Source organism: Rattus norvegicus, chromosome 1, assembly GCF_021556685.1.
Source record: "Rattus norvegicus strain SHRSP/BbbUtx chromosome 1, alternate assembly SHRSP_T2T, whole genome shotgun sequence".
In the NCBI taxonomy this organism is placed as follows: domain Eukaryota; kingdom Metazoa; phylum Chordata; class Mammalia; order Rodentia; family Muridae; genus Rattus; species Rattus norvegicus.
The window spans coordinates 244,319,427-244,439,916 of NC_141534.1; the positions used below are offsets into that span (position 1 = coordinate 244,319,427).

A 120,490-nucleotide genomic window follows, 5' to 3' on the forward strand; every position below is an offset into this window, starting at 1 on the left:
TTTGGCTGTGGGTCTCTTTATCTAATTGGGTCAGCTGCTGGGTGGAGCCTCTCATAGGACACTTATGCTAGGCTCCTGTCTGCAAGCATAACAGCTTATCATTAATAGTGTCAGGGATAGACTCTTGCTCATGGGATAGAACTCAAGATGGGCTAGTCATTGGTTGGCCATTCTCCCAGTCTCTGAGACATCTTAATTCACACAATAGGTCCCTTCACAATGTAGCTTTCAGCCATTGCATCCTGGGAATGAGCTGGGAGGTGCAAATGAGTTCTTTAAAGTCTTATCTCAGACCTCTTACCTATTTAGATACAACCTGGACCTTTTCCAGATTCATACCAACAGTTTGTTGTGATTCTCAACTTTATTTCCACATAGGAGGAACAATGCCTCTAGCTGTGGAAATAGGCTGTTATTGCTAGGTGGTTTTTTTTCCCCTCTGATCTCTTTTCTCAAGTCTGTGAATCTTATCACCTTTCTACATTCATTTTACTTGGAATGAAATTCTTTTACCAGCATGTGTTGATTGTCCAGACAAAGGTGGGTCACATGGAAAGGTACAAGCATATAGAGCATTCTCTTGAACTCATCCCCATAGAGTCCTCATTATTACTCTTCCACCCCACTAATTTCCATTGTACCTCCACACAATTTGGTTTATACTTTAATGAAACAATATATATGTTAGGTGCCCACATAAAATCTAGAATCCACAAGGGAAGGAATTTTTGTAACATTTGTCTTTCTAATTCTGTCTTACTTCACTTAATGTTATGAACCCCAACTGTATCCATCTTCTTTCAGAAAATTTCTTTATTTTTCATGACTGAATAAAACCCTATTGTGCACATGTTAAATTGTCTTTTTGCCTATCATCTCTCTAAGGACATCCGAGCTGACTCTATAATCTGGCTACTGTAGGCAGTGCTATAAGCAATACAGATGTGTAAGTATCTGTGATTTGTATTAAAGTCCTTCATATTTACCCAGGAATGTTTTATCTGAATCTTATGATACTTTTTTACTTTCCTGAGGAGCTTCCATACTTCCGTCCACATTTTCTAGACTAATTTGTATTAGTAACGACAAAGGGTAAAGATTACATTTTCTCCATATCATGCCAGAACTTACTGCTATTTGTTTTTGTTTTATTTTATTTTTTAATAACAGCCATTCTGACTCAGGTGACATAGAATCTCAATTTAGTTTTAATTTATGTTTCCTTGGTTTATTTCTTGAATGAATGTTTGCTTTACATGGTTTTGAGTCCACTCGTCTTTTGAAAACTTTCTGTTCATTTCTTTGGTGACTTTATTGATTAGACTGTTTGTTTTTTTTTTTTTTTGCTGTTCAGTATTTTGAGCTCTCCACATATCTAGCAGTTAAGACTTTACTCCATGTTTATCTAGCAAATCTTTTTTCTCCATTCTTTAGTCAATTTATTTCTTTACTAATGGTCTCTTCCATTACGCAGAAGCTTGTTAAATTTCACACAGTCCATTTGTCGATTCTTGGAGTCCTTTTCAAAAAGTATTTTTGTATGTTTGTATTTGAAATCTTTTCCCTATGTTTTCCTCTGAACATTTAAGTTTTATATCTTAATGAAGAACTCCCACAAAATTGATGTTTGTATAGGTTGAAACATAGAAATCTAGCTTTATTCTTCTATATATGTATACCCAGTTTTCTCAGCATTTGTTCAAGAGGCCTTTTTTCTCCAATGGATATTTTGTCATCTTTGTCAAAATCAACTGACTACAACTGGTTCCTATTTTCCTTTTAATTATGTTTAAAATAATCAAACATCTCTGTTTTGGTGCCAGTACCATTCTGCTTTTGTTAGTATGGCTCTGTAGAATAACTTGAAATCAGTGAAAACTCCAACATTACTATCCGTCCTCCCTTTCAGAATTGTATTGGCTCTTCTGAGTATTTTGAATTTCTCATATGAATTTTGAATTTTTTCCATTTATGTAAACAATATCATTGGATGAAGATTGTAGAGTTTAGGTAACACAGACACTTTTAGAATGTAACTTTTGCTTAACCATGTGCTTGGGAGGAATTTTCCATCTGCCATTGTCTTATTCTATTTCCTTTTTCAGTGTAAAATCTTCATTGCAGAAGTCTTTTTCTTTTTGGTTGGACTTAGTTTTGTTTTGTTTTGTTTTGGGGGCTATCATAAATGGGTTCCCCACCTCCTATGTCTTTATCAAAATTGTCATTACTGCTATTTTAGAAAGGCATTGATTAGTGCACAATGTTTTGTATACATTGTATTATATGATGATGCTATTGTGTGGTCAATTTATTTTATTGCTAAAAGTGTTCACCAATTCTAAATTTTCTAGGAACATCTTTAGAATTGTTTAGGAATAGGATCATTTTGACTGAACATAAGGATCTCTTCCCTTTCTATTTTGGTTCCTAAAATTCCTTCTCTTTATTTCCCTAGCTGTAACTTAAAGCACTATTCTGAATAAGAGTACAAATATTGAACACTTTCACCTCATGGTTGATTTTAGTGGAAATCGTTTCAGTTTCTCTCACAATACAATGTTGACTATGGGTTTGTTGTATTAGGTCTTTATTATGTTAAGGTATTTAGTTTATATGAAGTTGTTATCAAGAAAGGTTATAAGACTTTGCCAAGGTCCCTTTCATTATCTAATGAATAATAATAAGAATATTTATATCATGTATGAAATCTATTGATTCACAGAACCATTTTTGCTTCCTCAATCTCAGGCATGAAACCAATTTAATCACAATGAATATTCATACATTGTCATTTGTTCAAATTCTGTTTCTTTATTTTATTAGTATTGCCACCTGTGGCAAAAAAAGAAGCTTCTCAGTTAAAGATTGAGAAATGCACTAATCAATCAGTATAATCATAAATTATTAGGAGACAGTTTAATTCCATGTCCATTTAGCAGAGTAATAATAATAGGCTTTCTCCTATGATTAATCTAGCCACATGTTTTTGGCCTAACAATGGTATGTGGTGTGGGTTTCATCTTGTGATGCAGGATTTAAATCAAATCAGATACTTCTTGTTTGTCCCTATGATATTTGCATCGCTATTGCACAAATTGGCACATTCTGTCAGTTTAGTTTTTAGGTAGCTCATGGCTTTACACCTGGGGAAATCTCATGATTGTTTTTCCTCCTCTATTAGTATATGTAGCATCTTCTGGCACCATGAAAGCTATACCATGGAGACAAAGTTTCCAGATCAACACCAACATGATTTCTCCATATTCAAGTGTGTTCTATATTTAGTAGTAGGGGCTCATCATCAAGTTATGGATAGTAACCAAGAACAATAGCAATAGTCTGTAATGTTTGGAAGTCTTCAGGACCCCACTGATCCACAACTCCAAAATAAGTAACCCACCACTAGAACTCGGTTTCTTATTTTATGCTCTATGGTGTCTTAGAAGAGCATCATTTCCTTATTATTTGGTTAGTTCATTTAAATTAGTTATATGTGTATTATATACTTTAGGGAGATTCTATAGTTTTCCACGTGACATTCTCAATGGTAATTACCTCTCTCCCATGTTCCTTCCTGTACCCTGCCATTCTTCCTCCCATCCTCCCAAGTCATTCCTGTTTCTCCATTTCCTCTTCCTCCTTCCTATTACTTGTATATCACCCCCCTCCCTTGAAATCCCCCACCCATTGCTCCCTGCCAGTTTCCCGATCTCCGTGGGTGCTCAAATTGAAATACACAGATCCAGAGTTTCAGAGCTAGCATCTACATATGAGAGAGAGCATGCACCATTTATCTTTCTGTCCCTGTATGTCTCACTCAGGATTGATAGTTTCCAGCTCTATCCATGATCTGAGATTTTCATAATTAGGCTTTTCCGAGCAAGTGACTCACATTCTCTTGTGGAGGAGTACCACGTTTGCATTCTCCACTCATCCGTTGGGTAGGCATCTAGGTGGTTTTTATTTCTGAAGTAAGACATGGAGAACTTTGGTAATACATCCAAGAATGGTATAGCTGGATATGTAGATCTCTTTCTAGATGTATGAAGCATCTCCAAACTTATTTCCATAGTCACTAAGCCAGTTTTCACTCCGACCAACAATGAATAAGTGTTTCTCTTTCCCAACATCCACACCACTGTTTTTGCTTTGGATTTTGTTTTAGTTTTGTTTGTTTGTTTGTTTGTTTGTTTGTTTTGGGGGGTTGGGCTTGAGGGGGTTGTTTGGTTGGGTTGGGTTGGTTTTTTGGAGAGGTTGTTTTTGCTTTGGGTTTTTGGAATTGGGGGTGACGGTGTCTTCCTTTTAATATTAGTCATTCTGACTGAGTGAAATGAAATCTTAAAGCAATTTAATTTGCATTTCCCTAATGGTTAAGGATGCTAAATATGGCAATTTGTACTTCTTTCTAAAGAACTCTGTTTAGTTCCAATTTTTAATCACTTTTTAAAAAACTCTGTTCTTTAGTTCTATTTTCTAGATACCAACACTCTGTTAAGTACTTTCTCCCTATTCCTAGGCTGCCTCTTTATTTAAATCATTTGCTATATAACACTTTTGTTCTGTTTTTTATTTCATAACGTCCCATTCATTTGTCATTTGTTTGCTTGTGGGTTTTAATGCCTAGCTAAAAAGATTCTGTTCAGTCTTTTCCTGTGCTAGTAAGTTAAAGCACATACCTTTTTCTCCATCAGATTCAGAGGGTTACTAAATCTTACGTTGAAATCCTTGATCCTTTTGAGGTTGAGTTTTAAGCACGGTCAAGAATATGGCCCTAGTTTGTCCTTGTACATGTAGATATTCAGTTTGACAGGCACGATTGGCAGTCCAATGTGTGTTTTTGGCCTTCTCAAATTTTGAGTGCAGTTGGAGAATGGACTTACATCTAAGTTCTCAATTCTATTTAATTAAGATAATATGTCGGTTTTTAATGTCAGTACCATGTTGTTATCACTGGAGCTTTGTAATATAACTTGAACCTGGGATGATCTTGCCTCCAGCTCTGTTTTTATTGTTCAGGGTGTTTTTCTATCCTGAGTCTTTCATGTTTCTAAATGAAACTTAAGCCAAGAGTTACTTCTTGGAATGCATTTTGAGGACATAGCATTTTGAGGAGTGACAGATGAGGTGGTAGCCCGCATTTCAGAGCCCCTGTTTGGAAGAGGGCTCCTTCATTCTTTGTTGTGGTTATTTTATGATGTGTGTGTGTGTGTGTGTGTGTGTGTGTGTGTGTGTGTGCATTTGTGCTTGGTACCATCAAAGGTTGAAGAAAGCAGCAGTTTCCCCAAAACTGGAGTTACAGATAGCTGTGAAATAACCTGGGGGTGCTGGGAATTTAAGCTGGGTCTGCTACAGACCATCAAGCACTGTTTACTGCTGATTCAACTCTAGAACCCCATTCTATTTTTTAATGTGTTCCTTTTTATTTCTTTTCTCACACACTACAACCTGATCACAGCCTTCCCTTCCTCCATTCCTCCCAGCTTCCTCCCCTACCTCTCCTCTCCCCTGAGATCCTCTTCTCTCTAGCCATTCAGAAAAGGGCACCTCTCCCAGGTGTATCACTGGAACATAATGTAACGAGATGCAGTAAGGATAGACACAAAAGCCCGTATCAAGTCTGGATAAAGCAACCCACAGGAGGAAGAGGGTGCCAAGAGCAAGCAGGGGTCAGAGACACCTACATCCCCACTGTTAGAAGCCTCACAAAACCCCCAGGCTAAACCAGTACAGCATGTTTGCAAAAAGGCCTAGCGCATACCCATGTAGGCTCCATGATTTCTGCTTCAGGTGCTGTGAGCCCCTGTGAGTCCTGCTTAGTTGATTCCATGAGCCATGTCCTCCTGATGTCCTCGGTCCCTCTGGCTTCTACAATCATTCCTCTTCCTCTTCTGTGGGGTTACTTTTCCATTTTGTAAATTTCTCCCTGATCTACCCTTGTACTTTAGAAGTCTAAAGTCCTGCCATAGGCATCCACGTCAATGTGTAGTCCCATCCCTGTGCCGTTACTGTTATACCACGGAGGAAGGGACAAGAGCTGGGTTCCTTTACTCTGGCATCCTGACCTCTTTCTCAAGCAGCTTTGTAGTCTTAAATCGTTCCACCTAAGCTCCTCATCCTATCCAGGGATTTGCCCACGGTGTACTTTAAGCCAAATGGACTCTAACTAAATAAATCATGATACCCTTATCAACCGTGTGGGATTGTTTGAATTTGTTTTTATTTCTGTGTATATGAGTGTGAGAGAGTTCATGCCGCATGTATGTGAGTGAGCGAAGGCTCTGGGAGAAGGTGACTGATATCCTGGAGCTGGAATTTTAGGCCATAATTACCTAGCTTATGTGGGTACTGGGAACTGAACCTGGAGCTTCTGGAAGGGCAGCAAACATCCTTAACCATAGAACCATCTCTCTCCAGTGCCTCACATATAATTTTATTTCTATTGCTATATCTTCAGAATTGATTGCCAAGCCTGCATTGGTAGCACATGCCTGCAATCTCAACATTTGAGAGACTGAGCCCAACCTAGGGCATGTGGTGAATTGAAGCCAGCTGGGGCCACATGGTAAAATTGTATTTTGAAAAAAAAAAACAACAAAAATAGTTTCAATTGGAGTTCCACAGTAGATTATCATCACTGTCACCAATTACTTTGAATTATATGTTCAGGTATATACTATCTAGCAGCTTGTGAGAGAGGAAAATTTTACCGTCTGACCAGTTTTTAATGTTACCACGGCTTTACTTTGTGAATGGCTCAAGGAGTCAGAAACCTCCTGGGTGATGCTATAACTTTAGAATCTCAGTCAAGGAACTGACACAACTCCTGAAAGCTATTCATTAACTTTTTAAATTAACATGACGCCTTAGTGTGTCACTGGCTGGAGATACAGAGTGAAATAGGTAAATGAGGTTTGCCTTTAGGATTTGCATTGACTCCCAAAGCTGGCTGAGAGTTCAAGGGGTCATAAGAAAACTCATATTGCTTAACACATATGGTTCAAATACAAGATTCTATCACTTCCAATGAATATTTAAGAATTGGCATCAAATCTAGTTCTGGAACTGAAACTTAAATCCAAACCCCAGGTTCTTGATGCTTCCTTGCATTATCTCTCCACATGAGGAAGCCAAAAAACACTGTCCTAAGTAGGGAAGCTCAGAGCACTTGGTTGTTAGAAAACCTCAGAGAAGCAATGCAGTGAGTAAGAGCAGAAAGTGGAATAGATTCAAGGTGAATCTAGACACTCCAAACAAATGTCCCAAGAAGTAGGAAGAAAGGGAGTGGCCCAACTGAAAGCAGGCTGAGAATGGAATGGGTACTGTCAAGACAGACATACACAAACACATGTACATGCACATGTAATGCAAGATACCCAAATTCTGAGTCAAGCCAAGTTGGCTGAGAGCACTTCTAGGTCTTCCAGCTTGGTCAGTATTTATTTGACAGATCTGTCAGCAGGGAAATCATGACAGTTCTTCTGTAGCCACAACACCTAAGATAAAAGCAGTCATCTGCTTGCTGCTACCCAGTGTGTGTCCCCTCAGTGAGGCTGTGCTCTACATCATTGGAAAAGAGTCTAAACATCAAGGGACCACTCCCTCACTTGAATGCAGAGTAGAATCTATAATTTTCAAGGATCATATCCTGTATGATAAATCTGATGCCTTACCCTCATACCTAATGCTCAATATCAACTGTGCCTAAATATCTCAAACCCTTTGAAATCCTGTTTTGTACAATTCCATTGTTTTAGTTTCTGTTTTATCATATTATATTGACTTATATTAAATAATTATAATTATGTAGTCCCTTAGAAACCTGCCCATTGTCTAATGAGAGACAAAAAATTAATGGATCTGGATGGAAAGGCAGGAGAGGGTGACTGGGAGGAACAGAGGGAGGAGAAACCATAATATATGAAAAGGAAAATTATTTTCAGTAAAATAAAAAAAACACGAAGAGGTTACAAACTGGGAGTATAAATTTTGATGGGATTTAAATTTTAAAACATTTATTTAGTAATTTTCCAGACATGGTGAATGCTTTAATTACTATAAAGAAGAAAAAAAGAAAGAAATCCTTCCCCAGTTGAACCCTTTCAATATTGGTTGCAGCTCTTATAGCCACCACCAATATGACATCAATCAGACAAATTTAGATCAACACACTGAGCTAGATCATTATGGTGTCCTCTTCTTGATGACATGATAGATTCTACAAATAATGGTGGGGATTATACAGTAGGGCAAAGTTCTTATTTCTATTATATCTTCTTACCCTTTCAAAGTTATTTCATAGGCATTATTACTTTTTAAATTTTATTAGCTACAAAGTAAGGAAATCATTATACATGTTTGAATCTAAACAATGGGAGCCTCAGAGTTGGTGTTATGTTTTATTATTGTGACCCTAGAAAATCAATGTTTAACACACATGGTATGCACTCACTGACAAGTGGATATTAGCCCCAAAGCTCGAATTACCCAAGATACAATCCATAGACCACATGAAGCTGAAGAAGAAGGATGACCAAAGTACGGGTGCTTCACTCCTTCTTAAAAGGGAGAACAAAAATATTCATAGGAAGGAATATGGAGGCAAAAGTTTGGAGCAGAAACTGAAGGAACAGCTATTCAGAGCCTGCCCCACATGTGGCCTATGTATATACAGTCACCAAAACTAGGTAAGATTGATGAAGCTAGAAAGTGCATGCTGACAGGAACCGGATATAGAAGTCACCTGAGAGACACAGCCAGAGCATGTCAAATACAGAGGTGAATGCTAGCAGCAAACCATTGAACTGAGAACGGGACCCCTGTTGGAGGAGTTAGAGAAAGGATTGAAAGAGCTAAAGGGGCTTGCAATCCCATAAGAACAACAATGCCAAACAACCAGAGCTCCCAGGGACTAAACCACTACCCAAACACTCCACTACCCACGGCTCCAGTTGCATATGTAGCAGAGGATGGCCTTGTTGGGCACCAATGGAAAGAGAAGCCCTTGGTCCTGCCAAGCTTGGACCCCCAGTGTAGGGTAATGTCAGGGGGAGGCACGGGGGGGTGGATGGGGAGGGGAACACCAGTATAGAAGAAGGGGAGGGGGGTGGGATAGTGGGCTTATGTCCGGGAAACTGGAAAAGGGAATAACATTTGAAATATAAATTTTAAAAAATCCAATAAAAGAAAAAAAGAAAGTCAATGTTCTTTTTTACACAATAATTACACCCACTTCTGACACCCATGAGCTATTGTAAGAATTAAAGTGAATATGAAGTCTATGTATATAGCATAACTCTTAACTATGAGCTCTAGAGTAAAATAAGGTTGAGTTCTGGCACCACTATATTTACATCCATAAATAAACTATTTAAACATTCTAATTAACATTTTTCATTCTGTTAAGCTAAATAAAATATTAATGGACTATTATAGGATAATACAGTAGAAGAATTTACTATAATACTAATTACATGGAAAGAGGTCTACAGATATTATTACTTAAAATGTTATGTAAAAAATAATATCTTAGTATACAATTTCCATTGTAACCACAATCCTACATAAAAAGGGGGATTCTTATCTAATACTGGAGCAAAATAGACCATAGTATAACTGGAAAACATTAACCCATTAACATAAAATGTGTTCTCTTACCTTCATGGGACTTAGACATGTTTTCTCTTATAATAATAGAAATTATTTCTACTATGGCTAAGCACTAAAAATGTGTCATCAGAAGGAAATAGTTTGACTAGCATAAGTGAAATTCAACCCACAGCACCTCTAAATAAATTTTAAAAATAGTAGCAACAATCAAACATTTAAGAGATACCATGGGAAGTATGTCTATGCATTGGCTCATTTGATTCTTGTACTCCTGAAGACATAGTACTTCCCATATGTTACATATGAAGAGGTTGAGTATGCATGAACGTATAATTCAACCAATTATTCCCTTTCTAAATAATGGACTCTAGTATTTTATCCATGGGCTGTTTTATCTCTTGGAGGAAGAGGGAGGAAAGCTACACCGTGATGTGAATAGAAATAAGACATTAGTATTTATAAAGTTGCAACTATGTGACAAATTCCATACAAGACACATATCCTCACATTTGGTTCTTGCCAAAGTTTACGAGTTAGGTATTCATAACTCACATAGGGGAAATCTAAATTCCAAAATATATAAGGTAATCAAAATCAAAGTACAACTGACATGTTCATTGTTCTAGTTACCTAAAGACTTGAACATGTTCCTAAGGTTAACATCTGGGTCCGGACATAATCATATTCATGTAAAAGTAACAGGATTACAATATACACTAACAATAAACAGACTGTATGTGAGTGTCTATACAAGTATTGTGACTTCTCAGTTCAATCAAAGTGAGAAAAGAGCATGGAAGGCTGAAGGATCCAAGAAGATATTCCAGAGAAAATAAAAGATGATCTGTGTTGTATAGGAAGCATTGCAGTGTCCACTAAGAAACATAAAAATAAACATAAATATAAGAAAAAAAGGAGCAGAGAGGGTAAAGGTTTTCTACTTCCTAATGAACTTGGGTAGAAACCCTACTTCTTGACAGACAATACCAAATATATCTTATCACTCAATCACATTCTCTACCACCTAGGTTTAGACTCCATAAATAATAGCAACTGATAAGTAATTAAGGTAGAGTGTGTCCTACTGTTATGAAGTGGTTCGCCGAGTTCCATGGAAGTTCGGTAATTTTATGATGTGTAATTAATACATCTTTGGCAAATACTCATTTACCAAGAATTTTTTGACATAAGTAAGGGAGCTATAAATGTGCCCTCATATTTAGATAGGATCTTGGCAGGAGAAGGCTGGCTGGTCAGGCACCAAAATCATCACAGGGAGGCTCCTCTTACAGTATACATCTTTATCAAATGAACATATCCTGATACCAGCTGTGCTACTGTCCCAGAAATGACATATATGTTCACATGCTGAGTCACATGACTACATTCATAAGAACCACAGAGCATATGCTAAAAGACACCTTTATCATTTGGGAAAATAAAACTATGAAAAATAAGTATACCAATCTTTTTCCCATATGAGCATCAATCCATGATCTGTGTCCTAGTAGTCATGAGTTACAAGGATAATTTGGTGGTGAGAGGCAGAAATGAATGCTATCAAGTTGTAGTCTTTCACTGTAGTAGTAATCAGTGGTGTTGATTTAAAATAAGATTTATTTTGTTAAAGCATAGAATGTGATTGGTTTGTTTTGACTACACATCTCCCCTCTATGGTTAAATACTAGATAATGTTAAGAAAATCTTTCACTGAAGTGTTTAAAAGCAAGAAGATTCAGTATTCGTGGCCAAGTTGGCAATAGTATCAAAGTAAGATGCCTGACTCATAGTAATACTCAATAAATCATCATCTATATTTAGTGATAGTCATTAAGCTTACTTTTCCGGCTCATCTATTCATTCCCTTACTCAACAGAATTTTGATAATGCTGGTGTGTGGGGAGGGATAAAATAGGTAATCTGACACTAAATATGATTATTTCCGGGGACGCTAAGGACCACTGAAGGTGGTCTCTCCATAATTTTACAGAATAAAATATGATCTTATAAAAGATAGAAATATATAACAAAGAAACTAGTGTCATCTTTCTGCATATGTCATTACAATTTATTCAACACTGAAAGGGGGGAAAGACTGTGAACAAAATTCCTGACTAAGTATTCTGTGTGCTTGGATTCCAGTGGGGGGACCTGCATTTGAATACACCTCCTACAAGAATTCAAATGTAAATTCAGTGCTGTAGTGAATGTCATACATAAATTGAATGCATTAAGCAAGTAGGCAGGTGAACCTGCTTGGAGGTGGAGAAGAATAGTCCTTCCTTTCACAAAGCTTTGACCTTTACCATGGGCACATGCTGAGCCTATACTAAGTCATGAATGTTACCAAGGCATGCTATCAGCACTTTTGGCCCTAACTCTCTTTAAATGTGAGGTTTTCCCTGGCAGCATTTATACGGAGATGGATATGTGTTCTGCTTGATTATGCTACAGTCTCCTCAAAAAGCTTTAACATTTTTATTATTTATGATTAATCTGTCCTCTTGGATTTCTTTCTTCTCTCTCTTTATCATTGCTGCATTATTTTTGAAGATGTGTGTAATTTAGTAGTGGAAAAACAGATTCATTGTCACTAACATTTTTGAAAGTGTCATTTTGTTAGGACGTCTCAAGATAATCCTTTATTTTATAAATCATGAGTATTATCAATTTTGCTTTATATGAAGGATGGAGAAATAAAATTCTAACATGTAATTTAAAATATTCTTCCACTAACCTAAGTGTGCTACTTAAGCATCTATGTGCATACACATTCACATTTATGTATATCTATGCTACTATTGAGCCGATCTGACTTTTAGGATACAAATAAATTAGGTATATTAACCAAATCCAACTCCACAAAATAGATTTCTTACTCTAGAGAAAATTTATCTCAAAAGCATTGTATTTTATTTTTCAAAATTCCCATTACTTTCTATTGTGTTATGCAAATGAGAAATCAGATTTTAACCTTGAATTATAATTATAAAAATATCATTTTGAACCACCGACACAAAGTAATATATTTTTTAGGAAAGTTTTGAGCCAGGCTCAAGGAATTTGATGCTAACAAGATTCTCCACTCAAAAAGGCGAAAAGAAACAAAGGCTTTGTTGTCAAAAAAGCAATCAAACAAAAAAAGAGGCAAACCCACTCAAAGCAAATGTTATTTTGGTCCAAGATATATTGTTTTCACCAATTTTGACCAATGAATGGGTGGTCCTCCTAAACAATTTTCTGATCTGTGATAGGATTCTTTGATGGAGATATCAGAAATATTTCTTCCTAAATATTGCCTCTTAATTTACATTTTCACATATAATCACTTTACAGCTCTAATATCATCTAACTTTACAGAATAAAAAGAAATAACTGAACTTCTAAAGACCAGAAGCTAGCTACTATTTTATATTTCATAGGAAATGAAGATGTTTCAATTCAGTTCATTTAAATCAAGATTAATATGATTGAAATATTGAACTGTATTTAATATTACATTACACAGTACTCCAAAAATATCATAAACACTACTACAAAGCACATACAACATTAAATTGATTATATATTGAATGCTTATAAAAAATAGCAAGCTTATATAAGAAGCAAGCTATTACCAAAAAGATCATCTGAATTCATTTGGCATAATATCATTTCTCTACAAGCAAAATAAAAACCAAGAATTTTTAGATTACTAAAATATAAGTCAAAGTGGAAAATATTTTGAAGACTAGTTCAAATTTTTATGGAAAATTTTGCGAGTTCTAGAAAGGTCAATGTTGTTGTTATGAGTGTTGCTTTGTTGTACGAAGTCATGACAACAAAGCAACAGTAAAACAACAAAATTGTGCACACTAGAACTTTCCAAAGAGTCCACAAAAGTTTGTCAAAGGTATTGGTTTACAGTCCAAAGCTCTGAGCCATTTCACACAAGTACACCTATCTATGCCATCATGCTGTTAATCAGACCAAAACATGTTTGAATCTTTCAACAAAGTCTAAATTAATGTGGAGCAGTGATTAAGTTCTTCTTGTTCCAACAGGCTGAGACTCACCTTTCGTTTCACATTTTGTGTAATCAGGAAATGTCTTATTCCACCAAAACGGATCCTAGGGTTTGGACAAATATAGATAATAGTTTCATTTTTGAAATGACTTCGGGGTAAAGAGCAGAAATGCCTGTGTGGTGCTGGCAGCTTCGCTTCTGTAGATTTACGGAAAGAACAGAAGGATGCAGCACACATCCCTCCACTTTGTGTCGCTCACGTGGAATTAGAGCTTAAGTGTCCTCAGCTTTGTAGGCATTGATCTCTACCTTCTTTAAGGACAAAGTTAAATGGTTTCTGGATCCACAATCAAATTTGTTGTTGCCAGAATTTACTGGAGGTCAACATCCTTTGACATCTACCACCCTCCCCCTGCTCTAATGTCAAGAATTGGATTGCACCTGGACTGACTCACAGTCACGTGCTTCCCAGCACACCACACCAATACTTTCATACATTGTTTCTGTGGGTTCTCATTGTGACGCTGTCGGTTTGGGATAGGAGATACTGTTATCTCTGATGTTTGTCCAATGGGATGCTGAACACATTCTGCTTCCCCCATTTGGAGCACTCGTATGAAAATGTCGCTGATTCCTCTCAACAGGGACAGACAGGAGCTGCAAACATCAGTGAGTCAGCCAAACTGATTGCCTGGCATCATGTAGACCACTGTTTCCCAACCTACAAGTGCATCATGCATTTGGTGTGCTAGGGAGACGCCTTGGGCGTGTCATTTTCCAAGGTTTCCTCATTTCCACCAGCTTCCTGTTTGTCACTTCTCTAGCTTCTAACTGTCACTGAAGCCATAGCTCACTCTTCAGCCTGATGTCAAAAGCAAAAGTTCGGAAATCCTCTGGGCAGGTGGCGCTCACCTAACTAGGTAAGAATGGAGATTCATCCCAACCAGGAGGCAGACGAGAGTGGCCATCGGGTGCTAGGGTTCTACAGTGGGGCTGTCTGCATGCCCATCCTAGACCTGTCGTCACCTGTTGGTTCTGTGACCTTGGACAGATTGTAAGTGTCTTGAAGCCTTCGCTCTGCTACTTGTAAGTGAGGATACTATTAGTAACAAATTTATGAAGTTTTTCTATATTTAAGTAATGTAACTTAGACATTGAAATCTGTGTCTTAGATGTCTTCAATAGATACTATTATTATTTCCAGTTTTTAAATGATATATAACATCCACAGAAAGGATGTTAGAGTAGATGTAGCATGTATGCAAACTTATATGCATGAGCAGAAAAATGTGCTTTTGAAATTTAGGCATTAATTGGATATAGTAATGGAATGCTGATAGCAGCAAGGAAAATAACAGATGCCTTTCTAAGAAATTTACATTGTAGTATTATGTCTGTTGTGTCCCTTCATCCTCAAGGTCACATTGTGAGAAAAGTCATAATGGTCTTCTCTTTCTACTACTAAGGAAGAACTAAGACACAAAGGGATTAGTATCCTTACCCAGTCAGGAAGCGAGTTTGTGGAGAGGTGGAAATATACAAACTGGCTGACATTAGCAGCAGCCAGGGGTTGAGTGTGATTGCTCAGATGGCAGTGGCCTGCCTTTGATGATGTCATCTTTGAAACCATAGCAACCGAGTGTGGCTGCATGTGGACACTTTGGGAAGTGTGCACAGGAAAGGGTCACATCCCTAGAAACGGACAGCGTGATGACTTAGTGGAAACTCCATCTGTTCGTCGTCTCTGCTTGCTCTCTGGGATGAACAGCGGGGATACAGACAACTGTACTGTATAATCTGTCTCGATGTCAAAACTTGTCTTCTAAACTAACAGCTGAACACAGACAAGGTCATCAAAAAACTTAAGTAAAATACAGCCTGAAAGGGCCAAGTTCAATGGGATAGATCACTAAGACTCCAAGTAACTTCCCCTGTATTTGATTCTTCCATAGAGCGCCAGCCTTCCCTGCCCTGCTGTCACTCCCCTTTCCTATTTTGATTCTAGTCATCAACATAGATGGAAAAGATTAATCCACAAACATTAACTGTTTTGTGCCAGGCATGCCTGTGATGTGGCTATTTTTAACAACAGCTTGTTTGATACGTGGAACTTTAAGCGCTGGTGGATTCTTTGAAAATACAGTGAATCCCGAAGTGTGGATGAATGCTGTAAGTCTCCTACAAAGTACTTTGAAGAAAATGGATTAGTGGGTGGTACGATTTTAAAAGGCCCAGCCCTGCTGTGGCAAAACTCTTAAATAGAGAAACAGTTTGTGTCAAGCTGGTAAATTGGCTTCTTTGACTGAATGACTATTCTCGGTAACTGTAAAAGGCAGAACGTGTTAAGTCATATATATGTATGTGTGTACGTGTATATATACACATATATGTATATTTTTTAAACTCATACTTTTAAAGCCATTTGGATATTTCATGACAGCATTCTATTGGCATGGAATTTTTCCAGTTCTAAAGTCTAGAGGAGATTCAAATGACAAGTAGCATGGAAACATAACCTTGTCAAAAAAATCAATGCTAAATACCCACCCCAGTATTTTAATAAATACCTTCCAGCATTTATTTTTACAATGGCTTATGTAATAAATTTAATTTTACAACTACCTACAGCTATAGATTTTATATAATCTACTTCCATTAACTTGTTTGTCACTTTGTCTAGTTTTGTTCTGGTGTCCCCTGAGAGGCAAATAACTCTATGTCCACTACAGAGTGAAATAATCACGTACAATGGCTACCCAAGTGAAGAGTATGATGTCACCACTGCAGACGGGTACATTCTTGCCATCAACAGGATCCCCCATGGGAGAGGACAGACTGGGCACGCAGGTACAGGAGAAGACATGTCTTTTGTAGGGGAAAGATACATGACTGAAATTTAAAGCTAGCTATTCACCAGGAGAGAGACAGGGTTGTCCAAATCAGTTTAAGTTACCACAGTAGCCTTTTAATGACTAACGAGGAAGCTAATTCTTTTCCCTCCACTTCTCTAAAGACTCAAAGGACCGGACATTTTCTGAGGAAAATCATGCTTGATTCTTAGGTGTGAACGCCAAAAGTGAAGACTACTTTTATTAACCCATTAATGACTCCTCGGCAAAAACAAGTCTCCTCACTATTAGAAGGAGGCTTGCTGAATGGAATGAAGTTGACTCCAGTGGAATACCCAAAAGGTGCCTCCTCTGATTCCTGTAGAATCACGGGGTCTCTTCTATTACCAGAGAGTCAGATGATAGGGTATATCAGGCAGCCATCCTCGAAGGGGCAGTTTGTGAAATGAAAGAGTGTGGTGTTGAAAAGGTCCGGATTCTAGAAGGAGGAGTCAAACATGCAAAAGCATGGAAATTACACTCTAAAAGGAAAAGCTAACTATACCCAGTCTAAGCTGAGGGTCACATAAGTGTAAACAAAAGATTTGTTAAGGATTCTGGGTAGCCTGTTCATTGGCTTACCCTGTTTACCATGTTGGTCCTGCAGCCTCTTTCCTACCAAGCATATTCAGGGGTAGCCCAACCACCAAAAGCACAGCGTGCTACATTCTACCCCTCTAAAAAAAAGACATACTTGAATCATGGGCTTCCAAATAAAAAATTCAGAATGGTGGATGGACAAAATATAGCTTTTCAAGTTAGATTTAAATGTCAAGTAACCAACATATTGCAATGGAATAATGGACTATCTGTTCTAAGAGACGGTTATACTAAATATAATCCACTGTTACCTTCGTTTCAAATTAGAAGAGCATCCTGGATCTTGTCTGTTTTGTTTGTTTGTTTGTTTCTTTGTTTGTTTGATTGATTGATTGATTGACTGACTGACTGAATATTGACTGATTTTAGTTTTGTCTTTATTAAATCAGGCAACAAACTTAAGGGAGAATAATCTACAGAGAGAAGAATTTTATAGAAAAAACTTTAAGGAGAGAAAATTATGGAAAGATATGAAGTTCAAAACCACTTGTTAGCTGTGTCACTATGCACATTTTTAATCACTTAAAGCTCCCAGCAACACTGACCATCTTCATTTAAAGATGACCAGACTGGGCAGCTTCTGAAACACAGAGTCACTTAAACAACAGGGGACAAAAACAGAATTTAAATGTGGGCTGCCTGAGTAGCCTGGACTGGACTTTTAGTCATTAAATTGCTGTTCTTTTTTCATTGTGTTTTAATCAACAGCCTTACTTCCTCCCATTCCACAGAGCATTCTCTCCCCCAGGAACTTGAAACTAGGCAGAAGGATGGCGAGTTTATTCTGTTTTCATAGTTTGCAAATGCTCTCCCTTGAGCAAAAGCTGAGGAACAGGGTGAGAAAACAAGCAAGACCTACTTACGTGTACCTCCTCTTTCTCCTTAAATCTAATAACTGTATTTACCATCAAAAACAATTGCATCATTGCATGCCTCTTCCAAGACACTCATGCAATGTGTGGTTATGCAGATGCAGAACCCGATTATGCACTAATAAATCCAATGTAAAGTAGAAATACCAGGAAAAATATTTAATGCCCCTAACTAACTAAATATAGTTCAAAACCACAGAGCACTGTAGGGCTGTGCTTTTGTGATTGCATTGCTGTCTAGGAGGGGAAGCTAGTCTGCCCTGTGCAGCACTTAGAAAGAGTACCATATCTCTCTGGCTAGCCGGAGGAAAAAAAAATGACAATCACAGTTGAAGTATGGTTTATATTGAACACATATTGATTTTTACTTATGGGATGGCTGCGAGCCACGCCATCATAAAGTGATACCTGTTAAATGCATGCACAGAGAAGAACAGTCACCGGTGTGGGCTTGGACTTGTGACACGATCAGGCTTGTTTCTGCTCTGAAACTTGTCACCAAGGAAACCATTTAGAAAAGTTACTTGATTGTTTAAAGCTTGGTTTGCACAAAATCTGTAAAACGTTCCCCAAAATGGAAGCTATTTTAAATTTCCCTAAGAAATCAAGAAGCAGGTGCACGAACAAGGAGTCAGCTCAGCACCATGATATATATAACATGTACTCTGGCAGGGGTGATGTACATACAATACTCTACACTAATGTACTAGTGACGAGAGGGGAAGAAGTGGTGTGTGTGTGTGTGTGTGTGTGTGTGTGTGTGTGTGTGTGTCTATACTGTTTCTGGATATAAATGTCTCTTACTTTCTCTCTTCACACCCAGGTCCCCGGCCAGTTGTTTATATGCAGCATGCCTTGTTTGCAGACAATGCCTACTGGCTCGAGAATTTCCCCAATGGAAGCCTCGGGTTCCTTCTAGCAGATGCAGGTTATGATGTGTGGATGGGAAACAGTCGGGGGAACACTTGGTCAAGAAGACACAAAACTCTCTCAGTAAATGAAGAGAAATTCTGGGCCTTTAGGTAAATTGCATCTAAGTAAATTTTCTGGAAAATTGGAGGAGGTTTCTTTAAATATAAACTTGTGGCCAATGCATAATGTTTCAGGTCATAAAATCACCATGACTTCTAATATTTCCAAAAGTAGAAAGAAAAATTAATTCTATTGGTATCTTTTTTAAAATCTTGTCTCTTAGACTATCCATTTGGACAAATGGTGTGCACGTTATATTTATTTTTAAAAATTATAGGGGCTGGGGATTTAGCTCAGTGGTAGAGCGCTTACCTAGGAAGCGCAAGGCCCTGGGTTCGGTCCCCAGCTCCGAAAAAAAGAACCAAAAAATTATATTCCATGCTGGCAGGTGTGGTAGCTCACACTTTTAATGCTAGTACTGGGGAGGAAGGAGGAGTCCCATGAGTTAGAGGCTAGCCTGGGTTATACTGTGAATTTGACACCAGCCATAGTTAGGTCTTTGTTAAAGTGACATGACTGTACACCAAATAACGAATAAATAGACAGCAGCAAGAATAAAAGAAACCCTCAGAAGGAAAAAGAGAAAGATTACATAGCATACCTTTTTAAGAAAAACTCTAATAGGATGTTTTAAAAATGTTAATGAATAGTAAATAAGATCTTTTTGGTGTTTTGACAATTTTTTAGTAAAATTGTTTTCTGCTGTCACTAGAGGACAGGTTGTTCTTTCTTAGGCTTCCCTTCCAAAGGACCTAAAGACTATGTCGACTTGCATCCTGCCTAGGATAGAGATCACATCCTTTTTGTACCAATTAAGACTCATCATGCCCTGAATAGGGCTGGCAGAGTAAAGGAAAGGAACACATAGTTTTCCAGTTTGTGGAGAACGGGCACGATTAGGGAAACATTCTGTATCTCTAATCTTTGGCAAGAAGCTTGGGGCTATTTCCCTGGGAGGTACCACTACAATTCTCTCACCCTTCATTGGATCAATTTATTGATCTCCTCCTGTGTGAATTTTACAAGCTCAGGGGTGCTTCATCCTACTGAATCTGATACGGTCCTCTTTGTTCTCCATGGATGCTGATGAACGTGGGATTTTGCTATTGGTATTACAGGATATTGAATACACACACACACACACACACACACACACAGAGAGAGAGAGAGAGAGAGAGAGAGAGAGAGAGAGAGAGAGAGAACGAGAACACACATCAGGTTAAGTAATTTCTTCCATACAATCTAAGCCACATTGCAGTTCATTTCTCAAATGGACATTTAAACAACTTCTCTGTTACTCAGCTAGCAAATGACAGGATCATAAATGACAACGGTGATGGGTGTTAAATAACAGTCACCAATACCATAGGGGATTCAAGCGCAAAATAGAAAATGATAACGAGAAAGGGGAACAGGGAGGAGTGTGAAGAGGGAGAAGGCCCACCCGAGAGAAGATGCTTAGTCCTGAGGCCTTTCCTGCTGTCAGAAAAGTAAACAGAATAAATGCATACAAGGCTGCAATCATCTACATTTAACTGAGTGCTTAATGAGATAAACCCGGAATAAGTAGATGGCTCTGAGTTACTACGTGCAAAAGAATCAAGCAAGTGCCTGAGTTTTAAAACTCGAATTGTATGTGTTTATACATTGTTTCATTTTGCAGCTTTGATGAAATGGCCAAATATGACCTCCCAGGGATAATAGACTTCATTGTGAATAAAACAGGTCAGGAGAAGTTGTACTTCATTGGACATTCACTGGGCACTACAATAGGTATGTTTACAAGAATTGATGTTGTCAGACTTTTAAATTGGATGGAAATAATTGCTTACTATTTACAATGAATGCCCTCCATTTTCTGTCCTGTGCTGAGAAAAACCTTCCTGTTCTTCCTATTCTGTGTATCTGGGAGCCTATAGTACAGGGTCTATGAGTATGAAGGACCAACCCAACCCTCCTTTTGGGTCATAGTCACACACAAGTCATGGTGACTGACACAAGTTTCCAGAATCAGTTTTTGTCCAAAGTTCAGTGAGATAATTCTAAAGATAAAGTTTTCAGGTGCCCTTTTAAGCTGAGAGGACAAAGCCTAAGGCAAGAGGACAAATCAGAAAAAGCTTAGACTCCCTATCAATCACACCTGCCTCACAACCCGGGTGCAATTTAAATAAATTAAAAGGGAGAGGCTCATATGTAAACTGAGCAATTGGAAACCAATTGGTCACGTTTGTTTGTGAATCGAAACACCCAAACTGGCTCTAAGAAGTCAACCAACCTTCGGATCTGATTTAACACTTACCAAGTAGCTTTTAGGTAAGTAAAAATTAAAATAGTTTAGCTTGTTGTCTATTTTCAAGTGTAGATACGATTTCCTAGACACTTGGTTGCTTTTTATCTGTAACACTGGGCCCAGATCCCAGGGACTCAGACGTCACTCCAGCCAAGGGCTCAGCGGTACCGGAGTCGCACACCTGCCCCAGGCTTTCCACAGACATTTTGAAAAGAAGGCAAAGCTCTTGTTCCAAACAAAGGCGTGAAGAGAATAAATACAGATCAAGTAAATGAAGACAGAGTTTTGAATTTGCTACCCATCTTCCAGTAAAGTGTCTTTAGGAGACTTAGTCATGTGACGTTGTGACATTTTAGGTTGGGTAACAGCAAGGAAATAAATGAGCCTTATAATATTTCCATATTGCATAAGTACATCAATTACTGCCATTACTATTAATCACCAAAAAGAGATGCTGGCCTGTTCTGTGTGCTTATAGGTATTTTACAAGTCTGGGAGATAAAGCGAGCAGAAGAGAACACAGATAAAAGAATTATCAAAATACCAAAAGGAGAGCCAAAGGAAGCCAGATAATCACATCATAATTATATCAGATCCAGTACTTTCTGAACATTTGATCTGTTTAGGGATCTGTGTTCCGTATGTCTCCTCCCTTGATCTCCCAAACAACCTGACTGACACAGAACATAGATTCAGAGCAGATTGGTTAGACCCCACCAATGGAATGCAGAGACACTAAGGAGACCATATAAAGGGAGAAAGAAGTGACTTGTAACTGTGAAAGTGGACAGGACTTACATGCTTACTGATCTTCAAAGAAAATGAAGTAGATGAGACCATCATACCCTATTACAACTTGTTACTTTTGGGCATGAACACGCTTAGTTAAAGACTTCTTACCTTTATAGCAGAAACTTTTTTTTACATGGGGGAAGGATCCATTGTTCTGAGGTTGTTTACTAACCCTGACTCTAGCACATACAAGTCCATAAAGTGCACTGTTGTGACAACCAGAGAACTCATTCCCACACATTCCCAAACATCCTCGGAAGGCGAGCTGTCTACCTGGTGGCGTCAGTGGCTCAGCTAATTTCCTTGATCTAAGCAGTGTTAACAGTTTGGTATTTCCATGTGTGTTTGTGAGTATGTCTCCAGCAGAGACCAGACAATGCATCTTGGGAAAGTAAAGTACCCAGACACGCCACTATAGCTTCCTCAGATGCAATACTTATCCCTACCCTTTTCCTCAAGGATATAAATAGGTAACATGCTACTGCTGGGAAAAAAAGGAGAGCAAATGGAGACACCTAAGCCTGTCTGGTATTACAGTGGATCCAAAGAGAACAACTTCCCTTTGGGAAGCTAGAAACAATGTGGGTAGGGTCTGAACATCCAAGAAGGCACCAAGGGAAAGAACAATGAAATATTACTCTATAATAGACCAGAAAACTTGTGGAATACTTGCAAACAGGGGTAGAAAGGACTGCTTTATTTGTGTCTTGTGAACTGTTTACTTCTAGAAGCTTAGTGACTCGCCAGGCATCTTAAAATTGTGGGTGACCCGCATGCTCGCACGCTCAGGAATGAAGGTTTCTATAGTTCACCAAGCAAGTGACTGCTCTACCAGATCATTCCTCACCCGGCAGCTACCACCATTTCCTCTAAATGAATTAAGTTGTCTAGCAATAGAATTAGAGAAAATTATCGACTCTCAACTCGCTAGAACTTGATTATCTTAGTAGAATATATCAGAGAAACTTTCCAATTTATCCCCTCGATCCCTGAAGTAGGAAATTGAAATAGATGCAGCAATCCATTCGCTCTAATTGACTAAAATCTTGCATACGTATTTTTACAAGATTGTCTTGTTTCCCATTTTCCCAGGGTTTATAGCCTTTTCCACCATGCCTGAACTGGCACAGAGAATCAAAATGAATTTTGCCTTGGGCCCTGTGATCTCATTCAAATATCCCACAAGCATCTTTACCAGTTTTTTTCTACTTCCAAGATCCATGATCAAGGTAGGCTTCTTGTTTTGCCAAATTTTATCTCAGGGTCTCATCTTGTGCTATAGATTCTCATTGTTTTTTTAATCTGTATAAAATAGAAATAGGAACTTTAGATAAAATCCATAGAATGTGTGCATGGTGTTTATCTGTGTCATAGCATCTGGAGGTAGCATGTGCAACTTATTAAATCCAGTCACTTACACACAGGCAAGTGTAGACATGAGCTGAGGTGAGCTCTACACCAGTTTGTTATTTCCTTATGAATTTTAATGGTCTCTTTAGTTGGACAAGTCAGTTAATTCACTAGACGTCCTTCAAATTACATGTGATTGTGGATGTCTTCGCTCCACATTAGAAAACCCTCACTAACTTACATTTTATCCATATGAGAGTTTACTCTATTAAAGTACCTAGAATTATTCCAATACCTCAGCATCTAATAGTCCAAGTATTCATCTAAATATTATTTATCACTTCATTATTTATCACAATCATGTGTTTGGAACTCTTGTATTCACCCAAGAGTTTTGGTTTTATCTTCCATTGGTTTCAGTTTCTTGTAGCCGCAAATAGCATATCTTGAAGCATAACATGAATAACTTGTTAATATTGTCTTATGAGTTTGTAGTGATAGTAAAAAATGAATTTGTGCAAAAATGAAACTAGAAAGCCAACTAGACAGTTAAAATAATTCTTATACAAAGACAAGGCCCTGTTTTGTGATAGAGTTGTGGGAATGAAGGGAAATATTAGTGAGCCACACAAAGAAGATATTTTCCTACAGCCAAATGACAGGTTACACACTGGTCTCATTGCCTTGTTTACTTTGAGCAGAGATAAGGTAACAACTATCAATTTCTCAAAATATGTTGTCATCAATTAGCTTTGACATCTACTACATGTGGTCATGGTTGATTGAATTAATTTGTTTTGTTTTGGTTTTTTTTTTTTTTGTCTGTTCATCTGCCTGCCTGCCTTCTCTCCTTCCTTCCTTCCTTCCTTCCTTCTTTCTTTCTTTCCTTTGTTCTTTCTTTCTTCTTCTTTCTCATGGTCTTTTGAGACCCCACTAAATTAACACTACAATCATTACACCTACAGCAATCACGCTGTTTCTAATCCCTCTGCCACCACACTCAGCTGAGCAAATTACTTTCTGAAACAAAATGTGAAATAGACACATCCATCTATAACCAATGTTAGTTTTGTGAAATGAATTGCTCTTCTTTCAAATACCAGATGTGAGCCTGATCATGCTTCATCCCATCACTGTGTACATTCCTTCCTGCCAGAAGTGTCCTGCCTCTTTAAGACCTAACTCCCTAATTCACTCAACACTGGCTTTCTTTACAGTTCCTGGACTTCAGGGGTGAACTGCCCAAGATTATGCTCACAAGCCCTAGATATTTTAGCCTGCTGTCCTTGTGGCTTCATAGTGGATTTTCTTAAAAACTTTTTTTAGAGATTTATTTATTTATTTTGTGTATACGACTATACAGTCACTCTCTTCAGACACACCAGAAGAGGGCATCAGATCCCATGACAGATGGTTGTGTGCTTGCTGGGAATTGAACTCAGGACTCTGGAAGAGCAGTCAGTGCTCTTAACTGCTGAGCCATCTCTCCAGCCACTTCTTCATCATGGACTTGATGTCCAGGGCTAACTTCTCTTTGGTATTTCATTATCTACTTTTGGCTGTGAAGACTGGCTAATTTGGGACAGAAATACACAACCACTGTGTACATGAGAAATACAGCTAAAACCCATGTGTCCTTTCTGTGCAGTGCAGCATTTCATCTTAAAGTGAAAACGTCCTTCATCTTTCTTACTGCAGAGTGAGAACATGGCATTCTCTGTTTAGACAGATTACGTCTCCATAGTGGAGCCCCCTGTAATCTGGAGGAACACTTGGGGCTACAATATTTGACCTTCTGCATTTGGAAACAGATGCCTACTGGACCCCAACTAAGAAAAAGAAATGCAAATATTAATAGATTCCCAAACTGGCTCACTCTTACAATGAAGGAAATGCAAGGTACTTAAGGAGACATCTTAAAACATTATATTTTTTCTGTATTTTTACAGCTTATGTTTGGTACCAAAGGTTTCTTTTTAGAAGATAAGAATGCAAAGATGTCTTATGTCACAGTCTGCAACAAAAAGCTGCTCCGACCAATGTGTAGTGAATTTATGTCCTTGTGGGCTGGATTCAACAAAAAAAATATGAATATGGTGTGTATAATAATTATATCTACACTTGATGCTTGAAGAATTTCCAGCTTTCCTTTGATTTATGCTTATCTCTTATACTATATAAATATAATATATAGTATATATAAATGCTTAAGTGTTGCAAGCCTTTAAAAAGCCTTTAAAGGCCGAAATTTGATATGCATGAAGGATTGGGTATCTCAACAGATCACAGTCATCAGAACTGGGAAAGGAAAGGCTCCATCCTCTGTTGAAGTTAGGAGACTGAACGTTTCCTAATGAGTGTCAAGTTAATTCTCACATGTTTGCAAGCAGCTACAACTTATAGCAATTTCAGTTTACTTCATTCTGGGATATTAATTTAAAAATAAAATTCTAGGAAAGGAGACGTTTGAGTAAGCAATGCATTTACTACATATTCAGTCATTAATGTGTGCATCTGAATTTGAAGAAAATCCGTGGCTTAATATGGAAAGATTAGTACAGAATGGAAAGAAATGGAATCTCTTACTTAGGAAGATGTTAAACTTCTGTTTTATTAGGAAGTTTCCTGATGAGAATCCAAGAAGGAGAAGAAACCTGCAGTTGGGGAGTAGTATGGTTGCATAGCCCTCCCTGCTATATTCCTGTAAAAATTTAACAATTACGAATTAGAAAGAATACATGACAGTTGAAAGGAACCCATTTCCAAAGGAGCTACTCACCACCCCATCTCTTCCCCAGTGCTTTTTGAGGCTACACCCATGAAGATCAACTGATCAAGAGGTTAACTTGATCAGAAGTCAAGATTTCAATGGGTTCCCTTCACATGGGCCATTATGATCTAAAGTACAAATATGGGTATTATTTGACCCCCATTATTCTTACCCCATGATCTGCATGAAGATTAAAATAATCTTCCAAACAGATTTCCCATTTTAGTCTTACATTCTTACAGTATGTTATCTTGCCACAAGAACCTAACAGTTGAGAGCATGAGTTATAATGGATTTACTGACTTATTTTTATGGTTTTCTGAAACATAGTCTTACACTGTAGTGTAGATTGACCTTGAACTCAGAATTCCTTTGCCTTTGATCCTATCCCTACTACCCAGTGCTAGGATTAAAGGTGTACCCTGCCACATCTACTAGACTAATATATTTTGTAGATAAAAAAATATAAACCTCAAATATGTTTTTAAAAATTTGAGCAAAGTCCTAAAGATGGTAAATAACAACACACAGACCTGAAATCAAGGAATCGTAGTCTCTCTTTGGCAGCCTACATGTCTGCTTTGCACACACCAACCCTGTGCCTGTATATGCAACCCCTGTGTTTGCACATAGCCCTTCTGCTGGTTGTTTTTCTCTGCACCAAGATTCAGACTTAGTGTAGGTTCTTTCCCTCAGGAAAAACATCACCAAATTGCCCAAGTCTACTCACAGTCCAATGTCTCACATACACACATATTCCTAGAGAAGGTTTTGCTGTCTTTTTCAAAGGAACAGTATTTGTTATGCACTCTTAGTTGCTTTCTGTCTCTGAGAGATGTAGTTCATTCCCTTAGATGACTGCTTTTAACTTCCTAGAGTCGACTGGATGTGTACATGTCCCATGCTCCCACTGGATCATCAATCCAGAACATTCTGCATATAAAACAGGTAACACCTATGTCACAGAAAATCAGCCCTGTACTTGTTTCAATGAATGCAAAAGTTCACAATCTGCCCTCTCAACAAGCTTGTCAAGAGCAGATAAGCATATCATCTCCTCTTTGTCCCTGATGCTTCTTCCTACTTCGATTTTCCTGGACTTCAAGAGAAAGAGTTTTGTGGTAGACAATTGTGTGACACAAATCAATCCCATTTTAAGTAAGAGCTGATAAAATATGCCCTCAGCTTAAGTAAAGGGTACACTGAAGCTTCCTCCAAGGAGAGGTGTCTGGAATTTGACTTTCCCTTTTAGTATTTTTTTTATTTTTCTTTTATTAGATATTTTTTATTTACTTTTCAAATGTTATTCCCTTTTCCGGTTTCCCGGACATAAGCCCCCTACCCCATCCCCCTCTCCCTCTTCTATAAGGATGTTCCCCTCTGCATCCACCCCCTTTCTCCCCACCCAACATTACCCTACACTGAGGATACAACCTTGGCAGGGCCAAGGGCTTCTCCTTCCATTGGTGCCCAGCAAGGCCATCCTCTGCTAGATATGCAGCCAGAGCCATGGGTCAGTCCATGTGTACTCTTTGGGTAGTGGTTTAGTCCCTGGGAGCTCTGATTGATTGGCATTGTTGTTCTTATGGGGTTGCAAGGTCCTTCAGCTCTTTCAATCCTTTCTCTAATTCCTCCAATGGGGGTCCTGTTCTCAATTCAATGGTTCCCTGCTAGCATTCGCCTCTGTATTTGACATGCTCTGGCTGAGCCTCTCAGGAGGCAGCTATATCTGGTTCCTGTCAGCATGCACTTCTTAGCTTCATCAATATTACCTAGTTTTAGTGGCTGTACATATATGTGGGCCACTTGTGGGGTAGGTTCTGAACGACCATTCCTTCAGTCTCTGCTCCAAAGTTTGCCTCCATATACCCTCCTATAAATATTTTTGTTCCCCCTTTTAAGAAGGAGTGAAGCAGCTGCATTTTGGTCATCCTTCTTGAGTTTCATGTGGTCTGTGGATTGTATCTTGGGAAATCCGAGCTTTTGGGCTAATATTCACTTATCAGTGAGTGCATACCATGTGTGTTTTCTGTGATTGGGTTACCTCATTCAGGATATTTTCTAGTTCAATCCATTTGTCTATGAATGTCATGAAGTCATTGTTTTTGATAACAGAGTAGTACTCCACTGTATAGATATACCACATTTTCTGTATCCATTCCTCTGTTGAAGGGCATCTGGGTTCTTTTCAGCTTCTGGCTATTATAAATAAGGCTGCTATGAACACAGTGGAGCATGTGTCTTTGTTGTATGTTGGAGCATCTTTTCGGTATAGACCAAGGAGAGGTATAGCTAGGTCCTCAGGTAGTACAATGTCCAATTTTCTGAGGAACCTCCAGACTGAATTTGACTTTCTAATGGGGCTGTGAGGTTCTTCCTTCAAATCAATAAAAACCATCTTCATTTCTCTGTGTTGGACAGCATTCTCCATACTGATGAGACATTTATTTCCATCTGGGAACCCAGCACCTTTTTCCGTCCCCACCTGATATTTCCTCTAAAATTTTCTGTCATTCTCACAATTCCTATGCTGAATATTCTCTCTCTAAAACATTCATTTCAGCTTTACCAATCTGATGAATTCAGGGCTTACGACTGGGGAAGTGAGGCTGAAAATATGAATCACTACAACCAGGTGAGCCACTCAGAAACCAATCACAGCATAGGATTTTGAGAAATTTTGATGAGAAATTATTTGAGTGAAAACAGTCCTATCTGATAACTTCTGACATTTGTACTGATAGTTTTTTATTATTATTATGAATCTGAGGACTTTTGTAATTCACAGACTTTTTCGAAATGAAGGACCAGACAAAAAGGAAAGTAAACCTCTTGCATTCACTCTACCTAGAAGTATTAGATATTAGATTATATAAATATTTGTCTCAATTTTTAGCATGTATATTAGCTTTACATAACCATTACTCCTGCTTCTTTATTTAAAATTACAGTAAGAAATAACCAATGATACAAAAAATTTAAAGAAACTTTTGTTAAAAACAGGTTGAATAATGATGGAAATTGTTTCACAACAATCTTTACTCACATCCTGGTTAAATATGTTTGTCTGAGGGAGACAAACATAGAGTTGTACACTCATTTAGCACTGGCTTTTACTATGCCTTTAGTCACTTTTCTCTTCTTCTTTGGGTTGGAACTGGACGTGTAAATGTTAAATAATCACATTGAAGTTAAATTTTGAATTGACTTTTTCTACAGTGTGAGCCACTGTTTCTACAGTGTGAGTTTTTCTTTCATTTTTAAATGTGATGACCTCCAGTTTTCCCAGCACCATTTGTTGCAAAGCTTGTCTTTTCTCCAGTGCATGGTTTTTACACCTTTGTGACTGTGTCATTAATTTCTGGGTCTTATGTTGTATTCAGATGATCTACCTGTCTATGTTTTCTTTTAACTTTCTAAAATATTTTATTGTAATGAAACAAGGAAAATGCAATCAAACATGCATATTGAATCACACATTTAGTACTTGATAAATGGGTGATAATATTGACAAAATTATTCTCTTACATGATGTTTTAAAGATTTATTTATCTTTGTTTTACATATATATTTTGCTGGCATGATATGTATACCATGTTATGTAACTTCTAACAGTGGAGGTCAGTATAGGATAGTTGGTTCCTTAGAACTGAATTACAAACAGTTGGAAGTTGCCATCTGGTTGCTGTGAACCCAGGTCCTTTGTAAAAGTAGCAAGAGCTTTTGTAAAAAAAAATAATAATTTATTATATTATTTTATCTATTCAGTACATTTCAACTGTAGCCTCCTCTCCCTTCCCTCTTTCTATTCACCCTTCCTGCCCTCCCCAGATCCACTGCTCCTTCATTTCCCTTCAGAAAAGAATAGGCCTCCCATTGATATCACCATGAGAAGCTACAGTAAAGCTAAGCATATATCTTCATATCAAGGCTGGCTGAGGCCACCCAGTAGGAGGGAAAAGGTCCCACTCTAACTGTAGTACATTTGAAATCAGAAATTCTGATATCTCTAGCATGTTTTTGCTTAGAATTGGTTTGGTTATTTATGTCCTATTTTGTTTCCATACCAGTTTTTTGACATTTTCATTCATCTATAAAGACAATTATTAGAATTTTGATGGGGTTGCTTTGAATCTGTAAAGTGCTTTTGGTACCAGCCACTGTTACTACCTTACAAGAGCCCCCATCCTTTACAAAATATAACCAAATAAACCTTCCTTCAATCCATTGGCATTTTGAAATCCTCATTCTGTCACTATTTCTTCCAATGCTTTTAAAGACATAAGTAGAAAAGACGTACCTCCCCTCCGTTCTTTCCTCACCTTCGGGAGAATCTATTTGGGATCTTTTCCTGTTATGCAGCACTCTACTTACAGCTGCTCGTAGGCTTTAATTAGAAATTTTACTTTTCTCTTCTCCCCTTTGTATCAATTTGGAACAATTACCCTTGTCCTGAATTTCTATAATCTAGTGCTCTGGACTCCTCCCTTCCCATGCCCTTACATTAGCTACTCATCTTCCCAATCCTCTTATACTATTGGCACTCCCCTAAGATCCCTCACCGATTCCTCTTATTATTTGGGGGTAATTTAATCATCCCTGGAGCTTTTAATTTAGAGAATCCGCACTGTTTGCTCTGAGTTTGGTGGATCAGTCTTCAACTTATGCCTCTCTAGTCCTCCCATAGCTCATCCATTATCTGTATTAACAAGAGATCTGAAAAATCCCCCTGCTTTGTTTCAAAATTCCTAACAAGTTCTGGATTCCTTAGCTTGGTACATTGGTAAGTTTTTTGCTCCTGGTTATGGTCCACTTACTGGCCCTTCCCTGGAAGGCCCTCCAACGTACAGTTTTACCTGTTTTCTTCATTACTTTTCTGATGGTATGATATAACACCAGGACCACAGTAACATATAAAGAACGGGTTTTATTTGGGGCTCATGGTTTCATAGGGTTAGAGTCTAGGGAACATGGCAGCAGACAGGCAAGCATGGCACTGGAACAGTAGTAGAGAGGTCCAATCTTGAGGCAAAACCACGAGGCAGAAAGAGACACTGGGCATGGTATGGATATTGAAATCTCAAATCCCACTTCCAGTGACACACCTCCTCCAACAAATTCACACTTTTGCAATTCTTTGAACGGTTCCATCATCTAGAGACCATGTTTTCAAATATATGAGCTTATGGGGATCATTCTCATTCAAACCACCACACCAGTCAAAACCCACCCCACCCTTCAAAGTCTGAATTCAATGCCTTGTTAGCCATCTTTCCTTGAGTGTACATCTTTTACAAACTCCCTGAAGGTAGGGATCATACATTGCATGGGAAATCAACCCCCTTCTTTGTCTGACAGCTATGCTCACAGCAGATACTCATTTGCAGCCTTCCCATTCATTTGAATTTGCATGTTGCTAATGAAGGTGTCTTTTCATGATTACGTTTTGTCTCTCTCACAGAGTCGCCCTCCCTTGTATGACCTGACTGCCATGAAGGTGCCCACTGCCATCTGGGCTGGTGGACATGATGTGCTTGTCACTCCTCAAGATGTAGCCAGGATACTTCCCCAAATTACAAATCTACGCTACTTCAAGCAATTTCCAGAATGGAACCATTTTGATTTTGTCTGGGGCCTGGATGCCCCTCAAAGACTATACAGTAAAATCATAGGTTTGATGAAAGAGTATCGCTAAATACAATCTATCTATTTTTCAGTCAAAATTTGCTTCCAGGCCCATGAGAGGCTTTAGGAAAACCTGTGGAGAATGCAGAGCTTTCTTCCAGCATTCACTTACTATTGCTAAAGTGGTGCTGGGACTCAGTGCTCCACCCAGGAGAGAGTTGACTTGTCCTGCTCTTGTCTCAAAGGGAAGTCTAAATCTGAAGGGTCAGGGTGTTACCCTCCTGATGAGAATCAGGAGCAGGCCTTCTTTTCAACCCAAGATGATCTAGTGAACACTTCTCTACTACCTGCACAATTGAGAGAATTCTTAGGAGAGGATTTTCACGAAGGCGGAGGATGGCGCTCTGGTAGGTAGGATGCACAAAATCATGGATTTGAACTTCATATATACACTCTCTTGGGTTTTTTTCTTTTTCAAAGAATTGACCCTAAGCATGGGAATGTGGCCTACAGAGAAAGGCTCTGTCAAGGTAATCATTTGGATACACATGTGTGGCTCTGACTACCTGCATTCACAATTTGGCCAGAAGGCATTATAAATAAGAGACAAAAGAAATCTTAGCTCCCATCAACAAGCATAAAAGAAAATAGTAGTGTGGAATACAACTGAAAATTGTCTTCCAGAAGCTTATTGTATTACTACAAACCGGCAAGGGGACAGAGACACAACATTTGGAAAAATGAACTAGAGATAAATTGTCTGTTACTAAAATTGTCTACTCTAGGACAAGGACTAAACGAATGATAAGTTAAAAAGACTAACTATAGCAGTGTATTAGAGCCAGCTACGAAAAAGCAAGAGTCTTGGGTTATAATAGTTGTATTCATGTGACATTTAAAGCTGCTTCTGGAAAGCCTAATTTAGAACTAGGAAATGAAATGCAAAGAAAAAGGAAGAGAGGAAGGAAGGAAGGAAGGAAGGAAGGAAGGAAGGAAGGAAGGAAGGAAAGAAGGAAGGAAGGAAGGAAAGAGAAAAGAAGGAAGGAAGCTAGCTAGCTAGCTAGCAAGCTGTGTTTGGGCTAAGACAGCTCCATGGGTAAGAACACTTGCTGTGTAAGCATGTCGACTTGAATTCAAATAAAAGTCTGAGTGTACCTTTATCTATCTGTAACCCCAGAATTGTGTGGGAAACAGACAGGAGGGTGACTGGGCTTGCTGGCCTCCAACCTAGCTCCTGGTTTACTGAGAGACCCTGTTTCAAGGGAGTAAATTAAGGGGTGCTAAAATAGGACACCTGATGTAATCCTCTGACCTTTGTACCTACTCATACACACACCACAATTTACAAACACACACGCATACACATACACACACATACACACACAAACATATACAAGTGTGGGACATACCTACACACCATGCACTTTCACACATACATGTAAATGAATATAGGCAAACAGACAGAAGGACAGTAAGATAGAAAACAGACAGACAAAAATAGCTCTGGTATCATCTTTAAAAGATGCTGGACCTTGATTCTATAACTAGTAGAGATCAAAGAGTAACCTGAAGTTTTATCATCAGCTCTTCTATTGCTGGATGGTGTGAAATTAGAGTCCTTTAACTTGTAGGATGATGTAATTAAAGAAAAGCTGCTAGTGGTTCTCATAGAATAATAAAAAGATGATGACAGTTTATTTTGACTTAAAATAGGGAAGTTAGAACATTAGTATTTTCATCCAATACCACAACTCTCAGAAGCTACCTAGCTATCATCTAACCACTCCGATAAATATCCATAATGTATTATTATTGTTAATTGTAGTGTTTATAAAATGTGATGACAATTTTAAAAACATTTGAGAATTCAGTTTAAGTACATATCCTTTGAGAGTATGTTATTTTTTTATTTTTGAATATAATTAACTAGATGACAATTTTAGGGACTTTATTGAGCTTTCCGAAGACTACAATGTAGTTTTCATGCATGCAATGAATATGTATGTGCCCTAGTCATCAAATTACCCCAAATAAATGAAATGATTCAACTGCCCAATAAGTATAACAGCACACAATGTGCTTGAGAAGCTTTAAAAACATATGACTTAACTAGCAGGAATGACGAAGTATGGTTGTAGAAACAAGTGTGCTAACAGCCACTGACCATGATGGGCCCGTACAAGACAAAAGAAACAGGGTCCTCTTTGTGGATTCTTAATCTCAATAAGAGCTTAAGAGTAGACTGGATGGAAGCACCAGGACAGTTTTATAAAGTTTAGAAGAAAAACTGTGGAGCAGACCAGCTATAATATCTTAGCTCCTTCCAGAGGAAAATAAAGGAAAAGGGGAAACGCATGGAGGTCAGACACATGGCCAATAGGCAACCATTTGAGCAAAGGGAGAGGGTTTAGAGAGTAAGGAAGCTAAATGGAGGTGAGGGAAGTCAGAGTGCTAAGGAAAGCATGCTTTTAAAAGAGAGAGAAGAAAATATAAATGTGATGCTTTTCTGAACTATTTAGATAAGCAAATGGGCAGAACTATATGAGCCTATATGGCTTTGACCCTTAAGTTTCTCCTCTAGGATTGGAGATACTGGGGAAGGAAAAGCCCAACATCTTGCTGAAGAACTAATTATTCTGTCTATCTCTTTATCATAACATAAGGTGAGCCTTCCTTGCCATCATGACTGACCCAACACTACTGGAATGTTAGATCTTCACTGTGCCAGAGACCTTCGTCTCTTGACCAGGAGGATCTTCCACCTAACAGAGGCACTAAAGCATCAGTTAACATGTTTTATAGGAATACAGGATGGCAAAATTAAGACAGAAGTCTGATTAAAGAGAAATTAGGAGAATTCCTATTAAAGCAGTACAGTGTAACAAGCAAACACGAATAGTAACTCAGGGGCTTGAAGCCACGGAGTTCTTCTTCATGTTTAACAGTCCATAGCTTGTCTCCTTCTGGATGAAATCACTTATGTTTTGACTCAAAGCAGTAGGGTAGGTTCAAGCTTTTTCCACACGTTCTTCCCTCACTCCTGACCCCTCCTTGTTAGGAACAACTCTTAGGATTCTTCTTTTTATAACAGATCCCAGAAAATCTGCACCAGCATATTTAAGCCTCTGCCTCCTTTATATGAACTAACATTACGTTAGTTGGAGATAGGAACAGAGGTCCAATTCTGTTTAAAGAGTGTGCGTGCATGCGTGATGCGTGCGTGCGTGCGTGATGCATGTGTGCGTGATGCGTGCGTGCGTGCGTGATGCGTGCGTGCATGCGTGCAAAGTGTTTTCTTCCTTTGCTGGCTAACCTGAAACTCATTCAGTAGACCAAGCTGACCTTGAAATTGGAGGTCTGCCTGCCCTGGAACGTTGGGATTAAAGGCATGCACCACTACTTCCCGGCTTAAGAGAAGGCACTAAAGAGTGCTTTCCAAAGGGAACCTATTCGTTGTACTGCTTTCAAAAGATCACTCCGGTGATGCACAGAAAGTGAATAAAATGGACCAGTAACAGATCGCGAGCAAACATATAAAACTGAGAAAGGCCATCTCTCCCTGCCTCACTCTCCAAAGAACCATTTTCTGGAGAAGCCAGAATCAGTTCCATGATATGCTGGCGAGTCCACAAGCCGCTAGCTGCTGCAGGCACTCTTCCCTCCAAGCCATCGTTCCAGTTACACTTTCATGAGTACTGAAGGGTGATAGTGATTGCCATGGAAATCTCATGATGACATGGAACAATGCATTTTATATGATGAGCACAATGAGATTGTATTATTGTAATAGGTAAGTTTTAAAATATGATTTGATAAAATTTATACAACAGAAATTGAAGCATTATTAAAATAAAATTCAGTGATCCATGATAATAAATGGTATCTAATATATTTTATATTTTATAGACAAGGTACAGTCATTCCAACAGAAGGTGAATCAAATGCTCATTTTTAAGCATTCACATGAAACCAAATGTAACACATGGGTTTTCTTAACTAAATTGTACATGCAGATTGTGTTCGATATTGAAGTTTCATCATTATGCTCAGACACAAGTGTACTTACCCTCCAAGCCCTCTTGTTGGCACAAGAACAACAAAAGTAAAAAAAAAACCAAAAAAACAAAAAAAGCAAAAATAAAACCCAAGATCTTATATATGTTACTGTATCCGGGAAATACTGCTATCTGACTTCCTGAAAGTCTTGTTTTACAATTAAAAGGCTATCCTGTAATCTGATTTTTTTATTAATAAATCATTTTTTTCTCTCTAAAAGGATGTCCCCACCCCCTAACACCCCTCCACATCCTGCCAAGGTTCCCCACACCCTGGGGCCTCAAGTCTCTCAAGGGTTAGGCACATCTTCTCTCACTGAGACCAAACCAAGCAGTCCTCTGTGTATATGTGTGAGAGGCCTGGGACCAGCTAGTGTTGCTGCCTGGTTGGTGGCTCAGTGCCTGAGAGATCTCGGGGATCCAAGTTAGTTGAGACTGCTGGTTTTCGTATGGGGTCACCCTCCTCCAACTTCAGTCCATTGGTTGGTTCTAAGTATCCGCATCTGTCTCTCAGTCAGCTGCTTGTTGGGCCTCTTGGAGGGGAGCCAGGCTAGACCTTGTCTGTAAGTACGCCATAGCATCAATCTGATTTTAAAAAAAAAAATCACAAAATAATAGCAACTGGTGATTAAAAGTTGTTGATTTTTTCAGACACATGCAGGTCTTGTCTGTTGGCCCTGGGATCTGAGGACCTGAAAGAATGGGCAGAGTAGAGTCTCATGCTGTAGACAGACTTATTTCAGTTTCAGTGTACTTTTACTCATGGATGTAATGAAGGAAACAGTAATCTAAGGAAGGTAGGTTGAGTTCAGAAGAACATGATCAGAAAACCGTGAATAAACATCAGTAAGCACAGTCTAAATATTAACAGAGCTGCCCTTCCCCAGCTCTTTCTCAGGGCAGACCAATTTAAATACAATTGCCTGGCACTTGCTGTAGGTTCTATGTGGAAAAGCACGAAAGTGAGTCAGAGGGCCAGTCTGGGTACACTGAGGACAGCAGATTGGGTTTTATAGCTTTGTTCTCACATCCAGCAAGAACAAACACGCCGTATACATTGGATGTAAATGTTTGTCACAGGAGGTGCAAAATCGTGTCCAAGAATAGTCCGGGGAACAACGTGTGCACATGAGGTAAAAGATCCTCTGCCTTTCCTCCTGAAGCCTCTCTCAGTGTTTCCCAAGACATCAGCCACCAAGGCTTCATTGTTCCAACCGTTCTGACAAGAGTTAAATGTGTCCTGTGGTTCAGAGAAGAGGTCAGTGCTCCGCCCATGAAATGTTGCCTCGGACAGTAGATTTCTCTGTTATTAAAGGTTGTATATGTTCTTCGTCTCGGGCCATGCACAAAAATTTAAATTTTAAGTCTCAATTTGAATATTAAATCAGCACTTTAAAATACCATATAAAAATTATTTTTATAACTTGGTAATAAGAAAACTGTCTTTTGACTAAAGATTGATTAATTTAATTCCCCTGGATCTGGATATCACCTTCCACCTTGCTTTCATGCTTCCTCAGACGTAATCTGTATGGTCAGGCATTGTGTCAAGCATTCACCTTGCTTTCATGCTTCCTCAGACGTAATCTGTATGGTCAGGCATTGTGTCAAGCATTTGACTATCTGTGTGTCTGCTTTCTGTTTCTGTCCTTGGATCTAATATGGTCAAGGAAAATCAGTTCCCTACTTAGTTTTCTGAGCCTGTCATTTCCTCTGCCATTGTGTTCTCTCTATGGTTTGGTGGTCACATGACTTCTGGTGATGCTGACGTGCTGCTATGCAGTCGTGTGATTGTTAGCTTGTTAGTGTGCGTTCTCAGCTTTCCTGTGTATTTCATCTTATTCATTCCCTTTCTCCTCCATGCAATGACCTTTTTATTACCATAAAACAATTCAAACCTACAAAACAGTGTAGAGAACCCTATAACAAACACCTTCTCTAATTATCCTGGTAAATGACATCAGAGTGTTATGAATTGAATTTCTGCCTCTTTCAGTTTTGAAATACCCTTCTACATCATTTCCTTTGAATCTCTGTACCTTTCTTTGGTGAATGTTCAATCACAAATGTATATGCACATCATATATGAAGGTGCATATTGTGTTTACATGTAAAGTATTACATGAAAGGTACCTTTTTAATAGTTAGGGGTCTTGAGGTGGTGGGCTCACCCTATTTTGGTTATGTTGGGTTGGGTTGGGGTAGGGTTTGAGGTTACATTGGCACAGTATAAATCACAGGAACCTTAAGAGATGGAGTCAAGAACATCAGAGTCAGAAACTGAAAGTTACAATAGAATGAGGGGTTGGATTTGTGGGCTAGGAGCCAGGCAAAGAAAGCTGGTTCCTAAGAGAGGAAACTGGAAAGGGGGAGAAAGTAGCTTCTCCCTTAAAGCCACCACACTCCTCTGACATGTTGATCTTGGAATCACCACCTCCACCATGTAGTTGTATGCAAATTGAAGTGACGCTTGTGGTAATTTGTTATAATAGGAAGAAGAAAGTACAACTGCAGAGAAGAATTGTTAGGCCATACGATTGGTGCTGTCTAATACCATGCCCATTGTTCCAGTTTAGATCCTGAATGTCCATTGACATTCTGAATGTCCCTATGCTAAAGGCTTAGCTACCAGCATGTGGCAGTATTGGGGAAGATCCTTTAAGAGTGGAACCTGATGGTAAGAAGTTAAGTCACAGGAGCTGTGCCTCTGAAGGGCATACTAGATAGATAGATAGCACCTTCCTCTCTGTTCCCCAGACACATGAGTTAAGAGAATCCTTTACACATCCCTACCATGATAGTATATTCCACAATAGTACCAGAAGCCATGAGGTCAACCAATGGCTGGAACTTCTGAAAACGGAGCTTTTTCCTTTTTGAAAGTTGATTATCTCAGGCATTGAGAGCTGAGTAACGAATTTAGATATCAGCTAAAATCCTGTGTAGTCTCAATGGTGAACACCCTACACATGAAAATTAAACGCTGCTGAGTGAGCCTTCTTGGCAACCACAAATAATGGTACCCATCATAAATCAAAGCACGTGGATAGGCATTTCAGCTTGAGGGAGTGAAGCTACGGTATGGATGATTTAAAGGAAGCTCTGCAACCCAATGTCTGGCTTCCTCTTTTCCTCTCCTTCCTCTCTAGACCACGCCATTCCTGAGCCAGGCCTTCAGGAGCAGAGGGCCTCAGTATCAAGGTAGATTGAGCCTGTACCACTTCCTGCTCCTAGATTGTACGGTGTAACCATTTCATTCAATTTGGCTATTCGGAAAGGTTTTCTCAGTTTCTCGCCGTTTTCCTTTGAAAGTTTTCTGCTAACCATAATGGCTTCTAAAAAATATGTTTCTTGACTACAAACATGGAAATTTGGGGAGCATATCCCCAAATTATCCATCACTGTATAAAACTATATTGCAGTGGATATTTTTAATATAAATGAATTGCATATATAAGTGGACGATGCAGTAAAGAAATGGTTGCCTGTTTTAGAGAACAAGAAAAACTGTTTAACTTTTACGATGTGAGATAGGTAGGAAAATCTGCCCATCTTCATCTTGGACTGACTGTGCATCAGAGGGAGAAGGAAGGAATCAGGCTTTTGAGCTGGCAAAAATTCCTTAAGGGGCTTCAAGAGTGATGAGCCTTTCTTCTAGGGATGTCTACATCCATTCAAGGAATTCTATCATCAAAATGTTCTGGGCTGAGAAAGCTGTATTGGGTAGACAGTTCTCGGCACAGCAAAATACATCAGGTCTCTTCGAAAACCTTTGCCTTTTCAGAAAGCTGTGTTGGAACACAGCCAGCACTGGACTGGGTGATTTCATCAACACATACAAGTGATCTGAGAAGCCAGCCTTAGCCGTCCACATGGATTTTTCAAAGTGGAGAAATTAGATGCTTGATAGACCTGACAGCTTAACACCTAGATTAGCAAATACAACTACTTCAGACCACGTTCTGCTGCTGGGGTCACCTGACCAGGCATTTTATCACAGCTGATCTGAAATATAAGGTAGACTTTTGAGGAAGCAGCTTTGCCTTTAGTCCTTTTTACCCCGAAGCCCACAAGCTGACGTTTCTCCTAATGATAATAATAACAACGAATGGTAATGTAGTAACCAGCTTCTGTGAGCCAGTAACTATGCAATACAACCCATACACATATTTTACAATCATGCTGTAAAGTTGTTGTTATTACCAGTTTATGGGTAAGCAAACTGAAAATTAATATTTTCCAAGGAGCCAGAGCTAGAGGAAGGCATTTGAACCCAGGTTTATTAAATCTCACTGTCCTCTGCTGTTTCTTCTAGGCAGTTTCTTTGATGGAGAATTCTGTGGCTTTAGGCCTCAGTCAGTATTAATATTCCATCACAAACATACACATGCCCCTGTACTTATCCTCATAATGGCCATTTGGTTTCCTTTTAAAGAAACCCAGTGCTGAGGTTAGAGCAATAACTCAGTTGGTAAAGTACTTGTTGTATAACTACGAAGATTTGAGTTTGAGACCTGGCATCCTCATAAAATTCCAGTGATTATAATCCTGGGGGATATTGGGACAGGTGAAATCTATGGGACATGCTGGTCACCCAAATCAGTAAGTTCCAGGCCAAAGAGAGATCTTGTGTCCAAGAAGAAAAAATGAGGAGGGGAAGGAGGCAGAGGAAGAAGAGGAGGTGGGATAAGAGGAGAGAGAAGAAGAAGTGCAGGCTGACAGGAGCTGAATGTAGATCTCTCCTGAAAGACACAGCCACAATACAGCAAATACAGAGGTGAATGCCAGCAGCAAACCACTGAACTGAGAACAGGAACCCCGTTGAAGGAATCAGAGAAAGAACTGGAAGAGCTTGAAGGGGCTTGAGACCCCATATGAACAACAATGCCAAGCAACCAGAGCTTCCAGGGACTAAGCCACTACCTAAAGACTATACATGGACTGATCCTGCGCTCCAACCTCATAGGTAGCAATGAATATTCTAGTAAGATCACCAGTGAAGGGGAAGCCCTTGGTCCTGCTAAGACTGAACCCCCAGTGAATGTGATTGTTGGGGGGAGGGCGGCAATGGGGGGAGGATGGGGAGGGGAACACCCATAAAGAAGGGGAGGGGGAGGGGTTAAGGGGATGTTGGCCCAGAAACCGGGAAAGGGAATAACACTCAAAATGTAAATAAGAAATACTCAAGTTAATTAAAAAAAAAAAAGAGGAAAGAGAAAGATTAGTCCAAGCATTGAGCTCCCGATTTAGTTTCCCTTTGGAAAAGTCAACCTATCAATCAATAAACACAAAGAACCTTTTAAAAAAAAAAGAGGAGAGAGAAGGAGGAGGAACATCTGGTGGTAAATGACTCCTGAGGAACGATACCAAAGTTGACCTGGTCTTGTCTGCACATGCACACAAGAAAGAAAGAAAGAAAGAAAGAGAGAGAGAGAGAGAGAGAGAGAGAGAGGGAGGGAGGGAGGGAGGGAGGGAGGGAGGGAGGGAGGGAGGGAAGGAAGGAAGGAAAGAAAGAAAGAAGGAAAGAAAGAAAGGGAGGAAGGGAGGAAGGGAGGAAGGGAGGAAGGGATGGGAAGAATAGAAGAAGAGAGACAGACAGAGAGACAGATCTAGTAACATGTAGCATCTGCTCCTCTTTCTGGTCCCAGTTGCACTATCCCTCCTTTGCTATCACCAGAAGGTTGAAAGAGCAATGAGAGGGAAAGGAGAAACTTGCTTTCTCCTTCCGATCTTTGAGATCACTGATTTATTGTTATTAAAGTTTGTGGGGGAGGGGGTTGTATGGTTTGTTTTATTTTGCCTGGTATGTTAATTTGATTAAGAATTTGCAGCATTGTGTGTAAAAACCTATCAGCCATATCCCAGACCGTAAAGCACCCAGGACAGAACCCTGTGGAAAGAGATTCCGGGAATGCTGTTTGTGATGCTAGTGGTAGGGTAAGGTAGGCAACCTGCCGATGTGTTCTAGAAATGGGCACACCAGGACATCAGCACAAAAGGCAGAGCACACAGAAGAAGGGGCATTCTCTGAAGATACATACATTTCTTAGGGCTCTCGGCATGAGAAATTGGGCTTCATTTAGGAGTCTCTGAACCCTACTGAGACGAAAGAACCTCTACTTGCTTCCTATCCCTCCTTCTCCTCTTTCTTTCCCTCCTCCCCTTTGCTCACCTCAGTTTTTTGGAAGCTGAAGCTCATCTAAAATATTTGGGCAAATTATTTCCCTTTTCTTTGCCCAAGGCTCCTCACCCGTAAAATAGACGAACTGTCTTCCAGGTCTTTACCAGCCCCCAGCATTACTCAGTCCTATAAGTTTATCTCTTGCAAAATCAGAGCATGGTGAAGGCAGAGCTGAACAACAGGCTCTTCTTCTGCCAGCCAGGAAGATTACCGTGCCTGGCACTTTAACAATCCCCCCAACGCCCCCAGCACTTGGCCCACTTCATAAGAGTTTGTGGTGCCCTGCTCTCAGAGTGCTTCTAGGTAGTAACTTTGGATGCCACCTGAGGCTGGCGCTCCTCCCATGACTCCAGGAGTAAAATAATTCCCAAACATTTGATTCCCTGCCTCAAAATGTCCAAACGAGAAAAGTGCCACAAAGAAACCAATGTTTTCTAACTTATTAAAGCACTTAAATATATCAGAGAAGAGGATTATAGAAAACACATTTCCCATGCTAAACATTTTACAAAGCAACTTTTTCAGATAAAAATTATTTCACCTCTTCCAGCATACATAGGACAAATGAGTTGAAAGCAGCTAGTATACATAAATGTACCATATGATATTCAAATGCATAATAGCTGCACATTAGGAACTGTAGTGATGGAAATGAGCCCATTTTAGTGATCCCCAGAATTAGAGGTGGGGTTACAAATGACAACATGCTGTTGTAAATCACTGGACATAGATATTAATGTTTCACTTTGTCTGATATGACACCATCTGCACATAAGTAGTTGTAGTCACAGCTGTTATTTTTTTAACATTTATTTTACTTTCAACTTGTGGCATGGGTTGAGCATGTGAGTCTGCTTGCAAAGAGTAGCCAGCTTCAGGTCCCTAGAAGCTAGAGTGAGAAGTATTTGTGAGCTGCCTAACATGGGTTCTGTGAGAACAGCAAACTAACCTAACCACCAAGCCACTGCTCCAGTCTGTCATGGGTCACAGTAATTTTTACACAATTAAAATCTTCAAACAACTTCAGTTTTACAAGGTAACAGGACAAGCATTACTCTAAGGTTCTTGAAGTTAACAAATTCTTGATTGAATTTTTGTTTGCAGTTTGATTGTGTGTGTGTGTGTGTGTGTGTGTATGTGTGTGTGTGTGTGTGTGTGTGTGTGTGTGTGTGTGTGTGTGTGTGTGTGTTCAGGTCATGTGTGAAGCATTCTCCTGTAGGTAAATGACATTGGATAACAAATAGCACCTTCCATTTGATGACCCAAAAACCTAGTTTATATGATCTGATTTCTTAGGTTCTTATATGAGAATTTGTCAAGTATGAACTTTTCTGACATCTACGGGCACAAACCATGGCCAAAACTAAAAAATATGTTAAATATTTTTCTTACCTGGAAAATGAACAGTAGATCCCAATGACAATTTTAGGAAGATTTATCAACAAATATCACTACCGATGACAGAACATTAACTGAAAAAATCTTTAAGTATAATTTTTAAGTAAGATTGTATGTTCTTTGTAGATCTTTATACACAGAATGTCATGTCTCTGTGATTTCTTAACTTGTTTGACTAAATTGACATATGGGGGTGAGGGTGGACATACTTGCTGTGTATTTTAAGGTGTTTAGTGGCATCTCTGTTCTCTGCCACTAGATGCCAGTAACACTTAGCAATGCAGTCAGAATTTTACAGACCTTGCTAAACATCCTCCTTCTGGATAGCAAACAGCTCCAGTTGAGAAACACTGCTCAAGGAACTGAGATATCTCTCTCCAGAACTGCCTATCTCTGGTACAGATGATGGGGACACCCAAGTGACTTCCATCCCAGAGAAATCAATAAAAGCTTAGAATGTGATCTCCTTAAAATTAATGCCCAGTTAGAAAAATAAAATTTAGATTCAATAATATTCTGTATTGGAAAACAAATCTCAATTGGTCTAGATTCAGATTTAAAAATTCCATCAAAACATTTAAAAAAATCAAGAATATAACTCAACCTACAGATGAAAAAGGTAAGTGTGACTGAAACAGAGAACCCTAGAAGGGAGAACTTCAAATCACTTAACTATGAAAGATCTATAATAAAACTCTTATGAAATAGATATGCAGCATATGCCAAAGTTTGAAAAGAAAAGGCAAATGTATTAACTAACGTGTAGCAATGAGGGGACTGATAGCCACGATAAAGGAAAGATTCAAGTTGATCATTCTTTGAAACATTTAGATGAAAAAGGCTAGGAACTCAAGGGCAAAAGTTAAAATATATTAAAAAATCATGGTCAGACTGTAACTTCATGAAAATGAAAGCAAAATCATATATATATATATATATATATATATATATATATATATATAGCCAGCCTTGTGACTTTTCCTAAATTACATAATTTCATATTATATATAAATAAAGAAATAAAGGAGGAGGCTGAAGGAAACAGCTTCTGAAACCTGTGGCTTTACTTCTAAAATATTGTGACTTTAGTCTATAAATAAATTTGGGAAGGTGACTCACCGCCTGTATCTCCCCATTATAGGTTCTTTTAAGGAAAAAAGTAGGAAGAGTAAGCTCTAATTACAGTGCTGCAGAAGTTGAGAAAAGAAAATCAGTAGTTCAAGGTCAACCCAATCCACACGAGAACCCGTCTCACTGTCAGATGCTCTTTGTTTGGCTATGAAAGGTTGACCAGTAGTCTGAACAAGATCACCAAACCTAAGAAACAGGTCTGGTGGGGTGGGGGGACAGAAATCACAATTTAATCAATGCATGGGGAAAATGTGATTGCTATTCTCTTCATCAGAGCTGTGCTAGTGTTCCAAGCGGGTGGAGAAATACTGTTTTATCTTAGAAACATTGAAATAGACAGTGAGAAAGCAACCACCTGGTGACACAAGTCTTAAAAGCTGCATGAAGCAAAACAATGGTTCTGTATCAGGCTCTGCACTGCTGTCTGATGTACCCATCACTGCAGCCCTAGCTGACAGTACTGTTACTGTCACATCTTGCAAATATGGACACTGAGGCTCAGGGATTATAGGAACATGTCCCAAAGCCACATAAGTAGTAAGCAATGACATTTGTTATATGACTTCATAACCTGTCTTAATTACTATATGCTCAACAGCATTTAAATAATAGTGTTTTTTTAAAAGCTGGCCTCTGTGAAGAAAAAGCTAAACTAAGGTGTTAGGTATTGAAGTGACTCCAAGATAATACTAGGAGGCAGAGGTTAAGCTGCCTGCTTCCTGGCATGTGAAATGGTTTCTAATCCTTCATCACTAGAACAAAGTCTATGAAGAATGATGGCATGCTAGTTGATACAGCTGAGAGGAGAATGGAGTCTCTTTGGAAGCCATGCCTGTGCAAGCATGTCTGACAAAACAGGAGACAGGAAGGCTGTGCCTATTTGCCTGAATGCCCCCAGAGTCGCCTATGAAGTGTCCCATGTTAAAAGGTTGTGAGTTTGAATCAACACAAACATCTTAGTCATTTGATCCTAAAGTCATTCTTATTCAGGTGATACAAGAACACTGACCATGTGTCATTCAAATTCTTTCCACGTCAAAGTCCCAACTAGTTTCAAGATGACTTGTAATTGCTGAATCACATTACAAAAAGTCAATTGAACACTAACACAAAAGCCCTCTAGCATGAACTTAAATAAACAGGATGGTGGTTAGAAGACATTTTGTAGACTCACTAATAAAACAGAGGGTTGCAGTTTTGTTCTGTTTTCAATCAGGTTATTACCACCATTTGTCTCTACAGAATTTTAGAAACATATTCATCAAAAGAGGGAATTGGCTTAGCTGAACATATTGAAGTAAACGGGTAGCTTGCCCATTTAAACACAATAAGTACTAAATTCATTGAGAATTATTCCAGATTTTAAATCCAGAACCTGAAGAAATAAACGACTTATGCTGCCTAACAGACATGGACCCCAGGTTCAATTTCTTCACAGCAATGAAAAAGCAGGTCACACAGCTTGAGTGAGGAAGGAGACATTAAGAAAGCTTTCCATGTGGCTGTAATATTAAGTGGAGAGTTAAGATATCTGCTTTTGGGCTGGAGGGATAGCTCAGCCATTAAGAGCACCGGCTGACCTTCCACAGTAACCAAGATTCAGTTCCCAGCAACCAGATAACAGTCTACAACTTTCTGTAACTCTAGTTCCAGAGGCTCTGAAACCCTCACACGACAGACAAAACACCAATGCACATAAAACCAAAAAATAAAATAATATAAAGTGAAAAAAGTATCCGCTTTTTAAGATGTTTTTTACGTTTAATAGTGTGTGTGTGTGTGTGTGTGTGTGTGTGTGTGTGTGTGCAAGCATATGATCATTGGTATACACACATGAGTACAGGTGCTCACTGAGCCCAAAAGATGTCAGATCTCCTGGAACTGGAGTAGCCACTGGACCTGGATACTGGTAGCTTAGGTCCTCTATAAGAACAGTATGTACTCTTAACCACTGAGGCATTCCCCTCCCCTCCCTAGTCCCAATATCTAAGTTTTATCGCTTGCCTTGCCACAGTCTAAACACATTAATGCTGACATGATCATGTAATTCTGAAATGAAAAGGAAAACTACTCCCAGACCACCACCAACCCCACTTGGGTAATACAGTATATTAAAAATATACTAATATTCTAAACTGTCTTCAGGGAGAGGTGAAGTTTCATCTGAGACCTCATTTTGCATAACTTTAGAGTAAGCTCGGTCTCCCTGGGTTCCATAAAGGGCTTTGTGGAGAGATTCCTTCCTTCTTGCTTTTTCTAACTGGGTCAAATCACTCTTCTGTAACACGTAGCAATCAATAATATTGTGAATGAATGCTTAGCCAGATCCAGATAAAGACACAGGCTTGCCTCTTCACACCTACACAGCCAGCAGGGATGTTAATGACTGAGTCCTCCAGGAAGACACATTCCCAGGGACTCATCTTTCCGGCTTTGATTTGGCTTCTTCACCCACCACACGCTCTGCAAGTGGGTGTAGCTGCTATTAGCACTGGTGAGTTGATGTAGCAGTAGAAAAATTGCCTTGGTATCTTTTTTTTTCTATTAACTTGGAAGCACTACCTTTACTTAAAATAATGAATCTTCCTTCTTGCCGGTTAACAGCAAGAAGAGAGTGGTCAAAGAGCCATTCATATTGCCTCACTGTCTGCTGAACTGGGACAATTAGTTCATAAAACCAACTAGGCTACCACTCATTATTTGGGTTACTTCTGGTGATTTAATTACTAGGTATCACAGTTAGCAATTAACTATTAACTACGAACCAAATTTAAAATTTTTGGTATGTATGGATTGAGCTAGAGAAACAGGCTAAGCCTCGATTGCTTTTTACAACTATATATATTTTTTTCCAGCACTAAAAATGGGAAATTTTCTTAAAACTTTTGACATTTCACATAAAAGTAATTAACACTGCATTTGATCTCCAGCCATGGGAGAGTCAGTGATGATGGAAGTCATCGAGTGTAACTATGGAAACCTTCAGTGAATTCTGTAGGTGCCACCTCTTGCTGTTTAGTCAAAGAAATATAAAGAACTAAGCCTAAGGGGGCTGTGCTCCTTCCTTATGGCCCCTACACGGTGATGGTGAACAGGAGTTTGTGGGCCATATTAAACATGCATGAAACTCCCATTGCAACAAAGAAAGTTGGACACACCTAGACGTGGAAGGATTGGTGTTTACAAGATGAATGAGGGAGGAGCAGGAGGAGCTGGGCAGCATTGTGACATTCTGAGCAATGCTCACAGCCTACACCATGTGCTCTCATTCCTGGATGTAAACCTGCTTAATCTGCTTCAGATATTTTCTTTGCCACTGGAAAAAACACACAAAAGATGTTTTAAACCTGCAGGTCCTTCTTCTGACTCTAGATGTAGTTGTTGCCTCCTTAGCATCAAAGCTAATGTAGATGTTGGACCATGTCAGAAATCTTGTCAAGAGCATGGAGTGTTTCACACAGAGTGGAGATATGGCTTCTGATTCTGGTAGCATATTTGCTCCAAAGAAATGTGAACTCGGGACACATGCCAACGAAAGCCGCGGACCCAGAAGCGTTCATGAATGTTGTAAGTTGGGGTTTTCCATGTTCGGGGGAAGTGAAGGGGGACGTGTTAGCCTTTGCATTTGTAAGTAGCTGCGTGCTGTGTTATTTTTATATCCTGAAATGCTCCATGCTAGAACATGTTAGAACAGTATGGGGCAAACAATATGCTGGAAGAAAGCTAAACTTTCTTATAGACTGGATGTGGGGGTGGGGTCTTCCCAATCAAATTCAGTGATTTGGGGTGGATGACTTAATCTCTTTAGGCTTCAAGGACAACTTAACGCTTTCTTGAACCTTCAAAGCCACCCAATAAACGAGGAAATAATTGAAACCGTTGGGACCTGTCTTAGACCCTAATGACTTTCATTTCGTCTTTTTTATCTTCTTGCTTTCTTCCCTTTGATAAAAGTATCAGCCCTGAGCTCTTGCTGTGACAGCACATATTCTAGTAGTTCCTGCTCTTCTCTTGCTCCAGATACTAACTGTCAAATAGCAATGATAGGTCTGTTTGTGCTACAGAAGTCGTGTAAGAAAGATATACAAAGGATGACACCTCTCTTCACAAGTCTTCAGGAGAATTTTTGTGTTTACTCTCCAACCTCAAATTAAGTTTTAGTTCATGACCACCGTATAGTACCATTTATTCCATAGAAGGCAATGTGATAAAAAAAAAAAAAGCGGTAGAGACACAATTTCCTTTCCATTGCTCCATCCTGGAGGTATGACTATCTATACTCTTAAAATCAAGGCACTGAGATTAAAGAAGCATTTAAACAGGTTAAACAAGTCCCACTGCTATGCTTTGAGACCTACAATTTAAACTCAGGTCCACCTAAACACATGCCTGTAATTATAGCCGCTGTGCCATAAACCCTACCCGATGACAGGGTGGAGAACTGACTTCCAAATGAGTGACATGAATATGTTGGACATTTGGCAGCCTCACCTAATATTTCCATCAAAAGAGGAAATGGGTTTTTGAGACTAAAGACCCATTTTATATTAACTCTTTCTTCTAGTATTTTTTTGCATAGTTTCTAAAACCAACAGCCTTTTAAAAAGTTTTTTTTCTGAATCTCCATAGTTCTGTCAGGCTTCCTTCATCACTCTGATGGCTGGCCTAGCCTTTAAGACTTACAGGCTGGGGTTGGGGATTTAGCTCAGCGGTAGAGCACTTGCCTAGCAAGCGCAAGGCCCTGGGTTCGGTCCCCAGCTCCGAAAAAAAAAAAAAGACTTACAGGCTGTGGAAGTGTTCTGAGTCTACAGAGTGCAAATATCTACAGTGTGCAGAGGCTTCTTTGACCTGTTCAATGTTTAGCTGTTGCTTGTCCTTCCAGTACACTATTGCAGAGCCTCAGGAATCCTGAATGTTACACAAAAGTTTCTCAAGTTTTAGGGTGCATGGAGTTCCTATGACAAAGATTGCTTTCCTAGACCAAACACTGCCCTGCCCAGCACCTCCAGGCTGCCGGGATTTCTGGAGGGTGCTGGACTCCACCACGGCAGGTACCTAACATCATGCTATTCACCATGGCCACAGAGAAATCTCAAAAAAAATCAAAAGCTGGTTATCCAACACAAAAGACAAACAGCCAATTACTGATGAGAGGACTAAGATCAAAGGCAAGAAAAACATTAAAACGGGGGACACTAATCCAGAATTTAGGAAAATATTTTGTAGCCTGAACTCAGAAGAATAAATAGGACTCGGGAAGAGGGTAGCTGGCAAAGAAGTCAGCATGGTGGGGAAGTGGGGCAGCTGAGAGCATGTCATGTTCAAGATGAAAACAGTTTCAGTTGTCTATTAGAGGTTAGTGCTTTTATTATGAGAACAGTATGTAGCCCTTGTAGGAAACCTAAGAACCTCAGATGCCAATACTGCTTATTAATACATTAGCACCCCGAGCTCATCTCCAACAGCTTTATCATGTCCTGCCACTTTCTTATGAACCTATGAAGGTTTCTGTTTTCTAAGAGAAGGCGAAGGAGCATCATACACAATTTCCTATTTTCTAATATTTCCTACTAACAAGACATATCAAAAAGAATGCCCCCAATGGTTTAAACAACTTTCAAGAACATTGTTCAAATTTCTGTATCACATTCTACATTTTGGTGTGCGTATTTGTCCCAGGTGAGATCCTCTAGGGAGCAGATAATACTCTGAAGCATGATTTATATGCAAGATGTATATTAAGAACCCTCATGGCTAGGTATGGCGGCATACACCATATAGTCACTATATGTCATATATGTCACATACACACCGGTGTTCCTAAAACTGAACAAATAACAAAGGGAAAACCTTTTATTTCAAGACAGGGTCCCTTGGCTGCCTTAGAACTATAGATGAGGCTGGCCTCAAACTCATAGAGATAACCTGCTTCTGCCTCTCAAGAGCTGGGATTAAAGGTGTGTGCCAACACTTCTGGGCTAATCCTTCTTAAATTATTGTTATAATGCACATAACTGACCTTTTTCCTCCAGGTAAAAAATTTTTAAGATAGATAATTAGGTTGAAAGGTAAATATTAAATATGGCTAGAATTTTTAATTTACACTTAGGATGGCCAAAGCATTCCAAGCTCAAGCCCAGTTTGGACGCTGCAGTAAAGCTCTAACTCAAAAAATTACATATGTGTGTGCATGTGTGTATTTGTGTTATTATACATATATATGCATATATGCACATACACAGTGGTATATTTAATTACGTAGCCAGACATGGTGGCACATGCATTTAATCCCAGCATTCAAAACGCAGAAGCAGACATATCTCTGTGAATTCAAGATTAGCCTAGTCTACATAGCAAGTTCCGGGACATCCAGGGCTACATAGAAAAAGAGACCTTGATTCAAAACACAAAGAAAAATAAATGATTATAAAAATAATTTACTCGTTAGAATATGTTAGAGCTGTATTTTTACTTAGCCAAATGTGTTTCTTATTATTATCCTGTGTGTGAGCTCTCTTGCCAAATATAGCCTGCTAACTATCTGTTAATATCAGTGACATATAATTATTTTCTGAGATACCTATGTCCCTAACCTCTACCTCCTGTGTTCTCTCACACGTAGTTCTTGTTCAGTTGTAGATGAGCTCAAATTTTGCACCCCCCATAAATTTTTTCCTAACTAATCTTGTTCATTGGTCTCTCCCTTCTCAGAGCTCCTTCCTTCCCTCCTTCCTTCCTTCCTTCCTTCCTTCCTTCCTTCCTCCCTCCCTCCCTCCCTCCCTTCTTTCCTTCCTTCCTTCCTTCACACCCTTAAACCATTACTTACACCTAACCCCTTGATGACAAATCACAGAAATCTTCACAGAAGGACTCTAACATTTCCTGTATGTATCTTAGCTCTTCAAACTGTCCCCAGTGGTGATTTTGGAAGTGATAGTCTCTCCAGAACAAGCAGCTTCCACAACATCCGGAAGGTTTTTAGAAACATCAATGCTCTGGGTCCAACCTAGACCTGCCAAAACTTTGAGGATAGAATCCAGCTATGTGTCTTGATAAATCCTCTAAGTACATTTGATGAATGATCAAAACAATGTAAATTAACTATGTAATGGTGCTATGTGCATGCGAACACACACATTAATACTATAATATTTGGTTAGTTGAGTTTTAATTTTGTACTTATTGGGTTTTAATTATATATAATGCCTACTGAGTACCCACTGTTGGTGTCAGGCACTGTAATTAATGTTCTATGCACATCCCTTACCTTATCCTATCCAGAACAATCTAACAGAGGAATAAAGAGCAGTAGCTAAGGTTTTCAATATCATAGAGAAAAATGTGTGTGTTGGATTAAAGCTCTGAGTGAGACCTTGGCCTTTCTTCTTAGAGGGTCCAGGTTAAATTGAGACTGCTGGTCCTGCTACAGAATTGCCCTTCTCCTCAGCTTCCTTCAGCTTTTCCCTAATTCAACCAGAGGGGTCAGCAGCTTCTGTTCATTTGTTAGGTGCACATAATCTGCATCTGACTCTTTCAGCTGCTTGTTGGACCTTTTGGAGGGCAGTCATGATAGGTCCCATTTTGTGAATGCCCTATAGCCTCAGTAATGGTGTCAGGTCTTGGGGCCTCCCCTTGAGCTGGATCCCACTTTAGGCCTGTTGCTGGACCTTCTTTTCCTCAGGCTCTTCTCCATTTCTATCCCTGCATTTCTTTCAGACAGAGCTTTGAATGTGGGATAGCAACCCCATCCCTTACTTGATGCCCCGTCTTTCTGCTGGAGGTGGTAAAAGGCCCCCCAGAGCAGGGAGACCCTCACTCAAGTCTTGGGATGACTCGACCCCCCAAGAACTCACGAGAGACCAATCTTGATGCAATCAACAAGAGGTTTATTGATAGAGATGACAGAAACCAGTGCACTGGGGTCGAGACTCGTATCTGACACAGGGGAGAGTTCAACCTCAAATCGTTGAGAGAAGGGGTATTTAAAGGAAAAACCATACTGAATCACAAGGAAGAACCTCCTGTTTCTCATGATTGTTCTTTAAGATTTTAGTCTAACTTTATGGTTAACCAGTTCCTGCTATTATGGTCAGATGCCATTATGGTCAGCTGCTGTTATGGTTAGCTAGTTCCTGGAACAGAGTGGCTGAACCAGCTGGTGCAATTACTCTTTCTGTGATCAGCTAGTTTCTGGAACAGGTAGTTCCAGGGCCCAACTATTTTTCTTTCTTTTGGCTTCAAGTTTTGTCTAGTGGGCAATTTTAAACTTTTTCCTTTCAGTGGAACTTCAATAAGTTCCCTTTCCCCACTGTAGGAAATCTCATCTAGGGTCCCCAATTTGAGTCCTGAGGTTCTCTCACTTCCCAGGTCTCTGGTACATTCTGGGGGATCCTCCCAATTTCCTTCCTCCAGAGGTTGCCTGTTTCCATTCTTTCTGCTGGCCCTCATGGCTTCAGTCCTTTCCCCCATCCAATACCAGATCATGTTCCCCTCTCCCCCGACCCCTATCCCCTTTCCCTCCCCTGTCCCTCCTACCCTCTTTGCTTGTGGTTGCTTTCTTCTCCCTCCCAACTGGGACTGAGGTGTCCTCACTTGGGCCCTTCAGCTTGTTGACCTTTTTTGAGTTCTGTGGACTACATCTTGGATATTCTGTACCCTTTTTTTGGCTAATATTCACTTATTAGTAAGAACATACCATGCATGTCCTTTTGGGTCTGTGTCACCTCACTCAAGGACTGTGGGGCAGAGGAAATCTCAAGTCACCCCAGAACAGTTGCTACAGTACAATGGCCTGGTTTCTTGACCTGAGCCCAAAAATCTATACATCCACTGGTCCTGGATCTCTGAGGCACATCCAGGCTTTGGAGACTGTGTTCTGGCTTAGTGTTTTTCAGGGGTCAGAATTCTGTGAAGACCTGAAACACACATTGCCGGGATCTACCCTCAGAGTTCCTAATACAGTAGGTTACTTCCATGCTCTGCCTTCCTAGCAAGTGCCTGGGTAGGGTTGACACAATTGCCTCCCAGCTTCTGAAAGCTGGGGTCCAGTTCAGTCTCCATAAGAAGAGTAAAAAGCAGTGAGAGAAATTGGGTATAGTTTAGTGGCAGAACATCTGTCTGTCTGGCGAGGCCCCAGGTTTGCTCACCAATACTGCAAAATATAAAAACTAATCAAATTTAAATCCAAGGAGGATTGGCTGGTTTGACTAAAGTAGTACCAGTTAGGGAAAGATAAGGACCTTTTTGCAAGAAGCTACTCTTACCCTTGAATTGTTGGGACTAAGGCCATGTAGACCTGATGTCTAAATTAATGTTGAGGTTTTGTTTGTTTTTCCATAGAGCGAAATCATCAAACACAAGGGTTATCCCAGTGAGGAGTATGAAGTTGCAACAGAAGATGGGTACATCCTTTCTGTGAACAGAATCCCTCGGGGACAGACACAATTGAAGAAGGAAGGTATAATTTACTCAGTGTCACCCCAACATGATAATCTTCTTGCAGCCCAGATTTTTTTTTTAGCATATGTGCTGTCAAAGTGAGCACCAGCCCAGACTTTCTTGATAAGTAGGATTAAGTTTTGCTTTCTGGGACAGACCGAGATGCCTTGGTTAGGGGAAAAGATAGTGTCACTTTCCAAATAGTCCTTATCCCCATTACCATATTATATTCTATTCATACCCACAGTGATCAACTATCTCAGACCTATGTTTCCAAAGTACATTTGATCTGCAGTGGGAGCACAGGGGAAGAACACATAGCAAGCATTTTTGGGGATCTCGGTTCAATCACCATCACTACAAACAAAACAAAACAAAACTACCACAAACAAAACAAAACCTTCCAGAAAACATCCATTTTCATACATTCTGGCACTTAATCCATTCCCAAACCCCTCTTACACAAATATTCTAGAACCTTCCCTGATGATCCCTTGAAAATTCCATATCGGAGCTTTTATTCTTCATGAATTCTCCTATGAAGGACCTGCTCGTCAACACCGCATCACATGTGCCTCATCCAAAGAGCACCTTAAATATTTATGATGTTGCCTCATTTTCCACTGAAGACTAAGAACCAGGCTCTAGGTGCACACATTTAAATTTTCAATGTGTTGTTATGGCATTTGCTTAATTTCACTTTTATATGAGGTTTTATATAGGCCAACACTTTTTTAAATATTCATCCTAGTCAGCAAAGTACGCACATATGTTTCCACTGGGCTCTGTGTGTGTGTGTGTGTTGTTGTTGTTGTTCTTTGTTTTTGGCTCTGCATGTATAACAGCAACTACATGGTCTGTCACATGTACCAAAATATAACTCCCTGCGTCCTTTCTGTAAGCCAGCTATAATGACAAGTGCGTCATTTCCTCAATTTCATCTAAGTTTCTTTATCACTCTGCCACCCACAGCTATGTAACTAGACCAAAGAGTCCATGCTAACACTTGGTAGTTTGTGACACTCAACTCAGGACATTTATCAAAATGTAGCCTGTGTTCTTACCTAACACTGGACAAATGTTACTGGTCTGTGGTGTAAATATTTCAGAATTCTGTTTATCCCAATAGGCACACCTGGAGCCTTTTCAAAATGAGTGTGTTTATCCCAAGCTGCCCAGCTATACCTGCTGCATGTCTACTCATGGCAGGGCCTTGGAACTTACACTTTCTTCTTCTTTGCAGTTTTGCAAGACTCTTTTTCTTCCCCAACTACCCTAGTCAGAATGCAGCCTCGTGCCACCTATTAGCACCTGGGACCACATCTCCTATTTTCCCTTACTATGCTTGAAGCCATGGTTTCATGGTAGTTTTCTCTCTTTTCCTCCTCCACCAGAGCGGAGCCTGAATGAGAGCAAGGGCTTCAGCCTTTTCACTCGTATGTATGCAACAGCAAGCGCTTTCTTGAGAATTATCTTGAGATTAATACATTTGTCTGCGAGATGAAACAGTAAAATGTGCACATAAATGAGTACCCTGGGAACAGAGTCTTTTTGTTAAGTTGCACAAATCCTACAGTCTTAGGCAAGGTGTCCTTCTTCTTGTCAAGTGACTGTGCTGATTACTCAGTGTGGAGGACACCAGGGTCAAAAGTTTGTACTCACAGGCTGCTGACTGGTCACACGGTGTGAGTGTTGACATTTTAAAAAGCCTTTTAATCCAATCGATGTGCAATACAACTCCTCCATGATGGTATTCTTACAATTTCCCTTACTACCTAGTGGGCTGTCATTTATTACCATTACTTATTTATTTGAATTTTGACCATGTCTTGCTGTGTAGCCCTGGCTGGCCTCAAACTCATGATCTTCCAAATTAGCCTCCTCAGTTCTGGTATTATAGGTATGTGCCACCACACCCAGCTTATAACTTTATTCTGATCAACACATTTCCCTGAAGTGTGGGTCAGTTTTACATGTAGAGTCTTTGTCATGAGACTATTTTTTTTATATATGCACATGTGTATGTGTGTGTTCGTCATTATAAGATACCTTCTTCGGGCTCGAGACCCAATATGTACAACAATGCCAAGCAACCAGAGCTTCCAGGGACTAAGCCACTACCTAAAGACTATACATGGACTGACGCTGGGCTCTGACCTCATAGGTAGCAATGAATATCCTAGTAAGAGCACCAGTGGAAGGGGAAGCCCTGGGTCCTGCTAAGACTGAACCCCCAGTGAACTAGACTGTTGGGGGGAGGGCGGCAATGGGGGGAGGGTTGGGAGGGGAATACCCATAAGGAAGGGGAGGGGGAAGGGGGATGTTTGCCCAGAAACCGGGAAAGGGAATAACACTCGAAATGTATATAAGAAATACTCAAGTTAATAAAAAAAAATAAGATACCTTCTTCTAAAAGAGTTCTAATACTTTCTGAAGGTGTAATACAGTTTAATACTAACAGTTCCTCAAAACAATGATGGGAATCGCATTCTGGTGCTTTTATTTTACCTTTAGCATGCAGTGTGTATTTGTTCCTTATGGTATATTTTATTTGTTCATTAAAAAGGCTTATTTTCTGTTGTTGAGGAAATTAAAACACAAAAACATTAAATAACTAACTAAGATAAACAAACTAACAAACAGCAAAAAGAGGGGTTTGCATGTAGATTTCTCTGGAATGCAAGCCCTTATATAGAGAGGAAGCAAGAAGACAGAGAATGCACCACCAGTTGGAATTTTCTCTTGTGTGCAGGATCCAGGCCAGTGGTGCTACTGCAGCATGGCCTTCTTGGGGATGCTAGCAACTGGATTTCCAACCTGCCCAACAACAGCCTGGGTTTTATTCTGGCTGATGCTGGCTTTGATGTGTGGATGGGAAACAGCCGAGGAAACACCTGGTCTCGGAAGCATAAGACCCTCTCCATAGACCAAGATGAGTTCTGGGCTTTCAGGTACAAGAACACTTGGAGGGCGGAGGTGGATACAGATGTGCCTAGAAGCACTGGGTAAAAAATTGTGACGTGGTACTTGAATTACTCATGAAGTTATATCGCCAATGTACTGACTCAATATTCCCCAGTATTTTTTTTTATTATCCTGTGCTGCTATGGGTGAGTATGGGGAAGACTGGTTCTCCCAAGGTCTAGCTTGTAGATTGAGAACAGTGCCTGGTGTCAGGTGATTGAGACTGGAGTAGGAAAGGAGTCCAGTCATTTCCATGTGATTTTTCTAGGATTAACTCCCTCATATACAGCAACAAGACTGACACCCCCAAGACATGAGACCAAGTTCATTAAATAGGGATTTACCAATTGTTGTATATCATCACCTTAAGTCGTAATTCTCATAGCCTTACTCAAGTTCCTAATGTCCTTACTTACCACTGGTGGTCAACCAGTTCTTTATGCATTTGGTCAGATAAGAGTTTTGCTACCATTCCAGCATTCCTCCCACAAAGAAATCTGCATTCCTCTGAGCTGTTTTCATTACAAGGCAGAACATGCCTCACAGTAGGAGGTGGCTTGTATGTTCAAAACTGCTCAATAGTCATTACTATATGACAGCGTCCAGACAGAATAGACATTTCTAACAGTCTGTGCCCCCACAGAGTCCCACGGGCTTGAAACAAATCCATCTTGAGGGTTGTGAGAAACACAGTGACAAGTTAACAGAGCTGATTCTGGTGTGTGTGTGGGGGGGGGGGAATTGTTGGCAGATCCTGGGGGATTCTGACTGTGTTCTGTTTGCATTATCATTGTTGAATAACTTTGTCTTTTCCCTTTGTAGTTATGATGAAATGGCTAGGTTTGACCTTCCAGCTGTGATAAACTTTATCTTACAGAAAACGGGCCAGAAAAAGATCTATTATGTTGGCTATTCCCAGGGCACCACCATGGGTAGGTTCACAGGAAAGAAGGTTGGTATACACAGAATGAGCCCGTGAGCCTGTGACCCAAGCTATGGCTGAACTCAGGCAATTACTCATGTCGCCTGGCCTTCTCTCCTTCAGTGACTCTAAAAGCTTCAGGGAACAACAAAAGGTTGAACTGAAGGAGACCTGGGATGTGGTAGAAAGATGAGAGGTGTGGATCAAAACACCATCTCTGCTATTATTTAGATGATACCCCAAAAGCAAAACCTTCATCACACTGGTCTCAGTTTCTTCATCTGCAAAATGGAGATCATAAGTCCCCCTTATGGGTACTCTAACTGATTGGACTACATGATACAATCATGCATGTTAGCTCTGTGAAGTTGGGTATTTTGTCTAAAGTACAGCTGTTATAAAGCTTTCTTGTCCCTATTACGCACTCAATGAATGTGTTCAGTGAATGAAGCCTTGAGTTCACAGTTGGCCTCACAGTGGGGATTAAGAAAGACACGGAGTGCTGTCACTGAATGACAAGCAGAATTGGTGCTGTGAACTCAAGTTTCTCTCTTTATCAGTGTCTGGTGATTACATCCTGCTTTGAGTGAATCTTCAAGAGACTTAGGACAACTCAAGCAACTCAGGACAAGATCACTTATATGGAGAGATGGAAATGGGGCTATTCTGGCCTCATATCAGACCTAAACCAATAGGGTTTGTTCCTAGTCTTGAAGTGGGAGAAAGAATGATCTGTGTGACAAAATGAGGGTCTCTGAGACTAGCCAGGTCTCTTTAATCTGTGTTTTGAAGCTAAATCCTGAGTTGAGAGCAGGAATACAGTTTTCCTAGAAAAAGACTGCACTTTTTAGTAAGGGTAACTTATCCAGCTACCAGAGAAGGGTCTATACTGGTTAGAAAGATGAAGTTAAGCAGATTCAGTTCTGTCTTCATATTGTTTTCTGCTTTCATAATAACTACCTTAGATGCATACTTACTAACTACATCATTTTCCTTTATCACTGAAGAAGAATATATGGGAGAAATCTATATCTCCATTTTACAGATGAATGAAGTATGACATATTGAAAGACCAGGGACTTAATAAGCCAGTAATTGCACATGCATATGTCTAATAACCAGTGTTGCATGAGGGAAACTCGATGCATAGGAATTCTACATGTACATTCCTCCTAAGAGTCTTAACTTCCATCTCCACAACCACTGGAGATAAGGAAGTCAAACCTTTCCGAGAAGGGATATGGATACCTTTGAGCCTGCTACCATACTCCTGAAGCATGACTTCAAGCTGTCATAATCTTCAGTCGTCACTGGGTTAACTCATAGGATGCTTGCTGCTTCCTTAATTCAACAGTATACCATGGTACCAGCAGATGATGCAGTCCCTCTGGTCACAGGGACTCACTCCAGGTGGTTTGCTCCTGCCAACACTCTCACTGGTCATTAAACAGTGTCACCAAGCTTATCTTTTTATTAGCTGTTGTTTGTTTCCCATGAGAACAGTGGCAATTTACGTCTGTCTGAAATCCCTCAGGTTTAGGCTCTGTCTCCCTCTATGAAAGGAATAAAGGACTTAATATGCCTAGAGAGATTCAAGGAGAAGACAAGATAATGAGAAAATCTATTGCACGTGCCAAGTACAACATCTTGAAGGAGAGTTCACGCATATCAAATTGTCAGTGTTTCCCCTAAAATATAGTCGACCCTGGGAGATACATCAGACAAAGTGTCAAAGATTACACTAGGTATAGCCAAACTCTAGACAGCAACTTTTCTCAAGCAGATGACATAATTTGTACACAAAATTAACCTGACGCGGTAGAACAGTGAACACAGTAAACTGGCTATTTTTGTTTGTCTCTCTCTCTCTTGGTCTGTATCAGTCACAGAACAGTCAGTTATCTATTGGGAATTATGTGGTTTATTAGGGCTTCTTGGGTTTTCTTCATAAAACTAGCTAGGGTCCTAAAAAGAAATTTCCAACAATCACTGAGAATTATTGCTCACATCATGTGGTATCCTATAAAAATAATGTCGCACTGGGAATCAAAAATTTCTAATGGCTGCCGGAACTGAGAGCCCAAAGTCAGTGTGCTCATCTCTCAGTGATACTCCAGAGGTGGAGATAAGTCTGGGTTTTACATTTTCCTTAATATTTGATAGCAGCAGTGGGCTGCAGTGTTGCTAGCTCTCATCAAACCACAGATAGAAGAGTTACAGTGTTTCATAACTCTACAATCCAGAGGTCCCTTTAAAATGATTTTTCTATACTCAATTTGGTCAGCTTAACATCAAGGTAAAGATGCTGATGACAGGGCAGGATGCTATTTTCAGAGGAATGTATGAGCAAGAAATCAAAGGTTAGGCTAATAGTAAACCATGGGGCTATTAAAATTAAAACCCTGAACTTGCTTTTCATGAAGAGCAATCTTCCAGGGAGAGGTGATTTATGGTTCTCGGATCTTAACATTGGAGGAGAGTTCTAACCTGGTCAGAGTTAATCTGGTGAGGACAGGTTTGTGTATTCCCATCCTCTTGTACTCACGTAAAGCTGAGAGAACAAGAGATGATAACACGTTTCTTGTGTGTTTGCCTTTGCGTACGGCTAGCAAACCCAGTCAGATGCAGAGAACTGTATAGAAGGACTCTGTCTTCTCTTATACCCATTCACTTCCTGAGAATGGAACAGAGGTCATGAGTTTTGGTTTTCGTATCCTCAAACTGGAGAGATTGACCTAAACAGAGAATGTGCAAAAATGTCTGATCTCAAATGTAAGATCTGTCCTGGCTTCATGGGACAGCTTTTCTCTTCCATGGGTTCAACAGAGATCTTCTTCACTAAACAAGACTATGTGGGAAAACTGTTCTCTCTACTCCAGGTGTAAGAGCTGAACAATTTAACTCAATGAGAACTTCCTACTTTGAAACAAGTAAAAGAGGTGACATAGAAAACGCAGATATTTTTGCATTAATCACCCACTGCCACCAACACACACACACACACACACACACACACACACACACACACACACACACACACATCATCCCTGAAGCCTATTACTGCACTGGTTAAGACCTAATCACACATAATTATAAAGGAATTTTGACAGAAGTAAAACACACATTTCATAAGTTCTGAGCTATTCCGTTCCCACAGTGATGAATTTTTCTCTCTTACAGGCTTTATTGCATTCTCCACCATGCCAGAGCTAGCTCATAAGATCAAAATGTATTTTGCCTTAGCCCCTATAGCCACTGTTAAACATGCAAAAAGTCCTGGTACCAAGTTTCTGCTGCTGCCAGATATGATGATCAAGGTACGTGAAACCCCAGATGCCTCCACCTACAGGAAAGTCTTTCTGACCAGTTTCTTGTAATAATGCTTTAAAGGAAAGCCACTCCCTCCCTGGCCATATTGTCATGGACAGTATTTTATCTCTTCTCCTTACAGGGATTGTTTGGCAGACAAGAATTTTTATACCAGACTAGGTTTTTCAGACAGCTTTTTATTTACCTTTGTGGCCAGATGATTCTCGACCAAATCTGCAGTAACATCATCTTACTCCTGGGAGGTTTTAACACGAACAACATGAACATGGTGAGTGGGAATGTCGTTTCCTAAGCAAAGCTGGGAAGATCTTGGTCTCAGCAATTGAAAACCAGCTGACACCAGCCAAGGGCTTAGAGAAACGATGTGCAACCTGCGGTGTGCGATTTCCCAATTGTAAGAAAACATGGGGCAAGCTGCAGGAGAGGATAAGGCAAGGTTAATGGAAAATCGCTAGATCCTAACTTGACAGATGATAGGTTGGAAACCTACAGGGAGAAAAAAACGTGGGGAAAAATAACAAGAAAAATGAAAGTCAATCAACAATCGCCCATCTCTATGCTCCACGGGGGAACTTTTGATTTGTACTTGATGTTCCTTTTGATGGAAATGGGTAGGTCAGCTCATTTGGGGTACTGCTCCTGGTGGCATCGGAGGGTGAGTTTCCTCATATGTATGGGTTGAAGATTAGTGTGCAAGATGCCGTGGCTAGAGATAATTCCTAGAGAAGGATTGAAATTGGACTTGGTGGATAAAAAGTGGGGCAGGGAAACGACTTCAAAGCAAACTGAAATTGACACTCTACTTGGTGGTTCTCAACCTGTGGGTCGTGACCCAACAAGGGTCACATGTCAGATATTCTGTGTATCAGATATTGGAGTCACCACAACATGAGGAACTGTATTAAAGGGTCACAGTATTAGGAAGGTTGAGAATCACTGCTCCAGAATTTGTGAAGGTAGACAAACCCTACAGAGATGATAATGAGGGAGAGTTTGGTCAAGGCATGGGTTTTCAGGCAGGAAGTCAATGAGGGCTGACCACAGAGGGCTGCCTGCTTGGACCATTCTCACTGACCGGAGGAATGTCTTTCATTCCTAAAAATTCTTTCTTTTTAAAGGAAAATCAAAAAGAATTAACTTATAGCCACCACTTAACATACATCTATACTGTATCAGAATAAACTGTTCCAGACAGCAAACCCATTAGACAAGCATTATTAATTTCTCCACTATATAGATTGGCATACTGAATTTAAGGGTTAATTAACTTGTCCAGATTCGCCCAAAGATTAAATAATAGAGCTAGGACCAGTATTAGAGTCCTTGCCCTAAATATCTCTAGTATAGTTACTTACTTATTATTGTTTTATCTGTTGTTTGCAGTGTTAGGGTTGAAACTAGTGATTTCTTCTTAACAAGAACCTAATCTCAAATGAACGACATTGTTTCATAAGAAGGCAGTGATAGTTGATTGGCGTGCACATATCCTTTTCTGTTTAAGATTATGGCTGCTAATTTAATGATGTTGCCGTTACTTAGTCTGACACCATTGAGGTCTGGTTTTTGTCAAGACTGACATCTGGTCACATAAATCCTTGTGCTTTGTTACAGAGTCGAGCAAATGTGTATGTCGCCCATACACCTGCTGGAACATCTGTGCAGAATATTCTCCACTGGAGCCAGGTCAGAATGCCCAGCTTGCAGCCCCAGATAAGGATCCTTGCCCATTTTGACTGTAATAGTCATGAAACCTGGTGGTTTCTGTTTGTCCTGTGTTAAAATCTGGCTAGTGATATTTGAATATGGGCTTAGTTTAACATTCCAGAGGGAGGAGGCAAGGGCAGAAAGGGCCTTAAGCCTGTCTTTGCTGCATCTTGAAAGTAGGATGATTCAGATAAGATACTTCTCTGTTTAGAGTCAAAGTTCCAAAGACTGGTGAAGGAATGTATGCTTCCAATTGTCCTTTTCTGCTTTTTGAGTTTTGCAGTCAAGCCGGATTGAGAATATAGAGGTGGGGCCAAAGTACAGAAAGGAATCTTTACAGGAGTCAAGCTTAGCAGTCTCAGTAGAGAATTGTGTGAGAGAGTAAGTGAGCGAGTGTGTTTGTGTGTGTGTCTGTGTGTGTCTGTGTGTGTGTGAGTGTGTTTATGTGAGTGTGAGTGTGTGTGTGTGTTTGTGTGTGTGTGTGTGTGTGTGTGTGTGTATGAGAGGGGGTAGGGTTGCAGGGAAAAACAGGTAGAGAGGTTCAAGAGGAAAATTCTGGACACTGTGTCTCGAATTGTACCAAACACCCACCCACAATGATACAACAGAGATGCACTTCCTGCAGTAAATGGCAATGGTAACGCTTTGCTGTACACCACACTTCTTGCTAAAAGAGCCAGATCCAGGCTTGCAGATTTCTCAAAGGACTCCCAGTGTGCAGCAGGAGAATAGCCCAAAGAACTTTGCTCTGTGCTGGGCTCTGCTTCACAACTGAAGATGAGTTGAGCATTTGGATACTCCGTCTCTCTCTTTAGAAACCTTGTTTTCTCTCTTCTAGGCAGTAAATTCCGGGGAACTTCGTGCCTTTGACTGGGGAAGTGAGACCAAAAATCGGGAGAAAAGCAATCAGGTAACAGTGTCAACTTACTTACTTTACCGCCTGCTAAAAATCCACCGGCCTTTGGAAAAGGGTGACAACAGATTCCAGAGATAGGAATCAATTACAGAAACCCAAGCAGAAAAGATGACAGTTCAACTTTAACTGCATCTGAAATTGGGAAAGAATAAAGCTTAGCCAGCAGACTCTTCATTCCTGCAAGGCATGGGAGGCCTGTTTCTCTGAGCCTGCCCCAGGGGTAAGGCCCCAGGGATGCCTGCAGGCAAGATGGGGTTTTGCTGGTCAGATGAGTGCATACTAAAGGGATTCTTTTAGGAACAAAACAAACATTCACACAGAGATGCTGTGGTGGTAAGACACAAGAAAAAGATCCAGAAACAATCAATGGGGATTCCTGTTCTTCATGACTCTGCACCTCAAACCTGTGGGATTGTGGGTAGGCTGCCATGATTCAGGATGTACTCTTTCTAAAATAGAAATCATTGTATCATATAATCCTTAAGATGCCTTTGGGACTAGGGAGATGTCCCACAGGTAAGAGAACTTGCTGTGCAAACATGAGGACCTGAGTTGCCCTAGCACTTACGTAACAAGCCAGGCATGGCCAAGCTTGTCTCTAACCTCAGTGCTGGGGATTGGGTGTGGGAGACAGAAAGATTGTTGGGGCTTACTGCCCAGCCAGTTTAGCCAGAAAAACCATGGACTCCAGATTCAATTAGAACCCTGTCACAGGAGAACAGGACAAACAATGAGAGACAAGTTGTTCCATGTCCTCCTTTGGCCTCCCTCCATGCCCAGACTGCCTCATAGCATATGGACCTGTATACACATGTGCACATGTAAACCACCACACACACACAAATTCTCTCTGGTCATACTTTTAATAAATATGAATTTCAAGCTAAAATCCAAAAATAATCCCATGCAAATGTTATTACGTCACTGGGATTGTGAGATAGACAGATAAAGAAACAGAACTGAGTATGTATGCCCTTTTGAGTATAAAACTCCCACTGAAGATTTCTGGTTGCCATGAAAGTAGATATAGAGATTACTCATATAATGCAAAGTGTGGTGGGGGGGAGAATATGCACTGCCCAATCTTTCTTTGAGGTATCACATTATACTTAACAGTCAGTACAGTAATCCATCTAGATATAAAATGTTGGAACTGCGTGGTTCTCCTTAGATATGAAACTCAGTCACATTACCTAACTCTTTTGAGACCACCCTTGACTGTTTTCAAAACCATGCCTTTAGCAAAAACATATGAGGATCTAAGATGTTTTTTATTGGTAAGGGTTTTGTGGGTTGAGTTCTAGAGAATGTGATGGATGCAGACTAGGTGTGAGAAAATGGCAAGGAAGAGAAGAGAAAACAAATGTGTGGGAAGATGACATTTAATGCTGTCAGCTGGAGCTGGGTGGGACCTTTAGCTCAGTCTTTTCACCCAGAAGATGAGAAAGGGCAAGTGTTACATCATAGAGTGTCTTGGCTCTGCATCTAAATTAGGCAGCCACTTGAGTGTTTATGGAGCCAAGAAGACAAAGAAGATATCTAGGGTTGAAGCTGTGACTTGTGGTTGGTTTTATGCTAAGAAACTGGCCTCCCTGGTTCTATGGAAATTTCTGAGTGTTGAATGATATCAGACTGCCAGGGAAATCCAGCAGCATTGCCTGGGCAAGAGAAGTCTCCTAGGAAAAGACTTCGTTGGATGGTTTGGGTTTGGGACAGGTATCTAACTTTATTCTCCCCTTAGTTTAGGGTAGCTGAGTGCCTGAGGCTGTTTGTGGTTTTTCCCAGTTTGTGAAGTTCAGGGAAGCTGAACGTGCACTGTGTATGCGGGGGATACACAGACCCTCATAATAGCTTCCCGTCTTTTCTATGTGGCGTCTCATAAACTGTAACTATCAAGAAAATTATTGTAAGAGGATATTTGTGTATAAAATGTTTAATAAGAAAAATGACATTATCCAATGTCTAAAATGCATCTAAAAGATAGGGATTCAGTAGAGCACATAGAACATATATTCAGCATGAATAAGTTAAATTCCTGTCAATACGTCCCTGTCCAAGTATGTGTGCAAACACACAAACATACACATGTACATGAACATGCACACCCTAATTTATATGCCTTCTTGAACAATGTAGTAAGGTTTTAGAGATATTATTTCTATTTCCCAGTAAAGAAACTAATGTTGAACCATGTTAAGTTTTCCTTAAAGTATGGCCTGGAATATAAACTCTTAACAGAGTTCTACATGACTAATGCCTACAAAGCTTTCAGCACATTATGTTTACTTAAAATAGAAGTTGTAAATTTGAATATAAAAGTAGTATGTGAAGTTCAAACTATTCTTTTTACCTAGCCAACTCCTATAAGGTACAAAGTTCGAGATATGATGGTCCCAACAGCCATGTGGACTGGAGGGCAAGATTGGCTTTCAAATCCAGATGACGTGAAAACGTTGCTTTCTGAAGTCACCAACCTCATCTACCACAAGAACATTCCTGAGTGGGCGCATGTGGATTTCATCTGGGGGCTGGATGCCCCTCACCGTGTGTACAATGAAATTATACATCTGATGAAGCAGGAATCCAGCCTTCCCCAGGGAACCTGCAGGGTCAAATTGTGACGCTCCTGATGTTAGCAAGTCTTAGCACGACTTCATGCAGAATGGGCAGGGCCATGGGAGGATGGATGCTCAAAGGAATATCCAGACTTGGAAACCTGCTGTATCAGTTAGAAGGACAGAGGAGATGCACGGATGTCAGAAGACCTGCTGGTCCAAATGAAAGCTTCACATTTCTCCATTTGACACTAAAGCTGATACTTACACTTTTTCCACTGGGTTAAACTAAGTTGGTGAACACAGGTTTTCTGTGATTCGTATCTTCTGGCATGGTGCAATGTAGTTTTTATTTACCAGCAGTCATTATTATATCATTCAAAATTTACAAAGTAACTTTTGTTTTTGAAAGTCAATTTTTAGAGCATTAAAGGAAATAATTGGGGCAGAGATCAAAATTGTAAATCTTTGGATTGTTGACTTGAATAAAATGAAGTGGACCTTGCTGTCTTATTGCTATAGAGACCAGACACTGCTTCAGGAAGCTGGGCTGTTTGGATATCAAGAGAAAAATGAAATTACTGTGTAGGTGGAATCTAACTAAACAATCTTAAAACAGGATCAAGTATTAGAGCTGGATCTCAAAGAAGATTATTTTGTAGTATATTTATGAGTTTTCCAATAAATTAATTATGTATTTCACATACCATGTTTGTGTGTCAGCACTGAGATTTTCATCAGGCATTAGACCAGCTCCTCCAAATGAAAGCTACAATGAAAAACTTATAATGCCATGGGCAGAATGAAATAAATTGCCATGTATTTTATTCTTTAATCAAAGCAGAATCACTCTCAGATAACCTCGCAACTCTTTCATAAATCTGGATTTATGACCTTGGAAAACTTTAATTTTCACACAGTTTCAAAGCTTACAGTTCTTAGTTATGATTATTATTTGGCATTCGACTCTGAAGACAAATCAAAGCTCTACTGAGCCTGTTGGAGTCCCAGTTGAGAATACACAGTTGTTTGTTAAACATACATTAGACTGTGAAGTTCATCTTTTTTCCCCAGAGTTACTTGGAAAGTTAGTCCAATGTTACCAAATCTTAAGTAAATTACTTAGTAATAGTTAGGAACTTCAGGACCCTACATGTACCCTTAGGGTCTGTATATAGCTTAGTAAATATGTCCAGATTTGATTTTTGTCAAACCTTTTATTAAAAAATGATTATTATTATAAATGTATCAGTAAGTTAATATATCAGCCGTTTTTCTTCATCCTAGCTACTTCTCCAATAACATCACAGACAGATCAAGATGTATTTCAATTTAAAGGACAATAACTAGGCATTATCCTCTTATGTAATCTAGCTACCTCCAAGCCAGAATCCCTGAGATACTCATAATTTTGCATTGGCCTGGCTCTCTGGGCTTCAGGAGTATTCTTCCTTGATGTCTCTCTGAACTCTTTTCTCGTGGTGAATTCCTCTTTCTCTCTTTCTCTCACTCCTCCCCTAACTGGAGGAAGTCAGGCACTATCCTCTCTATTGCCCAAGTTATTGACTTTTATTGACAAGGCAGAGAGTAAATGGTAAGTATTGTCTACACAGACTTGAGACCAGAGATTCTTAACATAAGCATTATGCTATGTTTTGAATTAAAACCAGACAATGGGATAAAGAAATCAGCATTTGAATAAGACAAGGGTAAATTTTACACAGTGGAGAATAACATTATGTTTACAACCTTTCTGTGTGCAGGAATAGTAAATCTTTCATCCTTAAGTGCTTGGCTGCAGTGTGTAGTGTGGCTTAGTCCAAGTGGGCATTGATGCCTGCATCATCCAAATTTTTCAAAATTCACCGAGGAGGTAGACTTAATTCCACTCAGTGTCATTCCCAAAAGAAGTCAGATGGTATTCATAACCCCATTTAAAAGCATGATCCATATACTTCTCTGTTTCTATAAAGAAGCAAGACCTCTATCCAAGTAAGTTATGATCCTTTAAGTTTTGTCAATAAAACTAAACAAATCCAGGGCTGAGAGTATAACTTAGAGGTAGACCCCACACTTTGTGTGAGTGAGACCCTAAGTTGAATTCTCAGTGTTACAAACAGGAAAATAAATAAACAGCAACTAGCTTGTGTTCACAAGACGATTCTTTATTTTTAGTGTTGGGGGTGATTCCAGGCTTTTGTGTATAGCGAGCAATACAATTACAGGCTTATAAGTGTTTTGAACAAACATCTTTAATGTTTATATAACTTACAAACTGAAAAGGCAGTTATGTGTGCCGGTGAAACACATTAGGATATACAGGTTTAGCCCTCCCCCCACACCCACACACAGGGAAACAATGGCAAAAACCAGTTCTTCTGTGGGGCATGTGCCAATTTCTAAGGCTTAGTCAAACTCACCATTGACAACCAACATATGTTTTTATTGTAGATTTTCCATCAAAAGAATATTTACTCTGGAATCTCTAACCCCACACATGCAAGTCATGTTGTACACGTGCACATGCTTCGATTCTTGGGCTTAGTATGTAATGGGCCTGAAACAAGCCATTTATGTCCCAAGACAGGATATAGGACAAAGTCTTTAGAAGGATGACACCACTAGAAAGAGAGAATGTGACCTCAGGTGGCTCTGACTTGTTTTTAGAATGCACTGGACAATAAATTCTTTAAAAATCAGTTTTGACAACAGAGATTCCAATGCATGTAATGAGTCCTTTGGAGGAATCAAGGCCATGGTGACCTCCACTGTGAAAACCATCCTTAGTCCAGTGTTTGTCCAGCTTGAGTGCCCATAGAGTAATAATCCATGAAATGGACAACATCCAGTCCTTCAGCTGTGACTCTGTCACCACGTGAGAAATCACAGGACTATGAGCCTTTCTTTAGCATTAATGCGATCTGGTTAAATTTTAGTCTCTGTGCGATATCCAGTGAACTCTCACCATGCTGCAGAAGAAAAGAAATCATTTACTTCCAAGAAAGACCAATGTCTGTGAAGAGTAGGCATTGCTTTAGACAGATCGCTCACTCTCAGATTTTGTGGAAACTTTAAAAGGCCATCTATTCTAAAAAAAAAAAAAAACAAAAAACAACAAAAAAAACCAAAAAAAAAAAAACACTAAAAATGTTTTTAAAAACCTGGAACCTGGAAAGCAATCATGAGGCCTACCTGGGCAAGTAAAAGAGACCCTGTCTCAAAATGTAAAAAACAAAAGGGGGGTGGAGTTATAGTCCAACTCCAGAGCACTTGCCCAGCATATTGAACATGCTGTGTTTAATCCCAAAATTGAAAAATATAAATAGTTTTAAAATTCAAAAATAAAAGTAGTGAGATCCTTCCTTAATAGGAACAATTAATTTTATCTTGATTTGCATGAGAGACAATAAACTTACTTCAAAAAAAAGTCCCAAATAAGAAAAACTTGCTAGCCTTCCAGTCTCCACCTGTGCCCAGAGCTAAGGCTGTCCCACAGCCCTCCAGACCCAAAACCTACCCAGAGAGAGCTGGTCTCCCAAGAGTGTTCTCACTCCTAAGCCCACAGCTGAGACCACACTTTCGCTCCACTAACTGTCCAAAGAGGAATCACCAGGAGCATACAGGGCACAGGAACCACGGAACAGCCTGGGACAGGATCTATTCAGTCTCCATCTGCACCCAGAGCTAAGTCTGTCCCACAGCCCTCCATACCCATAATCTGCCCAGAGAGAGCTGGTCTCCCAGAAGTACTCTCTCCTTAAGATCACAGGCCCCCAGGTCCACAGGACTGAAAAGCTCCAGTCAGAGACACCAAGACCAACTAACACCAAAGATAACCAGCTAGCAAGAGACAAGCACAGGAACCTAGGCAACAGAAACCAAGACTACTTGGCATCATCAGAACCCAGTTCTCACACTACAGCAAGTACTAGATATCCCAACACACCAGAAAAGCAAGATTTGGATTTAAAATCACACCTCATCATGATGATAGAGGAGTTTAAGAAGGGCATAAATAACTCCCTTACAGAAATACAGGACAACACAGGTAGACAAGTAGAATCCGTTAAAGAGGAAACACAAAAATCCCTTAAAGAATTATAGGAAAGCACAACCAAAAGGTAAAGGAATTGAACAAAACCATCCAGGACCTCAAAACAGAAATAGAAACAATAAAGAAATCACAAAGAGAGACAACCCTGGAGACAGAAAACCTAGGAAAGAGATCAGGAGACATAGATGCAAGCATCACCAACAGAATACAAGAGGTTGAAGAGAAAATCTTAGGGGCAGAAGATACGATAGAAAACATTGATACAATAGTCAATGAAAATGCAAAGAGCAAAATGTCCCTAACTCAAAACATCCAGGAAATCCTGGATAAAATGAGAAGACCAAACCTAAGAATAATAGGTATAGAAGAGAGTGAAGATTCCCAACTTAAAGAGCCAGTAAATATCTTCAGCAAAATTACAGTGGAAAACTTCCCAAACCATGGGAAAGAGATGCCCATGAACATACAAGAAGCCCACAGATCTCCAAACAGATTGGACCAGAAAAGAAATTCCTATTGTCACATAATAGTCAAAACAACAAATGCACAAAACAAAGAAAGAATATTAAAAACAGTAAGGGAAAAAGGGAAAGTAACATATAAAGGTAGACCTATCAGAATTATACCAGACTTCTCAACAGAGATTATGAAAGCCAGAAGATCCTGGACAGATGTTATACAGACCCTAAGAGAACCCAAATGCCAGCTCAGGCTATGAAACCCAGCAAAACTCTCAATTACCACAGATGGAGAAAACAAGCTATTTCATGACGAAAACAATAGAACAAAACATCAACCAACAGATTGGGAAAAGATCTTTACCAATCTTACGTCCGATAGAGGACTAATATCTAATATATACAAAGAACTCAAGAAGTTAGCAGAGATCAAAATAATCCATTTTAAAAATGGGGTACAGAGCTAAACAAAGAATTCTCAACTGAGGAATACCAAATAGGTGGCTGTGAAGCACCTAAAGAAATGTTCAACGTCCTTAGTTATCAGGGAAATGGAAGTCAAAACCACCCTGAGATTCCACCTCATATCAATCAGAATGGCTAAGATCAAAAACTCAGGTGACAGCAGATGCTGGTGAGGATGTGGAGAAACAGGAACACTCCTCCATTGTTGGTGGGATTGCAAGCTGGTACAAATACTATGGAAAACAGTCTGGCAGGTCCACAGAAAATTGGACATTCCACTACCTGAGGACCCAGCTATACCTCTCCTTGGCATATACCCAAAAGATGCTCCAACATATAACAAGGACACGTGCTACACTATGTTCATAGCAGCCTTATTTATAATAGCCAGAAGCTGGAAAGAACCCAGATGCCCTTCAACAGAGGAATGGATACAGAAAATGTGGTACATGTATACAGTGGAATACTACTCATGTATTAAAAACAATAACTACATGAAATTCTTAGGCAAATGGATAGAACTAGAAAATATCATCTTGAATGTGGTAACCCAGTCACAAAAGAACACACATAGTATGCACTCACTGATAAGTTGATATTAGCCCAAAAGCTCAGAAAAGCCAAGATACAATTCACAGACCATATTAAGCTCAAGAAGAAGGAAGACCAAAATGTAAATGCATCTGTCCTTCTTAGAAGGAGAAACAAAATACTCATGAGAACAAATATAGGAACAAAGAGGGGAGCAGGGACTGAAAGAAAGGTGAACCAGAGACTGCCCCACCTGGGGATCCATCTTGTATGCAGCCACCAAACCCAGTCACTATTGCTGATGCCAAGAAGTGCTTGCTGATAGGAGCCTTATATAGATGTCTCCTGAGAGACTCTGCCAGAGCCTTACTGGTACAGATGAGGATATTTGAGGCTAACCATTGGACTGAACAAGGGGACCCCAATGGAGGAGTTAGAGAAAGGACTGAAGGAGGTGAAGGGGTTTGCAACCCCATAGGAAGAACAACAATATCAACCAACCTGATGACTACCCCCAGAGCTCCCAGTGACTAAACCACCAACCAAAGAGTACACATGGAGGGGCCCATGGCTCCAGCCACATATGTAGCAGAGGATGGCATTGTCTGGTATCAATAGGAGGAGAAGCCCTTGGTCCTGTGAAGGCTCCATTCTCCAGTGTAGGGAATGCCAGAGTGTTGAGGTGGGAGTGGGTGAGTGGGGGCATCCTATCAAAGCAGGGGAAGGAGGGAAGGGAAATGGGAGAGAGAGGAAAGGGAATAGTATTTGAAATGTAAATACATAAAATATCCAATAAAAAATAAATAGAAGAAAGTAAAAAATTAAGAAGTTAAAGATAATTTAAATTTTTTAAAAAAGAAAAGGAAAGAAGAACTTGCTAGAGGGTGGACCAGAGATCCCCAGCTCTTACCTTGTTCTTTATCGTGGGGTCTGCACGGGCTGCCAGGAGCAGAGGGATGAGAGTCTGGTTTTTCATCTGGCAAGCGTAGTGCAGGGCAGTGTAGCCGTACTGAAACACAGAAGACCAGCCTTGTAACTCACCTTCCAGCTGTGCACAGACCTCAGCACCCAGGCCTGAGCAACCACTCACATCCCACTGTGGACAACCCACCAGAGCCAATCTGCAAGCCACTGATGGGCCGCTGTGTTTCTTGTACTGTGAATAAGTTCTTCTCTTCCTCACTATGTATGTGAAATACCCAGTAACTCATTCATATTTTCCCCTTTCTTCTTTTCCATTCTAAACCAAAATATGCAACTTTTAAAACGATATCAAACTCATCATCATTTAAGGCCTAATCAAATATAACATTAAATAATGTAATCAAGAAAAACAAGAAGAAGCTAGTCGTTCCACACAGAGCAATGGGAATGTATGCAGAATAATAAGGCATCAAAAATAGAAGTGCAATTCTTTTGAAATCCAATTTCAACTTGCCCCTTTTGCCAAAATATTAGAAACCTAAACTTTGCCAACAAGTATGAGAAAATTATAAAAAACTGAATAATAAAACTGCAGGCTACCAGGAAAGCATTAGCAGAAGAAGTAAATCTGGAGTGTAAGGTAAAGCCAAAACATAACCTTCCACTTCCTTATGGGGAGGAGGGAGGCGGTGATGATTCAATTACTATGGCTCCCACCACTACTGGGGATTTTCTCTGAACTTTGACCTTATCTACTTATTCTATTTATAAAAGAGACTGCGCTCTTCTCATAGGTAGAATCATGACTGTTATTAACATCCAGTGAGCATTAAGTACATTCTAATCACTCCTGAGGACTATGCAGGAACCTGTCCTATAAGGTTAGTACTAATTTCCAATTTACAGCCAGGCACTTGGGGCAGGAATGTAATCCTAGATACTCCGGGAGCTGAAGCTGAAGGGTCACAAGTCAGGGCCAGGCTGAGTACTTAACAGAATGTTGCTTCATTAAATTAAAATAAATAATGAATAACTAAATAATTAAATAATGGAGTATACTATTTACTAGCATATATTATGCTTTGAGTTCAATCTTTAGCACAATTAGTTTTAATCTCCTATTTGATGGGTGAGAGCACCGAGTCAGATAGGTTTATAATGTTTCAAGCTCACCTAACTAGAAAGTAACGAGATTAATTGTACACACAGGCATTCTAGCTAATTCCAGCTGCCAAACCACTAAGGATAGTATTTTGACATCACTGTCCTTAATTTATCACTACAGGCAAGTGCAAATTCTTCTGACTTTTTTTTGTACAATCAACCGAATACTTTATGCTCACAGGTTTAGTAAAAGAATACCCATAATGCCAAAGTTACTACCTGATGGCAGTAAGGAAAAAGGAGAGGGAAATTATACACAAACATGTAGAAAGACAAAGCATTCATCTTCATCACCAAGTGCACTACCCAGGTATAACATGTAAATATTATTTCAGAATACAGACATACGCAGTCGGTAGCGTTAACTTCCACACCAGCATTGAGGAGCATCCGCACGAGAGCCTCATTCTGCTTTGTCTTTGATACCTGTTACAGACAACAAGTACGAGGAATTATTTCGCAAACATCGTGAGCATCTTGTTTGGGACTGCTCCAGTCACATGGTGGAATTCATACCGGAGCTTGCATAAATGGGAATAACTACTGTCAACCATTTGGTAGCTACAGGGAAGAGATAGCTCAGCTGGTTACCGTAGGGAAGGGACGCACTGTTTCAGTCATCTCTCAAAGGTAGAACTGGCCACAGTCGGGCCCAGATGGGGAAAAAGTGAAAAGAAAATCAGTATAAAACAGTCACCCTATCTAAAGAAAACAAAAACAAAACAAAACAAAAACAAAAACAACAACAAAAACATACAAAATAACCAAGCTCGACCTTCAACTTAGCAGAATTCCTGCACTATTTAACTACTTATTTATTCAAGAAAATTATCCAACCAAAGTCCATCGCAATAGAGATTAAGTTTCATAGGTCAGAACCTCCCAAAATAGCGTCTGTGTCTGTCAGCCTCTAGGGGGAAGGGAGTTAGGGTTTTCAGTCCAACTCACTGGTGGGGTGCATCTTTAAAATTCAGAAACGTAAGAGAGTTGTGGCACAAGACAAAACCCCAGCCAGTGATTCTGAGACTCATATGCTGCAGGCAATGGAGGTGAACTTCAGTTTCCAGTGTGAGGAGAAGATGATCAACACTGAGTATCTACTCTAGGATGTGCCATGCCCAAGCCATGGCAACTGATAGGCTGGATTAAGTAAACGCATTTCTACCCAAAACATTTTCCTTTATGCCAGGGTTGTTGAAATAGGACTCCACTGTAAGTCAAGAAACAACTGCACTAAACAAGGTCTATTTTCTTTCCGTTTCTTCACATCACACGGTTGGGAGTATTTGAGTAATTCCACAGCTCTGCTACACATCTGGCCTTTGCCCTAACAACGGTACTCACCATGAGGAAATATCCAATTAACAAGACAGGCATTAAAAGGATAATGAGCAGATAATCAAAGAAGGTAAACCTCTTCTTCACAGCATAGTGTAAGCAGGTTCTCTCCTTCTGCAATTAAGGAAAGGATTTGTTAACCCAGACAATATTGCTGATGCCAAGAAGTACATGCTGACAGGAGCCTGATATAGCTGTCTCCTGAGAGGCTCTCTCAGAGCATGACAAATACAGAGGCAGATGCTCGTAGCCAACCATTGAAATGAGAACGGGGTTCCCAATGGAGGAGTTAGAGAAAGAATTGAAGGAGCTGAAGGGGTTTGCAACCTCATAAGAACAACAATACCAACCAACGAGAGCTCCCAAGGACTAAACCACCATCCAAAGAACACACATGTACAGACCCATGGCTCCAGCTGCATACATAGCAGAGGATGGCCTTGTTGGGCACCAATGGTCCTGCCAAGGCTCGATCTTCCAGTATAAGGGAATGGCAGTTCTGGGAGGAGGGAAGAGGTGGGTGAATGGGTGGGGGAACACCTCATAGAAAAGGGGGAGGGGGAAGGGTGAGGGGGTCCATACAGGGGAAATGAATGGTTATGAAAGGGGATAATTTTTGAAATGTAAATTTAAAATATCCAATTAAAAAAAGAAAAGGATTTGTTAGTTCAAATTCCATAGTTTTTAGAATATCACGCCCAAAGGTTTAGCTCATGCATTTATTTTCAATTCTAAGGAACTCACTACCAAGCAGTACTGAGTAGATTATGACTTAATGCCATGTTCTCTCAGGCCTCTTCCATAAACATATATAGAATGTTTAAATGTAGAACTATACCGCATATTCAAAACCATACACTGCATATCCATAGTCAGCCTAGGTACCTCCTTTTAAGATGCTCCTCTGTTTACTTAACTCAGGGTTTTGTTTATCAGGATGTTGACTTTTCAGACTGTGAAGGAAACACTGGAAAGGCCCAGATATACACAACAGCGTAGATGCACATACAAACCGTCACTAGGTGGCTGCCTATGCTTTAGTTTTTGAGATTAAAAATAGCATAATAGAATGAGATATAAACATAGGAATAAAGTTAGTATAAGAAGGCACATAGACATCGACTGTCTTGATGATCAGTGATGGAAATTCAGTTGCCTTGTGTTTTGTTTTAATGACTTGGCAGTTCTCTCACATTTCCTAGCACACAAACTTAATTCCTTAAATATGTCAGCATTCATTGGTGATAATGTGCGCCGTGAGGAGGGTGCACCATCAGGTCCTAATACTTGGAGGAGGCCAGAAGCATAACAAATAAGTATGAGGCCTACAGGCTGCTGTATTAACTGGAATACCAGTCAAGTTAGTAGGGAAAGAAAGAAGAGAGGAGAGTGAGCCCTGAGCGGAAGCACTGCTCTCCAGGTACCTGTCTTCTCTGTAAAAATGTTGGGAAACAGTTACGAGTGCAATGGTAGACTTTAAAACTACATTATCGCTTCTCGGCCTTTTGGCTAAGATCATGTGTAACATTACATTACTGGGGTTCAGAGCTAAACAAAGAATTCACAGCTGAGGAATGCCGAATGGCTGAGAAACACCTAAAGAAATGTTCAACATCTTTAGTCATAAGGGAAATGCAAATCAAAACAACCCTGAGATTTCACCTCACACCAGTAAGAATGGCTAAGATCAAAAACACAGGTGACAACAAATGTTGGCGAGGATGATGAGAAAGAGGAACATTCCTCCATTGTGGGTGGGATTGCAGACTGGTACAACCATTCTGGAAATCAGTCTGGAGATTCCTCAGAAAATTGGACATTGAACTACCTGAGGACCCAGCTATACCTCTCTTGGGCATATACCCAAAAGATGCCCCAACATATAACAAAAACGCATGCTCCATTATGTTCATAGCAGCCTTATTTATAATAGCCAGAAGCTGGAAAGAACCCAGATGCCCTTCAACAGAGGAATGGATACAGAAAATGTGGTGCATCTACACAATGGAATATTACTCAGCTATCAAAAACAATGACTTTATGAAATTCATAGGCAAATGGATGGAACTGGAAAATATCATCCTGAGTGAGGTAAACCAATCACAGAAAAACACACATGGTATGCACTCATTGATAAGTGGCTATTAGCCCAAATGCTTGAATTACGCTAGATGCACAGAACACATGAAACTCAAGAAGGATGACCACAATGCAAATGCTTCACTCCTTCTTTAAAAGGGGAACAAGATCGCTTCTCGGCCTTTTGGCTAAGATCAAGTGTAAAAGGGGAACAAGAATACCCTTGGGAGGGAATAGGGAAGCAAAGTTTAGAACAGAGGCAGAAGGAACACCTATTCAGAGCCTGCCTCATATGTGGCCCATACATATACAGCCACCCAATTAGATAAGATGGATGAAGCAAAGAAGTGCAGGCCGACAGGAACTGGATGTAGATCTCTCCTGAGAGTCACAACCAGAATATAGCAAATACATAGGTATTTGCAGCTGCAAACCACTGAACTGCGAACGGGACCCCCGTTGAAGGAATCAGAGAAAGGACTGAAAGAGCTTGAAGGTGCTTGAGACCCCATATGAACAACAATGCCAACCAACCAGAGCTTCCAGGACTAAGCCACTACCCAAAGACTATACATGGACTGACCCTGGGCTCCAACCTCATAGGTAGCAATGAATAGCCTAGTAAGAGCACCAGTGGAAGGGGAAGCCCTTGGTCCTGCAAAGACTGAACCCCCAGTGAACGTAATTGTTGGGGGGGAGGGTAGAAATGGGGGGAGGGTGGGGAGAGGAACACCCATATAGAAAGGGAGTGGGAGAGGTTAGAGGGATGTTGGCCCAGAAACCGGGAAGGGGAATAACAATCGAAATGTAAATAAGAAATACTCAAGTTAATAAAGATGGGGGGGAAAAAGAAAAAAATTATATTACTGAGCAGCCCAGACTTTATCAATAACATTATACTCTATTGGCTTTGTTGTATTAAATAACCATAAGTAGAATTTGACTATTTAGACTTTTCAGTATTTTTTTTGTTAACTTGAGTAGACTTTTCAGTATTTTAATGTTGTATATTCAAAACTGTGTGTGGCTTTCATCAGTTTACACATGCAGGTTTAGAATATTTACATCTCCCACTGCATCAAAATCTTTATGAATGGGTTCTTACTGACTGTTTGTTTTCATTGAATGATACTCTTCTAACTTTAGGCACATCTACCAGGTGGACTCTACAAGACCTTAAACCTTAACTTCTAAAACTAATATGATTTAAATACCCTTATTCACAAAGCCTTGTCAACAATTCTAAAGTTGTACTTTGCATACGTTTCTATAAATTGTCTACCTGACATAGACAATATGAACATGTTTGACACATGCTTCCAAATTATGCTACAGTGAGGTGATAATTTAAACTTCCTTCCCGTTTGACTTTTCTTGTTAATTCTAGCCAAGTATAAGACAAAAACATTATGGTATGCTGTGTCTTAATTTTATTTCAACTAGCTTCCCATTGGGCCAATGTTTTGATACATATTTCTGAGTTAATAGTAGGGCTTGTCATACAATTGTTATCAAGTAATTCTTAAATATATTTTTAAAATATAAAAAAACTGTCTCCCATTATTAATGTACAACTAATAACAGCAGAAAGTAAACTTAAGAATCAAACCATCTTTAAAAATATATAGAAAGCCAATATGTAACCCCACAATCCCTCTGCTATGCCCATTGCCAGTCTACAGTACATAAATAAGGTCCTTTCCATGATTATTTTCCCATTAGAGCATCCTACTAGGATGGTTGAGGTTCATCTCTGCAAAGCAAAGCCCAAGAGCGGTCAAACACCTATAACATGCTCCAGAACTCAGGCCTCTGATTTCTGACAGAGCTGCTCACCATACCTTCCTCCTCAGTTGTGACTCACGAAGGTCCTGTCAGTGTCTCTGTTAGATTCAACTCAAGTATGACTTGCATATGAACTCATCCATGCTCAACACAGCTCAGTGGCAGAATTAGCCAGCCTGTGCAAAGCTCTAGGTTTGATTCTGAAGTACTGGGGTCAATGGAAGACACCAAAGCAGACATTAAGAACAAGCAAGAAAATCTAGAAGTGATTTTTAAAAATACGATTCATTTTTACTTTATGTGTATGAGTGTTTTGTCTGCATGCAGACAAGTACACTGCTTGCATGTTGAATGCCCAGGGAGGCCAGAAGAGGGTGCCAGATTCCCATGGAGTTAAGGATGTCTGAGTCACCATAGAACTAACTGAACCTTGGACCTCTGGCAGATCTCTCCAGCCCTGATTAAACTTTCCATAATACATTGTTGCTCATAGTTTTCTGGTCTTTAACTGACCTTAAAAAGACAATTGAGTCCCTACTCACTGTTTTTCTCCTTGAAAGCACCTGAGTGGATACACAACATTTGTAGCAACTGCAAAAGTTGTTTGGGGGTATTTACTGGGTACAGTTTAAATGTTGCTTCAACTACAATGTAGATGTTAGAAGGTCAGAAAGAGTGCCACAGAAATGTTTAGAAAGACATTCATGCTGGTGTCTCTTGGTTCTGAAGCCTCCAAGACAAATGCTAGTGCCTCCTTAAACACATCCTTTGTGTGTCTGTGTGCCTCTGGCTCACCAACTTCTTTGTCCCCAGCGGGTTTCTTAATAACATCCTCAGGCTCACCAAGCACACTATAGGGTGTCTATAGGTAACTACAGAGACCAAGAGATTACAATAGGAAGTCTCAGTATCTGAACACTGCAAGATGCTGGATGGCACTCCAGAGTGCTCCACCAGAGTCTCTTGGGAATGCACCAGGGAACTCTGGATAACAGCTATCAAAACAAGTGAATGGGGGCTAAAAATCTGTTTCAATAGAAAAGTTAAATAAAAACATAAGCAGAATAGGAGTCCAGAGTCCACCCCACAGAGAGAGATTGGCATAATTCTTTCATAAAAACAAGAAACAATAAAACAGAGCGCTGCTGGACCAGAGCCATGGCAAAAGACAGAGATGTGCAGAAAATCTATACTGTACTTTCAGTTATAGACATGTTAAAGCTCAGGGAAAAGGAAAGGGATGAGGAACAGTCAGAGGAGAGACCAGGATGGGGGCATAAGGACTGGACTGTAAAAAAAGATTTAATAGTAATAATAATAATATTATTATTATTATTATTATTATAAATGAATAAAGGTGGACAAAAAGGAAAGAGACAAAAGTTGGATGCATCAGCAAAAGTGAGGGGTGGGGTGTAGGAGAAGCATCTCTGCTAAGCACCCAGCAAGAGCAAGAGGCTATCTTAGAAATACTCTTGTGCACATGTCAGCCTGGCAGCCACAGACTCTCCGTAAACTCTACTCTAAGGAAACGCAAGTGTCGCAGAGCTTTGCACTGATACCTGGCCAGCAGAACTGGACCTTCTAGTCTGCCATAAAGAAAGAGCATCGAATGGTGCAGCATTCATCAAGGTAGGATTAGAGCCAAAGTCTGAGGGAAACAGAGACAGGCCTTCCAAGAGCACATGAGGTATTAGGAAGGATGTGGGTGGGGGCATGGAAAAGCACTCACAATGGCACCCAGGAAGGACCTTCCACTTATGGTCCCAGCTCCCTCAAAGTCACATTTAGGGGCATGACTGGATCCAAAAGCTCAATAAGAAAGCATAAGAATCCAGGGTGGAACAACAAGCAAGCACATGACCGCACTCGGAACCCATTCCCTCCCCCTCGCCTTCTCCCTCTCCCTTCCCCTCCCCCTCCTCTCCCCCCTCAACCTCATACACACACACTTTTTCATGTCCAATGTCAATTTAGCCAATCAGATAACTAGACCTGTTCTGTTCTGTTTTCATTCCCTCTCGACCTTTCCTACCCCCTCCTCCCCTCCTCTTCCTCCTCCCTCTCTTCCCCTCTACCTTCTTTCTTCTCCTCCTCCCCTCCTTCTCCTCCTCTTTTTCTTTCTTCTGGCTTTTAATTTTGAAAATCAATTCTCTCTTTTCTTCTGCTTTATTTCCCTTCTGATTGGTTTCACCAAAGAGCACAGTCTGGCCCAATGGGGACTCTCTGCCTCAGCCTTCTGAGAGCTGTTCTTAGTCTAAGCTTTCTAAGGGGATCCCTTTGCCTCTTTCTTTCCTTCCTATCATTACCCACAGCGTCCTCATCCACCCACACCTTGTCTCTATTATTGTACCTTTCTGTTTAGTGTAACGCCTCTCTTCCCCATCCTCCTAATATCAATCACTAGGCCTACTGTTTTGTTTTATTTTCTTCCTCTTTACACCCACATTGAGAAGCATCTTGGTGCACATAATATTGTCCATGTTCCTTTATTTCCTGAAATTATTAGAGCCCAAGAAGTAAGCATTTTTAACTATTACTGTATTCCAATAATGGGCCGACTATGGATTCTCAGTCTTTTGGCTAAGCATAACACTGGGCCTAGTGAAGTGGCCCTTGTTTGTAGACAATATCATACACACAGAGTAGACTAAGGACTGACTCTGGTGCCTGAAACTTAGGGCTAGAGGCATAGTCTACCCTAGAAAAATGGCAACTCAGCCTATGACAATGTACCTCTTGAACATTGCAAGCACTTTCAGTAAAAAGGGTAAAGATGAATATTTTAAAAATCTACGAAGCAACCTCACTTAGTCTGCAAAAGTCTCAATTCAAAAACACAAGAAACATGGAGAACCCAAGCGAGGTATCTTTCAAAAACTTCTAATCCCACAATAACAGTTTCTATGGGGATGAAGTAGATGAAATCTCAGACAAAGGGAGAAGTGACTCAGTGAAGTTGTCGTCCAACCGCCACACATGATCCCTGACACATAGGGCCCTACACACACAAATTACACAATACACACAAATGACATTATTATTATTAGTATTATTATTATTAGTATTAGTATTATTATTATCATTTTAATGAATGAAATAAAAGAATAATAGAAAGAACTGATAAAAGAAGAAATATATACGGATAATCCCAGCAAAAGAATTGAGAGACCTCTGTCGTGCTTTGCATGGTCCCAAGGGTTCACCCAGTTGGGGTGGTGAGGGAATGAAGGATGGACAGACACACATACAGAAGAACTGGTTTGATTTTGGCTCTCAAATGAAGATGCTGTAGCACCCCAAAAGGCAATGCATTTACTATATACAGTTGAGCATGGAAGAGGGGTTATTGCACACAGCTGAACAAGAAGGAAGCAGGATTAGTAAATCTTGGTAGGAGTCGTCTCTGTAGAGGAGCAGTGTTCTGTCTGTAAACATAGTGGACATTTTCTGCACACGTTGTCAGTATTCACTGTTGTACTTGAGGAAGGCTTTAACCTCCTTCCAAGCCTCATTTGGGTAAGCTTTGCCTTTTCTATTGGACTGAGGCTTTATATCTGTGGCATGGCCATCCCCAGATGAGCAATACACATTCACCCTCTCCCTGTAGGTCTGAATAATAAAATCTTTAAAACACCAGAAAGGGAAGTTAAAAAAGACGCTAAGAGATGGAAAGACCCCTCATGGTCATGGAGTAGAAGAAATATTATTGTAATTATTATTATATGACCAAAAGTGATTTACAGATTTGATGGAATCCCAATCAAAATTTTCAACTTTGTCATTGTTCACAGAAATCGAAAACAAATCATAAAGTGTGGAATAGAAGCACAAAAGCTTAGGCAGCCAGTGCAATCCTGAGCAAAAGAAAAAGACAACTGCTGTATGCATCACTGAACTTGATTTCAAGTTATCCTACAGAGCCATGGCAACAAAAGCAGCATACGTGGTACTGCTACAAAATCCAACATGTAGGTCAGTGGAATAGAAAACACAACCCAGATACAAATCCCACAACTACAGATGCCTGGTTATTGTCAAACATGCCAAAAATATACATTGGAACAAATACAGCCTCTTCAACAAATGCTTCTGGTAAATATGGTCGTCCACACGTAGAAGAACAAAACCACATCCCTATCTTTCACATTATACAAAAATAAAGTCTAAAGAGGACAAAAACCTTAATGCAACAGCCTCCATGTAGTGATACTCTGAAACTGTAGTGGGAAGTGTGTAGGGGAAACACTTCAAGATGTAGGCACGGACAAGGAGTTTCTGAATGGGTGGGATTAAGATTGTTCAGGGACTAATGACAACTGACAAGTGGGACCACCAGAAATAGAAAGGCAGATGACATAGTTGATCAAGTGGAGATGCAGCCTGCAAAATGAAATGGAGTCGCATTTTTCTAACTCCACAACTGAAAGAAGATTGAATCTAGAATTCAGAAAGAGTTAACCAAGCTAAGCAACCAGAAATCAAAGCACTCAATCAACAAAGACAGACTGCTCTCAAAAGAGAAGTGATAAATGTTCCACAAACGACAAAAAGTACTATGTCACTGCCATAAGAGAAATGCAGATTAAAATTTTGTTAATGCTCTATCCCTGTCAGAACAGCAGTCACTAAAGACAAATGCGTTTGGGGTGTATTCCTCACACCTCCTTACACTCTCCTCTCTCTCCTCTCATTAGTCCTGACACAGCCTCCCCTCATTCTGTTTGCTTGCTTCCTTTGGTTTGTTTTTGTTTGTTTGTTTATCTATTTATCTTATCTGCTCATTTGGCAAACATCAGATAATAGACGTAACAGCAAACATAGGCAGCAAGGATATGAACAAAAGGGAGCCGAGCACAGAGCTTGTGGGAATGTAGCTAGTCCAGCTATGGTGTGAGGTCGGTGCTGATGCACCTCAAAACACTGAAAGCAGATCTACCACATGGTTCAGCAATGCCACTTCTGGGGATTTACCTAAGAGCTCCAAGTCACATCACAGGTACGATGCTTGCACAACTGGCACAGCCACATCCACTAGAAATGGCGAGAGTCGTGAAGCGAGTGAGCACAGGTGCTTGACACCGCCGAAGCAAAGCAGAGCGGATTGCTGCGACCACTGTCCTTCTATCTCTCACTTTTGGATTTTGGTCTCTGCGTGTTACATTCCTGGGGACTTTCTACATTATGACTCATTTTATGTCTTTTCTGAGGAAAAAATATGTCAGAATCTCTTAGGAACATCCTAAAATTAACTTTATCTGGCCATTATTTGTACGTCGTCCTTATGCCCTGGAGATATTAAGCACAGATAGACACAAAGCTAGATGGGGCCATTACTCCAGGAATCTTCTTGGGGTTTCTGCCCCTGAGCAAACTCAAATAGTATAATTGATACAAGGCAAACTGAGACAATTGACAAACTGACTGGCCAGGAGAATACTTTACAGAATCAAGGTCTCTTTTAATTATAGGCTTAAAGGTCTCTAAAAATGTAGTTTAAAGACAAGGGGTCATACCAGGTACACTCCTGAAGGAATTAAAACTCAATAAACAAGACTGATTGACTAAAATAAACTGCTCCTACTTTATAGCATAGATGATGAAACACACAGAAATAGAAGTTTAGGTATTAGTATTTGCTACTTATAAAAACACTGGCCCAGATACTTTCTGTTTGTCTGAAGTGCTTTCAAACAGCAAACACTACTAGCCTAAAAGCAGGCTGTCATACATTAGATGTATTTACTTTGGAGGAGACATTGTTTAGATTCTTTAAATTGTGGTTATAGGGCTAAGAAACCTGCTCTGTTTATATTTTCTAATTGTGACTGAACTTGTAACCCCGGACATGTAATGAAAAGTCAAGCATACATTCTGTACCACTTGGGTAATTCTGTCTTTGTTCTGTGAAACTTGTGTAAATAAAGAAGCACCTGGTTGCTAGTCAGGCAGAGCAGCAGATATGGCCGGACTGCTAGCAAGTCAGCTGCAAGATTCCCCTGACCATCCCACCTGGCTCACTCCCTCCCCTCGCCAACTCTGACTCCAGGAAGGCCCCTGGCACACAGCCGTGTTTACTGTAGCACACTGCACCAAGCCTAGGTCATAAAACCAAATGAAATGCTCATCACCAGAGGAATGGATGAACCGAGTGTTCATCCATTCATACATGCATGATGGACTGTTTTAGACACAAGGAAAATGAGGTCACATCATTCATAGGAAAATGGGTGCAACTGGAGAGATTCAGGTGAAGTAAACTGTCAGTCACAGAGAAATATCTCATTTTTCTCCTTTGTGGGTCATTTTTTATAAAGATACATACAGTCATGTATAAATATTTGAGTTGGAATTAGAATTAAAACAGTCTTGGGGAACAAAGGAGACTAATATGAGAGGAGAAACTGGAGAAGGTAAGGAGGTACATGGAGAATACAAGGAGAAGGAAAGGAGGTATAATGGGTATACAAGAAGATGGTAAGAAGGTATATGAGGTATATAAGGAGAAGGTAAGGAGGTATGTGGGATATATAAGGAGAAGGTAAGGAGGTAGATGGGATATATAAGGGGAAGGTAAGGAGGTATATGGGGTATACAAGGAGAATGTAAGGAGATATATGGGGTATACAAGGAGAAGATAAGGAGATATATGAGTATATGTGGAGAAGGTAAGGAGGTATATGGGGTATACAAGGAGAAGGTAAGGAATATATGGGTATATGAGGAGAAGGTAAGGAGGTATATGGGGTATACAAGGAGAAGGTAGGAGGTAAATGGAATATGCGAGAAGGTAAACAGGTATATGGGGTGTACAAGGAGAATGTAAGTAGATATATGAGGCATACAAGGAGAAGGTAAGGAGGTATATGGGTATATGTGGAGAAGGTTAGAAGGTATATGGGATATACAAGGAGAAGGTAAGAAGGTAAGGGGGAATATGTTAAAAGTATACAACAGACTTGGGTGAAAATGCTCTCAAGTAACACAGCAGCAAGTACATGAACGCACATCAATGGAAAATAAATTATAAAAAATGCAACCCTATATCAAAGCAACAGTATTAAAATGTAAATGGTGGCAAGCACTGTGTTTTCTTTCCCCCATTATTTCTGTAATACTAAAGAGAGAAAAAAGACAGGTTGGAGAAAGCAGAACAGAAAAAGGCAAAGCTGCCTACAGCCAACAGCGTGGACTGTCCTCTTCTTCAGAAGCACAATGATATCATCACCAAACATCCATACTGGTTGAAATGTTAATTTTATGCTTTTAGTCTAGCAAAATGCCATTGCATTATATAAAGTAAAACAGGCAAAAAAGAATTGTCTATGTTAGATGCTGTAAGAAGGAAAAGCAACATCAGTTCCGGGAATTTGAGGAGAAACTTCACAGTTACACTTGCTCCTTCTGTTTGGGGTATACCCGGGGTACCATACCTCCTTACACTCTCCTGTCTCTCATCTCCATTAGTCCTGTAACAACCTCCCCTTGCTCTGTTTGGTTGGTTACTTTGCTTTGTTTGTTTGTTTATTTGTTCATTAGTTCATTTGTTTGTTTAACTTAATTTCTTTGTTCTTTTGGCAAACGTAAGATTATAAGAGAAATTACATAGCTCACTAGAGTTGCACATTCTATTTTTTAACATTATACATGTTGTAAATGTATCTATGTGGATAAAATTTTTGGCTAAAGACCTACTCCAAGTTGGGCCTATAGAAATTGTTCCAATTGAAACAATGGCATTTGCATTAGACCATCATCCCACAACAAACTCACCAAGTTTTTGAGGTTGACATCAGCATTTCTCCTTAAAAGGAAGGAGACAATTCTCAGGTGCCCCCGCCTGCAGGCACAGATGAGGGGAGTATCGCCATTGAAGCCATCTTGAATATCCACATAATGGTTGCTTTCTTTCACCCACCGCCACACTTGCCCCAAGTCGTTCTGGTAGGCTGCCTGGCAGATGGGCTGAGTCAAGAAAAGCAGAACAGTTCTTGAAACACAGGCATGAACCACCAAGAAGAAAACATTACCCTAAGTCTACCATCCATCCATGACGTTCTGCTTACATTTTCCAAAATCCATTGCAACAGGAAATAGGCAAAAGGTTGTGTGGATGAATGAGTAAAAAAATGGATGAAGAACTATGAATCCCATCCACTGTGAAAAATGTACATCATGGCAGCAAACTGAGAAGAGATTATCAGAAGGAGTAAAATCTGGGTAGAGTAAAATCGTGCATTAGGGAAGGAAAGATGTTAGGACAGCCATGGGTAATCAAAAACCCATGTGACTTCCTCTGCAGGGGGTTAAGGCACTTGCCACCAAACCTGATACCATGAGTTCTAACCTAGGAACCCACAAGGAAGAAGTAGAGGACCAACTTCTGTAAGTTGTCCACTGACCTCCACACCTGCACTATAGCACAGGCACACATACCACACACTCACATGCACATACAAACACACTTACACACACACACTCACATGCACATACACACACACTCACATGCACACACACTCACACACACTCACATGCACATAGACACACACTCACATGCACACACACTCACTCACACACACACTCACATGCACATACACACACACTTACACACACACTCACATGCACATACACACACACTCACATGCACATACACACACTTACACACACACTCACATGCACATACACACACTTACACACACACTCACACACACTCACATGCACATACACACACACTTACACACACACTCACATGCACATACACACACACTCACATGCACATACACACACTTACACACACACTCACATGCACCTACACACAGTTACACACACACTCACATGCACACACACTCACATGCACACACACTCACATGCACACTCACACACACAGACACTCTCACATGCACATACACACACTCACACACACACTCACATACACACACACTTGCACACACTCACACATGCACACACACTCACATGCACACACACTCACATGCACACACACTCACACATGCACACACACATGCACAGACACACACTTACACACACACACACACACACATGCACACACACTTACTTCACATGCATGCATGCACACACAAATATAAAAAACACAGATTACTACAGTGCCCCTCCAGGGGACTTCTAGGCCTTGGTTTCATCTGGGGCTGTATCTTGACTCCCTCTCTTTGCTTTTGTTTGCTGGTGTCAAATTCCTTGAACTTAGTTGTCCGTTGGTCTTTCAGGCTCTGTAGCCTACAAGTTGCCTTGTGGGACTTTCAGCGTCTAATGGTGTAGATGAATCTAATTAAAAAAAAATCACCTTTACAGCTGCACTCTCTCTGCTCTGTGCGTCTACAGAACTGGGACTGTTGAAGAGACTGGGCACGGGTCATCTCAAAGCGGCATTGAGGGACTCTGGGAAGCTGACCATGCTCAAGCATGGTTCTGGCAGGCCCCGTCCTTCTCCCCAAACCCTCTGCCCTGCTAAACCCATTGGATTACATTCCTAAAGCTGGTCCCCAAGGTCTATTTGGCCACTTCCTCCTCCTGAGCTCCAGCTATCAAAGTATGGAAGTCCATCAATCAAAACTCCCTTAGGCTCACCTAATTAGCATGCCCAGTTAAAACTAAACACCCCATCCTAACATGGGGTTTCCCCCTTTACCTGTAAAAACTGTCATTTGCCCATGTACCACATCTGTCTTCTCTCTATCCAGAGGCAATCCTTTGACCCCCAGGGACAAATACCTGTTTTCCACCTCCCTTGTTCCCTTCCCCTTTTCTCTCATCCTCTATCTCCTGGCTCTAGCCCTTATTCCCTGACCTTTTTCTCTCCGAATCTAATAAATCTGCTCTGTGTTTAAAACTCGGTCTTGGTGTCTCCTGAGATGATACTTTTCCTTTCATATATTCTTTTGTTAAATTTTTAAACCATTTTACAATTCACCTTCTTATTCTCTTTAAATTACTATAGATTTCATAATGCTGGACCATAGTCCCTATAACACCAGATAATTATCAGTTAGTGTCAGTTGTTACCAGTTTTCCACAGTCCTCACAACTCCCCATTACACCCAGTCCATTTCAACCCTCCAAATCGCATGCCTGGCTCCTACTTTCAAGATCAAAATTCCTCTTCTTGGATTCTTTAAAAATTTTTTACTGAATAAAACTAAAAATAGGAAGACCAAGAGACACTTCTCTTGAGAGTCACTAGGGACTTTCTCAGTAGACAAGGGGAATATTACTTAAATATGGCCTGATCTCACCTTTAGTCTCGCCTAGGCTTCCTTTGACCGGAACACAGAGTTTCTGTTTTAGAAAAGTAAAGTGCTGAAAGCTGAGGGCAGCTCGGTGTTAGTGCTAATGCAGAAAGCATGCAAGGCACTGGGTTCATTTCCTACCATAGGTATATAAAACACACACATGCACATACACACATGCACACACGCACACGCACACACACACACACACACACACGCATGCATATATGCACACAAGCCCGCAGGCACGCACATATGTACATGAATGTACATGGATGCGCAGAAATAAAGAAGTAAATAAACAAATAGTAGTGTCCTCACTTTGATGGTCTGAATGAGAATGGCCCCCATAGATTCATACATTTGCCCGCTTAGTCACCAGTTGGTGAACTGTTTGAAAGGATTAGGATGTGTAGCCCTTCTGAGGAGGTGTTATGGGAATCTGACAAGCAGCCCTAACTCAATGGCCCTGTGCTTATCCGCTGCTCCATCTCGGTCTATTAGTGACACTGCCTTCAGAGTACCAAGCCATATATAACAGTTTACTCATGACAGAGATCACCTGTGACTGCTAAAAGACCTTAATATGGCTTCCCTTAAAGGCCGTTGACCTTGGCACGGGAGTGCCTATGAGATGCCAGTGGCTTCAGGTGAAATAAAAACATATGGTGTATCCCTCCCTTTCCAGGTCTTGGGAGGCAGAGGCAGGCAGATCTCTGAGTTCCAGGCTAACCTGGTCTGCAGAGTGAGTTCCAAAACTACTGAGGATAAGCAGAGAAACCCCATCTTGAAAAACCAAGAGGGTGAGGAGGAGGAAGAGAAGGAGGAAGGGAAGAAGGTGGAGGAGGAGAAAAAGAATAAAATGAGACAGTCGTGTTCCTGCCATGAGGTATTTAGCTGTTTGCTTTCAGCTTGTGTAAACTTGCTATTTAACCACTTGCTTATTGCTGTGAGACGGGAATATAGTCTTCAATTACCTTATAAGCTCTATAAATCCCTCAGCTAGCCTCTTTTGGCACAGCATGCTTTTTGATTCTAAGGGTGCTGCCCTGCTAGCAATAAGAATAAATTCCTTTGCTCTAAGTTTGAACTGAATCTGTCTTTGGTCTTTCCCAGTGGATTTGAACACAACAGTGTGGCCTTGTTGGAAGAGGTATGTCACTGGCAGTGGGCTTTGCAAGACTTTCTCTCTTGCTTCTTGCCTACATGACATGATGTGGCTAGCTCTCAGCTACTGTTCCAGAGCCATGCACACTGCCATGCTCCTGCCATGATGATAATGGCCTGACCCTTTGAAACTGTAAGCAAACCACCAATGTAATGCTTTCTTTAATAAGAGTTATCAGGGGCAAGGTACAAACGGTGACTAAGAACTTAATCTCCTGTATGCTTCAGAGAAATATCTACAATAGCCATTGTTTTGCTTCAAATGAGTCAGTTTATTAAGCATATATTGAACGAAAGAACAAATACTCAAGTAGCAGATAGAAGCGTCATGTAGATAGCAAAAGATCAAGTCCGGAACTCACATCTGGGATGGCTGAAGTGAACTGATTGAAAAAATAAACCTAGGTCACCTCATCAAATCGAAGGCTGGTAAACATCCAGCAGAAAGCAACTGGGGAAAATGAGGTAGGCAGCTTGGGGGTGGGGTTTGGGGTGGAGGGTGTCCCAACTGAGCTCTCCCCATAGGTGAGCCTCCACGGCTGAACTTCGGGTTTTACCTTGTCTCCCACCAACACCACGAGATAAACAACAGTAGCCTCTGCTCTTCACAATGTTTCATCTTTGTGCTTTTTTTTTTTTTTTTTTTTTTTTTTTTTTTGGAGTTCTTCTTTCTCTCATTGACAGAGCCTACTGAGGCCAAACTGTCCCTGGAAAGTGGTCTTGGAGGACACTTAGAGACAAACAGGCTTCTGTCTGAAATATGGCAGGGGCAACTCCACGTCCAGGGTCAGCTCTTCAATGAGCTCAAATAGCACAGGATAATTTACCAGGATAATGTAGTGGCATTCAGTGAAGTGGAACCCAATAAATTCCCTGCTATTTCATACTGTTTCCAGTAGGGGGCAGCTCAGCATCAGAAAAGCACACGGGAAGCAGAAGAGCCATCTACCATCATGGAAGGGTAGTTACAGTTTTAAGCAATTTGTTATATATTTTATAAATAAGTAGAAAATGGGGATTCCGATGTTGCCAGCATAAATGATAAGTATTTAATAGAAACCTGATTTGGTCACTATATATTGTACAGGAGTTACATTATTCCACAGTACTTCTTAAGTGTGCAGTTTGCTATGTTAGATAAATGTTAAAACGAGACGTGCTGATAAAGTAGAGAGGAACAAGAAGACAGCTGAATCCGTTTGCAGAAAGAAAAGCTATTCTGTATTATTGAAGATCCTGTGGCCTCAAGGCACTTCACCTTAGAGTCATCCCACCTGGAAAGGGACCTCTAAAACTCTAAATCCCCCTGTATGCACCAACTCTCTGTCACCCTCAGAAATCACACCCCAGTTCATTACTCTCTACCTGAGACTGAATCGTGTCTCTCTGTGTCACCCATCCAGCCTCCAGCTCATCCTCCCCACACTGAAGATGCACGAGGAACAATGGAGCCCTCGGGTATACTGACGTGCAATCTCAGACCTCTTCCTTTTCAAAGGGTGAGCAAATACATTATGAATTCCTGATCTGCGATTGTGACAGCATCTACAAACAGACCCTCAATGTTCTTGGAGGTCCCCTCTCCAACTAGCCTGAACTTAAAACACCGATTATTGTTGTCTATGCTTTCTTGTTGTATAACAGCATTTAGCACAGCTTGGGACACAATAGGCATTCAACGTGTTCTTCATGAGCAAATGAGTTAATGAATGAATTCCAAAATGAATAAACACTTATTGGGTATCTCAGCTATTCCTAGGATCCTCGAAAAGGCTCTATAAGGTAAGTAATGTTTTATCCTCACTCAGCACGGGTGAAAGGAGGGGAGATTGTCTCCTCATCCAAAGTCACATAGCTCATAGGTGAAGGAGACATGAGCTAAGCTATGAAGCACAGCTGACATACATTCTCTCTCTCTCTCTCTCTCTCTCTCTCTCTCTCTCTCTCTCTCTCTCTCTCTCCCTCCCTCCCTCCCATTACTTCAGTCTTAAGTATTTCTCTAGCTGCAAGACTTTCCACCAACAGTAAGCTATAGTTTACACACTCAGGATTCTGATTAGCCTCCTCCCACGGCCAATGTGATAGTTCTTGGTTATATATTCAAATGTTTTCCCAAAACTAGAATTAGAAATATCTACAGTACCAAAACAAAAATGCTGAACACAGGTGCAGCTGCCTATAATCCCAGGACTCGGGACTCAGAAACAGGAGAAACAAGAGTTTGAAGCTTGACTAGATTGTGTAACAAATAAATGTAATCAATCTGAGGTCAGCCTGACTACACAAAGTCAACACCCATCCCCAGAAAAAACAAACAAACAAAACAAAACAAAACAAAAAAAAAAAAAAAAAAAAAAAAAACCAAGAACCAGTTTTAGAAACCAGAGATAACCTAACAGCAAAATAGGAAAGTTTTTAAGAAAAAAAGAAGATTTAAATGTCGTAACCGCCATGAAGTTAACAGTTTTCGTAGGACAGGGCAAGAGGATGCACACGCACACAGAGGCCTCAGTGTTAGTGTACAGGCAATTGCACTGGCCTACTCTCACTGAGCAGCTCCTAGGCTGCCCAACTTCCTATCTGTCCCTCTCTCTTTCCCCTCCCCTCCCCTCCCCTACACCTCCCTCCCTCTCCCTCCCTCCCTCCTCTCCACTTCCCTCCCCCTCCTTTCCCCATTCTCTCTGCCCTCAGGGCTCTGCTTCCCTTCTTGCCTTTCTGCCTCTACCATTCCCCAAGTCCTCACTCCTCCCCCCTCCCCCAATAAACCTCTTTTTACACTGGGTCTGTCACATGGTGTAATTTCCCAGGGGTACACCATGGCTTAGGCCCACTAAGGATTACCCCCTCGCTGCGTCCTATTTCATAACACTCCGTATACTGTCTTTGAACAACTCTCAGGGAGAGGAAGCTAGAGTAAGCTTAGCAGGGAAAACAGCCAGGGAGTGCATAACATACAGGGTCCGGCCAGGATTCTGCGCCTTTCGGTGGGAAATGGTGCTTTCTCGTGATTAGGAGTACAAGCTTCACGTGCGAACTTCCTGTGTTCCAGTCTTCACTCTCCTACCTTGCCGAGGTGTTATTTGGACAATTTATCTAAACGCTCTAAACGCTTCTGCTGAGTTTCCTCCTCCGTCCACTAACTGTTCCTTCTCATAATGCTGCAGAAAGAATTAAACCTGGCCGTGTGGACGAAGCAGTTTGTTTGGGACTGCGTCACCCCAAACCTTCAATTAGTGCTAGCCACTTTTCTAATTACTGAAGCATACGGATCCAATTACCATGCACAGGAATGGCTATGAGTCAGGGGACGGTTGCTGAACAAGAGTGCAGAAATAGCAGGACAGGGCAAAAATGAGTTAGTCTGATGACCTAGAAGGGGTCTATGGAGAAGAGACAGGTAAATTCAGTAGAAAGAACTGTAGATTGGCTGAAATAGTTTTTAGCCATAAAAAACAAAAACACCTTTGGTCACTACACTTCGTTTTAATAGATGTTTGTCATAAAGTACATGGGTTTGTAGTCATGGGTTGGTAGAGACATAACATTGATGTTTACCTAGATGAAGGGGTTAATGACTAGGGGGGAGGGTGGAGGACAGGGTAGAAGAGACTTCGAAACATGGGTGGAGGGATTGGTGCATCCCTAATGACTAGTGTCTGGGCTGAATGAAAACACCAAATGGCTTTAATCACCAAGTGTGGAGGCCGTCATGACGGACAGCTGGCTGAGGCGGTGCCGGAGTCTCTTCAGCAAATCTATGGTTGGAGAAGGGGTGGGTGAAGGGGCCCAGAGCAGAAGTTGGGAAACCTGTCTGTCACCTGGGGAAGTGGTGGTTTACCATGGCTCACGCGTAAATTAGCAGGATGGAGAAGAGTGGACTTGAAAGAGAGGCCAGCAAAGCGGACCAGAGAAAAGTGGTCTAATAGGAAGAGGGCCTGAGCAAGGTGCACAAGGCCAGGAAACCGTGAAGACGACTTTAAACTGTGGAAAAATCTGCTCCGTGTGTTTCTTTGAGGCTTAGTAAAATTAACACTGCTGTAAGTACTAAGAGACTAGGAGTTAGACAGATTCCCTGGTGGGCGGGCCGATAGGTACCCGCCCCACCCCATTAGCTAAGTAATAAAATGAGCAAACTTCCAAGATGGCTGACTTCTTCCTCTCCCTCCTGATCTGAGAAAACCCGAGGGCTTCTTGCAAAGCCTTGTAGGCTTTTGTCTACCCCCTGCTGTAGCCCGGCTCAACAAATTCAAGGCTGGGATCAGGACTTGTTATGCAACAGTTGTGGGCCAATTAACTATCTTTAAACTGACCGATCCTTTCTTAGGAGAGGAAAACTCTTCAGAAACTTAAAAAACAAAACAGACATTGAGAAAAGACTGGACTTTTGGCTTCCCTATCCGGGTCTCCTTTGTCTAGGGTCTTTTTCTCTGTGTCTGCTGCATGTGACTGTATCCTCACCCTGCCCTAAAAACCTTTCTTCAACTTCTGACTCTGGCTGCGGCTGTTTGTGATAGCCGAAATTTCTCAGGGGCTACCTATTGAACCGGAGATTTTTCTGTGCCTTTTAATTCGTTAAGAGGCACAGAAGGGGAACCCTACTGAGACCCGGAGACTGTGCCTGTATTGCACCTTGCCTTTCTTGGAGCAAACTGCAGAATTCTACCCAGAATAATTCTCACTGAGTGCTTCAAGGATTTTTTTTTTAATTAGATCATTTTGCATAACGGGGTAAAATATTTATAATGGGCATGAATCCCCTCTGACAATAATTAGACTATTCCAAGACAATGACATTCTTAATTTTTTTATTTTTTTTCTGTTGGAACGTTTAAAGTGGAAACCCATTCAGGTTTCCCTGGGGCACGAATTATTTTGTATTTAATTTAAAGAAGGGTTAAGGGAAGAATGTTTTCTGTGTAAGTTTCAAAGGGCTTAGGCTATTCTGGTCTGACTCACTTTTCTATATTCTCATTTGAGGGATGAACGGATCTCTGAAGAATTTGTTGAATTATAGTGGTGTGGCCCCCTGGGACCCTGTGCAAGCTTAGGTCCCATTGCTCACCCAGTGACAGCCTTACACTTCAGTTTAAAGTCATGCAAGTTTCCTGGGTGTCATGCGTTTGCAACAAATTAAAACCTTCCTGTGACAGCTGTTGATCTTCCTGACTTCAACATTCGTGCTTAGCTGACATGATCTGAACCCGCTGCAATCTGCCCTGTGTGTGCCGCTCTAAATGCTCATAACATTTTATCCTTTTTAAAGGTTTATGCCCGCTTCAATCTGATAGGCATGACTCTTGTTCTGTTTCTATTAAAATGGTTTCAGATGATGGGGCTGGAGAGATGGGCTCAGATGCCTTGCACGCATGAAGGCTTAGATTTCATTTTCACAACCTACATCAAGAACACAAACAGAGCCTAGAGACGATAGTACACACTTAAGATCTCAGTGCAGGGAGGGGAGGTAGCCAGATCCATGGGTCTGTGGATGGCACTAAGCAGGGCTGAAAATCTGACCTACAGAACTCACAAAACCTGAGCTGGCTTCTCTCTTAAACGCATCCACTACTACTCTCTTTGTTTTCAACTTTCCAGCTGTTCTTGAATATTCTGTATTCTTGGTCTTGGTGGTGGTTTCAGCGACATGGGTCAGCCACAAGAAGGATCCCTGGCCACTGTACCTTAGAGGACCATTTCCCAGCCTGCATCCTATCTGTCATAGCACCATGTTTTCCTTTTTCAAATTACACTTATCATGCTAGAAAGCTGGTGGTCCCTTCAGTTTCTAGGAGAGGAGGTATCCAAGACTTTCCCTCCCCGACACCCCAGAGTCTCTGTGTGAGCCACCCATGTAAAACTCAGCCCTTCCTCATGAGCTGATGTTTCGGATCAGGCCACCTGTCCCTTCTGCTTTCAGGTTACCTCCTCGTTATCCTGCCCTTCAGATGGTGCTTTTTATTCCTAGGGATCCTTTCTCAGAAATCTCTTTAGTGTTTCCTACAGCACAAGAAGTGCCCAGAACCATAAATGGCTCCCAAGCCCTTTTCCAATGGAGATAGTTAAGTTTCCTTGACTAGAGAGCTGCTTCCCTAACACTAGACTTCTGTAGGGGTGAGCACCAAGAATATCTGGTGAAAATCTCTTCTTGACACACAGTGAGGGCTAGGAAAAGGGGCTGAGGTTTAGAAATTAATATAATGTGTGACAATCATGTCAGTGTTTTAAACTCAGCAATTATGAACCATAGTTAAGTGGAGTTTTTATCCCCTGCTTGGGTCCCATTATTGACCCACTAGTTCAGAATACTTGGGTCCCATTATTGACCCACTAGTTCAGAATACTTGGGTCCCATTATTGACCCACTAGTTCAGAATACTTGGGTCCCATTATTGACCCACTAGTTCAGAATACTCAGGTCCCATTATTGATGCACTAGTTCAGAACACTTGGGAATCTGGTAAAGCATTGTGGTTTTCTCAGCATTCTCTAGGCGATATTGATGCAGAGAAGGGTTGAGGAGCCCTTCAAGGTGAGCAGAACTGCCATAAGGGAAGTAAGCAATAACAGTGTTACAGCTTTGAAACTCCCACTATCTGAAGACCATTCCATCAAGTTACATCCCCAGACCTGGTAACAAATGGAGAATTCACCCCTGACATTAAAGGGAGATTCTGCAAGTTCAGAAATCATTTGCCCAAAACAAAAACACCCTACTTCCACAGTAACTAAAATTTCCTCAGTGATTCAGCTGCAGGCTTCGGCTTACCAATCCTGAAGCACAGTACTGGAGAAAATGACATAGAAGGACCTGGAACCTGCCTCTCCTTACAACACAGCAACATTATTTGTTTCAACCATACTCCATAATGTTTGATTTCAGATCCAGGACTGGTACTAAAGTGTAGATTTTACATATCAAAGCAGACCTGGCCCCCCAGGTTCTCCCAGCATCCTTCAGTCCCTACCTGGCATGCAGTTCCCTCCCCCAGCACCCCCTTCCCTGAACTCTTTAGCCCAGGGACTGGGCTGCCCTTCCCCCAAAGGCTCTTCCCTATGTAATCCAGATATTTCGGTCTCTTCTCCTCTTCTCTCTGTGCAGGCGTCCTCTCTCCCCTGGTCTCAGTCCTTGGGGCAGGTTCACCTGCCAGCAGCAACTTCCCAATAAACCTGCTTTTAATATAATCTAAACAGGCTTGACTTGGCTCATTTCATCAGTGGAGAAATAACCTATCACACACTATTTGTGATAAATATTAGCTTGAGCTTTGAGGAATTACCTATGAGATCCTTTAGTGGTGTGTGTATATGGGTGTACTTTTAAGATTTCATAGAAAGGTTCATATTACTATATGTTATGTCCCAGTCCTGTGCCCTTTGCAGTGAACTTCTTTCTTTAAAACAACAAGAACAACAACCAAAAAAACTGCAACAGAAAAATTTTGAAAAAAACCTCCAACTTACTTTGTCCTCGACATAGCTGAAAAGTTAAACATTTATGTCACTTTGGCAGTGATTCTCAGCTCTACTGGGAAGTAGATAAACATGTCTGACCTGGCCTAAACTTGCCTTGCTTGACAAATCGACACCAAACTGGCATGCAATTGCACTGCTTGGCTCTCTGGTAGTCACAAAAAAATGCAGCCATTCCCACAACCTAGGCTAATCACAGTACTGTTTAAAGGACCATTGGCATGCACAGAGAATTAGGGGGCCATGATGCACAATCTTTAATCCACACTTGAAGCAAGATTAGGCTCATCACCATGCACATAAAAGTCTCAAAAAAAACCCATCATCCTGAATAGGAATTCTAACTTTTCAGGATGGTGGTGAACAGGTTATAGACAGAATTCTTGTCCAAACCAGTTTTGTGGACCCTACGTGAGCTGAGTGAGAACTCTGGAGTGAGTGTCCCAGAAACCTCACTATGAATGAGCTTTTCTCCCTGACACTCAGAAAATTTACTCGAGTAGAATGTTAATACATTATACATTTTCTAGAGTAGAATGTTAATACATTATACGTTTTGCCATCCTCGTAAGTCCGTGACTTCTTGGTGAGATCAAAATCCCAGAGAGAGATATTCCCAGGGTGGTGAAATAAGCAGGAAAAGCATTTAGTAAAGAAACATGCACACTTATGCAGACACGCACAAACTCATGCTCGCACATGTGCACTTGAGGTAGGTGCCAAAGAATTACCTTTCATGCTAGCAGATCAAAATCAATGAGGCTCCGTGAGCTTAGAGAATGGAATGCCGGTTAGCAAGTTAATTGTGTCAGATAAGGAGTAAGTCATGAATAATAATAATAATAATAATAATAATAATAATAATAATAATATAGGAAGAAGAAGGAGAAGGACAAGAGAAGGAGAAGAGAAGGAGAAGGAGAAGGAAATAATAATAATAATAATAATAATAACAGGAAGAAGGAGAAGAAGGAGGAGGAGGAAGAGGAGGAGAAGGAGAAGAGAAGGAGAAGGAGAAGGAGAACTATCACAACATTACTGTGCCTCTGATACTCTTATTCAAATATTACCCTTTGAAACATTGAAAAATGTATTTGACTGTAGTAAGCTACTTTCAATGTAGAAAAATGTCCTGTCGGCTATCAAAAGGAAATAGTCCAAATATCAGAACTGTACTGCCAGTCATCGTTTCTAGACGGTGATAACCCGTATTAATAATTGCCAGAGGTGAACTTCCTTCCACATACCCAGCTTCAAGGTGTTGTTCTATTCATGGGTTCCGTGAGAAGCCTGCCCATTGTTTGGCTTTTTAGAAAAGCCAATTAGGTGTGAGTGTCTCTTGCCCTTACGGATTTCACTGAGACACAACATAGTTGCAACTCCATTTTTCAAGGTTCACATCACCCCTGCAATTAGGATGTCAGAAAATATAAATCCCATCATGCTCAACTTAGGTCTAGCTAAAACTTAGTATTTCAGTCTAACTTTTGTTAAGATAGTAAAACAAACCAAAAAAAAAAAAAAAATCCTAGCACATCGGATCTTTCCTGACTTAATACTCACTAGGAACACTAAACAGAATTGAAAATAAGCCATGGTAACAGGGATAGACAATTATACATGGAAAAAAACAAGAGAAATTTTTAGCAACTTTGGATTCCTAAGTTCAGAAATATGACATACCTCAGAATATAGGATTCCCATCCGGTCCTTCTTGCGTTTGTGCCCTCTCTACAAGGCAGTAGTGAATCTTCTAGAGGCGTTTCTAATTAATATTAAATTTCTTCCTGGAAAGAAAGGTCCCTGGAAGTCCAAGCTGGTGGCGAGCCCTCTCTTCCCACACCTGAGAGTGCTTTCCCAGCAGTCGGTGACAGCAACACACCTTGCGTAGAGAGAGGGCTGTGAAGCTAAGGCATTGGCTTACAGGTAATGATCCCAGAGCTGTATCATTGTTACAGCCAGGGGAACCGGTTTCTGAGTCACAAATGCTCTGCCCATGGAGGCAGCCAGTAAAGAAGGAAGCACAGGTGGGAGGGGGAACTTCTTAGGCCAGCAGGAAGAGTTCAAAACAGGACACCGCATTTACACAATTTCTTAATTGAAATCCAGCATTCAATGTCCATTACCGTCCACCAACTCCTCAGTGAGAGTCATAGGGTCTAGTTAGGTAAATAATCCTCAAAGTCCTCCAAAGTTCTTGCTAGCAATACTTTCCCCCCAGACACTTAAAGAGCCCTATAAGCTAATAAATTAAACTTTACTTAATAGTTTTTCATTTTAATTGACATGTGGTAATTACACGCATCTATACAGTACTATGTGATAATTCAAGAAGTATTATATATAATGGTCAAGTAAAAGTAATTAGTATTTCCACGTGTTTTAATGTAATTCCTCTGAGAACCTTCAAAGTCCTCTCTCACACTTTATTAAAAAAAGAAAAAATGCATACTAGGTCACTCTGAGGAGCTGGGGAACACCAAGCCTGGCTCCCCCTATATCTGTTGTGGTATCTGTGACCCAGCCTCCTCCACTGCCACTAACACCATCTGTGCCTGCAGTCCTCGATACTCTACTCTTACATGGTGCTGTAAGAGACCAGCCAGAACTCTGCTCAAAGATCTTTTGTCATGTGTGAAACTTTTTTTTTTCAGACTGTGCCTTGCCCTGGACAGACTTCAGTTTACATACACATTGGTCACGGTGAACCAGGACTGCAGAAGCACCTGGGCATATTAAGATCACCACAGGAGGAGTAGGTTGAGAACTTAGCAGACAAACTGAGGGATGAATATTATGTTCTCACCTGGTGATGCCTCACAGAGCATTCATCCCACCTCCTGCCCTGTTTATGAAGAGACCAATGGAAAGAGAACTCATGGTTGTTCCCCGGGACTTCAACTCAGCTCACACCCTGTGACTGATGCAGACAACCTCACATTTCTATCCACTCATCTCCCTGTCATTAGAAAGGGCCCGATCCTATCTTTTGCTCTCCCGACTCTGTGGTCCAGGTCTCATCTCTGAAACCCCAATCTTCCCCCGTAGCCTATGTCTACCACCACCACAGGGTCTCCGGGAGACACTGGTTCCTTATCCCGGTATAGACTATCTGATGGCAGTTTCCCAGGTTCTAACTCATTGAACAGCCTTCAAACTATCCACAGTCATTCTGTAAACTACACATACACAGATCATATACGTGGCATATCATGTTTGGTCTGAGAGGATTAGTAATTTAGATTGGAGCAAAGGAATCTGTACTTGTCCCATGTACAAGAGGACTTTTGAAGACTGCTGCCAGCAGAGCTGTTATACCTTGTTTGTTATTATTAATAAAGGAGGGTATATTAAGACACAAGCGTGTTCACCTATATTTCTGATGTAATCGTTTATGGCATTTGAAAACTGCTAACTTGTCTTAATTATCTCAATAGTGGTTCTAAAAAATCAATTACTGTATTATACATCTAAAACTGAATTCAGTTTTTCCAGTCAAGCATGTTAATTTAATGCCAAATCTTTAAGTGTGAATAATCAGTATATGCATGAGTAGTATGAGTTCTTCACGTTTCCTTTTAGAAGTACTGTTTCAGATAGTCCGCCATCTCAAGCTGGTTGATATTGTTTCCCCAGTCATCTGAGAATTTATTTATTTATTTATTTATTTATTTATTTATTTATTTATTTATTATATACACTGTAGCTGTCTTCAGACACACCAGAAGAGGGCATCAAATCTCATTACACATGATTGTGAGCCACCATGCGGTTGCTGGGATTTGAACTCAGGTCCTCTGGAAGAGCAGTCAGTGCTCTCAACCCCTGAGTCATCTCTACAGCCCTCATCTGAGAATTTTTAAGGCGTTCTGTACACCGACTCAGGAAAGCTCTTTGACCCCAGTGATGGTCATAGTAAAGCCTGAAGAGGAGGGCTTTTGCTTTGTTTTAGATTTCTGCAGTGTCAGTAGATCTAAACCAGTGTCTGGAAGCCTGCCAGGCAAGCACTCGACCATTGAGCTAAGGTTGTAGCCTTCTTTAGTTATGCAGGCTATGAAGTTGCCACTGAAGCCTGACTCCCAGGGGTTTAAGAACTCTCATAAAGGAAACAGATGGCTGCAATGCCCACGGAGATTGCATGCAGCTGCTTCCTCTTCGTTGTGGTTTGATTTTGTATTTCTTTTGTTTCTTAACACTCTTAAGCAGCCTCTTTCACCCCTTCCCTACTGGGAACATTCTCTGAAGCAAGTCTTTTGTAGCCCCCCGTAAGAACTGCCTTGGTAGCTCCTCTGTATCTTTCCTTTGTTTCCTGATACATTTAAACCTCTTACAAGCCCCGTAGGGGAAAAAAAAAAGTCCACCCTTTCTCCTCTGGGAAATTCATTCTCTGAAGCAAATCTTTTGTAACCCTGTGACAACTCCTTGTAGATTCTGTTAACTAACTGGTGGAGAAAGAACTCTTCATTTCCAGGCAAGCTGGATGTTGGCTCCTTATCCAAGCTCCCCTCTCTGGACGGTAAAGGTTCATTTTAGTGGTTTTCTACGCAGACCACAATTCATCTAGTTGGAGTCTCTATGCCTTAGTGGATGCGGTCTAGTTTTAAAGGAACCAAATACATTTTATAACTGTGAAAAAAATTAACTGTTTCCGTTCAGGATTAGCTCTGAAACAAAACAATGAAAATCAGTTGACCAGCGCAATTCGGAAAAACACAGTTAACTCTAGGTCACTGGATCTCAAGCACTGAACTACCAAATATGTTGAATTAAATTTACATTTTGACCATTTCTGAAACTAAGGGGAAATGCTTTACACTAAAAGATGACCTTTGGCAATGCCTGAAGGTACTTTGACATCACACTTAGCACCGGGGAGGCCTCCACCTGGTAAGGGACTCTGCTGAGCGAGCCACAGCACATGGGATAGCTCCTCATAGCGAGACCAGTCCACAGTAGTGGTAAGAAAAGAATCGGGTTCTAAAGTAATGGGTCAGTTAGAGGTGAGGGGAAAGGATCTGAGTAGTGGTGGTGTTAGAATGTGATATAGACAAATTCTCTCAGCATAAAGCCTGCTAAAAACACAAGACTCACACAGGGCTCACACTGCCAAGCTGAGCCCACCAATAGAAAGTTGCCTGAGGAAAAGGAGGTTCCAGAATTATTTTCTGTTAAGAAATAATGTCTGAATCCGATGCCAAGGTCTTAGAAGCTTCCATCTTGTCCTGTCTACAGAGGAGGACAGCCTTGACTGCCTAGAAACCAATTCCCTTCCAGGAAAGAAAGACTTTCTCTGAGAGAGGTTTAGTCGAACACTCCTGGACAATCAGGAGGTTCATGAGTTCTCCAGCATTGTCTAATGGCTCCCATTAGAGGGAGCTAAGTACAGGAATGTGGTGAGATCAGAATCTGTTCATATCAGTAAAGCTTATTCTCCTTCCTTTTTCTTTCTTTTCTTCTTCTTCTTCTTCTTCTTCTTCTTCTTCTTCTTCTTCTTCTTCTTCTTCTTCTTCTTCTTCTTCTTCTCCTTCTTCTTCTTCTTCTTCTTCTTTTCTCTCTCTCTCTCTCTTTCTCTCTCTCTCTCTCTCTCTCTCTCTCTCTCTCTCTCTCTTTATTTTTCCCTTTCTCCCTCCCTCCCTCTCTGACTCACTTCTTTCTTTCTTACAGATAATCCTTATTTTGTCTTTTTAGTGAAAACTAAGTACAGGATCCAAAAGCCATATTGCAGCAATAAACATTAAATTACCTCCTTTTAAAAAGCAAACACATTTAAAGACTTCATTTAATACTGGAACTGGTGGTACCTGCATGTAAGCCCAGGTTCTAGGGAGACTGAAACAGGAGAAGAGTAAGTTCAAAGGCAGCCTCAGCTCAGAGCTCAAGTCAACCTATGCAAAGTACTGAGACCTTGACTCAAAAGATATAAAATAATAATGATGATGATGAGGAGGAGGATGATATTTTTTAAAAAGCTAGGGATGTCCTCGGTGTTGTTTGCTATTGATTTAGCCCACAAAAGTGCTTTGGTTTAAATTACAGTGCTACACAAGGATGAATGGGTGGCATTATTTATGGGAAAAGTGCTTCCTAAACTGGGCAGCCACAAATCAGAAATGGTTCAAGGAGCCCTTGGAGGGCACGCCAGGGAAAGGTTTTCCTGTGGCACACAGAGATGAAATGGTAGCAGTCATTGGTTACAATCATATGGCTGCCATCTTATCTGTCCTGTGGGAAAGTCTTCGTTAAGTAAGAGGGATCTGGAAGTTTCCAACATGGTTGGCCTCCACTTTTATTTTTTTCTTCAAATTTTCTTTACTATAAGAATTTATAAGAACTATCCCACTTTAAGTATGTTTGTGTTTGCAAATCAAGCAAGGTCATCATTACTTATGATGCCTGCAGGCTGTTTCTGCTAAGTCATTCACTGGAGTGAGTGTAATATTTTAATGTAACATTTTTAGCATTTCCAGTTTAAAACGATCTTGCCAAAATTTAATTACTTAAAAGTTTTCCAGTAAAACAAGAAATTTAGGGTCTCAGCCAGCTCCTAAATCAAGAAATATCAACACTGAACATTTAAATGTACAATAGGTCACATCATCGTTTAGCACTGAGGCAAACCATGTGATGCGTCTATTCTGGGTCACTAGATTCTGTGGAGTCAGAACATCAATTATTTTCTAAGGGAAAAACAAAGACAACGTGTTAAACTCAAAAGTTCCTGGCCATTTGGAGTTTATGACCTGTAATTCGTAATATGTCTACATATCTCAGGCAAAAAAAAAAACAATTGACTTATGTTTCTAGAAAGAAAAAGGAGCCGGGCATCCCGGCTCACACCTAGAATCCCAGCACTCGGGAGACTAAGGCAGGAAAATCACGAGTTCAAGGTCAGTGCAAACTTAAGTCCAGCCTGGGCCATCTAAGACTCTGCCTCAGAAACTGAAAATAAGTAAGTAAATTAATTAATTAATTAAATTAAAAACTAGGGAGTAACTGTATTGTTGATTGGTTCTTTATTGGCGTGTCTGGCCACACCGGATGGAGGTTTCTGAAGATAACTACCTACTCTATAAACTCCATTACTCCTCCAGTGGCTCAGGGATTACCTGGATGGCTTAACACTGTGACCCTGTCCTGTGGCTTAGGAAGTATCTAGATGACTCAAGGCTGTGAGCCTGCTCCGTAGGAAAACCAGTTTCATAGCATGAGACTAGTCGTGGCCCTCAGGGTGAGCTTACCGACTCTGACAAGGGGTCGAGGGAGCTGCCTACTGTACTTGTATGATAACTTTTCTTTACTTCTGGTGTCCTTTACATTTGAAAGGGGGTGATGTCACTCAGTGGTCTGGTAGGGGCTCAATGTCCATTGTGTTTGTTCTTTAAGATAAAGAATTATTTAGGTGTTTGGGGGAGAAGAACCGAGTTTTTAAAACTTGGCTTGCCAAGGTCAGAGCTGATCGTCCTAAATTGCCCAGGCTCCTGTCCTTGCTCTCTAGAAGCTGATCTACTTTTAACCCTTGGCAAATCCCAGATCTTTCCAACCAATCCCTTACCACACAGTAAGATGTGGTATCCGGAATGATTCTATTAAATCTATTTTCCTTTATCATTCATTAATTCAACCAAACGAGTGAACGAACCTATTCACTGACTCACAGCAAAACATTTTATCATGTCCTACTTAAAACTGCTTTCACAGTGCTGAGCATTGTAGCATCTAGCATATTCGAAGGACATAAACCAGTACTTGGTCCATGTTCTCCACGTATAAGGTGCTTAGCCTACTGACTCATAGAAATTTTCTCTCCTTCTTATCGATTCATTGATTGATTGGACATAGGGTCTTCCTCTAGCTCAGGTTAGCCTTGAACTCACAAATCTAGGCTGTCTCAGCCTTTCTGAGTGCTGGGATTGCAAGTATGAAACACTGTCTCTAACTAGAAGATTTCTCCGATGGCCTTCATCTCTCTTTCTAGCCTGTTTACATTTCTCACCCCTACAATTATGACTGGAGTTGAGTGTGTGACGAAATGTTTAACGAGGCTAATGACACTGAGGCAGATAGGACTTCTATGTGATAATTTTTAAACAGATTTTTAAAAATTTTATGTGTGTGTGTGTATGTGTGTTATGTGGGGTGTGTGTATGTGTGTAGTGTAGGGTGTGTGTATAGTATAGGGTATGTGTGTGTGCATATGTAGTATGGGGTGTGTGTGGGGTGTGTGTGTGGTATGTGTGTGTGTAGTATGCTGTGTGTGTACGGTTGTATGCTCTGTGTGTAGGGTTTGTGTGTAGTATAGTATGTGTAGGGTATGTGTGTGTGTATGTAGTATGGAGGTGTGTGGGGGTGTGTAGTATGGGGGTATGTGTGGTGTATGTGTGTATATGTGTGTGTGTGGTATGGAATATGTGTGTAGTGTGTGTGGTATGGGGTGTGTGTGCATGTGTGTGTGTGTGTGGTATGGGGTATGGGGGTGTATATGTGTGTGTATATGTGTGTGTGTGTGTGCGCATGTACATATATGTAGTATGGGTATGAACTCTAAGAAGAATTCCTGGCATAAAGCTGTGTCTGTAAAGACTGTTTTACTGATTAGAACGGGACCAATGTGAAGAGGTTGGGAAGTTGCAGGTCCAGAGTCTAATTACACTTTATCTCAGTTGGGCTAGCTAGTTTCAACCCCCTAAAGAGCCATGACCACCTCACCACCTCTATGCCAGAACTAACATCCGGTGACTAACAGATTTTTTAAAGCCTTTTGAAACCTATGAACTTAGCAGACCACTAACATAGACCTGTTACCGTCTTACAGGAGAGACGAGACTTTGCTGTACCTCCTGCCTCTTTGATGTTCCCACCAAGGTACATTTAAAAGCCTTGATTTGTAACCCTCTTTGTTCTGTGGCTATAAAAAGCCTTGAAACTTCCTTCACATTAGAAACATGTTTTGAGGAGACATAATGTATGTGACCCGGCCACGGTGACTCATATTGTTTCAGAATAAATCATATCTTTTATGCCTTTGAGGAGACAGCCCTTTCTTTCCATGATAAAACTTACACATGGAGGTCAGAGGACAACCATCAGGTGCTGAGAGAGAGTCTCTCCTATTGTTTCTAATGTTTTGCTGCATACTTCCTGCTAGATGGCCTTGAGCCTCTGGGTGATGCCCCTGTCTCATCATAGGAGTGCTGGAATTACAGATGCTTGCCACTGTATCAGATTTTAATTGCTTGTTTTAAGCAAAAGTTTTGGTGTTCGACAGAAAAGCAAGCAAATGAACAAAAATCCACTTAATGTTCCTTCCACCGGAGAAACGCAGGAACTTTTAATGTCTGTGCCCTATATCATCATTACCATCAGCAGTGCCCCCATCATTATACAATGTGCCTATGAATAACCCTAGAGCTTGTAAAATGAAAATCCCTCCACCCACACATCAGAGGGGCTGCATCTCTGAGCTTCGACATGGAGACCTGAAACTAGGATTGCACAACTTTAGGGTGAGATAATCTTTACTTTGCTCTTTCTCAGAGCAAGGCCTGGAAGGAAATAATGCAGTGTTGATCAGTCCTAACAGTTTATCTGGCTTCGCATGTAGTTTTGGACTTGTGTTTTAAATATGCTGCAGTTTAAGATTCTGAAAATTCTTCAAATAAAACAGACAGACTGTACAATGCGTGATATCCATTATCTTCTTGCCCAATTCTGAGCAGCTAGCCTGGGAGGGGCGCTTTTGAGCCAGGGCTGCCATCTCCTCAGGATCCAGGCATGAATCGACCCAAGTCTTAGGATGTGGTCTGTGAACTCAGAGCTGGTGATGGAGCACGGATTTTGACCTACTAAATTTCCCAGACATTACTGTCTTCTTCTTTAGGTTGTTTTCTTGTTTTGAGCCGTGCCTTCCCATTGTGGGTGATAGTGCTCACCCAGGAGGAAAACGGGTAGGAAGAAAAAGAAGACGGCACTTTACTATGGGACAGAATGTGCATGAGATCTCAGAGACAAGTAACCTGAGGATGGCTGGAATTGGAGACTTTAGGACATTTAAGTAGTAGGAGAGAAAGGCGGCACTAATGGATATGAATGGCCTTTTGGAAAGATAAGTGGGCTGTCAAGACAATAAATGGAATGTTTGTGAAATACATTCTCTCTCTTTTGTGCCAATAATGCTCCTCTGGAGCAGGGACTTGGGGTACGTGCCATTTCCTGTCTGGAAGCAAATGGACCCTGAAGAACATTCACGGCTCTTCATTTCCCAGAAGCTGGCTCCTTTAGACGGAATAAGGGAGATTTACAAAGTTCTGCATGGCCACGCCTTCTGAGTCTGTGGACTCTCACAGATTTTAGCTTAAATCATCTTCAGACAACTATGGCATGTTTGGAGTGATGTTTTCAGACCTTTTTCATTTGTGTAAATTGATATGAAATATGTCTGTACTTCATTTTTTTACCATAATGTTACTTTTTATTTTTTCCCTTTTTCTATTGGATTTTTTTAAATTTACATTTCAAATGTTATTTCTTTTCCCGATTTCCTGGACATAAGCCCCCCTCCCCTCCCCCTCCCCTTCTTCTATAAGGGTGTTCCCCTCCCCATTCACCCCTCCTTCCTGCCCCCCAACATTCCATTCCCCTACACTGGGGGTCCAACCTTGGCAGGACTAAGGGCTTCACCTTCCATTGGTGCCCAACAAGGCCTTCCTCTGCTACATATGCAGCTGGAGCCATGGGTCAGTCTTTGGGTAATGGTTTAGTCCCTGGGAGCTCTGGTTGGTTGGTATTGTTGTTTTTATGGGGTTGCAGGCCCTTCAGCTCCTTCAATCCTTTCTCTAACTCCTCCAACAGGGTTCCTGATCTCAGTTCAGTGGTTTGCTGCTAGCATTCACTTCTGTACTTCTAAAAGCATTAGGAGGAAAGACAAAGAAGAAAAAGTCTCCTGTGTGGCTGGAGAGAGAGCTCAGTTGGTAAAGTGCTTGCCTGAGTTAGATTCTCTAAATCCACATTAAAACCAAACCAAAGCAAACACAGAGGCCTGTGCTACACAATTGTAATCCTAGCACTAGGGAGGCAGAGTTGGGTAGATAAATGGGATTGGTGGTCAACCAGCCTACTCTACTTGAACTTCAAAACAATAAGAGACCCTGCATCAAAAATAAGAAATGAAAAAAGGTAGATAGCATATTAGCAACAACTTCTGAATATTCTTTGGGACACTTATACACACACACACACACACACATACACACACACAATACACATATGTGCACACTCACACATGCACACACATGAAATCCCATTGAGCCTGATTGAGCTTTACTTGTATTAACATCACTCACATTGGCGACAATCCTATATATGAGGTATTTAACTATCCTTTTGAATGATGACAACTTGGAGATACAGAGACTTAACTCAGCTTGCCCAGGGCTACACAAAAATGGTAACACAGAAAAAAAAAAGGAATTTCAGCATTAGGTCTGTGATTTCAACCATCCCAGAATGTAGTCTTATTTCTTCTGATCATTAACATATACATAATTAACTTATAGGCAACATCCAATAGCTGGACTTTTCCATACTACAAATTAGAGTATTTTGAACTACCTAGCATTTCCTTGATGTAAATAACAACTTTCCTTTGTTTAGCATACCAGAACCTTCCACCAGGAACACTGAACACACATATGGTTATAGATTAGACGGGACAATTTCTTAAGGCGCTAATGAAAACTGATGCTATCCATGAAGCAGCTTACGAACCTAATCCACATGGCCCCGTTTAGTTCTTTTTTACAATAACCCCGGGAGAGGGTTGCTATTATTGTTCCTGTCTTGCTGATAAGGAAACTGAGCCTCTCAGAGGTAAAGGTATCCTCTCAAGATAACAGTCAGCATGAGGCAAAGCCCAGACCCAAACTCCACTCCGCCTCTGTCCTGCTGTGCATTCCAGTCACAGTAGAGATGCATCCATTGCATCTCAGTGGGCTTTATTCATTCCTTGGTGTAGTGCCAGGGAAATATTAGTGATCCCCCAAAAAACAGACAGGAGCCAATCTGATGCAACTCACAGCAGGGCTTTTATTCTATTCGAGCTAGCTTGGACCTCTCCAATGTGTCACTGTCACGCAGGATGGCTTTGGTGATGGGGGAGCCCCAAATGTCTAGCAAGGCAAGGCTTTAGAGTAAGCAGCAAGCTGGGAGCACGCTGCTGTAATAGCTTCATAATTTCTTGATCATGTCTCACTATCTTCTCTAAAGCACAGCTAGACCACCGATGTTCCGCATTCATATCCCTGACTTGTACCTTGATTTTTTTTTTAAATCTAAGTCAATTGGACCAGTTATTGTCCTGCTATAACACAACACTGGCATTACTAACTCTGGCCATCCAAATGCTATCACTGATGAATAATCAGTGCTTAAAATGCTTCTGTTTTTGTGACACTATTCTTGGTGAGACGAGAAAAGCCATGTACTCACTCCAGGTAGGGAACAGAAGTCATAGTGGACACCTCTGAAATCCAAACTCCATGAACGATGTGCTCATTGGGATCGATTCAGATGTGTTTCCCGTTGCTGTGGCAATTACCATGACCAAAAGCAAATTGGTGGAGGAAAGGGTTTATTCTGTCTTACAACCCTCAGGTCACACTTCTCTGAGGGAAGTAAGAGCAAGAATTCAAGGCAGGAACTGAAGCAGATACCGTGGAGAGAGATTACTAACTGGCTTGTTTATTATGGCTGGCTTAGTTTGCTTTCTTAAATAACTCAAGCTCTTTGCTGTGGTGCAATATTGCCCATAACGAGCTAGGCTTTCCCACAGTAATCATCTATTAAGAAAATAGTGCACAGACACACCCACAGACACACCCACAGGCCAATCAGAAGGAGGCAATGCCTCAGTTGAGGCTCCTCCTTCCCAGGAGACTCTGGTTTGTGACAAAATCAAACAAACAAACAAACAAAACAAAAAACAAAAAACAAAAACAATCAACCAACCAACCAAACAAACAAACAAAAACCAAACCAACATAGGATTTCTTACAGGAACACGGAAGAGGGGTTACTTACAGTAATTGAAGTGGTTCAAACACAACTGAAAGACCAAGTGTGGATTCATGAGATCTGGAAACCGGGAGTGTGCCACACACCTGCAGACAGTGTCTTAACTAGTGTCTTTTCCAGGCATCTTGGCTGGTCTAGCCCTGACAGGCAGCTCAGCGGTCAGTCTCTATGGCTTAAATATGCTTCCAAAGGGAAGGGGCAAGTGAATCTGTTCAATTTCCAAAATTTCCGGAAGCTATTGAGCTATTTCCTGAGCTTAAGATGCTCCCCTGCAGGATAGAAAGTTTCACCTCCTCTCAGAACTGCTGTTCTCAATCGGTGGGTTGCAACCACACTTTGGGCAGTTGCATATCAGATATCCTGCATGTTAAATATTTACATTATAATTCATAGCAGTAGCAAAATTATAGTTATTAAGTAGCAACAATATAACTTTATGGTTTTTCCGTAGAAGGAAAGATACCTTGGAGGATTGGAGCCAAGGGACGCCACAAAGTCACACTATGCAACCATGGAAGGGGGGAAAAAAGCAGGCTGCAAAGGTGCTGCCTTTTTTGTAAAGGGATACAGCGTATGTGCACAGGAAGACTAAGCCAAATCGTGGAGATAGTAGAAATATGTCTCATGTTGGCAGTTGGTGATGATGAGGTTGCTGGTCGCTGGGTTACGGAAGTTGGGCTTGGGGGTGGGGTGGGGTTTTCCAACAGTTGGCGGTCACAGCATTAGGAAGGCTAAGAACTGCTGGCTGTCTGAGACCAGTCTGCTGTTTCACCTCCCCCTAACATCCTGTATCTTAGCAAGCTTCCTGCCAGGGCTTTACTCTCGGAGGAAATTGCTGCACAGTCGCCTCTCTCTCAGAGCAACTCCCCTGACAGACACAGACACAGTGGGAGGCAACGTTTTTTGCCAGTAGTCTAAGAAAGCCAGATGAAGTAGAATCTTCTGTGAGTTGTCCTGGTCCTTCCAGGAGGACTTTGCTTCCCGCCACGGCGCCTGATTGCACAGAACAGACAGAAGTCCACCGTATTCCCACTGTCTACCACCCAGTGGCAGAGCGTGCGTTCACGGACCAGCACCCGGCCAGTTAGGTTCAGCTGAGTGAGTAAAAAGCAGGCACAGCTGTGGGTAATGAGCAGTGGTCAGATTAACAATGGACCAAGGTGATTGTGTAGGGTTGGACAGCATTCCATGTGAGACCTTAGCTCAGGTTTTAAGGAAAGGTTAGGTCGCTGGGTTTCAATGCCCTGATCTAGTTTCCAATGTGAATTTCAGTCTACATCAGCTTTACTCTCATCAGTTTTGAACTGATAGGGCCCATGACCTCACAGCTGTTTAAACTGACATCACAACCATGTCTAGACCAGACATTACAAAGACAGCCAGAAATGTTACAGTGTAACTGAAAATAAGAGTCTTCGCTTACTGAGCAGTAATCTTCTTGGCTTTGTCCTTACAAACCAGCTCATCTCAAGCAAGATCTCTGAGCAGGCTTTTCCCTTTTCTTGCTATTGTCTTTCGTTACTTTGTTTTCTGCATTTTGAGATAGGATTTTCTGATATATCTCTGGCTAGCTTTAAATTTGATTTTCCTTCTGCTACAGCCTTCTTAAAGGAGAAAAAGAAATAGGTGCTACATAGCTATTACTGTTAATATGCACCAAATGTAGCAAAATACCATCTTGTACTTTAAAAGCTTAAACCCAGGAGCATTAAGTACAGCTGAGTTCTCCAGCTGTCAGAGTTCTACTTGGTTTATCCATGGCCATTTTCCCATGATGCCCTGAGCTCAGGGATCCTGGGTGAGCCCGGGGATCATTGGTGAGTACCACCACTCACTCTTCTGGCTTGAGCGTCAGTGTTGGTATCTGAAAAGTAGACTGGTCATAAAACTGGTGCTGAGCCTGGTGATCTATGCCTGCCATCTCAGCACCCAGATGGGTAAAGACAAGAGGAGGTGAGTTCAAGGTCAACCCGGACCACATAGTGTCTCACAAGAACTAAAACAAAAACAATACAACAAATGAATTAACAACTTAAGGGATCTAATCATAAACCACACAGAAAACTGTCTACAAACACAGATACCAACAATGCCTCTGATCCCTGTGCCTGTGTGCTGCTCTGGGCATAAACATGTGACTGGTTTGCACCATCCTATACCAGATTAAGAGCCTAGTCAACTTGAGATTTACCTGCGAAATAAAGACCATTAAATGTTGGGGAAACACTAATTCCTGATGAGAACTTTCTTCCAAATGATCAGATTTCCAATGCATAAGGATATGGCTGTAACAATTTTCATCATCTTATCAGGTATAACGGCTCCTGGAAGCAGAGCGAAACCAGTAAGATCAAAGGGACTCTCTGGACTCAGGAATAGACTAAGCCTGCCTTCATGAAGAAAGAGAATATCTTGGATGGGATAATTCTCTGACCTGGATGCTCCTTGCAACCCCTAACTCTCTAATACCTTGGGTTTAGAGCTGTATTCGATGTATGGTATAGTCACATATGTCACATATGTTTGTTGGCATGATTGTCAATTTTCATAAACATATACTATGATATGCATAGTCATACATTTGTCATAATTTCATAGACACACCAGAAATCCAGAGAGTCCAGGAAACATTTGGATTTTCCCTTGACTGGATCTTAGCTCCTTTCAGTCTCCATTCACCTGTGGCCCAAGAGATCTTTAGGGTTCTTCCTCTTGGTATAATCTCATTAATTTGTGTAAGAACTAAATAGAATATTCCTCGTTATACTCTTACAACCCTAGCACATGCTCCAGGCTCAGAAAATTATACCCTTGGCCATAGAACCTTGGGCATACTACTTTAATTAAATTCATAAAATAAATATAAAATATAATGAATGTAATAAAGAAACATGAATTTAATTATATATTAAATGGTCTGCATGCCTAATATTTACCTGGGTTATTTTATAAAAAAATAAAAATAAATATTTCAATATAAAAATGAAGAGTGTATAGGATGAAATTTTGCATTTTTTAAGTTATTAAATAGAAAAACTGGTGACGAACATCTCCTTATTCATCTACAGATAGTCTTATTCTATACCTCTGAGAAGATAATCGAACACTGCTTTTCCACTATCCAATATCCTATGTAAATTTTGAGTAGCATTACCCATGAGCTTTTGAACATGGCTTGAATTTAATCTAATGTTGATGACCCTTGGCTCATAATTCTGACTATTAAAGGGACACAGTTGAGTTTAGGCAATAAAAGAATCATAAGTTGCCAGAGTGGGCGTGGTTAACCATTAGTAACCATTGGGAGATAAGACAGCTTTCCTATCCCCCCACCTAAGCTATCTACATGAAGGAGCTGTTGATTAACACAGGAAATCTCACACATCTTCAGAAGCCTAGTCCCCCTCGGAGTTCTCGGTGCAACATGAGCATAGACATTTTCCATATAATCACACTGGAAAATTACTTGGAAACACACTATTCAAATCTTAGGTATGCCCCAAACACAAATGTTTGCACTATGATATCCAGAGATATTCAGGCGGTGCTGTTTGCTATAGACAGATATCATAACCAGTTGCAGAATGGACAGACAGTGCTTAAGACATTGATGAAACGGATACTGCAGAGCAGTGAAACTGACGAGTCTGTTTTAGCTACAGAAAAAAAGCATAGACAAGGTGCACAAACAAGTTACAGAGCAAAGAAGCTGGACACAAATGATACATAAATATAATTCCACACAAAATGGTACATGAATATAATTCCACACAAAATGGTACATGAATATAATTCCACACAAAATGGTACGTGAGTATAATTCCACTTGTATAAATTAGCTTCTCAGTGCTAGCCATCAAATCCAAGGCCTTAGACCTGGTAGGTAAGCTCTCCACCGCTGGGCTATACCCCTTGTTTCCCATTTTTAAAAATGTTACTTCATCTGAAAATGGTAAACTAGGGGTTGGGGATTTAGCTCAGTGGTAGAGCGCTTCCCTAGCAAACGCAAGGCCCTGGGTTCAGTCCCCAGCTCCAAAAAAAAAAAAAAAAAAAAAAAAAAAAAAAAGAAAAAGAAAAAGAAAAAGGGAAAAAAAGAAAATGGTAAACTAGTGGTGTTGGACTTTGAGTAGTAAATCTTCAGATCACCCTTGAAGACGAATTCCTTCTTTTTTAAAGGGGTGACTTTTTAAAGGGAATTTTGTAGATGTTGGAAATTTCCTCTTTCCTGAGTAGATTATATTTTCCATGAGATTCATTCACTTTATGATAATTAATTGAACATATGATCTGTAGAAGTCTGTGGTCTTTATATTACAAATACCCTCTTTCCCCCCTTCTTGCCCCTGTCTCCTGTTTAGTACAAGGGGATTTAAGCTTGCAATCAGTTCACTGGTGTTTTCTAGGAGTCGCTTCCCCGAGTACTCTTTCCTGATTCCCACTACCACCCACTCACCCTCCTTGCACAGAATCCCCACCCTCAGTCTTGTCTTCCTCTTGCTTCTGCAGGTGGAGATGACTGTTTCCACCTATGGTTATGCAAGGCCTTGGCCACATCAGAGCATGCTTCTTCTCAACCGTGAGTCATACGAGCCTTTGTGGCATCCACATTATTTGAGAAATACAACAGGAAAAACTGGGATATTCTCTCTCTCTCTCTCTCTCTCTCTCTCTCTCTCTCTCTCTCTCTCTCTCTCTCTCTCAGAAAAAAAAAAAGCCCTCAATAATAATAATTAAGAGTGACTTTCAAGTGGCAGGAACAGCTCTGCTAAGGGCGTGGAGTTAAAAGTCTGTCCTTGAGGGATATTATAGATCTCTTTGACAGTGTCCTTGAAATTCATGTTATCCATTTTAGAAATATAAAATGATTACTAATGCAGTAGACATTTCACCTATTGTTTTGGCTGTAATCCTGAAAAATATGAATTTGGAGACTTCCCCCACTCCCAAACTGTCAAAAAAATAAAAATAAAAATAAAAATCAAGAATCAGAGCAAAAGAAAAAAAAAAAAGGAGAAAAGACTTCTCAAATTCCTTTCCGCCTCCGACGCAGGTACGGGCGTGGAGGCTGGTGCCTATGCCTGTTTCATTCTAGCGGCCATTTCCAGTTTCTAAAAACAGTAGGCAAAAGTTCTAAGAAATGTGAAAGATTTTTTTGTTTGTTTTTTTTTTTAATCTTTGTTTGTTTTACTAGTTTTAGGCTACTAAGTCACTAGCTTTAGAAATGCTGGCAGATGATAGAATAACACTTGTGTTTCAAAAGACTATGCCACCCAGGAATCTGAGCTTGCGTAACTCTTCCCCATCTTGACCAAAGCTCGGAAGGGAGATGTCTTGACGGACTTGTAGACCTGTCCGTAACATAGGTGGCTGTGTTACAGAGACCGAACAGGCACACACACCCTTACTCTGTAAAGAAATATCGTCTTTGCTCTCTGCGTCTACATAAACATATTTGAAAGAAATAACCATGGGGCAAAGGCAGCGGTGCTCCAGATCGAAAGACAGAAATGAAAAGCACCAAGAGAAAATTGCTTTCAAAGGCAGGGTTCCATGTTGGAAAAACTAATTGTAGTGACTCATCCTGACGATGGTGGTGCATCTTCCCCAAACCAGTTTTGTAGCACAGTCCCAGCCGGCGAGTTTGGGAGCTCTGTCCATCATTTCTATCCCTCACAACTATTGATCTTGACTAATACTCCTAAGAAGCAATGACTCCTTACTTAAAAATGCCTATCCCGAACCACTTCCTGTCCTCTGTTATGCTTAGGTGTCAGATGCCTTTCAACCTGTCAAAGCCAGGTGTAAGATACCTGCTGCCTTCGGGCTTAAAAAACAGGAAGTGAGTGTATGCATCACCCACAGTCTGGACCTGGAGTAAAATGTCCTCATGAGCAACTTCTGAAGATCCCTGTTAGATCCCTGGATTTTGGATTTCTAGAATCCTGAGGAGAGTCTGTCATAATCTACACAAAGAAACCCAGCTTTCAAAGGACATAGAGGAGTCTGACCATTTGTTGATTGATTACAGCAGCAATGCCTCCCATAAAGCCATTTCTCTATACCTGAAAGATAATTTTTGTTCATCGACTTGCACAAGAATGCACATTAATTAAATAGTTATCTGTGTAGCGATATCCTCTCTGTACACTTTAGTACTGAAACTCCTAAAAATTTGTATTTGAAGGATTCTCTCTCTTAAGCTAATATTGGTTTAATCATTAATATTAGTTTTCACCTCTATAAATATTTCATAACATCCTTACCACAATTTTTTTTCCTCAGAATTTTCCAAGGTGACTTTCATATACTGTATCCTGGTAACTCTAAGATGAGATAACTTATCTCTCTATCTCTGTATTGCACATTAATTTAATGTTACACTTCGGTCTCTCTCGACTATTAGAATAATGAGTCCTACCATCATCTTCAGGTTTGCTGCCCTATTAAAAAAGAGAGAAGGGGACAGGGGACAGATGGCTTGGGGGCTTAGAGCACTTGCTGATTTTACAGAGCTGCTGGTTTGATCTTCAGAAGCCACATGTGGAACTTCACTTCCAGTGGCTCTCACGCCCTCTCCGGTTTCTCCAGGCACCAAGTGCATATGTGGTACGTACACACACATAGGAAAACTACAAAATAAAACAAATGGATCTTTTGAAAAATGAATGAGAGCAGGATGTCCCCATGAAGGCACTTACACTACTCTTACTCTTTCTCCGTAAAACATGCTGTCTATAAGATTTTGTTTTAAATGAATCACACTTATGGAAGATTTATTTTATGTGTATGTGTCTATAAGAACATGTGCAGGAGAGGGCAGAGCCCACAGAGGACACAGAAACGTGTTGGATCCCCTGGAGCTGGAGCTGTAGATGGCTGTGACCACTTAAGGTGCAAAGAACTAAACTCAGGTCCTCTGCAAGAGAAGCAAGAACTCTTAGTCACAGAACCATTTCTCTGGCCTCAATATGTACCATTTTAACTGAACGATAAAGCAACACTTTTTTATCACAGAGAATGTGTTGTTTATAGCTGTGTGCCACTTCTTGTTTCCCTGAGTTCTTGTTTTTATATTGTTTTTTTTTTTCTTTTTTTTTTTTTCTTTTTTTTTTTTCTTTTTTTCGGAGCTGGGGACCGAACCCAGGGCCTTGTGCTTGCTAGGCAAGCGCTCTACCACTGAGCTAAATCCCCAACCCCCGAGTTCTTGTTTTTATATTGTTAAAGTGTACTTTATTTACATGTTTTGGAGAATGGGGGAGGCAGATTCTAGATATGAGGTTCAGGCAGCTAGCCTTAGACTCAACCTTCCTGCCTCAGCCTCAGAGCGCTGGGATTACAGAATCATGCTGACACATCTAGCTCTTCATTGTCTGTTTTCTCACTATGTAGCACGAAGCTACCTGTCAGCATATAAGTACCTGTGCTGGGTTGAGAACATAGCCCAACTGAAAGAATGCTTGTTCAGTATACACAAAACCTTGGGTTCCATTGGAATTAACGTAAGCTAAGCATGGTGGTTCATGCTTAAAATCTTAGCATTTTGGAGGAAAATCAAAAATCAAAATCATCCTAGGCTTCTCTCTCTCTCTCTCTCTCTCTCTCTCTCTCTCTCTCTCTCTGTGTGTGTGTGTGTGTGTGTGTGTGTGTGTGTGCGCGCTGCCTGTATGTGTATCTGTGTGCCACCTGCATGCATGGTGCCCAAAGAGGCCAGAAGAGGGTGCCAGATTACCTGGATTGGAGATGGAATGTAAACCACCATGTGGGAGCTGGGGATTAAACCTGTGTCCTCTTCAAGGACCAGTAGTCCTCTTAACTGCTGAACCATTTCTCCAGCCCCAAATGAGATCCTGTCTTAAAACAAAAACCAAACAACAAAAGCCTCAGATGCTAAGAACCCTAAAGCTGCTGCTGCTTCTTCTTCCTCTTCCTCTTCCACTTCTTCTACTTCTTCTACTTCTTCTACTTCTTCTACTTCTTCTACTTCTTCTTCTTCTTCTTCTACTTCTTCTTCTTCTTCTTCTTCTTCTTCTTCTTCTTCTTCTTCTTCTTCTTCTTCCTCTCTCTCTCTCTCTCTCTCTCTCTCTCTCTCTCTCTCTCAAATAGTAAACAAAGTGAATCATTTTGTAAAGAAATGTTATAAAATGGTTAGTCAAATTATCTTCATTTTAGTACTGGTAATCCATAATCCCTTCCTAAGAGGTAGCTTTGAATTAAGGGGATTTCTTAGGTTTGTAGAGGATACCTGACTAAAATAAAATACAAACCATGATTTCTGTGCCCCAATTTGTGGTGGCGAAGGCCAGACCAGCTGTTTAAAGACCAATAAATTGTTAGTGTGCCCTGATACATTCTAACTCCTTGAGAAAAGAGTATGGGAGTTTCTACTAGAAAACAGAATAGTCCTTCTGAGTCAAGATAACAACTGTCTTCAAAAGGCACGGTTCAGGGAAGGAGAGGTGGCTTTGGGGATAGATGAGAGATGGTGCTTTCTATGCAAGGGTAAGTTCCTACTTTAGATCCCCAGAGCCTGGGTTAAAACCTGATGTGGTAATCTGTAATCCCAGCACACCCATGGTAAAATCAGATGTGGAGATGAGAGAAGGGCTAGAAGCTCCCAGGCCAGCTGGCTTAGGGTATGCAGAGGACAACAGAGCCTGCTTCAGACAAATTGTAAGGTAAAGGCAGACACTCATTGTCTTCTGACCTCAATCTAGATGGACACCACACACACACACACACACACACACACACACACACACACACACACACCCTTACTAGCCATCCCTTGCCCTCTTTTGTGTCTGACCTAGCATCCTTGAGACTAATAGGCAAGACCTTTTGGAATATAATAACAGACCACTACTTTTCACCACACAGAGATACTGTCAAGATAAGCTTAATGATATTATTAAAGGCCATGCATTCCTTTATACAGTTTGTCACGGTTCACTACCTAACACATCAACTGCATTTTACCACTGAACCTTCACACAAACCAAAGAAAATCACTTTTTTATGCTAATTAATCCTTTGGCCATTCCATACATGCCTATAAAACTATAATACATTCTGACCATCCTCATCCCTTGATGCTTTCCTATCCTCTTTCCATTCTCGAGACTGCCCCCCACCCACCCATATACACACTTCTTCCTACTCAGCCTTTGTTGCACTTAAGCCAGATTCCATGAGGTACCCAGTGGTGTTTTTAGTCTTGAGCCTTAGAGATATCTGTGTTTTTAGTGCCGTCTCCTCACCCTGTCTCTCAATTCCTATTTCCCGATGGAGGGAAGCATCCTGATACCAATACTAGACAGCAAAATGCACAGACTGTGTTGTCCTGGGGATTCAGAAACGGTC

The 120,490-nt window shown here is 40.6% G+C and overlaps 3 protein-coding genes and 1 long non-coding RNA gene across 9 annotated transcripts; 3 read left to right on the plus strand and 1 right to left on the minus strand.

Annotated features, from left to right (window-relative positions):
* The first annotated feature begins 14,414 nt into the window (after positions 1-14,414).
* Lipn (lipase, family member N) lies at positions 14,415-32,931 on the plus strand. 5 transcript variants are annotated; one of them, XM_087584090.1, is made up of 10 exons: positions 14,415-14,532; positions 15,672-15,781; positions 16,293-16,459; positions 18,796-18,994; positions 20,608-20,717; positions 23,119-23,255; positions 25,326-25,472; positions 27,023-27,094; positions 28,710-28,781; positions 31,608-32,931. In XM_087584090.1, the coding sequence occupies exons 2-10, from the start codon at positions 15,777-15,779 to the stop codon at positions 31,839-31,841; spliced, it is 1,143 nt and encodes a 380-aa protein (XP_087440216.1). In that variant the 5' UTR covers positions 14,415-14,532; positions 15,672-15,776; the 3' UTR covers positions 31,842-32,931.
* A 14,834-nt stretch (positions 32,932-47,765) lies between these two features.
* Positions 47,766-67,075, plus strand: Lipm (lipase, family member M). Its single transcript, NM_001432293.1, has 9 exons — positions 47,766-48,103; positions 53,876-53,993; positions 56,727-56,925; positions 57,761-57,870; positions 61,041-61,177; positions 61,312-61,458; positions 62,802-62,873; positions 63,733-63,804; positions 66,165-67,075. Exons 1-9 carry the CDS (start codon positions 47,957-47,959, stop codon positions 66,429-66,431), a joined length of 1,269 nt encoding a protein of 422 aa, NP_001419222.1. The 5' UTR covers positions 47,766-47,956; the 3' UTR covers positions 66,432-67,075.
* A 1,434-nt stretch (positions 67,076-68,509) lies between these two features.
* Ankrd22 (ankyrin repeat domain 22) lies at positions 68,510-100,054 on the minus strand. Of its 2 annotated transcripts, none has more exons than XM_087551516.1 (6): positions 99,746-100,054; positions 86,937-87,128; positions 75,306-75,413; positions 74,306-74,387; positions 72,784-72,882; positions 68,510-69,334 (listed from the first exon to the last, which is right to left on the minus strand). In XM_087551516.1, exons 1-6 carry the CDS (start codon positions 99,764-99,766, stop codon positions 69,327-69,329), a joined length of 510 nt encoding a protein of 169 aa, XP_087407642.1. In that variant the 5' UTR covers positions 99,767-100,054; the 3' UTR covers positions 68,510-69,326.
* Positions 100,055-112,001: 11,947 nt separating this feature from the next.
* On the plus strand, positions 112,002-119,139 carry LOC120100022 (uncharacterized). Its single transcript, NR_190566.1, is given in 5 exon segments — positions 112,002-112,228; positions 115,637-115,706; positions 117,641-117,736; positions 117,930-118,189; positions 118,332-119,139. It is a non-coding gene; the product is annotated as an uncharacterized LOC120100022 (long non-coding RNA).
* Positions 119,140-120,490: the final 1,351 nt, after the last annotated feature.

Excerpts from the sequence above, each read along its gene's own strand:
- Lipn (XM_087584084.1), top strand. The coding sequence starts at position 15,674 with ATGCCTGTGATGTGGCTATTTTTAACAACAGCTTGTTTGATACGTGGA. Across the intron at positions 15,782-16,341 it reads CCGAAGTGTGGATGAATGCT|AGTGAAATAATCACGTACAA; the intron begins GTAAGTCTCCTA and ends TGTCCACTACAG. Across the intron at positions 18,995-20,607 it reads GAGAAATTCTGGGCCTTTAG|CTTTGATGAAATGGCCAAAT; the intron begins GTAAATTGCATC and ends TTCATTTTGCAG.
- Lipm (NM_001432293.1), top strand. The coding sequence starts at position 47,957 with ATGTCAGAAATCTTGTCAAGAGCATGGAGTGTTTCACACAGAGTGGAG. Across the intron at positions 53,994-56,726 it reads GACACAATTGAAGAAGGAAG|GATCCAGGCCAGTGGTGCTA; the intron begins GTATAATTTACT and ends TCTTGTGTGCAG. Across the intron at positions 63,805-66,164 it reads ATCGGGAGAAAAGCAATCAG|CCAACTCCTATAAGGTACAA; the intron begins GTAACAGTGTCA and ends CTTTTTACCTAG.
- Ankrd22 (XM_087551516.1), bottom strand. The coding sequence starts at position 99,766 with ATGGGAATCCTATATTCTGAG. Across the intron at positions 87,129-99,745 it reads TGGGAATCCTATATTCTGAG|CCCATCTGCCAGGCAGCCTA; the intron begins GTATGTCATATT and ends TTCTTGACTCAG. Across the intron at positions 75,414-86,936 it reads ATGTCAACCTCAAAAACTTG|AAGGAGAGAACCTGCTTACA; the intron begins GTGAGTTTGTTG and ends CCTTAATTGCAG.